General features: G+C 47.4%; 6 protein-coding genes and 1 pseudogene across 9 annotated transcripts; 2 read left to right on the top strand and 5 right to left on the bottom strand.

Moving 5' to 3' along the window:
- Nucleotides 1-3,330: 3,330 nt before the first annotated feature.
- Wdr31 (WD repeat domain 31) lies at nucleotides 3,331-22,059 on the bottom strand. Its single transcript, XM_028858037.2, has 11 exons — nucleotides 21,957-22,059; nucleotides 18,601-18,699; nucleotides 14,294-14,433; nucleotides 13,734-13,863; nucleotides 12,558-12,632; nucleotides 11,367-11,511; nucleotides 11,163-11,263; nucleotides 9,863-9,930; nucleotides 8,241-8,382; nucleotides 6,604-6,766; nucleotides 3,331-4,876 (listed from the first exon to the last, which is right to left on the bottom strand). The coding sequence occupies exons 3-11, from the start codon at nucleotides 14,404-14,406 to the stop codon at nucleotides 4,716-4,718; spliced, it is 1,098 nt and encodes a 365-aa protein (XP_028713870.1). The 5' UTR covers nucleotides 14,407-14,433; nucleotides 18,601-18,699; nucleotides 21,957-22,059; the 3' UTR covers nucleotides 3,331-4,715.
- On the top strand, nucleotides 21,665-53,228 carry Bspry (B-box and SPRY domain containing). The gene is made up of 8 exons (XM_028858029.2): nucleotides 21,665-21,701; nucleotides 21,844-22,110; nucleotides 35,375-35,763; nucleotides 39,914-40,012; nucleotides 42,693-42,923; nucleotides 44,646-44,671; nucleotides 50,400-50,524; nucleotides 51,912-53,228. The coding sequence occupies exons 1-8, from the start codon at nucleotides 21,665-21,667 to the stop codon at nucleotides 52,436-52,438; spliced, it is 1,701 nt and encodes a 566-aa protein (XP_028713862.1). The 3' UTR covers nucleotides 52,439-53,228.
- Nucleotides 22,649-22,749, bottom strand: LOC114683733 (annotated as a pseudogene).
- A 3,094-nt stretch (nucleotides 53,229-56,322) lies between the features above and the next one.
- On the bottom strand, nucleotides 56,323-59,483 carry Hdhd3 (haloacid dehalogenase like hydrolase domain containing 3). Its single transcript, XM_028858038.2, has 2 exons — nucleotides 59,352-59,483; nucleotides 56,323-57,369 (listed from the first exon to the last, which is right to left on the bottom strand). The coding sequence occupies exon 2, from the start codon at nucleotides 57,222-57,224 to the stop codon at nucleotides 56,469-56,471; it is 756 nt and encodes a 251-aa protein (XP_028713871.1). The 5' UTR covers nucleotides 57,225-57,369; nucleotides 59,352-59,483; the 3' UTR covers nucleotides 56,323-56,468.
- Nucleotides 59,484-67,161: 7,678 nt separating this feature from the next.
- Nucleotides 67,162-79,819, bottom strand: Alad (aminolevulinate dehydratase). Of its 3 annotated transcripts, none has more exons than XM_028858032.2 (12): nucleotides 79,714-79,819; nucleotides 73,761-73,947; nucleotides 72,824-72,874; nucleotides 72,200-72,296; nucleotides 69,881-70,016; nucleotides 69,697-69,780; nucleotides 69,523-69,611; nucleotides 68,918-68,973; nucleotides 68,747-68,834; nucleotides 68,572-68,658; nucleotides 68,151-68,280; nucleotides 67,162-67,311 (listed from the first exon to the last, which is right to left on the bottom strand). In XM_028858032.2, exons 2-12 carry the CDS (start codon nucleotides 73,871-73,873, stop codon nucleotides 67,250-67,252), a joined length of 993 nt encoding a protein of 330 aa, XP_028713865.1. In that variant the 5' UTR covers nucleotides 73,874-73,947; nucleotides 79,714-79,819; the 3' UTR covers nucleotides 67,162-67,249. The 3 variants fall into 3 exon arrangements, with proteins under 3 accessions (XP_028713865.1, XP_028713864.1, XP_028713867.1); XM_028858031.2 differs by having other exon boundaries at nucleotides 79,710-79,794; XM_028858034.2 differs by lacking the exon at nucleotides 79,714-79,819 and adding an exon at nucleotides 76,144-76,307.
- Nucleotides 79,820-82,565: 2,746 nt separating this feature from the next.
- Pole3 (DNA polymerase epsilon 3, accessory subunit) lies at nucleotides 82,566-84,967 on the bottom strand. The gene is made up of 4 exons (XM_028858036.2): nucleotides 84,812-84,967; nucleotides 84,634-84,719; nucleotides 84,203-84,321; nucleotides 82,566-84,001 (listed from the first exon to the last, which is right to left on the bottom strand). The coding sequence occupies exons 1-4, from the start codon at nucleotides 84,875-84,877 to the stop codon at nucleotides 83,832-83,834; spliced, it is 441 nt and encodes a 146-aa protein (XP_028713869.1). The 5' UTR covers nucleotides 84,878-84,967; the 3' UTR covers nucleotides 82,566-83,831.
- Nucleotides 84,968-85,074: 107 nt separating this feature from the next.
- On the top strand, nucleotides 85,075-109,573 carry C2H9orf43 (chromosome 2 C9orf43 homolog). Of its 2 annotated transcripts, none has more exons than XM_037202606.1 (15): nucleotides 85,075-85,313; nucleotides 85,682-85,778; nucleotides 91,935-92,087; nucleotides 92,199-92,343; nucleotides 98,120-98,174; nucleotides 99,487-99,587; nucleotides 100,991-101,024; nucleotides 102,624-102,799; nucleotides 103,445-103,592; nucleotides 103,956-104,043; nucleotides 104,279-104,328; nucleotides 104,524-104,572; nucleotides 107,656-107,738; nucleotides 108,791-108,860; nucleotides 109,094-109,573. In XM_037202606.1, the coding sequence occupies exons 2-15, from the start codon at nucleotides 85,718-85,720 to the stop codon at nucleotides 109,396-109,398; spliced, it is 1,518 nt and encodes a 505-aa protein (XP_037058501.1). In that variant the 5' UTR covers nucleotides 85,075-85,313; nucleotides 85,682-85,717; the 3' UTR covers nucleotides 109,399-109,573. The 2 variants fall into 2 exon arrangements, with proteins under 2 accessions (XP_037058501.1, XP_028713861.1); XM_028858028.2 differs by having other exon boundaries at nucleotides 85,670-85,778.
- Nucleotides 109,574-112,902: the final 3,329 nt, after the last annotated feature.

Below are 112,902 nucleotides of genomic sequence, written 5' to 3'. Positions count from 1 at the left end.
TGGGCTGGGATAAGGGGAGGGCGTGGGAGGGGGGAGAATAGGGGAACCCGTGGCTGATATGTAGAACTGAATGGTATTGTAAAATAAAATAAATTATATTTAAAAAAATCCCATGTATTTTCTAACCTGTACATAACATAGGATGCAGGAAATATGGCTTGTAAATGTACTTGTACTTGCACTACCTGAATGTATCATCTATCTCAAAGGTAAGCTTACAAAAGAAAGCTGACATATTCCAGTCACAAAACTACTCAAGGCAGAAGAGAGCGTATGAGCTCAGCTTACACTCAATACCCAGGTAAGCCATGGTCAATATATTTTAAAGATTTGTTTTAGTTTTTTTGAGACAGAGTCTCTCTACATAGGCCCAGCTGTGCTGGAACTCACCATGTAGACCAGGCTAGCCTTGAACTCACAGAGATCTGCCTGCCAATGCCTCCCGACTGCTGGGATTAAAGGCGTGCGCATCACCACAGCCCGGTGAGGCTGGGCTTTTCAATTGTCTGTGTGCAGGACTTAGAACGGTTGCTGTGTTCCAGATCTGGAAGAGATAACATTGGGATGAATTGGGCGTTGTGTGTGTAATGTTTAGACTTAATGCTACTTATTTCTGTAGGCACAAACACTTCCTACCTGTCCCCAGCCCCTTTGGCCTTCAGGCTGGCTCCCACCATAAAAACCACTAAAAGCAGAGGGCCTTGCCAGGAAGAACCAGCCTGCGTGTTTAAGACCTGGGCTCCTGTCTGTGCCTACCACATGCTGTTGGACCTTGGGTGTGCCTCTCTTCTATTGGAGATACTAATTTCCATGCCATCTATCTGGGAGTTATTTTCTTGGAAGGAGCAGGTGAGGTCGTGACCGTGAGAGTGTAAAATACCAGGCACTGTCTGCACATCGGGCTTTAGCGTGAAATTCTGACCTCTCCACAGGAGGCCCGGCCTCTTTCTATTTTTGGCCCCTGGAACTCGCTCCTGTGGTGCATTCCCCGGCCTGCGCACTTCTATTTTTATAATGGAGGGTTGCAAAGATCAGGAGCACCAAGGGTGGGCAAAGGTGAAGAGCCTGAACTCTGACTCCCCTGCTACCTGCTTGAGAGCAGAGTGGTACAAATTCTCTGGGGGAATGTTGGCAGTATTGACTACAGCTGGTTACATGGGTTACAATAGCCCGGCAAGTGCTCTGCTTCTTATAGAGTGGGCCCAGAACATGCAGCTGTTCACCAAAAGACCTGTTATGAGAATGTTCTAGGAGCAATGCCAAGTACTGACTCCATGTCCAGATCAGTGTCTCCATGCAACGGACTCCTGCCTAATAATGAGGATGGTGTCCAACTACATGTAAGCACTGTGTCAATGTCACGGACATGCTGAGCAAAAGCATCCCGACCAGTCCATGCTTGTCTCACTGACGTCTCTCGCAGCATCACAAACCACCCAACATAGTCTTGAAGCAAGCATGATTTACTATTTCTCATGGATCGTGGGCTGGCTGCTGAGTTCATGTACCAGGCTGTGCTGAGCTGAGGTTGGCTGGGCTTGGTGGCCCTCGGTGATGTCATTCATAAGACCTCATTCCTGCAGTGCAGATTCTCCTCCTTGAAGCCTGGACCACCCTCTTTACCTGTCGGTGCAGAGGTCCGTGAGGACGAAGGCAGGGCCACAAAGCTGGATCCATAGTCTCACTAACACTCCCAGTGATGTTCCCATTTCACAAATGGGAAAACCGAGGCCCAGAGACATGCAGCACTTTGCCCACGATTTCAAACATAGGAACGGGAAGGGCTAAGCTTTGGTTCTGGGCCTGCCCAACTTCACCTGGAACACAGCAACCTACCGGTTCTAAGTCCTGCACATATCTGCAGCCGGGTTTTGGTTTCTAGAGTATTTTCAATTTATGAAAATTCAGAGCTTTAAGCTCGGACATTTGAAAATGTCCTCATGGTTACTAAACCTAGTAAAATAATTATATAGTAGATTTAAGAGGCTCATTTCTCTCTCAGCAACAGTGTGGCCAGGCAGGTGAGTAGCTCAACTCAAGGTGACTCGGGGCCCTGCTTCCTTCTATCCTACAATCCCATCATTGTGACGTCATCTGGGCCGATGAAGCAGTTAGCAAATGCCCCAACTTCTCTATGGGGATGGGCCTGAGGGATCACCCTGGACCCACCCATCCGCATTCCTTTCAAACTAATTGGGTGAACGTAATGGACATCATTTCCATGCTATTCCCATGGCACACCTGCCTGGAATGTGGAATTAGTGGGCCAACCCGAGCCAAAATGCGCCAACTTTAGGGGAACAACTAACAATCTTTGTAATCTGTGGAGTGGGCCCAGGTGGCAGGCATGGAAGCCTCATTCGGCCTTGAGCTCACTGTGTAGGTGAGGTAGGTGAGGATGACCTTGAACTCCTGACTCCCTGCTTTACCTCCCATGTGCTGGCACACAGGCAGGTCCCACCACAGCCACACTTGTGCTTACTGACGAAACTGCTCTCTAATAACTGCCCTCAAAAGGCCACTCAGAAATAGCCGAGTCCTGCTCCTCCATGCCGAAAGGTTACACTCTCCAAGTAATCCGAGTTCTGCGCTTTGCTGCTAACCCTAGTCTAAGACCTTTAATAATCGCCACCCATTTTCCTTGGTGTATATCTATCCTAATGAGAAACATGTTAATAAATATATAAATGTGTTTAAGTTTTAAATGTATAATTGACAAGATTCCAAGAGCTTACACACTTTCCTGGAAGGAAAAAAGTTAACTGTCTGGAACATTCCGTTATATGAATGTAGAGGCAACCTCCAAAATGAAGAGTTCATGACTTCAGCAGCCAGAATCTTAGACACCAAGAGTATCCTAATTAGGGCTTAAAATAACTTTTTTTTTTTTTTTTTTTTTTTTTGAGACAGGGTTTCTCTGTGTAGCTTTGCGCCTTTCCTGGATCTTGCTCTGTAGACCAGACTGGCCTGGAACTCAGAGAGATCTGTCTGGCTCTGCCTCCCGAGTGCTGGGATTAAAGGCATGCGCCACCACCACCCACCCCCCACCACCCCCCACCACCGCGCCCGGCTCTAAACTTTAAAAGGCTCTATAAATGTGAGCATTTCTGTCTTCCTGCTTCTCAGACACAGATAAGGGAATCTGGCATCGAGCACACAGGCAGAGTTCAGGAAGGGCTGGTGTTGGTGCTGAGAATCTACTTAGTCCACTGAGGGTGTTCAATGAAGTAACCTCCTCTCACACCACTCCCTTGTCCTCCCAGAGCTCAAAGATCCATAAATTAGGGAATTGAAAGGCTAAACGATTAGAAAATAAGACCTGACAACAGATGAAGGAATGGCAAATGTTTATTATGAAAAGGCATTCAGTCCAGACAAGATACTGGTGACTCCCTTGCATCTTGCCCTCAGGAACCATACCCCCGTGAGGGAGGTATGGCCGCGAGTACCATATTATATTATATTACCATGTAATGTTACCATTATTACATATGAGGTGGAACTTCACTCAGGCCAGACTGTGTGCCCTCAAGAACACACTCTCCTCCTGACCCTGGGGACAGCAGGAGGGAGAGAGGAAATGGTGGCCAGTCCTGAACCACGGACAGACAGGAGCCAACAGCTATAAAGGCAGTCATTCTCTGGCTAGCCTCAGACTCATCTAAGAGCAAAAAGGCCTCCATTTTCTCTCAAGTTCCAGGCCAAGGACTGACCTGTGGGAGCCACACAGGAATGTAAGCACCTTCACCCTCCTCACTGAAGGGTGTGCAGTAGCCAGGCTCAGTTAATTCCATCCTTCTGTGTCCCAGTTTTGTGTTCCAGAGCTGACTCCTTTGCCTCTGGCCATCCCCAGGGGTGGGAGGTAGGGAGGATGTGGGTGTGTAGTGTTTATATATACATACATATATAAAACTACTCAAATTACAAATGCGTATGTCTTAGCCTTAGTCTCCCATCCCTCTGCTTTCCGTACATGGGGCAGGTTCAATGATTCCTGTCATTTGGGGCAGGTGTCCTTGTGCCTGTTTGCCCGTCCCCTGGGCAGCACAGGCCCAGGAAGGTAGATGGCAGGAGTTCCTGCCTCCTGTTCTGCTCCCCAGGACAAAGCCAGGACAAAGCTCTCTTGCTGTAAAAGGCTTTGAGGTGGTTTTGTTTAATCTCACTGTCCACCATCCACTTCCTCCATGGAACAACACAATCAACCAGCTTGGTCTGTCTTGAAGCATTTTTCCTTCATGGAGACAAGGAAAACATCATGACGCCAGCCCATGTTTTCATTCTCACAGAGGCTTGACCTCTTAAGCCTCCAAGTCCTGAGCAATAAGGACATTTCTTTTGAAGAGTAGTCCCAAAAGCTCACTAGAAACTCCATTTGGATTTACCTGAGATCATGAACTTCATTTTGAGTTCACGTTTCTAAACCTGAATTTTCTTGGGCATGCTGGCTCACACCTATAATTCCAGTAGTCAGGAGATTGAGGTAGGAGGGTTGCTATGAGTTCAAGTTCAGCCTGGGCTACAGAGTGATCCTAGTACAAACAAACAATTTTTCAATCACCGGACTTAAAACATCTAACCCTGATATGGCTTCTAAGTGATCCTAAGAAAAGAACACCAGACTTGCACCCTGCTCCCCAAGACCATGTGTAAAAACACAAAGCCACACAGAAAGGAGGGGCCACAGTGTGATATTGTCCAGTCAATGTCTCTTGGCTTCAGAAGGCTGCCACCTCCTGCAGTTCTAGCCCTCGGCTGTGGTCCACTCTTAGTAAGTGAACTCCTCTGTAGAAACTTGCACATAACAAGGAGGTGATGTCACCAACAGCCAGGGAGGTCAAGGGTCCTGATCCATCCAGAGACAAGGTGAAAAGGCAAGCTGGAGAAGGAAGGAGAACAAGTCCTATGCTTAATGATGGAAACATCTCTGAGGAAGGCATCATTAGACAGTGTGGTCGCTCTGTGACATCCTGGAGTGTGCTTGTGCACACATAGATATAGTACATCCCACTACCACACTTCTCAGCTCCTGGATGTGCTCTGTTATTCACTGAAACATCATTAGACAGTATGGGACTGTATACATCATGAGGACAAGAAGCTGAGCATGTCCTGTACCATCTAAGCCACGAGAGGCTTCCACCTCTCAACAAGGTCCAGTGCACCTGACTGTGAGAACCTGGGTCACAGGATGGAGGCTGCCAAGCAGTATTCCAGACAACTGGGGTCATATCTGAAGGGTAGAGAACAAGACAGGCTGAGTCGGGGAAAGAGACAGGGACAGGGATCTGGGCTGCCAGAGAGTGTGTGCTGCAGGCCAGGCTTGGGCTTTGTTGCTTTTTTGTTTGGTTGGAGTTTTTTTGGGTTTTTTGTTTGTTTGTTTGTTTGTTTTGTTTTTTTTCCCCTGAGACAGGGTTTCTCTGTGTAACCTTGGCCATCCTGGAAGACCAGGTTGGCTTCGAACTCACAGAGATCTGCTTGCGTCTGCCTCCTGAGAGTTGGGATTATTTTAACTGGGCCACCCCTCCAGCTACATCTCTGAGGCAACTTTTCTAGGAATGCCAGGAGCTCATGCAGGGCAGTGGTGCCATCTGTTCAGGTCAATGCTCCCCACTTTGAGGCATGTGTCATTACATCGGAAGCATCCACTTCCCCTCGCCCACAGATATCACACCTGGGCAGTGGGGAATCCAGCTCCAGGGGAGGGGATGGCAGGCCTGTCTTCACTATTTAGGTTTGGCTTATGGCCACAGCTGTTTACAGAGTGACATTAGAGAGGCCCACCTCTTTTCTCTGGAAGGTGGTTCTCTCTCCCTGAGGGGAACTGAGTTGTTGGCGAGTGACTATGAGAAGCTTCTGAAGTTCTCTAAATTAACACTTTCCTGTCTCTAGCCAAATCCCATGTCCAGAGTAAAACAGCACACCAGCAGTGCTGTGAATCCAACGCTTATTCACAGCACTCGGCAATCTCCATGGGATAAATGTCCCACCACGACTGAATTCATGTCAGAGGCATCAAAAGTTCAGACCATGGCTCACAAAATCCCCAGGTGTCTACCATTTGACTTGTATGGCTGTACATGTAGAAGACTCTGGGAAGCCATGGTCCACAAGACATGGATTTCCTGGGGTAGTAAGGGGCCTTGACCTCACTGAGATCTCAAACACAGCTTCAGAGTCCCAACACGGGGAGCCTTTCTGACTCTGTTCTCATTTTATCACAGTCCCAGCAAGAGCTGAGGTTCTAACTGTATCTTTGAAATAAGAACTCAAAAGCAGCATTCTTTTTCCCCTTTCCAGACATTCCGAGCATCACAAGTTCAAATCTGGTGGGGAACTTCAGACAAGAATTCAGAAAGAATACATGAGCCAAACATGTTCTCTTGGAGTCTTAGGATTAGCTCTGGACATTATGGTATGTGGGAAGCACAGTGCTGGCTTAGAGCCAGAGGTTGAACAGAAAGACATGGGTACTTTGATGCTTCACCTCTTAACTACAAAGGGACTATTCAGTGGCAGGACACAGTGGCTTTGCATATGGTGAGCAATGGGATAAGTCTCCAGGCTGCACTCAGCTTTGAGAAAAACTGAGAGCAGGCTGCTTACCTCCAGTATCTTGGTTCCAAATCTTCACCGTGGAGTCATGTGCTGAGGTAGCAATCATAGGCATCAAGGACATGGATTTTGGTAGAAAGACACAAGAGGCAACTGTCTGGAAATGCCCCTTATATTCACACATTCTGTTTCTTGTCTGCCTTAGGTCCCACAACTGCAAAGAAATGACAGCAGCCAGCTCACTCATATAGATGTTCATATGTCTCTAATACCTATCCTCCCATTCCCCATGACCTATTGATCCCTTCCATTCATGGATTCAGAAAGCCAGATAAGGACATGAAGTCCTTATCTCATCCATCATTACCCAACCTCGCAACCATCCAGCAACTACTGTAGCATCAACTATGTCTCAAACAACACTAGCTGTGGCTGTGGAGGAAGGACGCTGCTTTTCCATGACGAGAGAAGTAAGAGCTCACAGTGCTGTGGGATGATGGGACAGTACGGGGTGCCTTGTTCTCCGTGACAACTCGGAGAGCTGCCTCCTGGCATCTGTGTGTCCCATGGGGACCATACAGTAAGGAGCACCTTCTCATGTGTGCATACAGCAGATGATACTCGGAGCTGATGCCTAGTGCCTCTGACAAGGAAGCGACAGTCCCACCTGTCCTGCGTCTACTGACACAGGTCACATCACACCTGGAAGGTACCATTCAGAGATGAGAGAAAACTGAATGGTGTCCAAATACTGGGTAGGGTCACAGGAGATCCTGTGATTCATCAGCTCTGACAAGAGATGCTACATCTAAAGCTTGTAACACCCTATTCTACCCCTTCTAAGAGTATGTACTGAGTAAGAGACTCCAACTTGCCGGGCCTCCATTCCCTCAACTGTAAAATAGGCATTGAAACAGCTTGTCTTAGGGATTAAATGAAATGAAACCATGCATGCTTAGCTCAATACCTGACATGGCATACACATCTGATAACTCGGAAATACAAATCTGATAACTTTGGAAACTAGATGATTCTTTTGTTCTGTTTTGTTTTTTTCGAGACAGGGTTTCTCTGTGTAGCTTTGTGCCTTTCCTGGAACTCACTATGTAGCCCAGGCTGGCCTCGAACTCACAGAGATCCACCTGGCTCTGCCCCCCGAGTGCTGGGATTAAGGGTGTGTGCCACCACCTCCTGGCTAGATGATTTTTTTAACTGACAACCTGCAATTATGAATCTAGGGACTTTGGAGGGGCCTAAAGAGTGTATCCTGAAATTACCGCAAGGAAGGTGTAGAGCTGGATAAGGGGTGTGTGTCGGGGGAGCCTGGACCAGTTTCGGAGCTCCACAGTTCCCCTAATGAGCTGCGCTTCCTTTGGCATGGCCACATATACAAAGGGCATATATATGGCCCTTCCAGCAGTCCCTCCCTGTCTAGGCTCCACCAGGAGCAAGGACCTTAGCAGGCTGCTCTGTTCTGCCCTTCTCTACTTGAATCCCGTCCTGTTCTCTTGTCTATTACCAATTCAGACAGACCCAGCTTAACAGATTTCTTAAAGGAAGCCTCCGGAGTGCACAGGGTGATTGACAGTTTGCACTTGAAGCAGGCCAGTGCTGCTGCAGAGCCTATCTGTGGAGCCCGGTGAGGGGAGTGAGACCAGAGCAGCCTGCTCATCAATATGGCCTCTTACTGTGGCTTCACAGCCTTCGCCCTCAAAGCCGCTGCTGCAGGAGATACACGTGCGTCCGTCCACGCTGACTTCACAGTGGGTCTGGATGTGCTGCTTTGGGGGAAACACATGAGCCATCTGAAGCCCCCGACTATCCCATAATCTGCAAGGAAGCAGAAGCAGAAAGCGACTTTGTAGTAAACGGGACTAAAACACATGCATGATAGCTCACGAACAGGGAAAGATTGACTCTTTGAGGCCAGTCAGAACAGAATGTCCCAATCTAACAAACTCTAAAGCTGACAGGAAGTAACCAAATCAACGCCATCTTGATTCTTTGTTTTGAAATCAAGTCATATGGATTTTTTAAAAAAATTACACTCATTTATTGGGGGAGGGGCTGCACAAGCCACAGCATCTGTGTGGGTCCCGAGACTGAACTAAGGCTGTCAGCCTTGGTAGGAGGCACCTTTATCAGCTGAGTCACCTCACCACACTTTCACGGAGGCTTTAGAACACACATATTTTTTTGTTTGTTTTTAGAGACAGGGTTTCCCTGTGTAACTCTGGCTGTCCTAGACTCAGTCTTAGACTAGAACTCAGGGATTTGCCTGCCTCTGCCTCCTGAGTGCTGAGATAAAGGCGTGTGCCAACACCCCGACTAGAATGCACATCTTTGGTTGGTTGGTTGGTTGGTTTTTGTTTTTTGAGACAGGAGTTTTCTGTGTATCCCTGGTTGTCCTGGAACTCAGAGATGCACCTGCCTCTGCCTTCTGAGTGCTGGAATCAAACACGTTCACCACCACTGCCCAGCTGGAACACACATCTTAACTGTACACGTTATCCTGATCCTTTACGGCACTGCTTTCAACGGACCAGGGGCTATTTTTGTGCCTATAATTGAAATTGTTCCAAAGATACTTTGCTGCTGTTTTGAAGCAGGTCTTGCTACATAGTCCAGGCTGCCATGCTCCTCGGCCTCCTGAGTGCTCAGACTGCAGTCCAGACCCTTTGCTACAGCTAACAGATCCTTACCAGAGTGTCATCACCATTCAGAACCAGATCCGGGCTGAGGCTGCCCATGCCGGCCTTGGCCTTGGAGTCCAGTGGAGAGTTCTGCAGAACCTCTGATCTCCCTGTTTCCCCTCTCATTCCTCCCATTTTAGAGTAAAAATCTTTTTGGAGAGCCAGAATTTTGAGGCATGCTCCACAGTTTGTGAGTTCCTGACTTTATCTGAACCCCTTGATGTAGAGTCTGACCCTTGTTCCCAGGGGGCTCTGGCTGAGGGCTAGGTGCCTGGAAACTCCAAGAATCACGCAGGGCATGATGGCAGCAGGGCCAGGCTGCCTGACGGGGTGGGTGAGCAGTGAGGCCGAGGTGATCTGGACAGTCACACACTGGAACCAGCAAGGGCAGCTGCTTCAAACCACTCAGAGCAGGACCTTAGCCTGACTCCATCCTGTGCCTTCCCTCTGTCCGCATAAGCTCCAGGTCAGAGAGTCCCCAGTGGCAGCTAGGAGTGAAGGGCAAGAGCTCTAGGAAGGGCCCAGCAGCACGGAGAAGCAGGATGGAAGCAGAGGCATGTAAGCAGAGGAGCCACAGACCTTCACCAGAAACACTCCACAGCGGCTCAGTAGCCCACCTGATGGTCTTATCCTCGGAGGACTGGAGAACATAGGACTCTCTGGGGACCCAGCACAGATGGGTGACCTGGAGAAAGCAACCAACAAATCTCCACGTCAGGTCATTCCTCTGCTGAAATTCCGTTAGTTGGCCAGCCTCCCCCCACCTCCCCTCTCAAGGATTCTGAGCTCGTGAGCTTGGGTTAGCAGGGTCACCTTCTTTCTCACAGCTCCCCATCAGTCCTCCTTCACCTGTATCTCCACGGTGCTCAGGGGCAAAGGCACTGGCAGGCCGGCCTGGTGGTTAATCTTGACGACCTGAACCCCAGCCAGAAGAGCAGCCCCTGTGCTAAGCGGAGTCCCCCGAACTCTGCTGTAATACCTCAGGGGTTCCTAAGAGTAACAGTAGTCCTGGCCTTGCAGCCCTGGTGAACAGGCATGAAACAGGTTCCAAAACAACCCAGGGTAGATGTGTGCTTTTCTCAGCACAGAATCCTCTGGAATATGGAGGGCACAGGTAAGCACATCCTACCATCTGCAGCGGACTTCCAAACTAGAACAGGAGACAACTAAAGTCTGAGGAACATCTGCCCTGTGCCAAGCACAATGACAGCTGTTTTATAGTCTATTTTATCTCATTTAGTCACCCGAAGAATCTTGCCTAATGACATAACTTCCATTTTATAAATGGAGATATTCAGAATCTGAGATTACAGCACTCACAATAGTAAGGGATGGATCTGTGGCTTGAAAGCAGGCCTGGGAGTGGAAATTAGAGGCAGTGTTTGCTTAGCATGTACAAGGCTTAGGGTTCAATCCCCAGCATGGGAAAAAGAAAAAGAAAAACCCCACACAAACACAAGTGTGGAAGCCAGGTGTGACAGAGCCCCAAGGCTGTGCAAAGTCTACAGCAGTCAGCTGTCACAGAGTGAGCTACATTGAGCAAGGGGCACACTGATCTCTCTGCATGATGCCGTATTCAGAGGGGCAAGCGGCCATCTTATAGCACACTCTGTACACATAAATTGTGGGTTCCTGCAAGACAGGACACCATGTCTTTGTTACATTTCTATTCCTAGCAGTGTCTGGCCGGTCCAAATCATGCTAACAGTATGCGCTGAAGAAATGAATGAGGATACCACTCTCTTCTCCTCCTTCCTCCCTTCTCTTTACTCCCAGCTGCCACCTCTCAACTGAACCCAAGCCCCCCACCCCGATGCTAACTACACTCTATCTACGATGAGCTATGGCCCCCGGCAGGCTCCCCTCACTCTGTGCTGCTTCCCACCATCCTGCTCTACACCACGTCTGAATATGTACCAGGTTCCTGGAGACAGACGCTCTCTCCACACACTGTCCAGTACCTACATCCCACAGAAGCAGGCTGTTGTCCCGAGAGCCGGTGCACAGCTGTGATGAGTCTTGAAAAACAACGGAGAGAAGACACAGTGGCTGAGAGCTGGGATGTGGACAAGGGTTCTGGGAACGCACCCAAGAGCTGGCAGGAGATCTGCTCCACTTTACCTGGACTCACAGCCAAGCCAGTGACCACCATGGCATGGCCACACAGTTGCTCTCTGGGCTCGGAAGAGCCCTGCAGGTCCCACATTATGACTGTCTTGTCTCGAGAGGCGCTGAAAAACTGGCTTGATTTGGGAATACAGGCTATCTGCTCACAGGACAAATAAAAACAGAAGTAGCACGGGTGTGCATATTAGACAGGACTTCAGAATGGCTCATGGCTTTGTCTACTCCTCCCCCCACACACTCTTTTAACCTGTTTTCCTTTTTCTTTCTTTCTTTTTTTGCTTTTTGGTTTTTTGAGACAGGGCTTCTCTGTGTAGCTCTGGCTGTCCTGGAGCTCACTCTGTAGACCAGGTTAATTTGTTTTTCTTAAGAAAAAAAAAGATTTATTTTTAATTCTCTCTCTCTGTCTCTGTCTCTGTGTCTCTGTCTCTCTCTGTCTCTCTCTCTCTCTGTGTGTGCATGTGTGTTACAGAAATGACCACTTTAACCATTTTAAGTATACAGCTCAGTGACAGCAAATATATTCACATAGTTGTACAGACTTCAACAATCTCCAATGGAAGCCAAAAGAGGATGTTGTATTCCCTGGGACTTGAGTTACATGTGATTCTAAGCATTATGTGGGTGCTGGGGAATGAACCTAGTTCTTCTGAAACAGCAGCCAGTGCTCTTAACTGCGGAGCCATCTCTCCAGCCCTTTTGTTCTTTATAAGACTGAATAAGCTTGGTGGTAGTGCACGTCTTTAATCCCAGCACTCAGGAGACAGAGGCAGGCGGATCTTTGTGAGTTTGAGATCAACCTGGTCTACAGATTGAGTTCCCCACACCTCTGCCCGGTATTTGGTTAATTCCATTGTTTGGAATTATTCACTCTGCTCTTCCTGGCATCAAAGGAAGCCTTTGCATTTTTCCTTCAGACTAAATATACAAGCCCTCCAAGCCAGGCAGTGGTGGAGCACGCCTTTAATCCAGCACTTGGGAGGCAGAGCCAGGCGGATGGATCTCTGTGAGTTAGAGCGAGATCCAGGACAGGCACCAAAACTACATGGAGAAACCCTGTCTCGAAAGACCAAAAAAAAAAAAAAAAAAACCATCAAACAAACAAAAACCAAGGCCTCCAAGAGCTATAGCTATTGAATTTCTTTATTCACTCCTCAATTCCCTTCAGAATAAGCATCTGACAGTTACCTTAGTGATTTCCCGCTCGTGTCCTCTGAACCTTTTCACCACGTGTCCAGTTCTCCAGTTATAGGCCACAGCGGTCTGCAGAGAAAAGGGATTACAGGTGTCACCACCACGCTGGCGCCTGAGAAGGACCTTGAAGCATTTCCTTGCTGAGTGTCTACAGTCCGCTGCTACAGAAGGGAGCAAGTACTGGATGGCCCCAGTCACTGCTGCATCTGACCTATCAGTTCCCTAGTCTTCAAAACAGAGTAACAGTCCTTGCCCTGCTTACTTCTCAGAGGTGTGAGAAAGGGTCACGTAAATAATACAGTTTCTTAGATCTAAAGTAATATAGACATTAAGACAAGACATTGTTGCCAGGCCGTGGTGGTGCACACTTTTAATCCCAGCACTTAGGAGGCAGAGGCAGGTGGATCTCTGTGAGTTTGAGGCCAGTCTGGTCTACATGGTGAGTTCCAGTATACACACAGAGAAACCCTGTTTTGAAAAACAAAACAAAAGAGAGAGAGAGAAATCACATTACTAATTAAGTATTGATACTCAAGTGTATCTTGATTTGAAGCCATGGCATCCAAAGTAAATACATCTTACAAATTTGAAATACAGTTTGCAAATGAAATTTATGATTCTGAAAGTCTATTAGAAATAAGGAATATTATTAGCATTCCCTCCAGTGTATTGTTTGTATTGTTGCTGCAGTTACCAGCAGTGACTGTCAAGACAGCTGTTAATGTAAGGACAGAAAGCAGTTCAGTCCAGGGTGACGGCAAGAGGAAAGACCGAAATATAAAAGGGCAGTGTACACCAGCATGAATCTGGGAAAATAAAACATAAAGCAACCAGAAAATTCTTTTTGCTGACTCGAGGGTCTGAGTATTACTGTTAAGAATGAGGTGGGTGGAATATTAACATCCCCATCTATAAAAGCATGTAGGTGGCCTGGTGAGGTTCTCATTGGAGCCTCATGACTGTCTTAGGACACAGGTGTTTCTGTTTACCCGTGTATCAGACTGAGACACCAAAGCTCAGAAAATGTAGACTTGCCTACAGTAACAGGAAGTGATAGAGCCGGGGCTCAAACTCCAGCCTCAAACTTTGAGCCAGGCTGCTGCAGTGCAGAAACGCAGTGTTCGACTCTGGGGACATCTTCCCCTTCCTGCAGTGGGCCGGTTTCCTCACCTTGTCTTTTCCTCCAAAGACACAAAGGTCTGAGTTCAGAGCAGCAACCACAGAGACGGTATCCATGTGAGCGGGGCTGTACTCTTGGGAGGCTTTAGTCTGGACTCTCTCTTCTATAAGTCCATCAGGCCTGCAAGAGAGAGGATGGAAAATGAGGCTCTCTGCCTGGGACTGGACAGGGGAGCAGGGGGCAGAAGAACGTGGACAATGATAGCAATTCAGGCCAGGCAGAGGCAGAAAAGAGACCCACTGTCTGTCTGGGAAATGCCCAGAAATAAATGGTGCTGTTTATTTGGGAAACACCCAGGGTTATTGAAATCTGATGAAGGGGAATTCTGAGGCGGGCAAGGAGTCTTTGCTCTCATTAGAGGTGACTCCAAAGATGCAGGGCCCCCCAGAGTGTGCAGTGCAGGCACTAGCTGGTGAGGTGACCATTCCTCACCTAAAACAGTACATACACCAAACCAAGCGGAAGGCAAGATCACCAACACTCCCCTTGTCTCCTTAGGAGAGAACTGTGAAGGAGCGTATAGAACTGGGGACCCCAAGATGCCATCTACCTGTATTTGTAAGTGCTGTGTCTGAGTTTGCTCTGCAGTTTCCCCATCACAGCCCAGATCCAACAGAAGACCCGAGGAAGAGCTGGTTTCAGTTGGCAGCCTAGTGACAGCATCCCTTGCAGTCACGGGAGGTGTGGTCCCTGTGGAATGGAGAGAGCACACACGCGGAATTTCATTAGGTCCAACATTAGTGGTGCGATTAGGCTGATTCTTTCCTTCCTCCTTCCTTCCTTCTTTTCTTTCTTTCTGTGTGTGTGTGTGTGTGTGTGTGTGTGTGTGTGTGTGTGTGTGTGTGTGTGGTGCATGTTGTTGTTTTTAAGAGATTAACCATGTACATTGGATTCTTTTCCTTCTGTTGCTTCATTCTCTTGGGCCTGGACCTGCAGCTGTCAATACAGGTTCAGCAGATAAACAAGTCAAAACCAATGTTCAAAAATACTAAGACTTATGATTATTATTATTATTATTATTTTGGTTTTTTTAAGACAGGGTTTCTCCGTTTTGGTGTCTGTCCTAGATCTTGCTCTGTAGACCAGGCTGGCCTCGAACTCACAGAGATCAGCCTGGCTCTGCCTCCCAAGTGCTGGGATTAAAGGCGTGCGCCACTGCCACCCGGCCTACTAAGAATTATTTTATGTGTGCATGTTTGTGTGTATGTATGTTCATGTGTGCAGGTACATGTGCACATGTATGGAAATGTATGTGGAGGCCAGAGCATGACACCCCAAACTTAGGCGTCATTCCTCAGGAGATATCTACTTTGCTTTTTGAGACAGGGTCTCTCACTGAGATGTGGGGCTAATTAGGCTAGGCTGGCTGGACAGTGTGCCTCAGAGACCTGCCTACATCCACCTCCCCAGTGCTGAGACTACATGCAAGCGCCACCATACCCAGCTTTCTATTGTAGGTGCTATGTATTGAACTTGGGTCCTCAAGCACTTACCCAAGCTATTTCCCCAGCCCAGCAATTATTTTTAAACTAATTTAAATATTACATACTATGAATATTTATGAACAATACATAATGTCCTATTAATATGTATAATTTTGTTCTTATGAACTGGTTAAAGAGATAAATAAAATTTTTTTCTAAAAATACTAAATCAGGCCTGGATATGTGATTTAGTGGTAAATAGAAAGCTTGTCTAGCATGCATAGGCCTGGATTTGATCCCCAGTAACGCCATGCTAAGCAAAAAAAAAAAAAAAAAAAAAAAAAAAGCAGCCAGACACACGAAGCTGCATGACACACACTCCCACTCACATGACATACCCAGTTTGAAAATCTACAGTTAACAGTAAGCAGATCGTTGGTTAGTGGCTGCTAGGAGCTGAGCCGAGGTGGAGAGTGGAGGTGTGTGTGTGACTGCTTACTAAGGACACAGTTTCCTTAGTAAGGGAGTGGAGTGATAAAAATGTCACACAACTAGATAGTGGGTGACCACTACACAATACCATCTATGTATAAAATGTCACAATGGTAAATTTTATGTTACATACACTCTACCACAATAAATTAAATACTACATGCATGTAATTGAGAATAAAATAGAATCTGTATTAGCAAAGCTTCTTCTTTGGCAATTAAAAAGTCATTATTTTCTCTCTGTGTATGTGTGTGTGCTGTAAGTATAGAGATCAGAGGACAATTCTGGGATCACTTCTCTCCTTCCACCCTCACGTGGGGCCTGGGATTGAACTCAGGTCGCCAGGCTTACGCAGCAGCAAGTGTCTTTACCTGCTGAGTCATCCACCAACCCTGGAAAAGCTTAAGAGCCCGTAACGTTTCTTACTTGTTATCTTTAGTCATTTCTCTGCATCGATTCTCTAATGCAGCACACTAACATCGTGAGTTTATTGTGCAACAACAGTTCTCAAAGCAAGGACACTGGGGACATGTCTGAGCCTCTCAGGAGCCCCAAGGCCTCCCTTCCCCTTCATCTCAGTGCAAGGCCTGCTTTTCTTTCTATACAGTTATTGCAATATACCACGATAGACAGAATGAAAAAGCAGGTATGAGAAACCAATTGTCTTCTCTTTAAACCACACATTAAAGAGACTTAAAAAAAAAGACTCAGTACTACTTTTTCCAACTAATATTTTTTGGAAAGTTTATTTTTAATAAATCATGCTATTTACATAGCCTTGGCTGGCCTAGAACTTACAAACTCACAGAAATCTACCTGCCTCTGACACTGGGTTTAAAGCCATGTATACCTGGCCCACAATAGGCTTTTGTTTTTTTGTTTTTTTTTACAGACAGGGTCTCATACTCTGGTCCAGAGTTTACTGTGTAGCCCAGGCTGGCCTTGAATATGCAATCCTCCTGCCTCTGCTTCCCAAGTGCTGTTAATTCGGTCAGGCACTACCACACTGTGCTTGCAAGAGCTTTATTACTTTCAATTTTAAATAGGAACTATTTTTTAAACTTCTCAGCTTTATTGTAATATAGAAAATAGTGAGCAAGACTCTAAACCTAGTAAAAAACTACATAAATGAAAGGTCTCTGGGATCCTCAGTAATTTTTAAGCATGAAAAGGAATTCTGAGATCCTGAGGCCAAAGTGTTTGAGAACAACTGCCCTAGACATTACATCATGTTAGCATTGGATGTTATATAATAATAATAATAATAATAATAATAATAATAATAATAATAATAATGGCTGGAGAGCTGGCTCAGAGGTTAAGAGCACTGGCTGTTCTTCCAGAAGTCCTGAGTTCAATTCCCAGCAACCACATGGTGGCTCACAACCATCTGTAATGAAATCTGGTACCCTCTTCTGGTCTGCAGGGATACATGCAGACATTACACTGTAGAATAAATAAATAAATAAATAAATAAATAAATAAATAAATAAATAAATAAATAAATCTTTTTTAAAAAAGAAGAATATTTTTTTCAGATTTACTTATATTTGTCTTCATCTGCTTACAAGGCTAGAACTAAGAAGAAAGAGTGAGTTATGAATGAAAGCAAAAGAAAGAGTGAGTTATGAATGAAAGCATGCTCATGTTAGGACTGCAGGTGTAGCAGCATGGGTGGCAGCAGGTGGGTGGCAGCAGGTGGGTGGCAGCAGGTGGGTGGCAGCAGGTGGGTGGCAGTAGGTGGCAGAGTGCTTGCCTGGCTATCACGAGGCTAGTCTAGCACGATCAAACATGGGTTGATCCCCAGTACTGCAAAAAAAGAAATAAAAGGAAAAATAACAGGGATGTCCATCTCCTGTCTTCACTAACTCAGGGAATAGCGCCTGAGCATGTGATGTTCCTGCATGAGTTGCTGGTGCTACAAAGAACAGGAGAGAAGTCTGAAGAGGTGTCCAGCACCAACGTTTTTCGGAATTGGACCAGGAGCCAATCTTAGCTACCCTGGGTCCTGTGTCCTTCAAACCAGCTATTCCCTGACACGCTGAAGAGCCAAGGGAATTAAAAGGGGAAATGAGAGGGGCCAGTCCTCATTTCTTCCAAGTTTCTGCTTAAAGAAGTTCTGAAGGACTCATGTGTCACAGACACAAACATCCCAGCTCCAGGAAGAACTGTGCACGGAGAGAAAAACAACCAAGAACTGCCAGATACAGACTCCTCTTCACACCACTGCCACTAAAAACGGACTTTCCCAGAATTCCTCCTACTGCTGAGGAACTGCATGAGCTGGCATCCTGGAAAGAAGAGATGTACAGCTCAGAGGCACAATGCAGTGCCAAGGATGCAGTGTGTGCCACTAGAGGTCTGGGATCTGGCCCCAGCTCCGCCTCATCTCACTCATTGCTCACCGTGTCCTTGAGGGGCACCAGCCCCGGCCGCTCCTGCATCAGCCCCCTGCACCAGCCCCGGCCGCTCCTGAATCAGCCCCCTGCGCCAGCCCCAGCTCCTGCATCAGCCTTCCTATCTACTGTAGCAGCACACTACTAAATGACTATGTGTTCCATGAGGACTCTTTTGTACCCCAAATGGCTTGTACAGTATGACAAAAATACTTGTTGCAAATTTTAACCTGCAGTCTCTTCCAATTCAAACATTCTAGGGTGTTCTGGGATAGGCCACAAGATGTATTAAAGGGGAAGACTCTAGGACGGCATCCGGGAAACCTGTGATACGTACTGTTTATAGACACACAGAGTTGCAGAGTTGCCTGTCTGCCAGCCTGACCCATGTCCAACACTGTCATCAAACTGCTGACGGGTGCTGCCTGTAGATCTAGGTCACTGGAAACCATGGAGGCTATACATGTATTTAAAACCAACTGGATTCTTATCGGGTATCCTCACTGAGGAGACAGTCTAGGGAAGGGTAACTTGGCACTACTTACCCCCAAGGCAACGGGATCTCCCTGATGAGCTGCTGTATTTGGTGATCTATATAGTTCATTCAGCCTCTGGAAACTAGTCAGCCAGCCACTTCCTAATCTCTGTAATTAACGAAAGGACGCTCAAGTTAATCTCCCTCTGTCTAAGCATATGTTTGCACCGAAGAGATTTACAACGCAAGTGTAAATAGGGATCTTGTTTAATTGAAAAGATTATTGGTGTAGTCTTTCCTCATTAGGAAATAGCACACAAATTTCCAAGAGTATATAAGCCTCATATTTCCATCAATAGGGTAGAGTATAGTATGATGCTAACTACACATTTGGTTTTTTGTTTTGAGATAGGGTTTCATGTAGCCCAGGCTGGCCTCAAACTCACAGTGTAGCCAAGGATGACCTTGAATTTCTGGTTCTCCTGCCTCTCTCTACCTCCTGAGTGCTAAGATACAGACACTTGCCCCTGTGCATGGCTTTTCAATGCTGGGGTTGGAACCCAGAGCCTCACACATGCCAAGCAAGCACTTTACCAACCAAGGTACATCCCAGACACTGAGTATCAGCTTCTGGATGTGCAAAATAGAAACCGAACTGTATCATTAAGCATTTGAGTTTTGCTGACAGTATAGTTCTTCAGTCCACCAAAAATCTTCAGAGTAAATTGTTTACTTCATATTTCACTATTTTTGTGGAAAAGGTAACTTTTCTGTTTTGAATAAGTATGAATCATAGAGCTTTTAAAAATTACCCCTTATTTAAAGATCTAGAAATTGCAGAAAGATTATTTGTGCAAAATTATAACTTGGCAGCCCTCTTGAGTTTGAGCCTAGAATTTCCACCCCAAACATCTATTCAGAAACAGCAATTTTAACTGCTTTATTTCCTCTCTATTTAAAGGGTTCGGATAAACTCTTACTGATTAACAGTCTAGCAATTCTGAGAGTTTACACTAAGCACAGCACAGAATAGTCAAGTGTTGTTGCTTTTTTACTCTTTTGGGGGGCCCCCATCCAGTTCCCAAATAAATCACACACAGAGGCTTATTATTTCTTATAAATTGCCAGCTTTAGCTTGGCTTGTTTCTAGCCCAGCTTTTCTTAACTTAAAATTATCCTGTCTATCTTTTGCCTCTGGGCTTTTCCTGTTCCCTTCTGTCAATCTTACTCTTATAACATGGTTTGCTGTGTAGTTGGGTGGCTGACCCTTTTAGAGTCTTCCTCCTTCTCTGGCTACTTCTTTTTTTCTCCCGGATTTCTCCTTCTATTTATTCTCTCTGATGCCAGCCCCGCCTATCCTTTCTCCTGCCTTGCTATTGGCCGTTTAGTTCTTTATTAGACCATCAGGTGTTTTAGACAGGCAAAGTAAGATTGCTCACAGTATACCCATAATAAACATATCTCATACACACAGACAGCATATATAGATGGATTTATGAGTCTGGAGGGTGTTAAGCCAAGTCATTTATATCACCTAACTAGAGTGACATGACAATCAGGCTAAAAATTATGTTATACACTAAGGCAATTTAAATTTTTGAGAACAAAAATATACATACTTGGTGGATAATATTCATCATATATAGACTAACCTATTGCTTATATTATAAACATAAAGCGAGGTGTGCACATGCTTTAATCAGCACTCGAGCAGAGGCAGGAGGATCTCTGTGAGTTCAAGCAGCTGGTCTCCAAGCGAGTTCAGAAAGACAAAGCTACACAGAGAAACCCTGTCTTGAAAAACAAAATAAATAAATAAATAAATAAAAATTAAAAAAAAAAAACATGTAACAGACTTGAGAGGGAGGATAATGTCTTGCTCGTTTCTGCATCTGTGCTTCCAGCCTAGTACGGGAGAATGGGTTTGAGGCATTTATCTGCTGAATGAGGGAATGGCATACTAAAATGAAGAGTCAGATTAGCCAGAAGCTTTTTTTAAGGGCACAACATAACACCCTCTGGTTTGGGTCTGGGTTCCTTTTTTTTTTTTTTTTTTTTAAAGAAACAATATCTTGCTATATTGTCCAAGCTGGCTTCCAATCCCAAACCCTCCTGCCTTGCAGGCTTGTGTGACCAGACCTCCAAATAACGGTCTTTTTAAACTGCATAACAAGACTGTCCAACAGATCTCTGAAGGCACCTTGCACTGCTTCAACACCCACAGGCTGGAAGGACCCGGGAAGGTCTTTAAAGGACATCATGGCTCTGGATGTCCATCTTGGTTTCTGGTGGAAGCAGATCTACATCTGAACCCTGGACCTATCTCTGCCCAAATCTGCTGTCAAAAGGCCCAGGGGTCATGTTAAATAGGGCTCAGAACTAAATTCTCTTTAGTTCTACAGTGCAAAACTCCCTTATAGCCTTTAAGACAACCGGGCTCCATAGGGTTGATTTGTCACAGGGGCAGAGCTGAGGGAACTGAATATTATTTCCCTGGACTCCTCTGACTCTGTAGAGACAAAAACACAAAAAAGACTCAAAACAAACCAAATTGTTATATGTTAACATCAGACTCTGACTACTTGGAGCCTGGCCCTAGTGACTTGAGATGCCTTACACAAACATTTAGTCTGACTCCTAGTTACTACCTAAATAACCAAGACACATGGTGATGTAAATTTTACTACTTAACAAGGTAGTGAGAGGTCCTCCTACTTCTTTATCTGAGCATAGCTGTTTTATATAAAAACTATTCCCTCTCAGGGGGTTATTCTCTCTCTGAGAATCTACCCACTAGACCTGTCTTTTCTTGCAACATATTTTTTTCAATAGATCTTTGTGTTTATGCTGGCCTTGTTAATACGTCTACCATTGAGACTTCCGTTCGTCATCATTGTTCCCAGCACGACACTAGTCATGTAAATGACTTTTTCTATCCTCCACTCTCTTCCCGAATCTCTCTTTCACTTATGTATCTAACCTAGACTCTCTGAGACCAAGACATCCACATCAACGTTCAAAGAGTAACAAGACTACAGGAAGAGAAGCTTGTAGGTGGTCTGGTTTGACTCTCTCATGATAACGAAAAGGAAAAGGTTCAGACAGTAAGAGGATTTACAATCACTCAGTGCAAGATGAGAACGCCCGAGGCTGAGGACAAATCAGTGTGCGGTTCTTTGGTTTTGTTTTCTTTCTGGCTCTTCCGATTATAAATGCTCCTACCGCTGTCCATTATCCGAGCTTGTTTTTGATGTGCACGTACCCTGTGAGGATTCAGTCAAGATGGAAGCAGGGTGACACTGGTCCAACACAGACCCTCCCCAACCCTCTCCTCGCTTCGGGCCGGTCGGTGGCTGCCTCCGGGAACAGCGAGAGGGCTCCCACCTCCCCGACACTCCCCTCTCCCACCTCGGGCTCCATACCCACCGGCGGGCTGGCACCGAGGCCCGCAGGCACCAGAAGCTGGCATTCGCAGCTTCCATCGGCTCCCGCTCCTCCGCCCCTAGCAACCAGGCGCGCGTCGCTAGGGTGGGAGTACCGGTTAAACGCTCCCGGTGCCCACGGCAGCTTCGGAACAGAGGTTCCACCTGCCGGAAGTCTTCCAAGAGCCTAGCTGAGCGCGCCTATTTTTCTTTCCTAATTTAACCATATATGGATATTCTGCCCAGAGGAACCTTGTGCTGAACCACATTGCCTGAAAAATCTTTATCATCTAAAAAACGCAGTGATATCTCTGTCTTAGCCACAAAGGCGATTAATAAGTGTCATCTGTGTAATTATTATTCGCTGAGATAATTTATTTGAAGTTTCCCCGAAACAAACAGATTTTTTTTCCCTCTTCGGACGTTTCTCCCAACATCCACTCCATTCCTTTCATTCGGCGTGTGTGTGTGTGTGTGTGTGTGTGTGTGTGTGTGTGTGTGTGTGTGTGTGTGTGTGTGTTTATTAATTTTTTTTTAATATATAAAGAAATGAGTTTCAAAAATACGGAACATTAGCTGGGTGGTGGCAGAGGCAGGCGGATTTCTGAGTTCAGGGCCAGCCTCGTCTACATGGTGAGTTCCAGGACAGCCAGAGCTGTTATGCAGAGAAAAACAAAAAACAACAACAAAGCGAATATATATGTATGGAACATTTTTATTTTGCTTGCTGTCCTTGTACAAGATCCATGTTATTTTCTCTGTATCATTCCAATTAAAAGTATAGTTTGAGAATAACTTGCTTTATGTGTGTGAATGCTTTGCCTGCATGTATCTATGTACATCACTTGTGTGCCTGATGCCAGCTGAGGTCTGATCCCACAGAATTGGAGTTACAGATGGTAGTGAGCCACCCTGTGGGTACTGGGAATTGAACTTGGATCTTCTGCAGGAGCAGTGCTCTTAACTGCCAAGTCATCTCTCCAGTCTCTTCATTGTTTCAATTTTAGTATATGTGCTGCCAAACTACATACTTTTCACTTTGGCTTTCATTAAACTGAAACAGGCCAGCACTGTAACAAAGAGACCTCTCAGGACCTCCTTGAGATCCAAACGGGAAGATACTTACAGCTAAGAGCGACTACAAAACGGTTTCCAGTCCCAACCCAACATCTGTTTATCTGGATGCACAGCATGAGGCTTACTGAACAAATGAACGAATAAGCGAGTGGATGAGACCCTAACCAACAAGTCTTTTATATCCTAGTGGTGCTCCTTGTGTGAAGCAGGCACCCAGTAGGATTACCATTCAATGGGGATTTGCGGTGATTCTGAAAGTTGAGTGTCTACGGGTGTTAACAGAGAAGTGTGCCCTCACAGAATCAGCTTTGGCCACTAGGTTTATCTTCCAGTCTACGGAGAGAATTTCCTCTGCAGCATTCCTGATTGGGGCTCTTCTAGCCCTTAATGTTCCTTCTGTTGATAACGCACTCATTACTTTTAGAGCAAGTGGGCTGTTGTTGGGAGATAATTTCTTGGCAGGTGCTAAGCTCTATCTATGTCGGTTAGAAGTCTAGGTGCAGGTGGCGGTGGCGCACGCCTTTAATCCCAGCACTCAGGAGGCAGAGCCAGGTGGATCTCCGTGAGTTCGAGGCCAGCCTGATTTACAGAACAAGATTCAGGACAGGCACCAAAACGATATGGAGAAATCCTGTCTTGAAAACAACAACAAAGCAAACACACACACACACACACACACACACACACACACACACACACACAGAACCCTGAGGACTCTTTGTGCATATTTAATTCATTTCTTCCATCATCTCATTTGCACCAGAGCAATACTGTCACTTAACCAAGTGGCAAAATAAGTAACTTCAATAAATAGCTACGTTAAATAAATTTTAGAGTTAGCACATGTAATAGTTGCTTTTCACATTGCTGTCACAATACACTTGACAGAAGATAGACTTCCTGATTGTGTTGGAGACTCCAGTAGGTTTAAGTATAGCTACAAACTAAGTCATTATTAGTGTCCTATCCCCAAAACACTCTGCTCTGGGATACAACCTCTTTGAGAACTGCCTTAGGCTTCTGGCAGCTGATACTTCCAAACTGGTATCTGTAGTCAGACCTGTCCCTGAGCCTCACCTGTATTCCACCTACTTCCTGCTCATCTACACCTGGCTATCTAAACGACACCTCTTCCTTGACATGACTCAGAGACATCATCTTCTACCTAAACCTGTTCTTCTTTTCTTTCTCTAAATACCGGGCAATGCCACCCATCAATCACCCAAGCCACAGACCTGGGAATCATTTGTAACTTCTCCCCAAGAACAATCCTCCCCCAAGATTTTCCAACTCTGCTTTCTAAATATTCTCATTTCTCCCTAGCCACCTTTTGGGTTCAGGCCAACATCATCCAGGGTGTGATAGGTTAAAAATAACCATAAATTCATTGTTGAATCTTCCATTATGCCTGGCCTTAAAAATTATTTTGTCCATTTGAATGTAGCAGAAGTTACAGTGGAACTTCTGAATTGAAGTTCAAAAGGACTCAGTTTCTCCTCTCATCTTTTTCAACCACTGCCATTACAGCAGTGTTGAAATCCTAGCCAGCTCACCTGAGAGACACAGCACATCCAACAGCTAGCACCAAATGGCATGCATATGATTACTGGGGGATATTTGATCACACTGTATGAAGATGTGTCTTTGTCCTTCCTCACCTGCCTAAAGCACTTTCTGATTGGTTTAATAAAGAGCTGAACAGCCAATAGCTAGGCAGGAAAGGATAGGTGGGACTTCCAGGCAGAGATAGGAAAGAATTTGAGGCTGGAGGACTCTCCAGTCAGACACAGAGGAAATCAGACATAAAGTACTGAAGAGAGGTAATGAGCCATGTGGCAGAATGTAGATTAATATAAACAGGTTAATTTAAGTTTTAAGAGTTATTTGGGAACAAGCCTAAGCTAAGGCCAAGCTCTCATAATTAATAAAAAGTCTTGGTGTCCTCATTCAGAAGCTGGGGGTCCAAAAATGTCTGACTATATATGAGTGAGACTGTTTTATACTATTTAGTCCTTAATAAGCCATCACATGGTGGAAACCACAAGAAGAGTCATCGGAAAAGTAGTCTGGGTAAGCAAACCCAATTTCTAATCTTCAGAATCATAAGCAAATAAACAAATGCCATTTAAAGTCATTAAGCTTTTAGGTGGTTCGTTATGCCCATTAAACAATGAATATCCAAGGTGAAGTCCAAATTCTTCATCCAGTCTCTAAGGCTTTTCATATATATATATATGTATATATATATATATTATATATGTATATATGATGTGTGTGTGTGTGTATCTTTACCCTCTCTGCTGCTATGCTACCTGATTCAACACTTGGTTGTTTGTTACCTTGGAATCTTGACACACCATCCTTACATTCTGTCCTGGTTAGTACTGTCACTGGACAGAATCTAGAATCATGAAAAAACAAACCTCGGTGCACATGAGAGAGTGTCTAGATAGATCAACTGAGGTGGGTTTCGAGATCTATTAATTCCGTCTGGGGTCCTAGAGTGAATGAAAAAGAGAAAGTAAGCTGATCATCAGTATCCATCACCCTTTCTTTATTGACTGTGGATGCAGTGTGACCAGCTGCCTCCTGCTTCTGCACCCATGCCATCCCCGCCATGGTAAACTATATAAATCAGGTAGCTTCATGTTGTTGTGATGAAAGACCACGACTAAAAGCAGCGGAGGGGAAAAAGGGTTTATTTCAGCTTATGCTTGTAGTTCATCATGAAGGGAAGTCAGGGTGCAGAAACTCAAGGAGGGAACCTGAAGGCAGGAACTGAAGCAGGAGCCATGAAGGAATGCTGCTTCCTGGCTTGCTCAGTCTGCTTTCTTATAGATGGGGCACCACTCACAGTGGGTTGAACCCTCCCACATCCAATCATTAATTTTTAAAAATGCTCCATGGGCTTGCCACAGGCCAATGAGGACAGTTTTTGAAGCATTTATCTAATTATTCTTTATCATTAAAAAATTAGGAGTTAGATATCAGGGTAAGAACCTGAATGATCAGAGAAGCCACCAGGGACCTCCTATCTTTTCCGTTTCTCTATCCAAAAGGACTGAGATCCTCTCTCTAAGTTCCGCCTTACTACTTCCTGTCTCTCTATCTGTCCTCAGGCCTTCAAAACCTCTGTGGTTCATTTTGGTCAGCTAGTGGCTACCTCAGTCCTCTGGTTCAAAACGAACTTCATTGTCAGAATACAATCAAAATGTCACACAACACTTTCTCTTCCTGGATGACCCTAGTTTATGTCAAGCTGACAAAAAACTAACCAGCAGATAGACATATCCCTCAAGCTGTGAGCTAAAACAATCCCTCTGTTTCTTAAGTTGATTTTGTCAGGTATTTGTCTCAGCAAGATATAAAGTAACTAATCCATATCTCTTTACCTATTTTGTCTGGCTGTGTACCCTCAGCTCACAGGCTACCTTCCTGTCTACCCACTAAATCTTTGGAGTCGTTCTCCCCCGCCACCCCGGTTAGTGATTCTACTTCTGTGCTTTCAAAGCTCTTGCACTTTCCCTAGAGTGGAGTTTGTCCTTTCTCCTTCTTTTTTTTTTTTTTTTTTTTTTTTTTTTTTTTGAGGCAGGATCTCATTATGTAGCCCTGGCTAGCCTGGAACTCACAGATATCTGCCTATATCTTCCTCCTGAGTGCTAGGGTTAAGGACATGCACCACCATACCCTGCTTTAAAAAAAAAAGTATCTGAGGTTGACCCTTGATGCTCCTACCTCCACCTACTCTGAGTGCCGACATTACAGAAATGCACTATCACAGCTGGTTTCATATGGTGTTGGGGATGGAACCCGGGACTTCAGACATGCCAGGCAAGCACTCTACAACCTGAGCTGTCTCCAGCCACTTGGTGTTTAAATTTTGTTTTGATTTTTGGGTTGATTTTACTTTACATGTGTGAATATATAGCCTGCATGGCATGTACGTGCACCATGTAGGTGCCTGCTGAATCTCCCGGGACTGGGGTTATGGATACTTATGAGCCACCATATGGGTGCTGGGAACTGAACCAGAGTCCTCTGCTAGAGCAACAAGTATTCTTTGTCTTTAATTAATTAATTTATTTTTATTTTACATCCCGACCACAGTTTCCCCTCCCTTCTCTCCTCCCATTTCCTCCCCCTCTGTTCCCACCTGCAACAAGTACTTTTAACCTCTTGGTCCTCTCTGCAGCCTTACTTGCTGTGCGCTTTTGATAAAAGAATGAAAGAGGAAGAATCTTGGAGGGAATCAGAATAGGTTCTAGAATACCGTGAGTGTAGTAAGCAACGTGATCTCATGCACACGCTTCCAAGGCCCTCATCTCCTACCTCCTCCACCGACGCTACTAGTGCCTATGACGTCACCTTTCCACTTTACATAAACAAACCCCAGCTCTTGGTTCTTTATTGCCCGAGTTGTTTGGTCCTCTCCTGGTTCACCCAGTTTGGTCATGCTCCTCCTATGGAGTGAACTGGTCATGAAAGCCCTCTAGAGAGGAGCTCTGGGCTCATCTGGTGTGCCTCAGGTGGAGAGGCCTCTTTGCCCCAGGGTCCTGACCTTGTCACCAGGGACCTATGTGTCTGAGTTTGTTGGCACTGGCAGACTGCCTAGCCCTCTTAAAGGTGACAGGTGAAGCTAGTTGTCCTGTGAAAACATCACAGGAGGAAACGAAGCCATAATGTTGATAGCCTTGTTCCTCCCAGAATCTGAGCAGACTGAAGTTGCATGACTTTGAGCCCAGACACCAGCAATTCTGGACCAGGGTGTAAACAGTGAGGAAGAGGGCACAGAGCCTTGCCAGGCAGGTGGTGAAGGCTCTTCTGCCATCGAAGAGCACCTCGGCTGGGAAGGAGAATGCTCCCTAAAATACTTTCTGAAAAACATTTACAAAGAATAAGCTTAGCCGGGTGGTGCTGGTGCACACCTTTAATCCCAGCACTCGGGAGGCAGAGGCAGGAGGATCTCTGTGAGTTTGAGGCCAGCCTGGTCTACAGAGTGAGATCCAGGACAGGCACAAAACTACACGGAGAAACCTTGTCTCGAAAAACAAAAAAACAACAAAAAAAGAATAAGCTTAAGGGCCTGGGGTGTAGCTCAGGGCAGAATGAGCCTGATGTGCCCAAGACCTGAGTTCAGTCTTTAGCACTGAAAAGTCGTGAACAGAAGTGAAGGGGTGGGTACAGAGTTGGCTGTTCACCAAATCCCAGTTTGTATAATCAGTGCTCCCTCCTGTATCGTGTGGGATGGGCTAAGAATTCCTTATCGCACTGTAAATTCATTTGTTGTAGGTTTTTGCACTTATAAATTGCATGAAATTCATTGCTAAGGGGAAGCAGATGTCATAAGAAGAAATTTTGCATTGGGCATGACGGTACATATCTGTAATCCCAATCTTAGAGGCTGAGGCAGGAGGATCACAAGTTTAAGGCTAGCCTGGGCTAACATTGTTTTTAAAAAGGGGACTGAGCTTATTGGTAGAGCATGTGTCTAGCATGTGTGGGGCCCTGAGTTCAGTCTCCAGTACCAAAAAAATGACGATGACAACAAACAAACAAACAAACAAACAAACAACAATAAAACCCAGGAATGTTTTCACTCACTGTCCCTGTGCCCAAAGCCAGCTTCTCCCGGGGATTCTCGTGGCTCGCTTTTCCCAGAGTTTTCCTAGGCCCTCCCTTCTAGATCAGCACCACCACAAGCTCTCACTCCTCTTGTTCAAGCTCACTCTTGAGCCAAGGGGTCTCAGAAATAAAAGGATTCACTATGGGGTTACAGATGGCAGCCCCCCAAAGAAGCAGACCCTGGGACAAGTCCCTACAACCACCAGCAGCAGAACTAGGTGACAGTTAGAAACGATTTGCTGGACATAATAGTTAAGGGAAAACTTGGAGATGGAGGGCATAAGTTGTTTATATTAAATCTATATAATATAGATTATTATATTATATTACATCGGCTGTGCTGAGGAGACATATATAGAGCAGCTTTTGTTCTTGGCCTAGAGTTTGTCAACTAATTAACCTCTTCATCTCTCCCGCCCTTGTTGTCCAACACTTGAAATTAAATTTAGGTCACTTTTTCTTACATTATATAGTATTTAATTGATTGACATAGAGTCTTGCTAGTTTGCTCATGCTGGACTTGAACCCTGTGGCCCAGATAGGCCTTGAACTTGGGATCCTCCTGTCTCAATCTTCCAAATAGATGTACCAATTTACTTCAGAGAAAATATGGGCATTGAAGAAACTGCATATAGAGTTAACTTACATTGTGGCAAAAGTTAGCCACTGGACAACAAAGTATCCTCGAATCAACAGAACAAAATGGACAGACAGGACACGAATCAAAAGACTACTGATTCTTGCCAAAAACAAGTGTGGTTATGGCTTTATCAAAAGGCATCTTCTGAGGCCAGGACAATATGGCATCATCCATGAAGTAGCCTTCGCAATCCGGAAAAGGTACAGTGCCCTTTTCTTCGAAGGCAGCTGAACAGGCAGTGGGCCGATGGCTTCTGATATGCAGTGGAACAGCAGCTGAAACAGTTATTCTTGAAGAGTAACTAAACTCATGCCTCTCAATAGTAGACTGGCATTTAATAGAGGGATGTGGAGAAGAAGGGGATGCTGAGATGAAGCCATATATACACAGCCAAGAAGAATGGACAGCTGAATTAAAAAACCATCAACAATTTCCAGAATTTAAAATCCTGAATCATGACATGACACTAGTGGAATTCAGGTGTTTCTGGTACATGGACTGCTCTCACCCAATGTGAGGTCGAACTGTTGACCTTGTGCACATCCTACTTCACAAATGAGTCTGTCAGATACACTAAGCCTATAGGCTGAAGATGATGACCCAACACTGCAGAGAGACCTCAGGTGACTGTCCAGGCAGCTGGCTGTTTCTGTCAACTCACAATTTTTTGGAAGTTGCTTGCATGTACTTCCTGCTTTTATTTTTGTTAGGTAATATTTCCTTTTTGGGTCTCTGAGGGAGTTGAAGTTTAGTTAGTTTATAGTTGAAGATTTATTAGGATAGAAAGTGAATTAGATGCATTTTGGACTTACCAAAATAGAATAGATAATGGAATTATTTTCTCTGAATTTGTCAAATACAAATGGACTAGACATTGTTTAGGTATGTATTACTTGTATATATTGTATATAGTTATTGTACTTTTGTATATAGTTTCTCTTATGTTAGTTATAACCTTCCATCCTGGACCTGGACCGCCAGGCCCAGCAACTTTGGATCTTTCCTGTAGCTCTTATCACTACCGACACTCTATTGTATTTGTCTACGGAGATGACTTTGTTCCTCTTGACCGTTGTCGTTCCAGTGCTTAAACAGGCCAGGTACACAGATAATTACCCAATAAATCTCTTGGATGACTGTAACGTGACAAGGTATCCTTTCTTCTCTGTTCCAAAGGGTTTCCGGCTTTTGTAAGCCCTCAAGTTCAAGTACTGCCTGCCTCAAGCCCACCAAGGCTCACCCAGAGAAATAGACACTCATGGTCACCACTTCCTCCTTTTATAGCCTAAAGATGAAATGACTATACACTTATTTATGTTATTAGATTGATTTTTATTAACAATTCTAGAATGAGGCAACATCTCATTCTATAAAATGGACGGACTGAGTAGATGAGGTTTGCTTGGAGAGTTACAGAAAGCAGAAATAAAGTCATTTCAAAGTTACTGTCCTTATAGAGTCAAAACAGAGGGAAATTCCTAGTTAACTGAGCTAAATCTGACTTGTGTGGGTTAATAAGAGATTACGTGGCTTTCTTTCTGTCACATATTCTCTTTTTTTATCCTTGTCTCTTGTTTTCTTGGAAGTTCCAGACAAACGAGTTTGTGATGAGTTAGTTTCAGTTTGCTGGTGAGCTTAAGCAACTCCATTTGGTTTTCCACGCGGGTCTGTTGGCGCCTGCATGGGAGCTAGTCCAAAAGGACGATCTCTCACAAGGCACAACTGGGGATCTCTCACAATCCCCAAACTAAGCACTTCACAGACGAGATTGTGTTTAATTCTTGAAACAGTCCTCTAAGTGAGATCTATTACTACCCCACACTAGCAACGAGGAGAGCGAGTGTTTACGCTTGTGTTCTTTCCCTTCCTCCTTCCTCCTTCCTTGACTTGCTAGCCTTGCCTCTAATAAAAGAGTTGCCACTGCTTAGTGCATTCTTTAGTTCAGAGGGCTTATTTGTGTCCTAATTATGGGGTGACTGCTAAAAATACAGATTCTAGGGTCTCCCACAGACAGAATAATTTCTGTTGTGGAATATTACCTTAATGAGGCAAAGATGTGTTACGTTTGTTTAAGCTGTGGAATATTACTTTAACTGTGTAAAGGTGTGTTACATTTGTTTATCCTGAATGTGTTTAATTATGCAGAGATGTGTTACCGGTTCACCTTGCCCACCTAAGGCACTTGATTGGTCTAATAAGGAGTGAATGGCCAATAGCTAGGCAGTAGAGGGATAGGCTGGAGAATAATTAGGAGGAGAAATCTAGGCAAGAGAGAAGGAGAAGAGAATGAGGGAGAAAGAGAAGGACTCTCCCGGGGCCAGAAGCCAGGCAGCCAGCAGCTGGACATGGAGACAGCAGGAAAATAAGACAGACAGACAGACAGACAGGAAGAAAGAGAGAGAGAGAGAGAGAGAGAGAGAGAGAGAGAGAGAGAGAGAGAGAGAGAGAGAAAGAAAGAAAGAAAGAAAGAAAGAAAGAAAGAAAGAAAGAAAGAAAAAGGAAGAAGGAAAGATAAAAAGCCCTGAAGCAAACTAATAATAAGTCTCCATGTCATGATTTGGGAGCTGGTCAGTGGCCTGAAAGAAAGCCTGCTACAAATTTCTTACTAGAAAATCCATTTCTCACCACCCCCCTCTTTCATCCCCCAGTGATTCTAAAGCCATCTAATGTGTCAAAGCCCCAGCCTGGGAGTTTCTGAGTGTGGCAGGCCTGGTGTCTTGCAGGCCCTGCTGTACTTTCCAGGGGGTGGGGGTGTCATTTGTAACTTCTTCCTCTCTTCCTTGTTCAAGAGTAATTACTCAAGCCTTTTCAGGTTGGCCTCCTATCTATCCTAAAAATAAAAGCCTGCCTATTCCTCTCTAGCCACCACCTTAGTTCAGGCCAACATCATCCAGCGTGTAACACGCTAAACATGACCTCAGAAGGTTTGTGTGCTCTTCCTTAGGGCTGGCAGTGGGACAAATAAAGCCTGCTTTCTAAACGTAAATCCACTCACCACTTAGCTCTCTGCTGTGCTAGCCCCTCGGCCTGGAAGCGTGTCTGGTGGTTTGCCTGCAGCTCTGTAGACCCCTCCCAGGGGTCCTCCCAGTGAAGGCGTCCAGTTTCCCTCAAGGACTTCACGGAGCATCTTTCTCTGTCCCCCACAGCTGCCTCTTTCAAACAACAGCCACAGCAAACATCTAACAATAATTCCTAATTACCGTGGCCTGTTTCCATCTCTACTTCATTGGAGGATGGATGATGTTTGAGGATGTCATCTCCACCTGGAATGCACCAGACCACCTTTATTTTAAAAGAACTTTTATTTATTGGTTGTTCAGGTTTATTTTTTCGACTGTGTGTTTCCATGTGGGTATGTGCACATGAGTACAGGTGATGGTGGAGGTCAGTGGATTCCCTAGGGCTCCAGTTACAGGTGCTTGTGTGTTGGGAACAGAACTCAGATCCTCTGCAAGAGCAGTGCTCACTCTTCACCATGGAACCATCTCTCCAGTTCCCTAGGCTACTTTTTTTTTTTTTTTTTAATATCAGAACCATAGTGCCCTCTCCTCCAAGAACCTCACAGAATTTGCATTCTGAAACTTGCAATGAGTACATTCTAGGACCTCATGTGTAATAAAGGCATTTCTCATGCCTAGTCCATGCTAACCCCCCAGACTAAGCACTTCACAGATGAGATTGCATTTAATTCTTGAAACAGTCCTCTAAGTGAGATATTACTACCCCACGGTAGCAACGAGGAGAGGGAGACCAGAAGAACCAGACAACCTTACCAAGGACCGACAGCTGCAGGCGGTATAACCAATAACCCTACATTCCTGTGTTCTCTCCATGTTACTTGTATAATATTCGTGTACCTGAGTGGTCTTCTGTCCATACTGGAAGGCTGGCTCCACTCACTACTACTCTGAGTGACTGTATTCACATCTGGGGCTAAACCAGGAGCTGCAAAGGCAAGGCTTTATCCTCTTTACATGGCTTAGAGGGTTTTCAGAGTAGAGAGGCCTGAGCCCCCAGGAGGCCTGCTTTGTGCTGGGTTGCATGCCCAGTAGAGGGCTCCTATCTGGGGAAACTCAAGCATGTCTTAACAGTTAGTTGTTCTTGGAACGGGTGTTTTGGTTTTCTTCCTCCCTTACATACTTACTTGCATATTCCATTTTTTTCCAATATAGATACACATGACTGGTTTTTTTTAAATCAATTTTAAAAAGAAAACCCCAAATCATCAGAAAATTTGAGTGCAAATACACTACTTGGAAAATCAGCCTTCTCAATGGGTCTCAATCTGTTGTAACTTAAAACTTACTCATCCTAGTAGCCAGAAGTCACAGTACTTGGGTCTTGTTATCATTGCCATCAATCAGCCACTACAATTCCACACAACAGTAACCAAGGGTGGGATGACTCAGAAGGTGAAGGCACTTGCTGCCAAGTCTGGTGACCTCCGTTCAATTTCCAGGACCCACATGGTGGAAGGAGGGATCCCATTGCTGCTGGTTTCCTCTGGTTTATGAGTGCACTGTGGTGCATGCACTTCCATGTATTCTCTCTCTCTCTCTCTCTCTCTCTCTCTCTCTCTCTCTCACACACACACACACACACACACACACACACACACACACACACACACACACACTGTGGTAGTTTGAATGTAATTGGTTCCCATAATCTCATAGGGTGTGGCACCATTAGGAGGTGTGGCTTAGCTGGAGTGGGTATGGCCTTGTTAGAGGAAGTGTTTTACTGTAGGGGCAGGCTTTAAGGTTTCTTACGCTCAGGATACTGCCCAGTGTGTCCGTTGACTTCCTGTAGCCTGCAAGATGTAGCATTCTTAGCTCCAGCACCACGTCTGTCTGCATGCTGCCGTGCTCACCATGATGATGATAATGGACTATTGTGAGTCCCCTCAATTAAATGTTTTCTTTATAAGACTTGCCATGGTCATGGTGTCTCTTTCACAACAATAAAAACCCTAACACACACACACACACACACACACACACACACACACACACACACACACACTGAATAAACGTGATTTAAAAAATGTGCCACCGGGCAGTGGTGGCACATGATTTTAATCCCAGTACTTGGAAGGAGGAAGAGGTAGGCAGATCTCTGAGTTCGAGGACAGCCTATTCTACAAAGCTAGTTCTAGGACATCCAGGGTTACACAGAGAAACTGTCTCGAAAAACAAAAACAAAACAAAACAAAGAAACAAAAAAAAAATTTTTTTTTAATGTGTCATAATAAGCACACGCTTTTAATCCCAGCACTTGAGAGGCAGAGGCAGGCAGATCTCTGTGAGTTCGAGGCCAGCCTGGGCTACCAAGTGAGTTCCAGGAAAGGCGCAAAGCTATGCAGAGAAACCCTGTCTAGAAAAACCAAAAACAACAACAACAACAAAAGTGTCATAATAGTGCTCTCCCCCCCACCCCCGACTGTTAGCAGTGCTCAGCTGCTGTGTGCCCAACACTGTTCATGCTTTTTTTGATTTGTTTTGAGACAGTGTCTCACTCACTCTGTAGCTCTGGCTGGCCTGTAACTTGCTATGTAAATCAGGTTGCTTCTAACTCACAGAAATCAGCCAGGTTCTTCCTCCTGAGTGCTGGGACTAAAGGTGTGTGCCACCACTTACAGCTTGTATTTTGATTTTGTGTGTCTTTGAGATAGGGTCTTATGTAGCCCATGCTGGCCTCGAATCGTATGTTCGAGGATGACCTTGAACTCCTGATCTTCTTCCCACCTCCATCTCTCAAGTAACAGGATTACAGATTTGTGCCACCCCACCTGACTCATTTCATGTGCTTTCATTTATCTACTCCTCAACCCAAATAGGTGAGAAAGTGAGAGAGAGATTCTCAATCCCCTTTGACAATGAAGACCACTGAGGGGCTGAGAGGGGAGCCTGGCTTTAAAACATCTGCCTAAAGCTGCCTCTCAAACTGGCTGTTAAACAAAGGACTCAGCAAAAGCTCGACACTTGGTAAGTGCTCACTAAAGTTTCCTTCAGCCACTAGAATACTGGTTGTTGGTTGTTTGTTTGAAAAACTCAGGCACAACACATCTTAATTGTACAAAGAGCCCAAGCCTGCTAACGCGGGTTGGACCAGTGTGCCGCGGGTTAGCGCGCGGGCGCAGCCTGGGGGCGGGGCCAGAGAAGGCGGGGCCTGGAAGGGCGTGGGCAGAAGAAACCACGCCCCCGGCACCTGCGACAGGTGGAGCGCGCGGCACCGGGCACTCGGCCATGTCCGCGGACGCCTCGGGCCGGAGTCCCGGCCGGGGCTGGGGCTGGGGCGGGAACCCCGGCTGGGGTCCGAGCCGGGCCAGTTGTGCCCCGAGCACGGAGAGCCTCTGAGCTGGTTCTGCCTCTCCGAGAGACGGCCGGTGTGCGCCACCTGCGCCGGGTTGGGCGGCCGCTGTCACGGGCACCGCATCCGCCGGGCGGAGGAGCACGCCGAGGAGCTGCGAGTGAGCGGGCATGGGGCCGGGAACTGGGGTGGCTTTCTCTCTCGGAGCCGGGGAACTGGGAGGGACCAGGAAGCAGGGGTGGGTAGGGGCTGCTTTCTCTGTGGCTTCCCTTTCAGAACTAGGTGGTTAAAGGTGTGACCTCTGGTTTAAACCCGATCGGAGTTCGAATCCTACCCCTCCCTGTGAGTCACGGAACCTAGTTTGTATTTCACCGATAGTTTCGGGGCATTCATAATACCACGTGTTTGCTATAGCTGCCATCGGAAAAACTCAGTTCCCCCCTCACCCCTTGACTCAGAGTCTCCTCCCCTCCCCTCGGGTTTCCTGGTGAGGGATCTAGTTCCCTTCCAACCTGGCCTTGACTGTACTTGAAGTTGATGGACCGGGGTGGGGAGAAAGGCAGGACGCTCTCTGTCTCCGAAGGCCTCCTCCTCTTCTGGTTCAGTGTGGCTCTAGGCCGGTCACCTCCCTGTTACACCCCCACCCCCCAGCCCCACCCTTTTCCCTGAGCTGCTGAGATTGGAGGCCAAGTCACCTTGGTGCTGCAGTATTCCTTTCATGCTAGCTGTGGCCCCTGGGGAACTCCTTGCAATTTGATTAAATGGTTTAATTCTCCCAACCCCACCTTGGCGTTGAGCCCTGCTGTGCAGAGAGCTGTCACTAGGGACATCACCTACTCAAACCAGATTGTAATAAACGTACCTCATTGGACACGGGGGCCAGCAGGGTTCAGTTACTCAGTGGCGATGAAAATAAACTTGAGTGAAGTTGATATAATCAGCTTGCATCATGGGTAAGGATTTTACAAATTCCTAAGGACTTAGATATTTATCATCTCATTCCACCCAGGCTGGGCTTCTGAAGCGTGGGTTCTAACTCAGGTTTTTCAGATGAGGAAAAGGAGGCCCGCAGCAAGGTGGTAACTCCTCCCAGACTCCTAGTGTTCAGGGCTTAGAAGGGGAGATTCATTGACTGGGCAAGAGGAAACCACTGCTTGACCTCAGTGGTTAAGAAGAGGAAATGACCTCATGGAAAACCTTGAAAAGTAGCCATCATGAGCGGTGGGAGGGGTGAAGGCTGGAGCAGGATGACAGGCTTGGTACCATGCCCCAGGTGCCTTCTCTGGGCCACCCGAAGACCTTACACACATGCCTGGCCTTGGCTCTTTCCTTCTGCTTTAGATACTGTGTTTTGTTTGTTTGCTTTTCTTTTTTGGTGCTGGATTTAACCAGAGCCTCTTGCATATTAGGCCGTACCACTGAGCTACATCCTTAGCCCTAGAGAACACAATGCCTTCAGTACACTGTGGTGGTATTGTGTTCCCCAAGATATTGTGCACCCTAATAAACTTATCTGGGGTCAGAGACAGAACAGCCACTAGATACAAAGGCTAGAAAATGGTGGCACTCACACCTTTAATCCTAGCACTCCAGAGGCAGAAATCCATCTGGGATCTCTGTGAGTTCAAGGCCATATTGGAAACAGCCAGGCATGGTGATTCATGCCTTTAATCCCAGAAAGCGAGCCTTTAATCCCAGGGAGTGATGGTAGAAAGCAGAAAGATGTATAAGGCATGAGGACCAAGAACTAGAAGCATTTTTGGCCTGGTTAAGCATTTGGCTGGTTAAGCATTCAGGTTTTTGAGCACAGTTCAGCTGAGAGCCATTGGGATGAGGACTCAGAGGCTTCCAGTCTGAGGAAACAAGACCAGTTGAGGATCCAGCCAGGTGAGGTAGCTGTGGCTTGTTCTGGTTCTCTGATCTTCCAGTTCACCCCAATACCTGGCCCGGGTTTGATTTTATTAATGAGAACGTTTAAGATTCCTGCTACAGTACACTCCTCCGTCCTCCCTCCAGCCTACAGAGAAATCATTACTGACCTGGGCAAAATACTACCAGTTCAACCACTCTTAGCTTCTGGATTCATGCCTCCAAGCTAGTTAGAAGGTAGGCTCAAGTTAGGAACCAGCCTAGGTGTCCATTATTGGATGAATGGATAAAAAAAATGTGAATATATTCACATACATGCACACACTACAGTATTATTCCATAATACAGAATAAAATTATGTGGTTGGCCGGAAGGTGGGGGAAGAGGAGGTCACCATGTTAAGAGAAACAAAGTAGTAAACATACCTTATTGGAAATCAGGTTTACCACCTGATTCAGAAAGACAACTGTCCCGTGTTTTGTCTCATGCGTGGAACCTAGACACAAGCCATAAAAAGACAGGATGAGCTGGGTGTGGTGGCACCCTCCTGTGTGGCAACGAGATGGCAAGTTTGAGGCCAGTTTGGATTTCATAATAAAGCCTTGTCTAAAAAAAACAAAACAAAAATAACAAAAAAACCAGTTGTGGTAGCTTTAGTCTGAGCATTTGGGAGGTAGAGGCAGGAAGATGTCTGTTGAGTTCATGGCCAACCTGGCCTACAGAGTGAGTTCTAGGACAGCCAGAGCTGCAGAGAAATCCTATCTCAAAAAAAAAAATGTTTTTTAAAGCAAATAGAAAGAAAAAAAAAAAAAAAGGTGCCTGCAGAGATGGCTCTGTGGTTAAGAGCACTGGCTTCTACCAGAGGACCTGGGTTCAATTCCCAGCGCCCACATGACAGCTCACAACTGTCTGTAGCTCCAGCTACAAGGGTTCTGACACCCTCACCCAGACACACATGCAGGCAAAACACCAGTGCACATGAGATAATAACCATAATAGATGAATAAACTTGAAAAGAAAAAGAGACATGAAACTTAGAAGGGGGAGCATTAAAGAAGAGAGGAGCAGGGTGGGGGATGGCGGATAATGAGGGGTGGATGTGATAGAAGAGTCAGTGCAACGGTCTCTATGATTAGTATACACTAATAAAACTTGTTTTTTCTTCTAAAGAAAAAAGGACAGAAGCTAAGCCCAGTCCTCTTAGTCCACAGTGCTACAACCCACCCTTAGGATGGGAGGGAGGGCTGGGAGTCTCTTGGAAGAGGCAGCCGAATTCCCTTGTGTGCGGCCTGCTCACGGGGAGGGATGGAGGGCTGACTGCAGCTTGCCAGCGCTCCAGCTGTTACCGGGTGGGAAGGAGTAGGGAGGTCCAGGTCTAACCGTGTTTCCTACGGTGAGCCAGTTAACCTTCTGCCTCGGCTTCCTCATTTCTAAACCTTTTCCTGTTCCTTGATGGTTGATACTAGTGAGTTTGGGAGCAGAGAACTAACGACTCACTTGTGGTCAAGGCAATGAGCGTTCATCATCAATAAGTATTTATTTAAGGCCCTTTATTATACGCAGGAACTTCCTTCTCAATGGTAGGTCAGAGGTCAGAGTGTGGTACTTATGCTCCAGTGGTAGGGAGACAGAAAAACATATAAAAGTAAATACACACTATGTAGTCAGGAGTTGTAAGTAAGAGGAAAAAAAAGCAGGACAAAGGTCGTGGTAAGTCAGGGCAGGCTTCTCTGAGGAGGCGGCATAGGAGTAGATCAAGGGAACAAGACAATCAGGGGAGGCTGAGGCTGAAGGAGGGACAACCAGCCCAAAGGCCCCTAGACAGACTGGGGGAATCTGTTTTCAAGGAGCAGAAAGAAGGTTAGTGTGAAGCAGAAGGTGGCATAGACAAAGGGTTATGCCAGGCAGGACCCATGGGCTCAGATAAGAGGCTTATTCTCGCTGTGACTGTATTGGAAAACCTCGGGAGATTTTGAGTCGGACACGGCCTGCACTGGTCCCCTTAGGGAAAGTGGCTGTGGCAGTGGGGGAGGCTTGAAGATTGGCAAGGGAAGCCCAACTTGGGGGGTTCTAACCGGTTCCTCTGAGGTCATGACCATCTGGATAGAATATCAGAAGTGAAAGTAGCCAGTGGTGAGCTGAGGGGATGAGAGGGGAGGAGAGGGGGTTGGGGACAAACCCATCAAGACCCAAGCATCTTGATGGCCCCAAATGAGTAACTGGAACGGGGAGGCCAGCATTAGTGAGCTGGAAGGAAAGATGTCCTAGGCATGTGTGGGATCCTGGACATAAGGCCCCAGGGTTATTATTGGTTCTGATGACATCTGGGTTCGGACCATGGGAGTGGGCTACTAAGGGTAGAGTCACAGGGACAAGTCACTTGAACGAGTGAGCGGCCCATCTGCACGAAGAGGGACACCCTAATGTCATCTGTGTTGCAGAACAAGATTGTGGACCAGTGTGAGAGGCTGCAGTTGCAGAGTGCTGGCATCTCCAAGTATGTGGCGGAGGTCCTGCAAGGGAAGAACCAGAAAGCAGCGGTAAGTCTTTCCCTTTCCTCTCGACACTGTGCCGCCCCCCAGGATAAGGCTCTAGCCCAGGTCTAGCACAGTCTAAAATCCCATTCCAAACTTACAGCCTCATTGGGCTGCTGGATGAGCTGGCTGACTGCTTCTTCAGTACACAGGCTACAGACTAGAAAGCAGAATTCTTGGTGATTTGGGGATAGAAAATCAAAAAGACTAGTACCTTTTTTTCACCAAATTTTAGATTTATTTTATGTGTCTGATTGTTTTGCTTGCATGTGTGTCTGTGCACCACATATGTGCCTGGCACCCACAGAGATCGGAAGGGGACATTGGATCCCTTGGCATTAGAGATGGTTGTGAACCACCAGGTGAGTGTTGGGAACTGAACTCAGATCCTCTGCAAGAGAAACAAGTGCTCTTAATAGCTAAGCTATCTCTCCAGCCCCAGGCCTTTAACTGTGGAATTATTTCGTGCTCAATCTCCAGAATTATGAAATTCCGTAGGCACTTTTACATGGATTCTCCTCCTCCTCCTCTCCCTCCTCCTCTCCCTCCTCCTCTCCCTCCTCCTCCTTCAGCACCTGTTATGTCTTCACGCTTAAGTATGGCCTTCGGGGCAGGGCTTGTGAATCCCTTTTTGCAAACCCCCTCACCCACCCCCATATACACATAGCATACAGAATAAGGTCGACACTGCCTTAGCCAAGTTTCTTTTTAATCGCATAAACTGAACTGGCATAAACCGATGAGGAACTTCACCTCCACACATGCACTATACAGTGTGTGTGTGTGTACACACATACAATACACAATAACAATAAATAATAAAAGTTTGAGGAAAAGAAGGTTTCTATTTGCTCGGAAACCTAAGAAGTGGCGTCACGAGCCACGCATCTGGGGGAGAATGTGTAGATAGGTTAGCAAGTGCAGAAGCCCTGGGCAGAAGGGTGCCTGAGCTGCCCAGGAGAGTCCTGCGAGGCGGAAGCAGCGTGAACAGGTGAGGTGGCAGGAAGGAGTAAAATCAGAGAAAGAAGAGGTTCAGGAAGAAACTGGGTCAGAGAGCAAAAGGTTCAGGGAGAAGCTGGGTCCCATCCTCCTGGTCACAGAGGGGTTCACCTTCATTTCCGATATAAAGAGAAGCCACTGAAAAGTTGGTTTTTGTTTTGTTTTTTAGTAAGACAAAAGACTTAAATTTAGGGGATAGAGGGGTGACTCAGTGGTTAAGAACACTTCCTGCTCTTCCAGAGAACCTGAGTCTGTTTGCTAGTTCCTACTTTGGGCAGCTCACAACCACACTTAACTTCATTTCCTGGAGAGCGAACATGCATGTGGCATTCATACACACACACACACACACACACACACACACACACACACACACCACACTGAGGACAGGGTTGCAGACAGATTGAGATTTCAGTTTAAAAAGGAACCCCCTATAGTAGGAAGTGACCATAGCAAAAGTAAAGGCCAGAAGACCAGGTGGGAGGCAGTTATAATAATACAAGCGGAGTCTGTGGGGTTCAGACCCAAGTGAGTTTCCTTGATCGTCACTAAGCTGTTCTCTTCTCCACACTGGGCAGATCGTGGGTCTCGGTTTCTTCTATAAAAGAGGGTGACTACTTCCTGTATTATACAAAGCAAGTCTTCAGGGACAGGGCCCAGGGAAGCGACTGGCTGTTCTTGGCCCCCGGACCTGAAGAAAACAGCTCTAGTCCAACATCTGGCAAGAGTTCAAGTGCAGGTGCTTTATGCAGCAAGTGGAGGATTGGTTACCAGGTAGCATCTGGCATAGACCGACAGTCAGGAGAATGGGCTCCTAGTTCACCTCTGCCACTGGTTCACGGTGTCCAAGCTAGCAAGAAATTTTCTTTAAGACATCAGAAGTTTCCCACTCAGTCACCAAGTGTACATTTGGAGGTACCTACTGCAGGCCAGACCCTGACCACTGGGAGTTAGAAGATGATGCTCGTAAACATCCTTAGCTGAGCCTGAGATGGGGGCATAGGCCTTTAACCCCAGCACTTGTAAGGCAGAAGCAGAAGGATCTCTGTAAGTCTGAGGCCAGCCTGGTCTACAGAGAGAGTTCCAGGACAGCCAGGGTGGTTACACAGAGAAACCCTATCTCGAAACAAACAGACAAAAACAAAAACATACATATAAAAAAAAAAAAAATCTGTAGCTGAGAATTTTTTCAAAGCCCCTCTGTGGCACATAAAAACCCTGTGTTGGAACCAGTTGGAATGAACAAGCCTTAGGAGGGGATAAGATTTTGGCCCGCGGGCCAGGTGAAATTTCAGCTGGAGCCTGGTTGGTATTGGTCAGTTGATGAGAATAACTCTTTAAGGCTGTCCTGCCCTGTGATTACTATGATTCTCTCACTTTTGTCCCATGACCATCATGTTTCCAATTCTAGTTCATCTCTAGGCCCCGCCCACTTTTTATACTGTGGCCGTTACCTTCTGAGACATGGCCTGGATGTTTGGATCTCAAGTTTCTCTTAAACCACACTTTGGAACTCTGAATGCTAGGGTGTCAAAGTAAATGGCTGGGGCACCTTTATTCTCCTTACTCTGCCCTTGGCAGACATTGTCAATCAGTGTTGACACTGTTTCTCCTAAGCAGGTACGTTCTCTCCTGCTTGTGACTGGGACTTTGCCGGGATCTGACTCCTCATTTTATCCCTTGCCAGAGCATGGCTAGTGCGGCGAGGGAACTGGTGATCCAGAGGTTGAGTCTGGTGAGGAGCCTGTGTGAGAGTGAGGAACAGCGATTACTGGAGCAGGTGCATGGCGAAGAGGAGCGGGCCCACCAGAGTATCCTGACTCAGCGGGCACACTGGGCTGAGGCACTGAAGAAGCTGGACACCCTACGTACCAGCCTGGTGGGCATGCTTACCCATCTGGATGACCTCCAGCTAATTGTGAGTCGGGAGAGGGCGAGGACACGGGAGGTTAGCCAGGTTCCCCCGATGTGAAGACCTGGAGAATGTCAAAAAGATGGCCTTGAGACAGGGATGGATGCCAGTGATTTCTGCCAGACTGGGAAGCTGCTCCCATCCAGGCCCATCCATGCGCTTTCTTAGCAAAGAACCCAGCTAAATCAGCTTGGCCAAAAGGCCCGACCACTGACCTCTGATAGCCCTTGGCATTTATCAGATTCCACATCTCCACTATCCCCAAGAGGTGTCTCAGCATCCTGGCCTGTCTTGAGCAAGAATGCTGTTAGGTAGGTTTAACTAGGATTCCCCCTTCCCCTCAGTGTTTCCTCTTAGCCAGCAGTTCTCACCTGTGGGTTGCAACCCCTTTGAGGGTTGACTGACCTTTTCACAGGGGTCATCTACGACCATCAGAAATTACAGATATTTACTTTATGATTCATAACAGTGGGAAAATTAGTTATGAAGTAGCATTGAAAATAACCCTATGGTTGGGGGTCACCACAACAAAAGGAACTGTATTAAAGGGTCTCAGCGTTAGGAAGGGTGAGAACACCGCTCTTAGTGATTTTCCACCCAATGTTCCCACCCTGCTCCATGGCCATCAATTCCCACACTGTATTCAAAGTTGAACTCGATCTCTCTCTCACCTGCTGCAAGGTCCCCTGGCAGTGAGTGGTCCCTGTAGCTGTCTTCTTTACTGTGTTTAATATCATTGACTCATTCCATTTTTAGCATGAGGCAGGGAATAAAATTAGTATTTTGGCACCTGATCACAATATACTTTCAACGGCAAGCCGATGCTCGCTGAGTGCCTAAGTGTTGTGTGATGGGGCGGTTATAGGGCACAGCCACAGTTACTCCCAGCCCTCCCCAAAAGCTGACTGCATAAACTGACAAGTACGGTGTGCCACGGCAGTAGAGGAATTCCTTGGAGGTCAGAACACCCCCGAGGCAGTTGGAATGGATCATAGACAGCTTCCTGGGTGAAGTGACTTAGGTAATAAGAAAAGCACCCAGGTACAGGGAATTGGGGAGGTGGAGGGGGTTCAGAAGTACACAGGGAGAAGGCAGTGCTTGGGGCAGACAAGGGCATCAATATAAAAAACACATTCTCGGTTTTACCAGACATAACCACAATTAATATTCAGTGTGCTGCTTTTCAATGTACTTTATAGATATGCAGATGCCTCCAGTTTTGAGGGACAGTAAGACACCTGAGTAAAACTACCAAACAGAGGGAGAAGGAAGAACAACCAGGCCAGCCCTCTGCCTTCCAAGTAGGGCGGTCATGGAGACAGACTGCCCTAGATTGTGCATTCATTCATTCAGGACCAGCTTCCAGGCAAGGGCACATTCTGTCCCAGCCACTGGGACAGTCAAATAAAAGAGTCAGAGAATCACAGGCATCCAAGAGCAGGTCGTCTCCACGGCAGGTGGCAGTGGGGAGCTGGGTCCCTGGAGGATGGTCCTGAAGTGGAGTTGAGGGGAGCCCCGGGCACCACAGGGTAGGGGGCAATGGCTGATTCATTGTTTGTGCGTGTTGGGAGGGCAGAGGAGCGTGGCAGAGAACAGCCCAGAAAGCTTCGTGCTTGGTCTTTGCTGTCAGGTCCGCATCCCCACAGTTGTACGCAGTGAAATGGGTTCAGGTCGAGTCCACGTGCTGGGTTGCTGCTGCCAGCCTGACCCTGTTCTCTTCTCTTGCAGCAGAAGGAGCAGGAGTTTTTTGACAGGTGAGTATGGCTTCTGTCATTTTCTCAGGCGGTCACTGAGACCCCAGTTCTTCTTCCCAGGCCATTGCATTCCAGGCATGCAGCTGAGCAGCTTCCTAGAGCCTGGCTCCAAAGGTCAGAGGTCAACCCCCTGCCTTCCCACCCCACCATGTCGTCTTCACATCCATATGGAAAGGCAGAGAAGTACATACTTATTAGCCAGGGCCTTGCCCTGGGCTTTCCTAAACTTTATCCTGCTTCAACTGGGGCTGCCCTGGATAAGAATGCTGAGGAGACCCAGAACTGGGGCCTGGATTCACCTGCTCCTGTTTCCTTGATGTCTCTCTACCTTTCTTCCTGCAGCGAAAGAATCTCTGAGACTTCAGTCGGCAGTGCCACTCAGATTTCCATCCTAACTGCTCAGTAGTTAGAGAATGTCAACAGGTCCTTCCCGGATGTAAGAGGCTGAGAGGCCGGGGCCTGAGGAAATGACCAGGTGGATAGAATTTGCAAGGTGGTCAGCCCACCCCACTGGGGTTGTTGCTGGGGGTACAGTGCTTGTGCCTGGTTTGTACAAGGTCATAGGGTCAATTCCCAGCCCTCTAAAAAGAAAAGGAAATTTAAAATGAAAAGCGAGTCTTCATCAGCCCTCCCCAATCTCATTTCCCCAGAGATGTGGCTGGTTCTAAAGATGTGGATTTTAAAAAAATTTACTTTTTTTTTTTTGTGTGTGTGTGTATATATTTGTGTGGGTGCATGTGGGTGCACCATGGCTCCTGTGTGGAGGTCAGAGGGTGCCGATTCTTTTCTTCTACCATGTGGGTACTGGGGGTTGAACTCGGGTTCCTTTATCCACTGAGTCAGCTCGCCAGTCTTACGTGTGGGATTCCAAACTCTTTGTTTTACTAGATTTGGGATTTTGGATTTCTTATTTAATTGGAATATATGAATATATGTGGCGCTGTGTGTGTGTGTGTGTGTGTGTGTGTGTGTGTGTGTGTGTGTTGTATCTGTTTGCCTCTGTGTGCACATGTGGAGGCCAGAGGTTGAGTTTGAGTATCTTCCTCTATCTATCTCTCTCTATATTAATTTTTGAAACAGAGTCTCTCGCTGAACCTGACCTTACCATTTTGGCTACACTAGTCCACAAGCCCCAGGACCCACATGTCTCTACCTCCCCAGAGTTCTGAGGATTCAAACTCGGGTCCTTCTGCTGGCACAGCAAGCTCTTTACCTGCTGAGCTGTCTTCTTGGCACTGGGTGTGTGTGTGTGTGTGTGTGTGTGTGTGTGTGTGTTCGTGTGCGCGTGTGTGTTTCTTTTTTGTCTTCTTTTAACAATATATGTTTTTAAACAAACACAGATAGGATCATTTTATACCTGTTGTTCTATTCATTAGCTGCTTTGGAAAAAAGTTCACACCAATACATATAGATTTACTTCAATTCTCTCTCACTGTCTCTGATAAAAATAAATTCTAAGATTTATTTGTTTTATTTTGTATGTATGAATGTTTTGCTCTCTGTGCACCACATGTGTGCCTGGTGCCTGTGAAGGTCAGAAGAGGGCATTAGATCCCCTGCAACTGGAGTTATGGAGGGTTGTGAACCACCATGTAGAATCTGGGTCCTCTGTAAGAGCAACAAGTGTTCTTTTCTTTCTTTCTTTCTCTTTCTTTCTTTCTTTCTTCCTTCTTCCTTTCTTTCTTTCTTTCTTTCTTTCTTTCTTTTTTTTTTTTTTTATTTATTTTTTTCAAGTCAGGTTTCTCTGTATTTTTGGCTGTCCTGGAACTCACTCCCTAAACCAGGCTAGCTTTGAACTCACAGACATATGCCTGCCTCTGCCTCAGTGCTGGAATTAAAGGCATGGCATGTACTGCCACCATCTGGCATCAAAGATATTTTCCCATATAACTCCAGCATAAAATTTAAGAAATTCATCATTGATACAACACTATTCTCTAATACACGGCCCATATAGTCCATATTCAAAGGTTGCCAGTTGTGCCAAAAACATTCTTAACGATGGGGAGTTTTGTTTTGTTTTCTCCTGATTCATCTGGTTTTCTTCAATCTACAACTGTCCCTCAGTCTTTAAGTTTCAGGCCCCTTTTACAGACTTATCACTCCATGAGATATAATATTCCCACAGGAGTAGATTCAGACTATCCATTCCTGGGGAAGAGGAACACCTCGTAAATGTCAAGTTCTCAACCCATCATAGTAATGGGCTGTGATGTCACTGTGCTGTTATCAGGGCTATTAAGTTTGAGCACTTGAAGTGGTAGGTATTTCAGGTATCATCAACCAGGTTCTTCATTTTAAGGATATGTTTTCTCTTTCATTATTAATGAGCAAACTATGAGAGGCGTGTTCTGTGTATGTTTCCTGTTAGCTTACAGACTTTTACCCTAAGAGTTTTGCACCCGTTGTTAATTTCTGCCTGAGTTATTCATTTATTTGCTTATTTATTACCTCTCTTATTTGGGATCAGTGCCAGTCACAGATTCTGATTTTATCCGATGTACAGTAAAGCGCCACTGCCACTGTGGTGATTTGATACCCAGATTGCCCCACATTGACCAATAGTAATTTGACAGGTCCCCATCTTCTTCCAGCACTTCTTACTGTGGCACAAAAAGATGTCCCCACGGGTAGGAGGGCTGGAGAGCTGGCTCAGTGGTTAGGAGATCTTACTCTTCTTGCAGAGGACCTGGGTTTAGTTCCCAGTACCCACAAGGCAACTCGCAACCCATAATCTGATGTCTTCTTCTGACCTCCTTGGGCACCAGACACATACATAGTGCACATGTAAGCAAAGCACTCATATACATAAAATAAATCTAAAAATTTTTCTTTAAATTCTTTAAAAAGAATTCCCTGGCTCAGTTTGGATTTTGCCTACCTCAGCCCTGGAACCAGCAGTTTCTCCAGGGGTCTTATATTCGTTTTTAATAGGGTGATATATCTCAAAGCCAAGATGAGACATTAAGTGTTCTCACTGCTACTGACATGTCATTGTACTGGACCTTTAATCAGAGCTTGGGCATATGTGTAACTTTTTATGCACGAATCTGTATCATAACTTCTAACTCCAGTCTAACATTACAGTGTTTTGCCTTTGCCTGCCCCCAAGATTCCATATTTGTATCTTACATTAAGAACCCTAGCTCCCAGGCTGGGCCTGGTGGCCCATGCCTTTAATTCTAGTACTTGGGGAGACAGAGGCAGACAGATCTCTGGGAGTTCAAGGCCAGCCTGGTCCACATAGCCCAGGCTAGCCAGGGATACACAGAGAGGCCCTCTCTTAAAAAAAAAAAAAAAAACCCACCAGCAGCAATAATAATAATAATAATAATAATAATAATAATAAGAAGAAGAAGAAGAAGAAGAAGAAGAACTCCAGCTCCCAGCAAGGCTAATAGCTTTATTCATTTGCTCAGTCCTTCAGCACACACATTGTTGAATTGCTGAGTCCATACTTCTTCCATAGGGAAACCTACTAGTAGAGCTGAAGATCTGTGTGTAGTGCTTTGTGCTCTCACTGAGGTTATTCTCCCTTAAGAGCTGCGGTCAGGCCCGTCTAGGTGGGATCTCACTTATCTAATGAGAAATGCCTTTGTTGGCTCTGGTATTTCCACATCCCTGGTGGCTGGGCTCAGCTCCTGCCTAAGAGTGGCAACAAGTTCCCACTGCCTAGATGGAATGCTCTGATTCCAGCCAGACTTTGCTGTGTTCAAGTCCCTCTGTACCTCGGGGCCATGACTTTTGTGTTCTGTACCACGCCGTCGCTGGACTGGGAGGCTCTCTGTTGACTTCAGCCCATGGGTGGTCTCAGCTCTGTCCTGGAATGGCAGCTTAGTTGCTGACACTGGTTCCTCCTTGTCTCCACCTGTGAGCTGGGCCTTCTCCACAGAGAGCTGCCATGCTTGGAGAGCACAGGCTTTCTCCTGTTCTGACCACAGAGAACCTTTGTTACCAGGGCCTATGGTCAGCATTTGTAGTTCCCGTTTCCAAGGCTCTGTTCATCTCATTCTCCCCAGGCCAGGCCCGTCAGTGACAGTCTCTCAGAGATCTTGCATGGATCAGAGGAGCACTACTGAGTGGCCTCGAGACACCTTCAGAATTTGAGGTGGTAGGAAAGTTCTTTCTGAGAAGCCAGGTTAGAGGACTGCAAAGTGTTGAATAAGTTCCCACTTCACGTTTTGTCCCTTTGAGATTTCATTTCAGGTCAAGGGGAAAAAATGTATTGAATAATGCCTGTTCTCCACCCTGAGTCTGTTTTATTTTTTCCATGGAAGCAAGACTTGAATCCAACTCCCATTTTCTGCTCAATGTCTTCCATAAAGCTCCGTTCTGGTGTCAGATGGGAAAACTACCACCTTCCCATTACCGCAAAGTTTAAATGATCATGTATAAAAACACTAAACACAGGCCAAACATCTGGATAAATGGCAGCCTACCCTAAGGCATTCCCTCCTTTAAATTTTTTTTCTTGTTTTAAATATTTATCTCTCTTACTTCTGTGTATGTGTGTGTGCCTGTGTATACGGAAGTGCACTACGCATGTGCAGGAGCCTGAAGCTATCAGAAGAGGACACTGGATCCCCTGCAGCTGGAGTTATAGAAGTTGTGAGCTGTTATGTGGGTGCTGGGAATGGAACCCGAGTCTTCTACAAGAGCAACAAGTCCTCATAACTGCTGAACCACCTCTCCAGCCCTAGTTGGGTTTTTACTGTGTGTGTGTGTGTGTGTGTGTGTGTGTGTGTTTTGTCTATATATGTGTGCATGTTTGTGTGTGTAAATACCATTGTGTGTGTGGCGGTCAGGGAACAATCTCAGATGCTGGTTCTTGCCTTCCATCTTGCTTGAGACAGGCTCTCTTTGCTGTTACACCAGGCTAGCTGGCCTCTGAGCTTCCTCTCTCCCCCTCCCATCCCACACAGAAGCACAGGGATTGTAGGTGCATGCTATTTCACCAGGTTCTCCATGGGTTCTGGGGATTCAGCCTCGGTCCTCAACTGCAAGTGCTTTAGTATTGCGTCACCTCCCCAGATTCCAGGCATTCCGTCTTGATGACTAAATGTCCCAGCTCTGTGTGATCCTCAAGTAGGGGTGTTTGTGTTGAAATGCTGAGGAGTAGTTGAGATCTTTGGACCAACCAGGGAAACATCTACTGTTGCAGTGGGGTTTGGAGGAGGTGAGATATTTTCTGGATAGTATAATAGAGAAATGTTATCACACAGTCAGTCCCAAGGCCCAGATCCTGTCCCATCTCTGCTGTCAGCTTACTGGGGGCACTCATGAGTCATTTACACCCCAGAGCACACAGCCTCCAGTCCCCACCCCTAAGATTTACTTATTTTTATCTTTGTTTGCATGCTTGTGTATGTGTTGGTGAGTACACGTAGGTGCAAGTGTTCAAGGCTTTCTGATCCCCTGGAACTGGGGTGACAGGTGGTTGTATTGGAGCTGGGCACTCTAAATTGCTGAGCTCTCTCCAGCTCCTGCCCCCACTTTTAATACCAGTTGAGAATATACTTCCCTATAAACTGTCTGTCTGCTTTGCTGGGATGAAGGCCCCTGGGAGAATCAGGAAAAACTGCTTTCTCTTCTGGCTAATGCAATCATGGTGTCACCCTGCAAAGGAAGGATTTTACTTCTGTCTTCCTCCCCTCAGCCATGTGGATCCAGGTGCATTTCAAGAACCTTCCTGAACCTGTCTTTTTTTTTTTTTCTCCCCCTGCATAAGGGCCGAGGAAGCAGAAGGCATTTTGGATCCCCAGGAGTCGGACAAATTAAGCTTTAACGAGAAGTGTGCTTGGAGCCCATTACTGACTCGGCTCTGGGCAACATCGGTTCTCGGGTCTCTCTCAGGTTAGGAGCTGCAAGAGTCCAGCACTGCCTGCCTGCGTGTGTGCGTGCATGCGTGCGAGAGAGAGAGAGAGAAGAGAGAGAGAGAGAGAAGAGAGAGAGAGAGAGAGAGAGAGAGAGAGAGAAGAGAGAGAGAGAGAGATTGGGTGGGCGGGGCGGTTGCTGCTGGGTCACACTGGACAATAGTGCATCTGGGATGCTGCTTTGACAGCCAGTAATGTTAAAAGCAGGCTGCTCAGTAGGGCCAAGGCTGTGGGTGGGGCTGAGCAGTTGACCAGATCCTCCCCATTTCCAGGTCCTTCCCATTTCTCTGTGGCTAGGTATAGGATCAATTATGTTCCTTTAAGTCCTGTCCTCCTTACATTTTATCTTTCTGGGTCAGCCCTTTATCATTTATTGGAAACCTCAGATTGCTTTTTAAAAATTGATTGATACCCACCTGGAAAGCATCTGGGGCCACAGTGAAGTTGCCAGGACTTGCCTCACCCAGTCGTTTAACAAACGTCTGAGTGTGGTGATGCACACCCATAAGCCCAGCACTTGGGTGGCTGAGGCGGGAAGATTCTGAGTTCAAGACCAGTCATGCTACCTATCTCCCTATCTGAGACCCTGTCTCAAGACGGAGAGAACAACAGAACACTGACTGGTGTTGAACGTGGACCTGGTCCTGTGCTGCATATTGGGGCGTCAGAGGTGACTGTCTCCCGGGATTCCTCGGGTCGGATGGAGGCTCATATGCCCAGTGGTGACAGACTAAAGCTTTCTCAGTTTGACTCTCCCCTGCAGATTATACACACACACACACACACACACACACACACACACACACACACATATATAATTACTATTACATGTAATAGCGTGTACAGTTTAGATTCTGGTATCAGATGGTGCCTGATTTAGTTACTTCCAAGAACTGCTTATGTCATGTTTCTTAGTTTCTGGGCTCTGCCCTCAGGCTATCAGCTCTGGAAGCCACAGAGAGGATCAGCTCAAAAGCAGTATGATAGGAGAATACTAAAATACTGGGTCTTCATTTGACCCTCCACCAGCTTGACGTGGAACTTGGGCAACTCACTTTTCCTTTCTATCAGAATCTGCACCTGAAGATTTTAGACCAATAACTACTGTTCTCCTGGCTACAGTCACTCAGCACACATTATAGACGAAGCGCTTAACGCATACTGTTTCATTTAGTCCCCGTGACTGCCCTGTTACAGGTCCTATTTGGTTCCCACTTTAAAGATGAAGAAACTGAGGCTTAGGGAGACTAAACGGCTTGTCTGAGATCTCAGTGGGTGGTAAGAAAGCCTTTGACTACATGGTAGGACCAGATTAGGGATGGAGTAGGGTTAGGGCCCTGGATGACCCTGAGAATTCTTTCTGGCAGGCATGGAGGAGGTGCATATCAATGAAAGGACTGTCAGCCCCTTATTGCATTTGTCCGAAGATAGAAGGACTCTGACCTTCAGTGCCAAGAAGTCCAAGGCCTGCTCAGATGACCCAGAGCGCTTTGACCACTGGCCCAATGCCCTGGCTGCTACCACCTTCCAGACTGGGCTCCATGCCTGGATAGTGAACGTTCAGCACAGTTGTGCTTATAAAGTAGGCGTGGCCTCAGCCCAGCTGCCCCGAAAGGGTTCTGGTAGTGACTGCCGCCTGGGCCACAATGCCTTCTCCTGGGTCTTCTCCCGCTACGATCAAGAGTTCCGTTTCTCGCACAATGGACAGCATGAGCCTCTGGCCCTGCTTCGGTGCCCGGCCCAGCTGGGCGTGCTGCTGGACCTCCAAGCAGGAGAGCTGGTCTTCTATGAGCCTGCCTCAGGGACGGTGCTTCACATCCACCGCGCGTCCTTCCCTCGGCCGCTGTTCCCAGTCTTTGCCGTGGCGGACCAGGTCATCTCCATCGTTCACTGACCATTGGCCACGGTGAGGCCAGATCCATGCCCCCACAACCCTTGCAGGTCAGGCCATGCTTCCTGCTAGTGTCCTTTCCCCCAGTGATGTGTCCAGTCTTCCCATGGGCCACTTTGGGAGAGACGGGATCTGCTTCACACTTGGACATAACCTTTCGATGTTGGTCATCTGTGAGGAACCTGCTTCTCTCTTGGCCTTGGTCTCCCAAATCCATCATGCTCGTGCCCTTCTGAGGGTCTCATTAATCTGTGTCTCTGGCATCCAGCCTGGTGCCTGGGGCATGGCTAGTGTCCAGCGAGGTACAGTGAGGGAGCATATGGCCGAGCAGGCAGGTGACTCTTCATGCGGCAGTTTTGGGAGAAGTCCCTGGATGCCTTTCTGCAGAGAAGCCTGTGATAAAGCTTCCCTAGCCTCTTTGGTCTTTTTCATGACGCAGCACGTGGAGAGAATATTTTCTAGCACACAGAGGACAACCTGCCAGGCTGCTCTTGGCCAGAAAACTGGCCTGGAAGTGTCATGCCCTCTTCCCACATTCTACCATGGCACCAGTATCCTCTCTCCAGGAAATGTGCTTGCAGCACAGTTGTGGGTATGTGTCCCAGGTCCTGAGGCTGAGCTCTAGCGTGGACCTGCCTGTGATAAGGGTGATCCCCCTCACTGTGCACCCCACATCGTGACTCTTTTCCTTAGGGTGGAGACTTGGGTGGAGAGCTTCAAGCCAGAGGAGCTGAGGGGAAAGGAGGGCTATCCTTAACGAATGAATGTGTTATTAAAGGTTTCTAAAGACTCAGCGATGTCTCTGCTGGTAACTGGCTTCATGCTGCATGGCAGCCTTGGGTACATGCTTAGAAATGAGTGAGTCGTGGCTCCACCCAGCAGGAGGAGCCTGGAGATGTTACTTTAGATGTTGAACCAAGGGCAAGTCTCTTTGCCATTTCCTCCATAAGGAGTTCCTCTGAGAACAATGGTGTTCTTGCCAGGACTGGGGACAAGCTTGGTGGCAGAGCACTTGTCTAGCATGCTAAAAGCCCTGAGTTCAATCCCCAGCACTGCGAACAGAACAGTCTGAAACCAGTCAGGGTGGTCACAAAGTCCAGCTGGCAAATAATCACTGTTCTGCTTCAGTCCCTTATTGCCATGCAGGAATGTGGCCCCAGGGTGACCGGGAGCGAGATCTGTGGAGAACAGTGTGTGTTCATATGGGTGGGTATGCATGTATGTAAGTGCATGCATGTGAAGCAGAGGATAGCCTTCGCTGTCACCTTCACAAGTGCCATCCCCCCTTTGGAGATGGCCTCCCAGTGGCCTGGAGCTCATCGACTAGGGTAGACTGGCCAGTGAGCCTCAAGGAACTGCTGGAATTCCAAGCGCACATCACCATATCTGGCAAGTTTATGGGGGTTTTGGGTTTTTCATGCTTGAAATGAGCAAGCACTTTACCAACTGAGCTCTCTCCCTAGTCCTCTTGGATTTTTAATTTATTGTGTGTGCATAACATGAGAGGATACTCCCACGCCTTGGTGTACACTTGGAAGTCATCAGAGGACAACTTTCTGGAGTTGGTTCCTTCCTTCGTCTCTATGGAGTCCCAGGTCAAACATGAGTCATCGTGAGGTTTTTTTGTTTTTGAGACAGGGTTGCTTTGTGTAGCCCTGGTTGTCCTAGAACTTGCTCTATAGACCAGGCTGGCCTCGAACTCGGAGATCTACCTACCTCTGCCTCCCGAGTGCTGAGATTAAAGGATGTATGCCATCACTGACTGGCTCATTTGTGGGTTGGTTTATTTTATTTTATTTTTTTTAAATTCTTTTAAATAGCCTAGGCTGGCCTTGAATTCATTATATAGCTTCCACCTCTAGAATTCCAGGGTGACAGACATGTGCTACCATGCCCCTATGTGGCATACCTTGTTAGGTTTGCCTGCTGGCTTATTCAAAACCCCCGATCAGATCAAATCCACAGGTCTTCTACTGTCAACTAAGTTTTGTTGAAGATGATTTCTGAGACCCTTGTAGCTGGGACCACAGCTCATGACCTGTGTTCACTGCCTGACTCTTATGTATTACTACTGAGTCATCAGTTTCAAGGCAGACAGATCCAGAAAGGTTTGGTCAGTCTGAAGAGATCTTCATTGCCATTGCCTGGACATGGGCTCTTTTAAACATCTAGGTCAAAGCCATCTTCTTCCACTAGTACCCAAGACCCCATGCCATGGTGCCCTGACCACCAACTCAGATGCTGTAGCAGTGTCCAGCTTACAGTTTATGGGGCTTGTGGCAGACATGCTCCTTCCTCCCTCTGATTGTCCAGATACTACCCAGACTTTATCCCCAGGTGAGAGTCGCCTCCAGAGTCACTGCTGTGTGTGTATCAGAGCATATACACTTGTGCATGTCTGTGCCTCTAGCCCATGGTATCCCCTGTGCCCAGCAGTGAACAAGGCGCAGATGTGTCTAATAGACATCAGCTATATAGGTAAGACAGGAAGGGAAATTGAAAAAACCAAAAACATCCAGGTGTCATGACCCACACCTTTAATCCCAGCACTCTGGGAGACAGGGGCAGGTGGATCGCTGTGAGTTCAAGGCTAGCCTGGTCTACAGAGAGAGTTCCAAGACAGGCTCCAAACTACACAGAGTAACCCTGTTTCTTTAAAAAAAAAAAAAGGGGGGGGGGATTTAGCAGGGTATCTGATGCAGGACAGGCACAAGTCAGCAGTGTTCCTTCTTAGAACTAGTCATAGTGTCCTCTCAAGGTCCCTACTGCATAATCCAGCACCCTGACTCTCAAATTCATCTAACCCTGAGGTTCCAAGGTGGGGAGGGGATTTCTACTTCAACTTCTTTGGGCATTTTTGATTTTGTGTTTTTGCACAGTAGGGTTTCAGATCGCAAGCCCCTGATGTAAAGGAGAAAGCTAGACAGACAGAGAACATGCCTACAGTTTGAACCCAGGGCCTCACAAGTTAGACAGGTGCTCTGCCACTGATCCACATCCCTAGCTCTTGAAAGTGGCTCACACCTGTAATCCCAGGATTCAGAAGGCTGATGGAGGAAGGTCAGCATGAGTCCCAGGCCAGTGTGGACTAGAGTAAGTTCACGTCAACCTGGGCTAGAGTGAAAACCTACCTCAAAAAGTACCTGGTTGTGAATCGACCCTCCATGGATATGGAGCGGGGGTTATGATAGAAAAGGGACAGAGGGAACTGGCGAGACAGCTAAGTGCATAACAGCACTTGCTGTACACACTCTGTGATCTCAGTTCGATCCCCAGAACCCATGTAAAGATGGACCAGTCTATAAAGTTATCCTCTGACCTACACACACACAGAGTTGCTGTGGGATGTCTTTCTGTACACTGTAAATGTGTTTCTCCCATTGGCTAGTAAATAAAGCTGCATTGGCCTGAGGCAGGGCAGGAGGTAAGATCCAAGAGAGATAGGGAAAGGAGAAAGGAGGGGCAGAGAAGAGAAGCCAGCCTGCCGCCTGCCAAGAACAACACGCCAGCAGACCGGTACGCCACAGAACACATGGCAAAACATAGATGAATAGAAAGGGGTCAATTTAAGTTATAAGAGCTAGCCAGCGAGAAGCCTGAGCCATTAGGCCATACAGTTTGTAAATAATATAAACCTCTGTGTGTTCACTTTTCTGAACTACTGCAGGATGAGTGGGATACGGGAAAACTTCTGACTACACACTGTAGTACATATTATACACACACACACACACACACACACACGCACGCACGCACGCACGCACACACACGTGCGCACACACACACACACACGCACGCGCGTGCACACACACACGCACGCACGCACACACACACACACACACTAATAAAAAGGGACACAGGTTTGCATAATGAGTGAGCTCAAAGACTACTGCCAAGCCCTTGTTCCATGACCAGGAGAGTTTATGGAGGCTGCAGAGGGAAGGCCAAGGCATCTCCCTCTGCAGGAGAGGGAGAAAGAGGGGACTCCCTGCTTCCAATGTTTATTTGGTCCCAACTACTTCCATCATCAGACTCACGGCACAGGGCTTGAGGCCTCCAGAAGATCAAGGGCAGGCAGGAGATGGGACAGGGAGGGCAGAATATGTTCTTTAGGTATAGAATTTCTGACTGAGGAGTCCAAAGGCTCTGGGCCTTCCACCAGGAAGCTGTGCATGCCCACAGCCCGAGCCCCCTGGTAATCACAGCGGTAGCTATCCCCAACATGAGCTGCTACCGCAGGTTCTATACAAGCGAGCTGCAAGGCCTCACGGAAAATGCGGGAGTCTGGTTTAGAACAGCCCACAGCCTCAGAGGTCAAAACAAACTCAAAATGGTCTCGCAGGCCAAGGCCTACTAGGATATCCTCTAGTCGCCGGTCAAAATTGGAGATCGCGGCCAGCCTCAGACCACGCTTACGGCACCCCTTCAGGGTAGTCTCAGCCCCCTCCAATACCTGCCAGGTGGAGGGGCTGCTGAAGTCTTCATATAGGTGATCAGCAATGGGAGTAATGGCCTGGGCATCTGGGACCCCTGCTAGGCGGAAGGTGTGTAGGACCACGTCCATCCACCATTGACGGGAAGTAAGGCCACTGCTCTGGCCATAGTTGGGAAAGCTATGGTTCTGAGCCTTGTATGCCTGCCGGAAGGCTTGTTCCAGGGCTGCGGCTTCCACCACCAGCCCATGGGCCCGGGCTTTGCTGGCATATTCCTCCCCAACAGGACGGCGGAGCTTGATCAGGGTATCCTTCATATCCCATGTCAGTAGACGTATCTGCAGCCGGTGTGCCATGGAGATCAAGTTCACCGTAGGTCCCAGACACTGAACTGGTTCAGGTCACCCCTCCACAGGCTAACAGTGACTCCTTTCCAGGCTGTGTAGGTCAGAGTTGGAGGCTGACACAAGGCACTTTGGAAATGTCTTTCAGCACAAGCTCCTGGAATGAACATCAGCAGGTGAGACGGACTCTGGGGCCCTGATGTCAGAGACTGGGTCCACATTCTGATGTACCAAGTTCATGACCTGAGGAGTTACTCTCTGAATACCTGGGAATCTCACGTGGAAAAGAAACCTCACAAGGTCTTGGGGCTAGAGCTGAAGTTGTGGCTCAGTTGGTAGAGTGCTTGCCTAGCATACATAAAGCCTGGGTTTGGTCCCCAGTACTGAATAAGCGAGGCATAGTGGCACACACTTGTAATCCCAGCGACTGGGAGGAGGAGGAGGCAGGACAATCAGAAGTTCAAAGTCACCTCTAGCTATATAGCAAGCCTGAGACCAGCCTGGGCTGAACCTGTCTCAAAAAATAAAACCCAACAAAGATTTTTGGACTAAATGAAATTATTTTAATGCGTTTGTTTCACACCAGATTTCTGGGCATCTTATGATCTGGATGTTGGGGAAGAAGACAGGTTTCCAGCCCCTGTGGCATTTCTAGGAATTAAATAATAAGGGTTTCTTTGTAGACAACTACAAAACAAGCATAATGAAGTCAATATGTGGCCTGAGGCTGTAAGTCCAGAACCCAAGTTAGTCTTTGAACTCAGGGAATTTCCTTAGCAGGTGAAGTTCTGGGGGAGACCTGAGAAAAGAACATGGGGGATGTGTGTGTGTGTGTGTGTGTGTGTGTGTGTGTGTGTGTCTCAAAACTGCCTTGAGGCTGGGCAAAGTCTTGGGCTCTGGGTGGAGCTGAGCTCAGGTACACAGTCTTGTAGGTCAAAGTCAGGGAGCAGTTATGACTGCTATTATCTGTACGTTGTATTTTGCCTTCATGTAATCGCACCTCAGTCATGTCTGGTGCCTGTGGAGCCAGAAGAAGGTGTCAGATCCCCTAGAACAGGAGTTACGGACAGTTGTGAGCTGCCGTGTGGGTGCTGGGAATTGAACCCAGGTCCTCTGGAAGAGCAGCAGTGCTCTTAATCTCTGAGCCATCTCTCAGCCCATGGCCCTGTTAACATTATTAGTAAATGTGCCCCTTCTTTGAGAGACCCATACCCACACTTGAGTATGCCTGACTTTCTCCGAACCCTCATGCTTAAGCCTATATTAAACTATCATTAATAAAATCTCCAGCTTAACTTCATCCAAAAAAAAAAAAAATCTACTAGTAATGTCAAAAGAGAGGAAGGTCCCTGGAGACTGACCAACAACATGGCTGGTGAGGGGCTGATGGAGCCAGTGAGGGGCAGTTACTTGCCTAAGGTCACAGTGAGCCTGCAAATACAGCCTGGATTAGAACCCACATGCCCAGACTCTGGCCAGGCTCCCTTCCACTGGACTTTGCTTCCTCTATTTCAATTCTTTCAATAATTGGATTATGCTGAGCCTGTACAGTGTGGGACAGAAGACAGTCTGTCCCTATCTGCCTTTTAAGCTGCAGCTTCTCCATCCTTCCTGGAGTTAGTAATAATAACTACCAGGGAGGCCAACCCAGGAGGGTGACAGATCCAGTGCCCAGAAGGCAGTTCTCTGCCTGGAGTCAGAGACCGATTGCAGGTTTCTTCCCCAGACAGACCTGGGTGCAGACAAAGCTGCCTCTTTGAATCTGAGGGGGCTGGATTCATTCAGAATGCAGCCAAACAGGTGCAGACAGAAGCGAGGGGGGCGGAGAGGGGGGCGCCTGGAGAAACGTGACAAAGAGGAGGATTTAAGTCTGCTTGAAATAGGGAGACAACTTTAAAGGGGCTCTTACTGCTCAAGTGGGTAGGCCGAGGCCCAGGCAGGAACCGGACTGTATCCCAAAGACCTCGGGACATCTCTGGCTCAGCTAAGCCCCAGGACAAAAGGTATAGCCGGGTTGGTGGCCTCTGCTGCAGGCCTGACCACCCTGAAAGCAGCGTGACCCGGGCTCCAGCGTCCCCGGCTCGGCTGCACGGCGCCCCGCACACCCGGGGTCCCGCACACCCGGGGCCCCGCACCCACCTGGCTCGGGGAAAGCGACCAGAGAGGCAGCGGCTGCTCCACCGGCTCCACGTAGACGCGCAGGAGCTCGAGACCCTCAGCCCTGGCATGACTTCTTCTCGCCCCGCCCGGCTCTAAGCGTCACCAAGCTCCTCCCTCGTGCCGGGCTCCGCCCCCTCTGCTGGTCCCCGGCCTCTCTGTCCCTACCGTTACCCCGTAGCCTCCCTGCTCCCTGGCCCACGCCCTCCCGCTTCTCAAGGTCACTATCTCAGCCCCTCTCCCCACGCTCCTCCCCACTCCCCTATCTCTCTCTCAACTGCGGTGATTCTTTCCGCTTCTCATCTCTACTCGCACCCCCCACCTACCCCCCACCCCCGCTTCCTACATCCCTGGGTTGGGGACACCCGGGGAACTACCTAGACTAATTTGGGGATGGGGGAATTGGGGGCTCAGCCTATCTCCCCTAGTGCAGTGAGGACTCCAGCAGGGCGCAGTCCCTCTGTTCTGAGAGACCCCAATCCGTTCTAGAAAGAAATTCCTGCCTCCGCCCCTCAAGTGCTGGGATTATAGGCACGCTACCACCGTGTGTATTTATCCTAGGCACCTTTAAACACCCATCTTAAGGGGAAGGAAGAGTAGTGTTTTCATAACTGAAATACATGTTTATCTGTTTAAAAAATGTTCAACGCAAACAAGCAAAGCTGCACCCACAATCTCGTTGATTCGCCACATGCTAAGCAAGCACCTGCGCGCTCCGTGCATGACCTGTTCATTCTTCACTGAGGATACAGCAGTTTCCTGCCTACAAGAACATGAAAGGAACAGGCAAACATCAAATAAATACGAGAAACGGGCCTTAAGTGCAGCCAAGGATTTGGCTGGGGGTGGGGGTGGGGGCAGGAGCGCTGCCCCGCTGCTCTTTACTTCCCCTCCCCCACCAACACCCTGTTAAAACATCTGTTATCTCCTGGCTGCTCTGTGGACTTTGGACTCAACTGGCTCTCACTGGGCCTCAGAAAACAAAGTGCAAAGTCTTGGAGCAGGAGGCTCACCTGATTTTGTGACCCAAGCTTGATTCTCAGAAATGGAGGTAGGAAGGGTAGCCAGGATATCAGAGGCTCACCTGTTTTTCACAGAATCCCGACTGAGTCTCTTTTCAGGGTCATCTCAAACCTTTAGTTTCTCATCCCAACTCCGCCATCCTGGGGACTAGACAAAGTAACTTCCAACAGAATCCAGGCTAGCTTTATGTGGGTTTCCAAGAGAATTAATGTCACCTGCCGGTCCATATGTCTCTCCATGTGGAGATGGCATAGTGATGGATGATTGGTATCAAGACAGACCATATAGGAAACCTCTGAGGATTTATGAAGAGTCTTTTGAAATGAGAAAACAGACTGCTGATGCTTAAGAATGTTGTTTGGGGTGGATACTACACAGCCCAGGGGTCACCCACACCGCCCATCTCCAGAGAGTGTTTGCCAGTGTGTATCTGCTCAGCTGGGGTCATGACCTTGACTTAACTGTTGGGCCTCTAGAACCTGCTAGGTTATCAGTAGCAAATACAATTAATAACAATAATAATAATAGCCTGGGATATCACAGGAAAGATGGTGGTGGTCTCTGATACTCTGGATCTAGCTTCTTTTTGATTTGCAAGTTCCAAGATAGGCACACTTGGCCAGGTGATATACACCTGCAAGCCCAGTTAGGAAGCAAAAGCAAAAGCGTTACTCCAAGTGTCCAGCCAGCCTTGGCAGAAGTTTGCCTTACCGGACTGTGAAAGTCTGGTTCACTGTCCAGGGATGGGGTGCAGATCCACAGGCCGACTTCAACCTTTCCAGATGATTCTCAGTCCCTTCCTGCTTTCAAAAAAAGATCTTAGGCCGCAGCTCAGGTTTGTCTCAACGTCCTGGCAATCCTGCTCTCACCTCCCAGGTACAACCCATGTCTGCCTGCGATGGCTTTGTAAAGATGTGCGTGGCTGCCCCCAGGAAGACACCTTAGGTGGCAAGACCCCATTCTGGGGACCCCCCACAGACTGACACCTGAAAGTAAATGGGCTCCTGGGCCTTCCTGCCATGCCGAAGTTGATGACACAGAAGGGCCAGCCATACTTTCACAGCGGCTTACTGGGGGGTCATGAAGTGGTTCAAGGCAGAGGCTTTGGGGTTGGGTCACAATGCCATACCTGGTTCTCTTTGTAGCTGTGGTCTAACCCAGTTCTGCCACACAAATAAGTAGCCTTGGTAGAGTGCCACCAAATCTCTAGACAGACCTTCCTCATTGCCAAGGAACCCAAGCTAAGCTTACCTTGAACCTGCTTTCTCTGCTGAATGGGCCACCTGCCGCCCAGACAAGCAAGTTCATCTCTCATGTCTAATCTACCTCCTAATTATATCCTACACACATCTTTTTTTTCCATCCCTATGGTCACTATAGCCCACACAATTCAAACATCTCACCTGCACCATGCCATGGTGTTACTAAGAGAAAATACAATATGACGGCCATTCTCCTGCTGGCATCCTTGAAATGCCTTTTGATCTTGGAATCAGGTTAGGGAAATGTGGCATCGAGGCCCCTGTATGGTTTGGTTTACCTTTCTTGGTGTGCCAGCCACACCAGCAATGTGCTCATCTGCCTCCTTTTTGGCCCCAGGAACTTTGCACAGTGGTGCTTTTCCTAGAACACTCTCGTCCAGTTATGTCTCAGCGTAGTTGCTCATCCCAGCATTGGTCCTTCGGAGAACTGTTACTGATCCTTCAAAGGTCAGGACCAGCGGACCTTCACTGTTGGAGCCCATCTGGGTTTCCTGGTGGCTTTGCCCAGCAGGTCTGCATAAAGAGGATGATTGGACCTCAGGCCTGGGTACCAGGTGTTTGGAAGGGTCTACACGTGGCTGTATCTAGCAAGGGGGAGGTCTTTTGCTCCACCCCTTGGCATTGTGATGAAAAGCCCTTTGGAATAAAGTTCTGGGATGATGGGTTGAGACCCAGGCCCTCCTGTGTTTTCTGTCTTTCCTCGCATCATCTAGGTATCTCTTTCTAGCTAATATTTCTCACTTCTCTCTATTCAAGAGTACTCTGGGTCGTAAAAGTGGTGGCTGGCGCCTGAACAGAGACACCAGAGAATTGGTAGGGTAGAGGGCCCCGTGGGAAGTTAGGGCATGTCCGATTATGTTGTGTAGACAAGGGTAACCTATTCTCTTCTCGGGAGTGAAAGGGGCTGAAAATATGCCCAAGTGATGCAGCAAGTGTTTGCCTTTGTCTGTCTTTCTCTGTTTTTCTCTCTTGTTAATAAAGTAAGTCATAAGTTTAGTTTAAGATATTAGCGTGGAAAGCTGGGCGGTGGTGGTGCACGCCTTTAATCCCAGCACTCGGGAGCAGAGGCAGGTGGATCTCTGTGAGTTCAAAGCCAGCCTGGGCTACAGAGTGAGTTCCAGGAAAGGCTCCAAAGTTACAGAGAAACCCTGTCTCAAAAAACAAAAACAAAAACAAAAGCAAAGCAAAGCAAAACAAACAAACAAAAAGGATATTAGTGTAGAATAAGTTTTAGGTCTAGAGATACAGTGAAGGTTTAATAAAGTAGTAGAGTAGGTTTTCTCAACCTGGGACCCAGAGGTAGGGTCCCTAGCAGACTGTGGGCTGGCAGTCTGAACAGTTTCAGAAATTCCAGAAGCCGCTAAGAATGCCAGAGCCAGGACAGCGGCCACAGCCTGGCATCCGCAACTGAGACCTGAGGATGCAGTGTAACCCAGGTCGTAGACGCCCGAGGGCCTGTAAGCTTTCTGCCGAAAGAAAACCTCGCGGTGAGCCTGAGAGCCGAGTGGAGACATCAAGTGCCAGCGAAAGCAGAGCCAGCACTAGGGGTGAGGTTCTGCGTGCTTTCTGCCATGAAAGCGCCATGGCGGGAGAGCGCAGTCAGCCAGCCAGGGACGGCAGGCAGCAGCTTTTGAGGTGCAGCAAAGACTTTGGACCCCAGCTACCGGCACAGGCCTGTCTCCTGGAGCCACAGTCCCTGGCGCAAGACGCCATGGGAAAGGCAGAGAGGCGAGCAGGTGGCTCAGCAGAGGTGCCATGGGAGAGGCCAAGAGTTCAGTGGACAGCAAAGTGTGGCTGGAACCCTGGAGGCGAGAACCGTGCTGCAGACCGAAGATCTGTGGGAACTGCGGAGACGCAGCCTGAGCTTCCAGCAGCAAAAGTTTTGCAGTATGTTTGTTGTCTGTAAGAAAGTCTCTTTTGAGAGGACTTTGCATCAACCAGCTCCTATGGAGTTAATAGCTTTCTCCCTGAGCGAAGGACTACCATAAAAAACGCTGATTGTAACTGCAAGTACTTCTGTCCCTGAGAACGAAAAGTTGCAGAGACGCTTGTTGGAACTAAAATTATTAACTGCAATAAGTTTTTAGTTGTAAAATGTCTCTTCATATTTGGAAATGAAAGTCTAGTACCAGGATTTATTTGAACTTTTTGAACTTAAAAAAAAAATGAGATAAAACTACAAAAAGGTTTTGGTTATGGGTTTCTTCATATTTGGAAGGCTGGTACCTTTATTTGAATTTTTGGACTTAAGAAATGAGTTGGACAATAGTGATTTCATTGCAATGGGACAATTTTGAACTTAATGTATATACACTAACAGCGATGACCTAGGAACTGTTTTATGGAACTGTTTGTACTAAAAATGGAACTGTTTAAATGGAGACTTTTTTTTTCTACCTAGGCTCAAGATGCAGTTTTGTGTATGCATATGTGCTTTATTAACTGTGGTGATTTATGAATTGTTTTGTGTTAAAAATGGAACTGTTTACTTGATGGAACTGTTTAAATGGGGAAGTTTTTTTTTTTTTTTTTTTTTTTTTTTTTTTTTTATTTTTTTTTTTTTATGTTTATTATGGAAGTTTGGTTTTTTTCCAACTAAGCTCAAGATTTAGTTTAAAAAATTATAAAGGAGTTAATATTCCTCAGTCTATTTAATTTAAAAAATATTTTATTACTTGAGTGTATTAATGGTATTTTTGTATAGTTATACTAAGAGATTACTTTAAGCATAAAGAGTTTTATTAAGAAATTGCTTTTGGGGGGCTGGAGAGATGGCTCAGAGCACTGACTGCTCTTCCAGAGGTCCTGAGTTCAATTCCCAGCACCCACATGGTGGCACACAACCATCTGTAATGAGATCTGGCACCCTCTTCTGTATACATAATGAATAAATAAATATTTAAAAAAGGAAATTGCTTTTGGATGTTTTGCTAAAGTATTATTATTTTTCCGGAGCTGAGGACCAAACCCAGGGCCTTGAGCTTGCTAGGCAAGCGCTCTACCACTGAGCTAAATCCCAAACCCATAAAGTTTTTGAAGTGTTAATGGTCATATTGAGAATATTGATTCTGAATGTATGCATGGTAATATTTATGATAGAGCTATGTTAGCATATTGATATTGATACACCATGGTTTGGTGAAGTTAAGGAAATATTTAAGTTTGATGCAGATGCATCAAAAGTTTATCCTATGTAAGGAATGCAAATGGTTATATGAAGAGATTGCTTTAGAGTGTAAAGAGTTTTAAGAAATTGATTTTGGATTTTTGCTAAAGTTTTTAAAGTGTTAATGGTTCTATTAAGAGTTTGTTTTGGATGCAAATTTGAAAGAATTGTAATTAAAGCAATATTTATGTTAGATTTATGTTAACCTGTTAATGAAGGTAAAGGAGTCTTTAAGTTTTGATGCAGTTGCATCAGGAGTTTATTGATTTGTTTGATGTGGTTGCATCCAGAGATTTTTGACTTAGGGCTTGATGCAGCTAAAACTGTTGTAGTCATCTTAGACCAATTCCAAACAGGACATTCATTCCATCTATATCATCTTCTACTCCTTCACTGGGAAGTGTGACAGCTATGGAGATTGCTGTGAGCTCTAAATGGGAGATTTTTGTTTTCTTTCTTTTAAATATTAAGAAGGGGAGACCTGTTAGAGCCCATCTGGGTTTCCTGGTGGCTTTGCCCAGCAGGTCTGCATAAAGATGATTGGACCATAGGCCTGAGTATCAGGTGTTTGGAAGGGTCTGCACTTGGCTGTACTGAGCAAAGGGGAGGTCTTTTGCTCCTCCCCTTGGCTTTGTGATATTCCCCTTTGGAATAAAGTTCAGGGCTGGTGGGGGCAGACCCAGGTCCTCCTGAGGCTATCCGGTGTTTCCTCTTCCCTCAGTGTCTAGGTCTCTCTTTCTAGCTAGTATTTCTCACTTCTCCCTACTCGAGTAGCCTGGGTTGTAAAAGTGGCGGCTGCTCCGCCACACTTCACTTTTACCACTGTCTGCTCAGTGTCTGCCGTAAGCTCCTGAATACACCTGTTTACATTCTTTGGCCTGCTGTACCTGTATGTGACAGGGCAGCACATCCTCTGCCTCTCTGCACTCCGTGATGACAGCTCTGGGATGGCCTAGCGAATCCATCCCTAACACATGAACCATTTTAACTGGAGGAGACCTAAGAGGCAGTGGAACCGGTCTAGAAGCTAGGACAGTTCATTTTCAGTCTGGTATACCTCTGGCCCAATGATGGCGTGTCTCAAATTAGTGACCTAGGCGCTAGATGGTAGATCCAGGCTCAGGCTTCCAGAAAGGGAACCTTTAGGACTCTAAGATCTGATTTTGGAGGCTATCTTTCAGAAGGCGAGAAACAGGAAGATCAGCTCTTAAGGTGAGTTAGTCACAGCTCTAAATGAAAGCCACCAAGGGCTGGGACCAGTCTGACTACAGGAGCTGCCACTTTATAACTAATTAATTCCACATTTTAAAAATGGATGGTACGGCTTTAGAGACTGAACTGAACTTGCTTTGTGCTAGAGTAGGGAATCTGAAGTCAGGTGAGCTTTACACTCGCCCTAACTTTCATGAGTGGCAGTGTGTCAAAATGTCAGATGAATGAACTGGAACGAGCTGGGCAGCTGCAGAAATCCACGAAGACCTCTTTACCCCCCTCTTGTCCTGTATTCCCCTCCAGCAAAATTTCTAGTCCTATTTCCAGATTGTCTCCTAAAGGGCTAGAGGCATAGCTCAGTGGTACAGTGCTTGCCTAGATGTGTGAGGCCAAGATTCAGTCCTTAGTGGAGCAAACCAAATTAAACCACCCCACCCCACCATCTTTAAGATGGCTGCCATCAGATGCCAAATAAAACCTAAGGTCCCTGCCAGGTGTGGGAAGTAACCATTCCAAGCTCTAGGCTGTTATTCACCTTCCTCCTGGACTGCCCTCCAGCCCTGCCCAACTCCTACCAAAGGGGTCTCTGAACATGTCTCCTGGTCCCTCTGAGGTCTCCACTCAGGGGCAGCTTCACGGTCTTGGACCTTTCCTTCTAAGCATGTATCACTTCAACAGCTTTGTTACGTTTTATCTGACCCCCCTTTTCCTGTACAAATTCTACAGAGACAAGCTGTTGCATGTCTTGTGTCCAAATAGCCCTGGGCAGAGGTTCTCAGGAATTTCTTGTGTATAAAGACTTTTTGATGCTGGCTGGCATCTCCTGCAGCCAGGAATTCCTGCTGCTTCTGGGCTTTGATCGTCATTAATGAGTAAATCTTCTTTGGGGTTCAAGATCCAGCTGCTCTCCTTTCGTCCCAAAGCCCCAAGCCTGTGCCTGGGGCTCTTGGCTCCTGCCAAGCCGAAGCCACACCTCAGAAGAGCAGGGAGGTGAGTCTCTGGGCTGGGCCAGGGTTGGGAAACTTGGAGGGCCTGAAGACGCAGCTGCCAGTGGGAATTGAGCACGCTGGCAGAAACCACCCATGGTGCTGCACCCTACCAGCCACATGGGCAGGAAGAGGGCAAAGGGCACAGTTCTAACAGCAGCATTTACTTTGGTTTTCACTTTTCAAGGCCCAAGGGTGCTTTGTCAAGATCAAGTCCTATCCACTGTCCCATCACTCTTCTTTCAGCCACTTCAACAGCTGGGGTGCAAAGTAGGTGATGATGACGTCAGCACCTGTATGGGAAACAAAAATGAGAGGATGGGACGTCAGCCCCCAGAACACTGGGGAGGTGAGGGCCAGGCACGGGGGACCATCATGGAGAGGCACAGCCGAAGACTGAGCCCGGCTGTGGCCAGCTCCAGATACCGAACAGGTCATTCTCTTGTTCTGGGCTTGCTGGTGTGCGTACGACGTGTGCAGAAGCAGGCAAGCACAAGTCTGAATGTCCTGCCAGCCTGGGGAAACCGCGGCCCAGTGCAGCACTGAGACCAGACTACAGACATCTCTTAGTTGAGGTTCTTTCTCCTCCTGCTATGTCACTGAGATCCAGCCAGGGCTGACTGGACGTCGACTCCACGGTCTCCCCATGGGTTTCAATGATGAGCGAGTGTGTCCAATTTGCTTGTGTCTATGGACCTTTCCGGTGAGTGGGGATAATGGGCGTCTGCTGTTAAACTCTTGGCCCTGGAGCCCGAACCTACCCTGATGACCAGAATGGTGTGTGATATCAACGGAAACCTGCTCCCATGTATAGGGTAATAAGCCTCCACTGCGTATTATCTCAGGCACTCCTCAGGACAGTACCAGGTATCTTATCCCGGTCTATGGACAAGGACTCCGAGGTTCACAAAAGTGGCCTGCCCAAGTTCTCACAACCGAAGAGCTATACCAGGGTCCTGTTCCCGCCGTCGCTGCACATCGGTCCTGCCCCTCCTCAGACTCTTTTCTAACTTGTGCCTGGTGATCAGAACTTCCGGCAAAGAATCCCAGCTTCTCGGACCTTTGCTTTCCTACCCGGGCCGAGTGCCTATCAGGCCGGGTGGCACAAGTTCCGAACCCCACCCCTGCTTACCGGCTCTGCGGAAGGCTGTCACGGCCTCCAGTACAGCAGTCCTGAGATCAAAGGCCCCGGCCTGGGCTCCGTGCCACAGCATGGCAAACTCTCCGGACACCTGGTATACTGCGAGGGGGAGCTCGGGGTGCTGTGGAGAATGGCAAACAGGTTCCAGTGACCGTCCCTTCCTCCCTGCCCAGCCGGCATGATCACTGCCGCCGCCGCCGAGAGCCCAGCTCGTTCACCAAGTGTTCAGCCAGAGCTGTCTAGAGGCTCCCGTGAGCCATGGCCGATGAGACAAGCAGCACCTAGGCCGGGGTGGGAGGGGGCTCCTCTTCAGGGGCACACTGTTTCTGGCTCAGAGGTTCCTTCTAGAGCCCCTCCATTTAGGGTGGGTGCACGGTGGGGCGACCTCTCCCACCCTACATTCTGTGCTTACCTTGTCCTTCACCTCCCGCACCACATCCAGGTAGGGCATTCCCGGCTTCACCATGAGCATGTCAGCTCCTTCCCGAATGTCCCGGGCCTAGGGATAAGGGGGAAGTGTGGGCAGAGCCTGAGACAGGGACGGGGGCAGGGCAGGCGGGTACGGGGCTTAAGCTCTGGTCACTCACCACTGCGCGCAGGGCCAGGCCACGGGCTCCGGGGGGCAGCTGGTAACAGCGGCGGTCTCCAAAAGCTGGGCTCGACTGAGCTGCATCCCTACGAAAGAACATGGCCATGCTGGAGTCCAGCTTCAGGAGCCTGGGCCAGGAGTTTAACAGACCCCTGCTGGTGCCACTTACCGGAAAGGTCCATAGAAACAGGAGGCAAACTTGGCGCTATAGCTCATCACAGAGACCTACGGAGAAGACAGTGGGGTCCAGGCTGAGTCGGCCCTTTCCAAATCCCAGGCCGAAGTGACGAGGAAAAGTCCTCAGGCAGGAATTAAAGGACCTATAATCCAGCCTCACAGCACACACACTAGGCCTTAATTACTCTGAGGCCGAGATGGAATCCAAAGGCCTCATCCAGCACTGCTCCCAATTTTGTGATTCACTGTGTCTACGTGGGGTCACGTGTGAGTGCATGTGCGTGCACACGTGCGTGGAGCTCAGAGAACAACTTCAGCGTCATTCCTCAGCTGCTGCCCACTTTTTTGGTTGAGATAGTTATCTCCTACGGGCCTACAACTTTGCCAGGGGTAGGCTAGCTGGCCAGCAAGCTCTACCACACCATCACAGGGATATTACAAGCACACCACCATGCCTGCTTTTCACAGGGGCTGGGAGATCCAAACTCAGGTCCTCACACTTACAAGCAAATGCTTTATAGAGCCATAGTCCTTGGGCTGGCCTGGGCCCTTCTCCTTCCATTCATCCCCACACCCCTCCCTGCCCTCAGTTCATACCCTGTTGCCAAGTCCATGTTTGAGCAGGGCAGTCTTGATGGCCTCAACACGTCCATCCATCATGTCTGATGGGGCTACAACCTGACATCCTGAGGGACAGAAGGGGACCTTCAGAATTCTGGATCTCTCTCGCCCATTACGCCACCCTGTCCCTGCTACTAGGGGCTCACTCACCTGCCTTGGCATAGGCCAGTGCCACCTCTGCCAACCGCTGTCGGCTTTCCTCGGCTAGGAATGCTCCATTCTCACTCAGGAGGCCTGGGGGGCAAGGTGGATGGCTATGAGGGTACACCTGGGGTCCTTGTTTATGCCCGCCCTGGGGGGAAGCTGGGCTTGGATAACAGGGCATGCGGCTCACCACAGTGACCATGGGAGGTGTAGGGACACAGGCAGACATCACAGGCCACTAGAAGGTCAGGGAAGGTCTTCCTCAACAGACGGATAGCCTCAATGGCTGGAGAGTCCTCAGAGTCAGCTGCGGAGCCCTGCTCATCCTAGAGGCAGGAGAAGGACAGGGTGGTCTGTGTGTCACAGGTGTTTTTCACAGGGCACGGTGGCTGCCACTGACGGACACAACCCCAGCCTTCTCCTTTCATCCCATCGAAGACTCTGGATGAGGATGCACTGGACTGGCGCCATTTGTACAGCGTGCAGCAGAACCCTGGAGACAGGGCTCAGATCACCCAGTGAGGGTGTCACAGTCCTACTTATGAGCTTCCTGACCTGGGGTCAAAGGCAAAGAATGCACCAATGCAGTTATGGCCCCCAGAGCCTGCAGAGGGCAGAGCAAGGCCACAGTGAGTGTGGCACTTCAATCCCTCCTCACTCTGTCTTCATTTCTCCTTCCGTGTGTGTGTGTGTGTGTGTGTGTGTGTGTGTGTGTGTGTGTATGTATCTGTGTGTGTGCATGTGTATACACATATACACACACGCACGCAGAGACCACAGGTCAAAACTGGGTCTTCCTCCATCATTCTCAACCTTATTTTAATTTTTTTGTTTGTTTTGGAAACAGGGTCTCACCATGTAGCTTGGGCTGGCCTAGAACTAGTTACATAAACCAGGCTGGATTTGAACTCAGAAAGAGGCTGCCTGTCCCACTAATGGGGATTAAAGGTGTGCACCACCATGCCACAGGTCTTCACCGAACCTGGAGCTCCATTCAGGCAGACTGACTGTCCAGCAAACCCCACAGATCTCCGTATCTCTGCCCGCTCAGCACTGGGGTCACAATCACACACTGCCCGCTCAGCACTGGGGTCACAGTCACACACTGCCCGCTCAGCACTGGGGTCACAGTCACACACCGCCCGCTCAGCACTGGGGCCACAGTCACACACCGCCCGCTCAGCACTGGGGTCACAGTCACACACTGCCTGCTCAGCACTGGGGTCACAGTCACGCACTGCCTGCTCAGCACTGGGGTCACAGTCACGCACTGCCTGCTCAGCACTGGGGTCACAGTCACGCACTGCCTGCTCACACTGGGGTCACAGTCACACACTGCCCGCTCAGCACTGGGGTCACAGTCACACACTGCCCGCTCAGCACTGGGGTCACAGTCACACACTGCCTGCTCAGCACTGGGGTCACAGTCACACACTGCCCGCTCAGCACTGGGGTCACAGTCACTGCCTGCTCAGCACCCGGGTCACAGTCACGCACTGCCTGCTCAGCCCTGGAGTCACAGTCACGCACTGCCTCCTCAGCACTGGGGTCACAGTCACACACTGTCTGCTCACACTGGGGTCACAGTCACACACCGCATGCTCAGCACAGGGGTCACAGTCACTGCCTGCTCAGCACCCGGGTCACAGTCACGCACTGCCTGCTCAGCCCTGGGGTCACAGTCACGCACTGCCTCCTCAGCACTGGGGCCACAGTCACACACTGTCTGCTCACACTGGGGTCACAGTCACACACCGCACGCTCAGCACTGAGGTCACAGTCAGGCACTGCCCGCTCAGCCCTGGGGTCACAGTCACGCACTGCCCGCTCAGCACTGGGGTCACAGTCACACACTGCCCGCTCAGCACTGGGTCACAGTCACACACTGCCTCCTCAGCACTGGGGTCACAGTCGCGCACTGCCTGCTCAGCACTGGGGTCACAGTCACGCACTGCCTCCTCAGCACTGGGTCACAGTCACGCACTGCCTCGCTCAGCACTGGGGTCACAGTCACGCACTGCCCGCTCAGCACTGGGATCACAGTCACGCACTGCCTGCTCAGCACTGGGGTCACAGTCACGCACTGCCCGCTCAGCACTGGGGTCACAGTCACACACTGCCTCCTCAGCACTGGGGTCACAGTCACGCACTGCCCGCTCAGCACTGGGGTCACAGTCACACACTGCCTGCTCAGCACTGGGGTCACAGTCACACACTGCCTCCTCAGCACTGGGGTCACAGTCACACACTGCCTGCTCACACTGGGATCACAGTCACGCACTGCCTGCTCAGCACTGGGGTCACAGTCACACACTGCCTGCTCAGCACTGGGGTCACAGTCACACACCGCCTGCTCAGCACTGGGGTCACAGTCACGCACTGCCCGCTCAGCTTTTCCACATGGGTCTTGGGACTGAACTCGGATCCTCAAGCTGGAGCAGCAAGCTCTTTACCAATTGAGCTACTTGCCCAGTGCTCATCTTCCCTTTCAACTCTTCCAACATTTCACCTTGGGAACTCTGCTGGGAACGCCGAAGATCAGGACGCAGCGCAGGCCTGCTTCCACCAGGGGTCTCAGCATGTCCTCTAGCTGGTTGACGCCATACCTGGGAGAGGTCAGGGAAGCGTGAAGCACTGAGGGAACAGGTCCCCTACCCAGGCCTCCACCCCTCTGCACAGTGCCTCTGTTAAAAGCCAAGCTGCAGGCTGGGGATGTAGCTCTGTGGTAACACACTTGCTAGCCTGTGAGAGGTCCGCAGTGAAGATCCAAGCTGTGCAGGGACCAGGAGGGTACACACCCCTCAGTAGTCCAGGACCAAATACTAACACACCCACCACAGAGGTGGGCAAATGGGGTCACAAACAGAGAAGTTATGGAGTGAGCTGTGGCAGACTCCTCTATGGCTTTTACTCAACTCAAGTACCATCTCAAGCTCAGTTCCCGGCTGCAGCAACCTCTGCCACAATGTCCCCGATGGTGGGACACCTGTCACTTTATGAGGCTGCCTCCCATACTATCTAACAGTCTAGTCTCCAGGCAATCCTTCTTTCCATGGCGCCTTTCCAGCTCCTGGCATTGGCACCCCTGAATTGCTCCCTCCATCATCTCCCCGCCACTCATCATGACTCCTACCTGGCCACTCCTGGGAGGCTGGCAATAGGCTGGACATCATCAGGAACGTCCCTGCAAGAGTGGGAAGGGCCAGTGGTGAGTGTGCCTGGGAAGGGCAGGGTGGGGAGCTGGGAAAGGACAAGGGAGCAGAGATGGAGGGAGGAGGTGGAAACCCATGTCTGGCTCTCCTGCCTGGCCAATCCCAGGGCCTAAAATCACGACAGGAACAGTCACAGTGTGACAGTAAGAGCCGTGTCCCGAAAGAACAGCAGTCACAGGAAGGACTTGGACTCTGAGGTCAGAGGGTCCTTGTGTCTTAGTACATGTTGACTAAGTGACTTTGGCCAAGATGTGGCATCTCCTTCAGCCTCAGGCCCTTCACCCGGATCCTGTGCAGATTCATCTCTTCACCCACTGAAGATTTACTGAGCAGTTCTTATGTGCTAGGTAGTGTTCTGGACATTGATGAGAACAGTGAGGCAGCAACAACCCCTGCCCTCCAGAGGTGAGACGCATGCAGACTCTATTTCTTCCTTGTGTAGAGAGAGACCAGGACTGAAGGCGATAACAGATGCAGGTGTTCAGCATAGTTCCTGCTGCACAGTAAGCAAGCACTCCACAAATACCTTCTGTGGTTGCTAGCAATTATAACTGCTTGACTGTGTTTTAACAATCGCCTCTTGCGTAGACACAGCATTCAACCCAGCTACTTCCTCCTCCTCCCTCCTCTTGTTTTAGCCACCGAAGCTCAGAAGGGCAAGAGTAACCTTGATTTTACAAATGGAGTGCCTTGACTTCTTTTCGGGGCTTGTATGGTTCCAAAGACTACTGTCCTCAACCTCACAGGCCACGTGCAAAACCTTTTGTTTCGGCTCCCCGCTCCCAACAATACTGACTGCTCTAGGCACGTAGGTCCTCCAACCCTAGGCAGATCCAAGGCACAGTTTGGGGGACTCACGTGACAAAGATGGGGTAGATGAGGTTGGAGGCACTGATGGTGGAGGCAGAGGTCTGCCAGGTCCGAAGCACGGGGTGGAAGTAGCCGCTGTGCAGGACGGACTGGTGATGCATGGTGTGGGCCAGTGGGCACAGGGCAGTCCGCTCGACGGGATCTAGACTCGTGTGCTGTCCGCTGTGGATCAGCTCTGCGGGGGACCCACAGGAAGTGTAAGACATGGCTGTGCCCAGGGTCACATCCGGGAGACGGCTCTTTCACGCCCCTGCCTCTCCTCTCCCCTGTCTCTGCAACTCATGGTGTGGTTTTTACCTACAGCTGCCCCTCCAGGACAAGGTAAGGCAGGGATACCCACAGAAGCTTCAGAGTAGTTCAATCTAACGATAGCATTTGGTCTGTACTTCTCAGGACTGCTAGTTAAAAACAAACAAACAAACAAACAGACAGACAAACAGTTTTGGGGGGAGATGGCTCAGTGGTTAAGATCACCGGCTGCTCTTCCAGAAGCCTGAGTTCAATCCTCAGCACCCACATGGCAGCTCACAACTGTCTGTAATTTCAGTTCCAGGGGATCCGACACCCTCATACAGACATGAATACAGACAAAACACCAATGCTCATTAAAAAAAAAAAAAAAAAAAAAAAACCCACAACTTTTCTAGTATCTTTAAATTGTATCTTAGCAAGGAATCTGAAAATTAGAAATAAAAAAGAAGCAGAACCGATTCTTCCTTGTACGGATTTTAAGAAGCACTGATCATTGCAACATTTAAACTGCATTTAATCCATGAAAAACGCCCATGATTATGGCAGACAGAGATGTAACTTTTTTTAATGTGGTGCCATCGATCAAACCCAGGGACTTTACAAATGTCAGGCATGGATTCAACTACTGGGTTACAGCCCCAGCATTAGTGTTGTTTTGATTTTGAGGCAGGATTTCACTGTGTAATTCAGGCTGGCCCCAAACTTGCTTGGCAAGTATTTTAGAGAAGCAGAAAGAAAAATGCCCTGGAATTCTGCTGTTAGCCCAAAGCATTGCTAACACCTTGGCGTGTGGGCTGTGGCACTAGGCACAGTGAATACCAAGATCAATTACTGCTCACATGATTGACACACTGACACACACACACACACACAACACACACACACACTTCCCCTGTACAGTGGCCTCAAAAGAGCTCTTGTAACCAAGGAGCCTTCTGCGGCGGCCAACCATGGCTGCCTGATCCTCCCACATCTACCCTCCAAGGGCTAGGATTATGTGATACACAGGAACCCAGGTTTTTGTGAATGCTAGGCAAGCACGATACCAGCCCAACTGCTTGTATGGGGATGGCACACTGTTCTCTTCCCCTAGGCCGACACTCCGCAGTCTGCCCTCAGGTAAGCGTGCCACCAGCTTCTCCCTCGCCCACTTCCCAGTGCCTCTTCTCTAACAGTTCTTTGTAGCACTGGCTTATCTTGTGCTGGTTAACAGAGGTTCTACAGGGCAAAGGCTGTGGTGAATTCATTCTGGCCTCCCACACCGTGCTCTCCCCACGCACAGCCTCCAGCACAGAGCAAATATTTCATCACCCCGAACACAAGACAAAACTGCAGGCCAAAAAAGTGATGCATGACCAAAGGAAGGAAGTCTGGGTGCCAAGTCTGGGTGTTTTAGAACCTACTGTGTGCCAGCTCACGGCAGCACCCTCACAGGTGCCTTCTGGAAGTCACAGGCTAGTCCTGGGAGGCAGGGCTGAACAAGCGCATTGCAGAGCCAGGCAGGCCAGGCCCCTATCATCCATGGACCCAGAGGAGGGCAGAAGAGCTTGTACAAGCCAGGGCTTGGGCTCTCTTCTGCAGAACGTGTGACTCTGGCAGAGAGCAAGAGACAGTGGTCCCTCCAGAAGGTGAGTGAGGATGACTGTGGACTCTTCTGAAGCCTCGAGGATGGAACAGAGGCCATGTCAAAGAGGTGGAGGAATTGAGACAGGGATGGGTTCTGAGCAGCAGCAAACAGGGTACTGGCCTGGCCAGAGCCTGGCTTTAAGAGAAAACTCTTGTAGCTGAGGAGAGCAGACAGGAAGCAGAGGATCAGTGGGAGGCCAGGAGGCGGAGAAGGAAGGGACATCTTGAGGCAGCCAAGAGGCTGTCTCTTAGGGCGGATGCTCTGACCCAGGGGACAACTGAGACAGGGGCATGGCAGGAAGAGGGTGGTGGGACGAAGGGCTGGACAGCTAGCTCCATTTTGGACATTTCCTTTTGGAGAACTCTTTTGGCTACTAAGCAGCCAAGTTTAAAAAAACAAAAAAAGCCACAGAAAGTGGAGGCTAGTAGGCTTGAATCTCTGCTCTTCAAACAAAGGGGATGTCGAGCGAGGGCCAGAGGGGCAGGTACTTACCCAAAGTCCTACAGCAAATTAAACGTGAAAACAAGTCCAGAACGCTGGGATCCTTCAGTGTGCTGTGTCGTGTTTCTGCTACTTCCCAGTCCCCTTCAGCTGCCTCCCAACCAGCTCAGGGGCCCCTCTTATCCCACCTTCCTCCTTGTAGAGTTGAGGTTATCAGGAGCCACACAGGACCAGCCCTACCACCACACCCCTGGGTGGGCCAGCCTCATCACAGGACACAGGGAGGCCAGGCCTCCTTGGAGATGTCACACTCCGCACCTATGAGGGTTTATCGACCCACTTTGTGCAAAACTTGGCTCTCACATCTGCTAGGAGTTAGTCCCGAGATATAAAATTATTTACTCAAAACCATATAGCTGGTCAGTGATAAAACTAGACTTTTCCCTTGTTCTGGACTCCAGCTGGTCTCTCTCTACAGATACCGTTTCTGATCTATTGAGTCTGTCAGGTACAGAGCACTGAAGGGAGCACTTTAGGACACTTAATTGCAAAAATCAACATAACTTTTAGTGATTAGGAAATAGAGGCTCAGGGAGGTTATGGAACTTGCTCAATGCCATTCTGGATTGGAGTCAGATTTTGAAACCAGGTGCATATTCAGATTCCTCTGCCTAAGAAGTATCTCTGCTGCAGGATCTGGCTTCTGGAATCCACACCTGCATTCCCTGGCTTTCACTCATCTCCCAAAAGCCTAAGGGAGCGACTGATAGGCCATCTGCCTAAAAGTAAAACTGGGAGGGCCACCTAGGAGCTGTGCCGTTTGAATTCTATGTCCAGGTAGCTGGGAGATACGGGAGGGAAAGATGGAGAGGTGTGTGGGTAGGAGGGGAGATGGAGAGGTGTGTGGGTAGGAGGGGAGATGGAGAGGTGTGTGGGTAGGAGGGGAGATGGAGAGGTGTGTGGGTAGGTGGGGGCACTACAGCAGCTCCTGTTTTCTTGTGGGACTGAACTCCTGGACCCATGTGCTCCATCACTGAGCTATATCCCCAGCCAGAAGAGTTCGACTTCTGTTCTCTCTCTCTCTCTCAATCTCTCTCTCTCTCTCACACGCACACACACACACACACACACACACACACACACACACACACACACAAATGACATGGAGATTTATTATTAATTATAAAGCTCAGCCTATAGCTTAGGCTTGTCTCACTAGCTCTTATAACATCTCTATTCATCACGTGTTGCCATGTGACTAGAAGCTTTTACCTCTCCTCCTGCACGTCTTGCTCCCTCTGCACCCAGGTGGCAACTCCACCTTTCCTCTTCCCAGAACTCTCTCTGTCCAGAAGTCCCTGCGCTGCCCCCTGCCTAGTTATTGCAGTTCAGTTTTTTATTAAACCAATCCCAGTGACACATCTTTGCACAGTGGAACCAAGTATCTTGCAACAGAGGGGGTTGTGGGATCCCCTGGAACTAGAATTACTTATGGTTGTTGAGCCACTATGTGGGTGCTAGGAACTGAACCCAGGTCCTCCGTGAGTGCAACAAGTACTCTTCATCACTGAGACATCCCTTGTCTGGGTTTAGGTTTTTATTTTGATCACCAGACAAAACTGAAAGAGATGTCAGGGCAAATAAAAAAAAAAAGTTCTATTCAATCCTTCACATTTTGACAGGAGAAATGAAGAGCTGGAGGGAAGTCACAGGACTTGAGCTCACACAGCAACTCAGGCTCCTGACTTCTAGTTCACTGCCCTCTACTACACCGTCTATTACAGCAGGTGTTTAGTCAAGGTCCAGAGCGGAAAGGTGCCCAGAGTTGCTTCTGTTTTACAGAACCAACTCTAGATCAGAATTGCCTTGAGAGATAGCCTTCAGAGCCTGGAAGATTCTCAAACAAGGGCAGGCACTTTCCCCAAATTAAGGGAGTTTGCAAACTTCAGTTTAAATCCTGTGTCTCCTATTAACAGGAATACATGACCATAGGGGCCCAGCTCGCCTTTCCTCCATTTTAAAACAGCTTCACTTTGCTAGCAAGCTTACAAAATGGTGCAGAAAGAACCCTTTGCTCAAACAGCCCCAGAGTGGACCCTAACTTTGGGCAAGGCCTTTCAGATCCCTTTCTTCAAAACCTGCACTGTGCTGGTATTATCAAGCCAGTAAGCTGTGGAGAAGATCACATAATGGTGAGGTGTGTTTGACACCACACTCAGGGCTAACGCTGAGCTGGGATGAGTACACAGTACGTGTGACCCTGCACCACACCCGAGGAAGGAGATACATTCCACCCCAGCGCCTGAGGTAAGAGAGGCTAGGGGCCCTCCAGCAGCACCTGCCTGACAGGAAGGAACTGGCCACTGTAGACAGTCAAGGGTAGTTTCATAGAGACACTGCAGGATAGCTTTTTGGAAAGGCTGTGGAGGTCTCTCTCACCTTCCACAGGAGGCAACATCCTCCCACCTGGGAGTGAGACTGTCACCAGGAGTGGCTGAGAAAGCGCTCCAGGGCCTGGACTCCCAGGCTGTGCCCCATGGAGGAGTCCAGAGGCTGTGCTCTTGGCATGGATAGTGGGAGCCGGTGCCAACTCTGGCAGGCTCTGCACGGGCTGGGGAGGAGACCGTCAGGAGGGCCAGCTAGGTAGAAGGTCCAAAGCTGGGAAAGCTGAAGCATGTTTCAAAAAGGCCCAGGAAAGGCAGCTGTGAGCAGTTCTGAAAAGGCATCGCCTGGTGGCCCATTTACATTTCCTCCACACTCTTGCTGCCACCTGCCACAGTGTTAGGAGGGATTAGATAAAAAAAAAAAAAAAAAAAAAAAAAAAACCAGACCTCGTCTAGTCTGCTGGCCTAATCCCCCTGCCTGGATTCAGCCATTTCAAACTAGGAGTTGCCTTTCCCAGATTGCTAAAAAATTCTGGCTGAGAGCTTCTACATCAAACAATGGCAAAATTGAATAGGGATCATACAGCAGGTCAGCTATAAATCTGGTCTAAAATCCGGGAGTCCAGCAGCCCTCAATTCTGACCTTTGACACTAGAAGAACAGAGTTCATACATTATATTCCCGGCAGAGATGAGCCGACTGAGCGCTCCAAGCCTGGGAGTAGGGGAGGGAAGGGGTATGGTATGACCTAGACCTGGTCACTGCTGGTAGCAGGCGGGTTAAGTGTGTGACTTTGGGATTTAAAAGGCATGGAGACAAACTCTTGTTTTCAGATGCTTGACCTCTTGTCTTCTCATGTGGTAAATTGGGGCTTGAACTGACCTCAATGGGCTGTTGTAATGCCTGACTGAGCAGAAGCTGTCGACATCCAGGACAAGCGACGTTCATTGTTTCCCCTCAGCTCTCCAGCCTGCCTGACACCTCCCGCTCCGAGACTACCCCTGCGGCCTCGGAGAAAGGAGGCGGGTGGAGCCCAGCTTTGAATCCCCAAGCCTGGACACAGCCAAGACCACGTAGCGGTAAGATATTCCGCCCACTCTAGAGGGTGCACCGGGACCGTGCCTCCGCTGCAGCGTCAGGTCTTCGGGAGCACAGTGCCATCCGGGATGCACCTCGTCTCGTCCTGGAGTCGTCCTCCCAACCCGCCACTTCCCAGAGGCAGGGCCCGCTCACCTACCCGGGAGGCCGGTCCCCGCCGCTCCAAGCCGCGGCTCCAGACTGCGCTCTCCCGCTCTAAAAGCGCAAGCCCACGTGGGGGCGGGGCGACTCACCCGGAAGCGGCTCTCCGACTGCCCGCCCCCACGGGGAGGGGGGATGTAGCCCAAGCTCCCTGCGGGGCCGCCCTAGGATCCCCGGGCTGCTCTCGGCCTGGCCCACGCTTGGGAAGGCTGGAGGCTTGGCCAATCTGGAGTTTTCGGGGAGCCCGAGAGACCGCCCACCCCCCCACTCCGGCCCACCCCTTCTCCCGCCCCTCGGGCCTCACTTGAGGTGGGAAGGCCCGAGGGGTGCACGTGGGCAGTCCCAAGCCTCTGGGCGGGGCCCTGGCTTTGCAATTCCAAACTCATCCCGGAGTTCACTTGAAGGTCTCTTCTCAGCCTGGAGCAAAAACTTGCTCATTGGTTACAAGAAAAAAAAGAACAATTGGATGTCAAGGACATTGAAACACCACATAATTCCTAACACAGCGGGTAAATCCATTTTGGCAGACTGAGCGCTTTAAAGTTGTTGAGTTCAGCAGCAGACTGACTGCCCATTTCAGACAAATTTATTCCAGCGTAATTAATTATCCAGCCCTTGATCTGTCATGGGTTGAGAGATGTGAAAGATGTGGACATTGAAAAAAACGAAACTAATCAAATGTGACAGGGGCATCAGGTTTATCTACAATGGGTATATTAAAATCTGACCAAAGGGTGCAGACTTGGTGGTATACACCTTTAATCCCAGCACTAGTAGGTAGAGGTAGGTGGATCTCTGAATTTGAGGTCAACTTGGTCTACAAAGTGAGGTCCAGGCCAGCCAAGGCTATAGTGATACATTGTCTCAACAAAACAAAAACAAACCAAACAACACAATTAAGTCTAAAAAATTTAGCCGAGTAGCAGAGGTGGACAAATCCCAGCACTTCGGAGTCAGAGAGGATCTGTGAGTTCGAAACCCCGTCTCCAAAAACAAAAACAACAAAATTAACCAAAGGTTTGTGGAGGATCAGAGCATGGGGTCTAGGGAGGTTAATGGAGCTAGAAACAAAGGCTGGTGGTGGAGGGGAGCATGGGGGAGTGACTGCTTACTAGGGAGGAGGTGATGAGATTATCTTGAAGGTAGACGTGGGTAGTTGTGTAATACTGTAAATGTCCTAAGTACCACCAAATCTTCTTTTAAAAATGGTTAATTTTATGATCTGTGAATCTCATTTAGTTTTTACAAATTCAGTAGAAAATTTGGACTTTTTCAGTAGAAAAGTTGTAATATGAGAAGTCAAATGAAGGCTATATGAGAACTGCGCTCCTTGTAATTTTTCTGTAAGTCTAAAATTATCCCAACCATTTATAAAGTTTACTCAAATAAAACCAGAAGTAAGGCCAAAGGCCACTGGATCATGATCTCAGTAATCATAAATTAGCTGTAAGACCCTACTTCTTTCTAAAGAGCCTCAATTTCCCATAAGTAAAAATAGGGGGCTAGGACACAAAAACATTTTTGAAAAGATTTATTGCCACGTGTGTGAATGTTTTGCCTGCATGCAAGGCTATGCACCACCTGCCTGTAGTGACGGGAGGTCAGAAAAGGGCGTGGGATTCCCTTGAACTGTAGCTACAGAAGTTGCTAGCTGCCGTGTGGGTCCTGGGAACTGAACCCTGGTCCTCTGGAAGAGTGTCGCTGTTATTAAGTGCTGAGCCATCTCTTCAGACCCTCAAAGTAGCTTTGAATGAATTAGAACAAGAATTCTTCCACTGGCCAGATCCAGGTTAGTCTCTGTGTACGAAGCACTCTGCTTAAAGAGAAGAGAAACTTACCTAAGTCTGCTGGAAAACTTTCAAAATCCAGATGCCATCATGGGGTGGTGTAGGTGTGACTGAGAAAGAGCTAATGGATGACCTCAAAGATTCTTTCCAGGTGTTGAATTCTGTACTTTTAAATCCAAATCTCCATTCCTAGAAAAGGTTTCTCTTAGACAGTTAAAGTTTAGTTAAGGGTTTGGGCAGGATGAACTAAAGATATAAAGAAGAGCATTTTTTGTTTTGTTTTGTTGTTGTTTGAACAAGCTAGGCAAGTATGCTGTATGTAACTGAGCCCTTTCCATTTTTTTTTTTTTTTCTGAGACAGGGTTTCTCTGTGTAGCTTTGCACCTTTCCTGGAGCTCACTTGAACTCAGAGATCCACCTGGCTCTGCCTCCTGAGTGCTGGGATTAAAGGTGTGCGCTGCTGCTGCCCAGCTGCCTTTCTGTTTTTGACTGGCACATGAACAGCCTTGGGGGGGGGCGATTAGATGGTAGGGTGAGCCCCTCTTACTCAGGCCTTGAATAGCAGGATTTGACCTCAGAAAGATGTTCTAGGAAGACCCATTTGCTAAGTGGGTATTCATGGGACACTGACCTCAAAGGAAGTCACAGAAGTCCAAATGGGACTTGAAAGGCTAGGTCTACCATGATGCCAATGGGAATTAAGAAGGGATATCAAATGACCATTGGGGTTCTGATTTATAAATTTGACTTATGACTTAACGATGTCTATTGGAGAATTAACATAGAGCTGTGGTTAAGAGCTAACAAAGGTAACAGTAATGCAGCTTGATAGGAGTTAGGAATTAATACCTGAAAGTTCTTAGAACAGCAGTCCTTAATTGTGAATGCTCATTCACCTGCTGGTGGTCCAACGAGATCCAGGATTCAGTGTGTGTGTGTGTGTGTGTGTGTGTGTGTGTATGAGAGAGGAGAGGAGAGAGAGGGGGAGGGAGGGGAGGGAGAGAGAGAGAGAGAGAGAGAGAGAGAGAGATGGGTCTTTTCCAAAAGCACACTGTATGAGTCATCATTTTAAACAAGAATGTTCTTTATTGTATAAAGCATTAAAATCTTTTCAACAGTCTCCAGTCACTTTCAATAAACTCTTCACTGTATCCACTCAACTAGCTAACAGTGTCCAACTCTATTACATCACCTGTCAACCTCAAGTGCTCAACTAAGATAAAAAGCAAAGTGCTTGGAGCACTACCTGGGGAGACGAAAGGCCATCAGACACTCCACAGCCACAGCGGTGGCAGTGAGGTGCCAGACTCCTGAGCACCATGACATTCACCTGAAGGTTCAGAGGTGTTTCAGGAGACGAGGACTAAGGAATCTGAGGACGAGAAGATGAAATAAGAGGAGGAGGAGAAATTGGGGCTGGAAAGCAGAGGCAGGAGACAGATGGAGAGGGAAAGACTGTGCCTAGAAGAAATAAAGCCTGAAACTTGTCAAGCGTTCAGGGAGTGAAAAGCAGCAGCCACCGGTCAGGGAGATGGACTAATGAAGAGAAAACCTGGGATTTTACACCTTCCAGGAGGTAGCACTAAATCCTACAGTGGCAGGCACTGAGTCACAGCTAAGATTAAGCCCCCTGTTTCTAAGAATTGGCACCCCTTTTGACAGACTCCAGTTGACACTGAGAATTTAAGAGTGTATGTTATAGGAGTGCAGCCACCCCAGCAGACTGAACATCTACAGTCAATAAAGAAGGGCTACAAGCTAATGAAGTCTAGAAACCAAACCAAACAAACAAACAAGCAATGTTACCATCCAGTGAAGAGATTACCTCATTTCTCCCACAGTTCAGTCATTTCCTAAAGGGCAACCATTCTGACCATTTTAAGACCCACTGCCAGTTCTGTGCAATCAAACGGGGTGACCATGATCAAAGCCCCATTTTGCCCCCTGAGCCTTTAGTGCCTCTGTGACCTGGAACACAGCAGGCAACATGGAAGTCACTACTTTTTGGGAGGGGCAGGGATATGGGATTTAAAAAAAAAAAAAACTAGCTAGCCACATACTTAAGTAAACAAACAATATCATACTATTTAGTCATTCAGAATCCCTTATACTTAAGAGTCACAAACTCCAGACCGATTCAGCAAAACAGGTTTCTGTTACTCAGAGGCTCTGAGTACGGGAAGAGCTGGTTTTGATCATTCTGGTCAGTTGTTACTTTGATCTCAGGCACCTGTGCCGCAGATGGCTCTGCCTCGCGGGGAAAGGCGTCCCGTGGGAACATCTCAGGGTGGTCACTTGCGTGGTGCCACAGTCTGCCCACTCTCTCCACTCAGTTGTCTACCTCCTCCTCCTCGTTCTGCTCTTCCTCATCCAGTCTTTCCTCGTCTTCATCCTCTTCCTCCCTGCTCTTGTCCTGCTCCTCGGAATCCGTTTTTTTGTCTCTGTCCTTCTTCTTCTGCTCCGAAGCTTCCTTCTTGCCTTTCTGCTCCCGCCTGTACGCTGTAAGGAAGCAGGAGACCACTGTTTGATCAGGCACACCAAGGCACAGGAGGACTAGCCAGGCCCGTGTCCCACGTCGGAAACGTTACCAACTAAACAGAGTGGAATCGTGACCAGTACTGGATTCCTGAAACCAGGTGATCAGGGAACGCAGGAGGCCATCTCTCCTATGGCTTAAGAAACAGAAGAGGGGATGGATACCTTCCAGGGCCTCTTTCAACGGGGCCACGAACCGCTGGAACTCCATCTCTTCCATGGCTGACAGCACATCACTGGCATTCAGAGTCTTGCGCTTGCCCTTCATCGCGAAGTTGTTCGCACTGGGAGAAAAAAGCAAAGCCCTTCAGAAGCTGCCAGAGTGGGTGGGGACACGAGACAGCAAGAGGTGGGGTGGGGAAAACAAGCCCACGCGTATCTTGGATTCACGGGTTTTCGAGACACGACTCAAGTTCATCCCTTCCCCGTGCAAAGCGCTACGGCAGCCCTTCTCGTTTAACCTGCTTCAGAATTTAGGGGAACCGGAGGAGAGCTGCGAGTCGCCCTCTCGACCGAGGCAGGGAACAGTGACGGGGGCCACGACCTCGGGGGGTCAGGGTCCCGCAGGGCCTCCCTTCTGCCTCTGCTCGGCTCACCAGGATGTGGCATAGAGAACGAAGACGCTGGCGGCGCGGGAGATGGCGCTCCGGGCCTCCTTGGAGATGTTGACGCCGTCCGGGAGCTGCGGGAGGGGAGAGAGCGCGCGCGCGGATCTCGTTACCCTTCTGCCCACTCGTCCGCCCTCGACCGGTCCGCCAGCCCCGAGCAGCTCACCGCTTCCTTGATGATCCTGGTAATGACGGCGTTGGGCAGATTTAGGTCCTCCGGCCTCTCCGCCATGGCCTCCGCCGGAGCCCGGGCCGCCTCCGCCCCAGGCCTTCTCTTCCGACAGTTCTGGCGTCTGGACTTCCCGCGTCGCTAAGCTCTGACCCTCGGAGGCTTCCGTCCCACCCCACGTTGCCAGTGTCCCACAGTGCTTTGCGCACCACCGCCTCCCTTCTGCACCCGCCCCGCCTCAAGTCGCCGGCGGAGCCAAGCTTTCCCTGTCGCGGTGGTTTCGGCTCACGGAGATTTCCGTTAGCTTCCCTCGTAGCCTTGACGTCCCGCTCCCGGCTCGTGTCTTTCCCATACACCGTCATTTTCACTGGAACTTTCGTACCAAGCTAATTTTGGCTCTCTGAGGCTTCCGTCTAGTCTCCCATCGTGCTCTGCGCCGCTGCTAGGCAACGGGACAGCATGGTGCCTGGCGTGGAAGGGGAAGGCGTAGACTGAACCGGTGGGGCGGGACTCCGAGGGAGGAGGTGGGCGGGGTCTTCTGGGAGAGGTGGCCGGGGGCCAGAGCCTCGGAGCATTTTCGCAATCTCAGCGTTGTCCCTAGTGGCGCAGAACAGAGCGCTTTGGTCTCTGCTTTAACCCGCGCAGTCGCGCACCACTGACACTGGAGTCCCTCCCCTTTTTTTTTTTTTTTATCTTCTTTTTGGCTCGGAACTCAATGGAGATTTTCTTTCAGTTTTACTTCACCGATGTCCATCTTTAATCTTATTCCCCCTCACAACTTTGTGATAATCGTATTGAGGATAAATGTTATCTAAAACTTTGTTGTTGTTGTTGTTGTTGTTGTTTTAATGCCAGCTATTTTATTAGGACCGCTGTAATACTGGCGATATCGAGAGACGCCTGATGAGACTTCGGGGCTCAGTTTGGACTGGTCCGGCACTGAAAGGGCGAGAAGCATCTGATTGTAAGAATAATGCATCATATTCGCATTCTCATTCAAAAACCCGTGTTAAAGTTGTAGTTCTTAATTCATTAAGTAATTCATCGTACATATTCTCCATCAAAATCATTACGGAGTTTTACATTTCCAGTGACGTTTTAAGTTACATAACTTTTGTATTAAATACAGAAAAATTCTGAGAACTAATGTTGGAGTCTTTCTTTCTTTCTTTGCTTGTCTCTTTTCTTAAAACATGTTCCAAGATTTGTTTTCCTACTTTGCATGAAGACACAATTACAAGGAAATATTTCCCTATTGGGAGGAAAAAAACACAACCCACCAACAAGGCAAATAGGATGATGAATGGCGCTGAGGGATTGTTGTGGTGGAAAGAGCTTTGCCCTTAGAACAGGCCTGGTTTAAAGACATCAGAAGCCTTAGTCCAGCCACTATTTAGCTGGAACTGGTGTTGTCAGACATCTTGATCTAGGAGAGAAACCAGAAATCTGAATATTATGGACCATTTCAGTTTCAAGATACTGGCTCAAAATGCTTGCCAAGCTAAATAAGTCATAGGCCAGGTGCAACCCAGGCCAATAGTTTCATATTTCTGATTTAAATGATAAGCTGTTTAGAAGAGGGAGTCTGTTTATTGCTGTTCTTCAGGCCCCAAACAGGTTCTCTCACATATTTGGTAGTCAATAAAGTGTTGACTAGAAGAGGAAATTGACAGTGTCCTTAAAAAGTTAATAAGGAGACCGGTGAGATGGTTCAGTGCATAACGACACTTTGTACCAAGCTGAGGACCTGAGCAGTCTCTGGGCTCACGAAAGAATGAGCTCCTGCTGGCCCTCACATGTGTACCGTGGCACCTGTGCCCACAAAATAGATGAATAAAATGCAATTATATGTTAAAAGGAATAAGGTAGTTGTAGGGACTGCATAACTTTTTAAAAAGGGGATTGATTAGTGTGTGTGTGTGTAATGTATGTACTTATGTGTGTATGAGTATGGATATTCATGTGCCATGCTGCTGTGGAGGTCAGACCTTAAGTGTTGGTCTTTGCTTTTTACCTTAAGACAGGATCTCCTTTTTGCTGTTTACATCATCAGATGCCAGGCTAGTTAGTTCATAAGCTTCAAGAGATTCTCAAAGCTCTGCTTTCTATTTTATGGTAGGAGCAAAGGGATTACAGATGTGCTACTGTGCCTGGCTTCTTATGGGTTCTGGGCATGGAATTCAGGTCCTCATGCCTTGCCCTCCAAATGCTTTTAGCTACTGAGGGCAAAGCCTGATAATATTTATCAAGCACTTGTTATATGTCATACATAAAAAAATTGTATCTTATTTGATACTTTTACAATTTTTGCTTTTTTTTTTTTTTGAGACAGGGTTTCTCTGGCAGTCCTGGAACTTGCTCTGTAGACCAGGCTGGCCTTGAACTCCCAGAGATCTGCCTGTCTCTGCCTCCCCAGGACCGGGATTAAAGGCGTGTGCCACCATGCCCAGCCATGCTTCTACAATTTTATACAAATAGTTTAAATTTTTTTGAGGTCATAATATAATTACATCATTTTTCCCTTCCCTTTCCTCTCTCAAAAATTCCCATGTAGTCCCCTGTTCTTTTAAATTTATGACCTTTTTTCTTTGTTTTATGTATATACATATATGTATGTATGCTCCTACAATGTAAAAAAATAATTTTATTTTTTGAGATCATAATATAATATAATTACATCATTTTCCTCTTCCTTTCTCCATACCCTTTCATGTAAGCCCCCTTTCTCTTTTCCAAATTCATGGTCTCTTTCTCTTTGTTATATATATATGTGTGTGTGTGTGTGTGTGTGTGTATAAATACATATATACTCTTATACACACATAAATACAATCTGCTCAGTCTGAATAATGTTATTTGTATGTTTTCAGGGCTGACCATTTGGTACTGAATAACCAATTGGTATGCTCTTCCTTGGGTAGACTGTTTCTTCAGATCTCCACACTCCTTAGTTGCCTGTGGTTCTTTGTCTAGGCTTGAGGCCTCATGAGAGTTTCTTCTTCTCTGATAGCATGTCTATTAATGTTGTCTTTGTTCAGCTCATGTTTAGACAGTCATGTTGGTGGGACTTCGTGGGTATAGCTTCTGGGTACCAGGCTTTCTTTTTTGGGCCACCAACCAGTTCCCAAATCATGACATGGAGACTCCTTATTAGTTATGAATGCTTGGCCTAGCTTAGGCTCATTTCTTTCTTTCTTTCTTTCTTTTTTTTTTTTTGGTTTTGATCCGCTTGCCTCTGCCTCCCAAGTGCTGGGATTAAAGGCGTGCGTCGCCGCCGCCGCCGCCGCCGCCGCCGCCGCCGCCGCCACCACCACCCAGCTGCTTAGGCTCATTTCTGGCTACCCCTTTTAACTTAGCCTGTTTCTCTTTATCTACCTTTGCCTCGGGGCCTTTTACCTTTCTTCCTTCTGAACAGCTTACTTTCACTGTTTCTCGTGTCTGGCTGGTGGCCCTGGGTGTGGCCCTCTCTTTCTCCCTCCTTCTCTTCTCTCTTATTTAGACTCCTCCTCCTATTTATTCTCTCTGCCTGTCAGCCCCACCTATCCCTCTCCTGCCTAGCTATTGGCTGTTCAATTTTTTATTAGACCAATCAGGTGCCTTAGGCAGGCAAGGTGAAACAAATGCAACACATCTTTACATAATTAAACAAATGCAGCACAAACAACTGTAACATGTTAAACAAATGCAGCACAAACAACTGTAACACATCCTTACATCATTAAAGTAATATTCGGCAGCTTGAACAAATGTAACACATCGTTGCCCAGTTAAAATAATATTCCACAACACTTCTGACATTTGTTTGTTTGTTTTGGAGACAGGGTTTCTCTGTGTAACAGCTCTGGTTGTTCTGGAACTCACTTTGTAGACAAGGCTGGCCTCGAACTCACAGAGCTCCCTCCACCTGCCTCTGCCTCCTGAGAGCTAGGGTTAAAGGCGTGTTCCACCACCATCCCAGCTTCTGACATTTCTAGGAGACACAATCTCACAGCAAAACCCCTGCTCCTCTGGTCCCCTCTTCCACAATGGTCCCTGAGCCTTAGGTATAAGAACTGTATTGTAGATGTACCAGCTGGGACTGGGCTCTTTAACTCTGCATTTTGATTGGATGTAGTTTTCTGTAATGGTCTCTGTCTGTTGCAAAGAGAAGTTTCCTTCGGAGGGGTGTAAGGACAAATATTTAGAGTATTGTTAGGGATTATGCTGGTTTAGTAAATTGGTGGTTGTAGGTTCTCCTCCAAGATCCATAGCTTCCCTAGCCCTAGGTAGTTGACAAGATTTCCAGTGCCGGGCATGGTCTCCCACTTGTTAAGTGGGTCTTCAGTCTTATTAGAGAGCTGCTGGTTACCACCAAGATATGCATGCCTCTATTTCACCCTTAGAGTTCTGGAGCCACGTCAGTCACTGATGTGGCTCACAGACAGCACTGGTTGCTTCTCTCCTTTGGAAGTGTTCGTGGCACCTCTGGTACCACAAGAGCTAGTCCTTGGGGAGGAGGCTTTCAGGTGAATCTGAGCCCTGTGTCTGGAGTGTATTATGTCTTCAGTAATAGGGACTTAGCTTCCACCTTTGGGGGGCAACTGGGGACAATAGCCATAGCCTATAATGTTTTGGGAGTCTCTTGAAAAACCCTGACCAACAACTAACAAGAGGGTTGCTCATACCCAGTGTTGTGGTTTTGGGTTGATGGTCTGTGGCTCTCCGAGGGAGCACTCTCAGCCCAGAAGGGAAAAATCGCACTTCAACTCAATATGTCTATTTATATACTGACTTACACGAATTATAGGGATTTTTAGGTAGATAGTTGAAAGTTTAATTCCTGCTGGGCATGGTGGTGTGCGCCTTTAATTCCAGCACTCGGGAGGCAGAGGCAGGCTGATCTCTGTGAGTTCGAGGCCAGCCTGATCTACAGAGTTAGAATCCAGGACAGCCAGAGATACACAGAGAAACCTTGTCTTGAAACTGCACCCCCACAAAAAAAAAAAAAAGACAAAAGAGGATGATTCCTTATGACTTTTTCAGAATCCTACTGCTATTTTATCATCCTTCCTCCTTCAGTATTTATCTCTCTGCTTCCTAGTCAGAGCCCCTCATTTTCCCCATTTCCCCCTTCAGATCACGTGTGCCCTGCTAGTCCCCTCTCCTTTTCTTGAATTGTTGATGTGTGCATGTGTGTATGTTCCTACAATGAAAGTTTTAGAATTTATTTTATGTGTAGTGGTGTCGCCCTGGATGTATAAGTACCACACACATAAAGTGCCTGTGGAGGTCAGAAGAGGGTGTGCAATCCTTTGGAACTGGTTTTATACAAGGCTGTGAACCATCATGTGGGTGCTGGGAATTAAACCCAGGTTCCCTGGAAGAGCGGCCATTTCTCTTAACTGCTGAGCCAGCTCTCCAGTCCTCTTACAATCTTATGTGGGATCCCCATTCTCTTTCATCAGGAAATGGCCTGAGAAGGGTGAGGTTACTTGGTCAAGGCCACACAGCCAGTAGATGAAAAGTCAGTGGTCTCTGAAGCAACATCAGGCTGTCTGATTTGCAGTCAGAGCAAGGCCATTCATGAGTAGGGGTATTTTCTGATGATCATAGCATTTTGAAAAGTGATAAACGCCTTCTAAAGGCTTGAGCCACCTAAATGGCACTTCTGTGATTTCACTACTTTTAAGTTTTTATTGTTGGTTTCTTTTTGAGATGGGAGTCTCACTATATATCCTTGGCTGGCCTGAAACTTGTTATGTAGATTATACTGGCCTTGAATTCATAGAGATCCATCTGCCTCTTCCTCCTAGAATGCTGGAATTAAAGTTGTACGCCTGTCTCTACGGGTTGTAATTTTCAAAGATGGTGGCATTTTGTAATGATAAATGAAGGGGGAAAGGAAAGGATGCTGATATTTACTTTTTCATTGTGTGTGTGTGTATGTGTGTGTGTGTGTGCGCGCGCAGGTTATGTTTGATCATACAGATGTATCTAGAATCCAGAAGTCAACATTGAGTGTCTTCCTTAACCACTCCTCCACCTTATTTTTTGAATTTCAGGGTCTCTCACTGAACTTGGAGATGGCTGGTGCAGTTAGACTAGCTGGCCAACAAGCCCTGGGATCCGTGCCCCCCCCCCAGCACTGAGGTTATAGATGTACAGTGCCATGCCTGGCTGTTTTGTGGGTGCTGTGGAGCTGAACTCAGGTCCTCAGGCTTGTACTTCCACAGCTACCGAGTCAGCTCCCCAGTCCTGGTTTTTTCCATTTTTAATACTTACTATTTTTTCTATCTGCATACATAATGTGTGTATGTATGGAGGCCAGAGGACAGCTTGCAGGAGTCAGTTCTCTCCTTCCACCACCTGGGTTTTGGGGGATCATCGACCTCATATTGTTAGGCTTGCTGGCAAATGCTTTTACTCACTGAGCCATTTCCCTGGCCCTACTTCTGTTTGTGAGACAGAGATCCTGCACTATAGCCAAAGATGGCTCATAACACGTTGTGTAGCCTAGGCTGACTTCAGATTCCTATTAACCCTCTTACCTCAGCCTCCTGAGCTGCTGGGATTACATGTATGAGCATTTGGCTCTGATATTTATTTTGAATTATTTGAACAACATTTTTTTGTCTGTTTTCTCTTCTTTGAGATGACAGGGTCTCAGTATGTAGACCAGGCTGGCCCCAAACTCACAGAGATCCACCTCCATTTGCCTCCTGAGTGCTGGGATTTAAGGTGTGCACCGCCACGGCTGGCCTAAAGCGAGTTTTTGAATGTCTGTAAACTGACTACTGTTGTTCCTGAAACAGACTTGTCATTTTACAGATGAGAGACTGAGGCAGAGTGGGAAAGTCTCCCGTCACTCACTCAGCTGCACAGGGCCAATCAGAGGGGCTTTTGAAGACGGTCCCCCGAACTTGCCTGGTGACTCTACTACCTTCCCACTTGCTTGTTTTCAGTTCTCTGTTTGTGTGTGGCCAGGTTTTACTCAATAGACAGTTTATGGTTTATTTCAAGTTGAGATCTGGACTGCATGGCTGTCCAACGTGTAACAATAACAACCCCTAAGTGTGTGGCTGCTAATTCTCCAGAGGGCTAAAGTGCTGCAAGATTGGCTTTTGTCTTAAACCATCCATAGCTATGAACTTGCCAAATGAGGACCAGTGGGACGAAACCACCTGTGGCTCGGCAGTTTGTCAGCATCCACAATGCTGGACATCTCTCCGACGGATTGAGAGGGGCCATCCTAGGATCCTGGACTCATCCAGCAAATCTCCCCGCGAAGTTGAAGGTACGTTGGCTAGCCTCTGGTGTCTTCTTCACCGAGTCCTTATCCTGTTTTTGTTTGGTTCCATTTCCGCAGGCAGCAGGTTACACGTTTTATTCTGGTCCAATTTATCAGATAAACTCCCGTCACTCACCATTGTAAATATCATGGATACCTGCTTGTGGTCCAAGCAGAGGGTGGTTCAGCGACCACGATCAGAATTTACCTTCCCTAAGGAGCGGTCTTTACTGTGGAAACCAACCTGCAGGCGTCATGGCAGGTAAGTGACCTTGGAATCTTTCCTTAGCAAACTGTGTCTCCAAACCCGAGGTGTGCATTTCTCTCATCCACACAGATGACTCTGAGAAGTCTGGGGATGTAGCTCAGTGATAAGACCCCTTTGCTCAGCACCTACGAGGCTCTGAGTCTGATCCCAGTGTTACCAAAAACAAGACAGCAAAATGGAACCTACCCAAAGTTAAGTGAGTAGTAAACAGGGAGAGGAGAGTCCAAAGGGAACGGCCACACGTGTGTTCCAGGAGCAGAGTGAGTGGGCTGTAGTGGTTTGCCCAGGTGAAGTACCGTTGCTGGGATGGTTTAACTAGTGAAATTCAGTGTCACAGGATTCTGCAGGCAAGAAGGCTGAGATCAAGGAGTTCGTATTTTTTTCCTAGGCCCCTCTCCCAGGAGATGACATCTTGTCCTTCAGTCTTCTTTGTGTGTCTGAACCCTAATCTCATTTTATAAACATACTAATCCTATTGGATAAGGACCCACCCACTCACAGGACCTCATCTCATTTTAGTTATCTCTTTAAAGAGTCTGTCTCTAAATATAATCACATTCTAAAGTACTGGGGTTAGAAACTCAGCAAATGAATTTTAGGTTTGGGGCACAACTTAGCTGCTAATGGGGCCACTTTATCAGCTTCTGAAGGTCATCAGAGGACAGCGGCCACACGTGCTGCCTGCCTGCCTGCCTCCCTGCCTCCCTCCCTCCCTCCCTGCCTGCCTGCCTCCCTGTCTACCTGCCTGCCTCCCTCCCTCTCTCCCTTCCTTCCTTTTCTTTCTTTTTTTCTTGACAGGGTCTCTTCATAGTTTCAGCTGTCCTGGAACTCACTAAATAGATCGGGCTAGTCTTGAACTCACAGTGATCTTCCTGTCTCTGCTTCCCATGTGCTGGGATTAAAGGCATGTGCCACCATGCCTGGTTCATGTTGTCTTATTTTTTTTAGTTTTAGATATGAAACTACTTGTAAGCTCCTAGTGGCTTTTTTTGTTTAATCTCTTGCAAAGTCTAGGCACCCAATTTTGCCAAAACATGAAATTGCAGTTCTGTGGAAACCTCAGCTTTTAAAATTCAAAGACCTCACTGCCCAGAGTCCAAGCACTAATGGCTGCCCTTGAAGTGGTTTCTTTTCTCTAGTCCATGTAAGCAAGCTGGTGATTTTTCTTAGTCTTCTGGGAGTATAGGAGGGACTAGGACTACTTTCTGATTCTCTGGGACCTGAGCCCTGAGAAAGCAGCATCAGCATCCAGCCAGGACCTGCACTGGGCCCCACATCTGCACCCAGGCACACTTGTGCTCCCATTAGGGCCCATGTGTCAGCTGCAGGTAGCCCCTTAGCAGTCAGCTCCCGTTCCATCTGTTCCTTCTCTGTTCTTGCTGTCCACCTCTGCCTCTGTCCTGGACTGTTCGCGCACAACCTTGAGTGTGGGCTTCTGCTCTCTTGCCTCTTCTCTGACACTTTTGCACTAGTACCAAGATTGAGCTCCTAGGACGAACGCTTTGCCCATCTCCTCACTCAATTCATTCCTCCGCATCTGCTCATTCTAGAGCTGTCCCTTCTGTTCTGCTGCACTCCTCTCTGGTCATGGTCCTCGCTCTCTGATGTCAACTTTTTCTGGATTTTCGATGGTGACTTGCTGCTGTCTCTAACACTTTGCCCATGTGGTCTTCCCAACCTTAAAGGCTCCCTTCCCTCTGCCCTGCTTCATTAAATGCCTGGGGTGTCTTAGACTGCCACAGGAGGGCCTGAATTCCTGATGGACCTCACCTTCTGTGTCTCTTTCTTGTTCAGTAGGTTCCAGCCATATTGTCCTTTCTGTCTGTCACATCCTCCACACTTCCCACCCCACAGCTCAGGCACCTACACTGTGCTTCCTAGACTGGTGTTTTACAGTCCACCACTGCCGACACTCTGGGTCAGATAGTTATTTTCGGGGTCTGTGCTGTGTGTCATTGGTCACTGAGCTTCCTTGCTGTCTACCCACCGCAGGCCAGTACCACCTCACCTGCAGCTGTGACGTCACACCCATCCATCCGTTGTCAGCTGTCCCTGGGGGGCGGAGTTGCCCGTCTGAGAACGTCGCCTTGGATGCTCCCGCAGCTAGTCCTTCCTTGTCCTCCAGTCTGAAGTGAAGAATTGCCTTTTCACAGAGATGAGCACCTCGTTTAAAAGTTCCCGTATACACCCTGACCATCCTTTGACTTGGCCTCTTTGGCCTCGCATCCTGCTCTGAGAAGCCTTTTATTCCTTTGTTTGCCTTGTTGCCACAAAACTCAGCTCTCACTTCAAAGGGAATGCAAACTGGCCATGGTGGAACCCTCTTTAATCCCAGCACTCAGGAGGCAGAAGCAGGCAGATCTCTGTGAGTTGGAGGCCAGCCTGGTCTACAAAGTGAGATCCAGGAAAGCTGGGGCTACACGGAGAAACCCTGTCTCAAATCACAACAACAAAAAGAAATATAAAATCATTCATTCATTCATTCTTGAACCAAATCTCGGTGACCTTGGCCTGAAATGCAGAGGTTACAGAAAGTAGGAGAGCACTCTCTCTGTCACAGGTCTCAGATGGGACTTGATGACATTCTTACTTAGCTCTTGGGTGGGTGAAGACTAAGGATCGGTTAATCCATCTCAAAAGGTTTCACCTGATGGTGACAGCGTGTTAGGTCAGACACAGAGCCGAACAACAGATGGTTATAAAAGGAGTGAAAGCTAGCCAAGAGAATTTGGTTCTGGACCTGTGACAGGCTAACTCTCCACAATCACAGTCGGTCATTCAACCTCACAGACTTTAATATAGATACGGCTTTGGGAGTGAGAGTCGGGACATCACTTCACAGGATCCTGTCATTAGAATGTCAGTGCTGGGAGCTGGAGAGGTGGAGTAATGGCGAAGAGCACAGGCTGCCCTTCCGGAAGGCCCAGGATAGCCTTCCGTTCTATTCCTTCCCGTGTCTCCAACAGTACATGGCCCGAGTGGAAGCTCGGGTTTCTGGTGAATGAGTGAATATGGCGTCCTCCACTGTCAAGCTTGAGTTTTACCTCTTACCACTCTCCCCGTGTGCAGATTCTTGCCAGTTCTTCCAGCAGTGGCTGCTCCCGCCATGCTTATGGATGTGTTCCAGTCCTACGTCCTCTTTGCTCACCTGCATTTGAAGCCCTTTTGAAAGCAGGAGTCACAGCCTCCTTTGTTTAGTCACATATGCAGCTCACAGATCTGTTTTTAGTGGGGGTCACCAGGCTGGGTTCTGGGGATACAACAGGGTTTTGTTTATCTCATGGAAATAAGACAGTGTCTGTGCTCAGAGGCTTTCATCTTAGCTGGGTATTGATTACCCATAATCTGGGGATTTTGCTACGTCCGGCGTGGGATATCTGAGGGAAAAAAAAAAAATCAACGTATGCTATGCTCTTATGTCTGTTAACTTTATTCCTCTAAGACAAAATTCTATCAATACAGCTACAACTCATCGGGGAATTAAGGGCAGGAATAACTCTAGATGCACCAAGCTCCTTAGCTGTCTGCTTTATTTCTCTGGGGTGAAATTCTGTCTCCATAGCTTCAGTTCCCTCTCATAGTCCTGCTGACGACTAAGCTCTTATGCTTCCCACCTCGTCTTCATCTTCTGCTTCTTCTTCCTCCATCCTACTTTCTCTCTATTCCTAGCTCAAGAGTTCTGCCTTACCATCTACATTACCTCTGTGTTCTTCTCTTCTCCTTGGTCATGCCCTTCTCTCTGTCTACAGAAAATGCCTGCTTTTTTCTCTCTGACCTCAGGAATGTTCCTCCACCCTACCTTCTACCTCTTTTGTTCTCAGTCAATTGCTCTGGAGAGCCACTAGGCCTCAAGGCATCATTTGCACAAGAAGCAAAGCTATGCCTCTCCAGCCAGCTGTCTGTCTCCTAGGCTCAGTGGGGGAGTTAGTTACCTAGAAGTTCAGCAGGTCTGGGGAGCTGAACTGTTAGCCAAATGGTCTGGAAATATTTGGGCACGCAAGAATTTCATAGCAGAAGATAGCTGAAATATTAAAGGCTGGTTAGCACCAAATATTCATAATAAATGGCTTGCCTTTGGACAGACCCTTGGCTAGTCAAAGTATAGCTTTAAATACAGCTGAATCTCTGTAATAGATTCTTGTGGCTCGCCACAGCTGGGGAGACAAAGATACCAGCAGTCCTGGGTGTCCAGTGTGGAGTGACCTAAAAGGACTGCTGTTCCAGGCTATGGAAGCACAGGGAAGATTTCCTAACCTAGAGCCCTGTCACCTGCCCAGGGAACAGTGATCCCTGGCCTGAAATTGAGCAGCATATTGAAGGGGGAGGCTTGCATGTGGGAAGCTGGCAGGGAGAAAACTCTAAACTATAGAGATGGGCAGCAGTAGTGCACCCCTTTAATCCCAGCACTGGGAGGCAGAGCCAGATGGATCTCTGTGAGTTCGAGGCCAGCCTGGTCTACAGAGCGAGATCCAGGACAGGCACCAAAACTGCACGAAGAAATGCTGTCTCAAAAAACCAAAACCAAAACAAAACAAAACAAAAACAAAAAAACTATAGGACTGGGGCCTGAAAGTGAGAGGACATTCTTTGAGAGCTTGGAACACAGAGCAGGAATGATGTGGGCTCAGAGGTAAGGCTGAACTGTAGAAAATGTCAGTGGAAAGTAAGGTCTCTCAACTGAGACTTCATAAGTCAGGATGGATGGAGTCTTTGTTTGCATACCTCCATATTACTCTTTCTTAAAATTAAGGAACTTATTTTTAAGTAATATGTCTTAAAAATAAGGAACAAATGATATGAAAACATTACAGGTTCTCTAGCTCTCTGTCTGTCTGTCTGTCTGTCTGTCTCTCTCTCTCTCTCTGTCTATGTTTTTTTTGAGACAGGGTCTTACTATGCAGCCCTGGCTAGCCTCGAATCACAAAGGTCTGCTTCCTTCTGCCTCCCAAGTGCTAAAATGAAAGGCTTGCACCTCTGTGCCCAGCCTTAATAAGCCTAAAGAAATTGTCTTTACTGTGTGTGTGTGTGTGTGTGTGTGTGTGTGTGTGTGTGTACAAGCATGTGGGCATGACACTGCACATGTGGAGGTCGAAAGACTGTTTTGGAGAGTGGGTTCTGTCTTTCCAGTATGGGGATCAGGGGTCACGGGGAGGTTACCAGGCTTGTACAGAAAGTGCTTTTACCCTTGAGCCATCTTGCTGGCCCATACTACACTGTTATTTAAGGTGCTGTACTCATTTTCCTATAGTTAGAGAGGCACAGGCTATGCATTGAGTTTGACGACATACCTAGTTATAAAGTGCAGTATACAGCCGGGCGGTGGTGGCGCACACCTTTATCCAGCACTCGGAGCAGAGCCAGCGATCTCTGTGAGTTCGAGCAGCTGGCTACCAAGTGAGTCCAGAAGGCGCAAAGCTACACAGAAACCCTGTCTCGAAAAAAAAAAAAAAAAAAAAAAAAATAAAGTGCAGTATACAATGTCCGTGTATACTGGTTTTTCGAGACAGGGTTTCGCTGTGTAGCTTTGCGCCTTTTCTGGAACTCACTCGGTAGCCCAGGTTGGCCTCAAACTCACAGAGATCCACCTGGCTCTGCCTCCCGAGTGCTGGGATTAAAGGCGTGCGCCACCACCGCCCGGGCTATTTGATTAGTATTAAATCCCAGGCCTTCGTAGTAAGTAGATGGGTTTTCTTCAGAGCATGAACTTTGCTATTCCATTGGCTTTTTTCCTCTTTGACTCTGTTTCATACTTGGAACTCGTATCTTCCAGGTCTCCGAAGGCTTTACGTGACAAAGGTGTAACTAGCCTTTCTAGTCCTCCTACAGTAAGTCACAGTTTTAAATGCTGATTCCTCTATATTTTCTCTTTATTAGTGGGAATATTTTGCTTTTGACATTATTCTTTTAAGAAAATTTTTATTCTCTGTGTATGGTTGTTTTTGCCTATATGTCTATGACCCATGTGTATGCCTGGTACCTTCCAAAGCCTGAAGAGGGCATTGGATCCCCTGAAGGTGGAGTTAGAGATGGTCGTGAGTCACCATCTGGGTGCTGGGAATTGGACCTGGGTCTTATTTCCTGAACCATCTCTCCAGCCCCAGCATCATGGAATGAGAAGGATACAAGCTGTCCTTATATAGAACATGCTCAGCTTTTAAGTAAACATTCTCATTTCATAAACAGAGAATTCAAATTGCTGAAATGTCAGGCTTAAAATTGGCCTTAAGGTCATCTAGTCTGATGACTCTGACTTTAAAAACTGTGATCCATGGTTAGACATGGATTTTATATACATGTATAAAAATGTCATAATGAAACCCATTATTTTATATGCCAACTAAAAATGTTAGATTTTGCAGTCAAAAAGAGCATAAAATAATCTTTCCCTTCACCAGAGGAGAAGTATTCTGATATTTTCTGTCCTGTTTTTTCTCTCTCCCCTCTCTTTCTTGTTTTTTTTTTTAAGATAGGGTCTCATTATATATCCCTGGATAGTTTGGTTTGGAACTTGCTATGTATATCATGCTGGCCTGGAACTTACAGAGATCCCCCTGCCTCTACCTCTCCCAGTCAGTCAGTTCTGATCAGCAGACAAGACTTTATTTTTAGTAACTTTGAAACAAATCTTAAATGGAATATGGGCTAGATGATTCATAGGATTTCTTTGAGCCCTAGTGCTGTGTGACTGATCTCAGGGGTGGGAGAAATTAGCATGTTAACTCATATGGATTCCTGTAATTAGAGACAGAGTGAAACTAAAGGAAGAAACCTTGATGACCTGTGCTCAGTATGTCCCCAGTTCCAAAATGTGGGTTGTATTACCTGCAGGGAATCCAAGTCTTTGCATGGAGTGGCAGAATAAGTAGAGTTCTTGTAGGGTTGCCTCCAGACATCCTCATGTGAGATGGGCCTTCCTAAATTCTACACTAATGTCAGGAGAAGCAGGGAATGTTACTGTTGAAAACTTCTACCCCTTGAGAACTCGCACTTGTACTGATATCCGATGCAGGAGGGGTTTTTAAAAAACAATTTCCTGAATCATCAAATGTTTTGGTGACTGTAACAACACAGCATTTGGTCTGAGGCCCCAGCCTCCTGCTGGTGCTCAGGACCAGTCCGTTGCTCACCTTTATCTAGCTTTCAGTGTTGAATCTGAATGAGGCAAAACTCCCTTTTTCCGAAGATGTTGGAAACTTGGTGGTAACCTGGGTGCCAGAAGAAACAGAGAAGAACATAAGGTGAGCATCCTGTCTGAAACTTAGAAGCCTTGATGGCCATACTCTTTAAATCCCTGTGGTCTTCTGCAGACTCTTTTGTCGTCTCCCTTTTAGCCACCTCATTGCAGGCAGCAGCTGGCCAGACGCAGAAGGTGGTCCAGGTTTGCCTCTGCCTCTTACCACATTGGACTTCGTTGTAATGACGCTGTGAGATGCCTGCTGTGGGAATTCTCCATGGGAGTAAAGAGCGCATAAGAGAGCCCAGTTTATTTACACTTCTCTATTGTATTTGTACATGCACACATGTGTGCGCCACAGCACAGGTGTAGTGGCCGGAAGACAACTTGCTGAAGCAGTTGGCCATGGGGGGCGTGACTTTCCACTTATAAACAAAACAACAACAAAACATTAGTTTATTAGTTGGGGGAGCATGCCACGGTGCCCTTGCAGAAGTCACAGGCTGACTTAGGAGGATCAGAGGACAACTCGCAGAAGTCGGTCCTCTCCTTCCCTTTCACCAGGTGGGTTCCAGGGACCAAGCTCAGCTCCTCAGGCTTGGTGACGGCATCTTTACCTGCTGAGCCATCCTGCTGCTCCTCTTCCCCAAGCTGCATTTGTGATGTGGTTTAAGAAACAAGTGCTGGGCCCTGAGATGGCTTAGCAGGTAAGGACACTTCCCACCAAGCCCGGTGGCCTGACTTTGACCCCTGGAACCCACATGGTAGAAAGAGAAAGCTGACTCTTCCAAGTTGTCAGCTGATCCCTACAAGAGCACCGTGGCATGTGTAGTTCCAGCCCCTGAAATAAATACATGGGAAACCCCCTTTCACTTACGAAGAAACACACTCGGGTTTGGTTTGGTTTGGTTTTTCCTCACAAATGAGTAGAAGAGCCCTCAGAGAAACATATGGAATTTTGATGTCAACCCTGAGGCCTAGGGCATCGAGAGAGAATGAACAGCATATACGCCTTTCACATAAGCAGAGGGAAGGCCCGAAGGCTTGTTAGCGCTGCATCTGTAGGAAAGGTGCTTTTCTTTGACAGTCACTGAGGTTTTCAATTCTTGCTAAGTGACTGAATTCATTTTATCAATCTTAAGAGTTTCTTTTCCACTTTCTCTTTGTGCCCAAATTTGTATATGTGTGTGTGTGTGTGTGTGTGTGTGTGTGTGTGTGTGTGTGTGATGTCACCAACAAGAGCCATAAACATTCTTTTTCTTTCATGTACAAGAGTCATAGAGGCAGGTTGGCCAGGGACAGAATGGTAGTTGAATGAAAGAAATGGAAACTGTGTAGCTTACCGCCACGCCCATGCTTGTCATTCACAAATATCCTTAGCACTTCCATTTAAAACGTCTGGGGATGAGTGCTGGTTTTTCTTATTTCAAGCTCAGTTGGAAAGACACCTCCTTTTTTTTTTTCCAGCTGGCCTGGGAAGAAGAGAAAGAAACCGAGAGAGGTGAGTTCCATGCTCTGTCCCTTGAAGTGATTCTGTAGGTTGATGCTTTTTCCTTTGAGGGTTTTCCAACCCTGTCTCACAAAATCTGTAAAGGAAACCCTTTCTTTAGGAGTAGCTACAGACATCTTCAGACCCGTCCCTATCTAGTCTCTGTAGGAAGGTAAGGAATACTTTGAAGAGAGGAAACAGGAAGCAGTGGCTATCAAGGGGACCTCTGTCAGTTCAAAGCTAATCCCCAGTGCGATGGGATAGCATTCCAGTGGACCAGGAGTAATTCAGATCTGGGCTCCCAACCCCAAGACTGCCTTTACGGTCAATGTGATCTTATATCCCTGGAAGTAGTTCCTGCTCCATTTCCTTCATTGACCATTTCCCACTTTCTCTTTGGCACCTAATTGGATGGTTATTGTTAGTTTGTTCAGTGGATAAGTGCATGTCCTCTCCAGAAAAGCAAACTGACCCTGGCTTGATCTCATTGGAACAGCATATTAGAAGGCCAACAAGGGAAAGACGGGTGTCTTTCATGGAGGAGACGAGGTGGGAAAACTTGAAGTAGGTCTGTGTGTTACTTTTTGGGTTGTTGCTGCCCCCCAAATACACGAGCAGGCGACTTCACAGGTGAAAAGATTTATGCTGTCTCGAGTTTCAGAGGGTTCACACCACAGAGATGCTTGGCCTCAGGTGCCTGGGCAGAATACTGGGACAGAACAGTCTGTGGCAGAGGCTGTTCAGCTCTCGGCAGACTGGGTGCAAGGGGGAGTGAGGCAGAGGCTAGGGAGATGGAGCCCCTAGGGCCAGCCTCCAGCCTCCTGCTGCTGCTGGCCGGCTCCACACCCCTTTACCGTGTCCCAACTACGCCATCATATTAGGAACCCATCAAGGGACTAATCCACTCATTACGTCAGTGGCCTCATGGTCTGATTATTTCTGCAGTCCCTACAGGCACACCCAGAAGGTGCTTTGCTAATCTCTTTAACGTTTTTTATCAGTTGTGGTTATTATCTGTGCCTGTGTAAACACATGTACCATGGTATGGGTGTAGAGGTGAGAGGACAACTCTTTTTTTATAAAAAATAATTTATTTAAATTTATTTTATGTACACTGGTGTGAAAGGTGTCAGCTCCCCTGGCACTGGAGTTACAGACAGTTGTGAGCTGCCATGTGGGTGCTGGGAATTGAACCCAGGTGAGAGGACAACTCTTGAGAGCTGCTTCTTTCCATTGTGGGTTCCAGATTGTGCAGCAGTGTTTTTACCCACTGAGCCCCGTCACCTGCCGCCCTCAGTTGTTTTTTTAATTTGATTTATTTATATTTTATGTATGAGTGCTCTGCACATATGCCTGCAGGCCAGAAGAGGGCGTCAGATCCTATTACAGATGGTTATGAGCCACCCAAAGCTCTTAATCCCCAAGCCCTCTCTCCTTCTTCATCTCAGTCGTTTTTGTTTGTTTTTTGCTTTTTGAATTCAATCAAATTGACACTCACAGTCTGGAAATAAGGAGTTTCAGGCGTCAGGGTGGAATATTGGTGGGAAGAAACAAGACTTGAGGAGAATGTTTTCAGAGAGAATGTTTTCCCTTGCATTGTTTTTGTTTCAGAAAACCAAGCCATCTCTGTATTTCTCTGGAAGACAGTATGCCTCGACATACTCGAGAAGTCCAGGGGTGATTGTACCTCCTCCCTCTCCAGTACACTTTTTTGACCCATTAAGTTCCCAAGTCATACCCCTATGGGCCCAGGTCGACATGCTTCCCCGGGATCTGCTGGAGGAGTGGTGAGTATCATGGAGTCAGTGGGGAGAGACAGAGTCCTGCTTCCTATTGAAGCTGAAAAGGGCGAACACATGTGCTTTGAGAACAGGGGGCGATCTAGGATCCTGCTTGTTTGGATTACCAACAGGCAGGGTGACAGTCACCACCGCCATTCCTCAGCACTGGGCTCCTGGCTAAGCACAGTGCGTGGACTCTCTAACTCCTGTCCCCCTGGAGATTTCCCGGAGATTAGTTGTGGACATTTGTCCATTTGAGGAGCAGAATGGTGTATGTGGTTTGGAATGTGACAACCTTTGAATGACACATTGAAACTTAACTGGCTTTGTTAGTTATTGGTAACTTATTTAGCTTTTTTCTACCTAGCTTTCCTCATCTGCAAAATGAGGAGGAGGATAATATCTTGGGAACTGTAAGGGGTTAGTGGTATAAAGAAAGCACAGGAGTCTGGCATAGAGTCAGCCCTTAATAGGCCCAGCTGTGGTCGTCATAGCTGAGGGGAGGTGTTACCGAGGAGGCCCGCGCACGCCTTTGGGAGCCAAAGTGGACATTTCTTTAGATGTGAGCCCCTTTTCTTTCTCGTTAGTGCCGCTCTCTGGGAAGAGCTGACTGGGAAGCTGCTCACTGTCTGCATGTCTCTGCCCCTTTAGCTTTTTGGCACATGAGAAAACCATGACTAGTCCTAAGGTGAAGATAGAGTTGACCAAGATGAGAAAGAATCTCCCCACAGAAAAGAGCCGACCAGACAGCGCTATCTCCTCTAAGATGTATCTAACTATACACCGCATCACCCTGCAAGTAAGAACCATGGCGCCTCAGAGGAGAAGACGGCCTACAAGGAGGTCAAGCCATCTGTCTTGAAGAGAGGAGGCGTTGGTTATCTGTCCACTCTTCATTCTGCCCTGCTGCTCTGGACCCAGGCTTTGCAGAGCAGAGAGCTGGATTGTGTGGAAGTGAAAGCCAGGAGAGGGGGAGGGGAAGGGGAGCAACCCTGGGTCTTCTGGACTCTGTTTCCCACTCATGTCCCTTCCTCCTCGGACCTTGGTGCAAAGCCACTGCCGAACCCCGTTTCTCAGAACACCTTTATAGACGAGGTGAATACAAGTGCTTGGGGCAGAGAGAGACCCCCAGAAGAACTTGGTTCATTTTTTCTTCTGGCAGAGACCGTCGCTGCGGTACCCTGAACATCTGAGGAAGCTGCAGTACAACCTGAAGAGAAGGGAAGGGTCTCCCGGGCCTGACTCTTCAGGTACCGTCTTTTCCTCTGTCCGGCACAGGGCTCTCATGTCACTTGGTCCCTGTTCAGTTGTATCCACAGTCACCAGGATCAGGTGGAGGACCCAGGAGACCCCAGTTTTAGAGCAGCTTCTTGCTTGGTCCTGGCCAGGGAAGGAGAGTCCCCACTGTGGGCCAGGTCACAGTCAGTAGTCTGGCAGGTGTGGACTCTCAGCGGGGAGGACTGAGCTGGCCTCTCTGCTTCCCAGGTTTCAGGAAGCAGCCGCAGAGGAAGATGAAAACCTCTACTAAGAAACAGGTAGAGTAGGGAGGGAAGCCTCTTGGATGTGGGTGCAGTGAGGGCTGGGAAGGGGTGCCTAAGAGGAGGGGTCCTTCCCTGGCTGTCGGTTGTTGATATGACATTACTATCCTGTAGTCATTTTAAGTTCTTTCTTTTTGCCAAAGTTTTCTTTGCTTCCAAAAGTCCCAATTCAGTTCCCTGTGTTGGTTTCAGGAGGCTAAGAAGGAAGCCCAGATTGATGCGGAGGTCCGGCGCAGTATGAGTAAGTCGACATTTATAACCCTCCCTCTGCTTAGTCGGTGATAGCATCCCAGGATGTAGCGAAGGGCAGCAGTCAAACACTTTTCTCAGGCATTCAGAATTGTTCTGGAAATGCTCAATCTGTCCGGCAGGTCTACCCTGAGTCATCCATGAACTAAGTAGTTACTAAACAAGCAGGTTAGGCTGTATGTCTGCTTCACATGGGCATTTGAGAAATGACTGACTCATAGTTGTATTTTCTTCAGGTCTTGTTTTAAAAAGTACAGAGTGAGAATCAGGTGTCGGGATACCTGCCTCTACCAGTATATCACAGGCTGGGGGTCGCGCGCGTGTGGGGGGGATTGGAAGTTCAAGGGTTACGTAGACAGATCCTGTCTCTCAAGAGCCCTCTGGTTTCCTCACAAAAAGCTGGAGAGTTCTGGGGCTCAGTGGGCAATCAGCACGGTGTATCAACAGTAACCAGTACTCAACAGGCGGCCATTTTGACTGGTGTTCGTGTTGAAATCCAGAACAGTACCTATCTTTTTGGAGCTCTGATCTCTGGAGCCCTGCCTGCCTGACATCTCAGCTTGAATGCAGAGTAGGAAGGGTCAAGGAAGACTCTTCTAGAATCTTATAAGATTGTTCTGCCTCGCTCAGACTGGGCATTGCTGGCTTTACTCGGCAAACAACTGAATTCTCAGAATTTGCTGTGGAATCTGGGGTCCTGAGAGGGCTCAGGTGCGATGTCCCTGAGAAGGCTGCTGTCTTCCTGCTTTGCTTCACATCCCACTGTTTTCTGGTGTCAGTGCTGTCCATAAGCCTGAAGGTCTACAAAGGGTTCTGACCTCCATGGAGGAAGTAGAAGAGGCTGAGGCTCAGGGTAGGAGGAGATTTGTCCAAGGTGAGTTCCTTTCTAGGACGATCATTCCCACAGTTCTCTTCTGGTTCCTTTTGTGCTTCTTCCTGATGCTCCCTACAAGAGCTGTGTTGCTTGGGTGACTGGTGTGCCTCTCTTGAGTTATGGTCTCCGAGCGGTGGTCTGTCCTCCCCAAGTTGAGATGGGCTTTTCAGAAAAGATGATTTGTGAATTGGGTCACAAACATGTGGGGTTCCTGATGTGGGAGAAGAAATCCTGGAATTGAGAGTAGCTTGGGAAGATGCGTCTTGCTTAGTGACCTCTTAGTGTGGCTGTGAGGGTTTAAGGGAGAATGTGGAGAGAGGGGCCTACGTAAGACTCTCTGCACTATATTTTCCCTTTATGTCCCAGGTCAGTAGGTTCACCCTGACCGCACACTGAAGCCAAGCGAGAAGCTTTTAAGACTTAACACCCAGCCTGGATCCCTCATGTTTTAGATCATAGTTTCTGGAATTGGGGCCCAATGTCCATTAAAGCTTTTCAATGTGGCCAGTGTGAAGCTTAGATGAGAACCAGTGCTTGGGATCAACAGAACTGTTCTGTTTAGCAGAACCCTTGGGAGTTGTTTGTTTAGAGGAGGGTGAGAAAGAGAGAATGGGTGCATTCAGGGTATGGTTGGGAAAAGAGTGTGTGTGAAAGGAACAGCCAAGGCCTGGATTCAGAAACTAACATGGGTCTGTTGGGGGTATCCCCAGAGGAGGGCAAGACACATTCTCAAACTAGGGGTAGCAATGGAAAGAAACAGAGTTAGCAGCTTCTTGATTCTTTTGGAAACAGGCTCTCACTGTGTAGCCCAGGCTGGCCTGGAACTTACTGGTAGATCAGGTTGACCTCAAGCTCTTGATCTCTGTTCCTTCGCTTCTCAGTGCTGGGAGGACAGGAGTGCCAGGCCTGGCTTAGCTAAGATCCAGGGTCTTTTGCTGCTGATCATTGCAGGGATCTGCTGTGCACCTCTTGCAGGAGTCCTGGGTCGCTCCGTCTCTGTGTGTCTTCTCTTTTATTGACCAGTTTTGAATACAAGTTACATACACTATTGCTTCCTTCCTGCAGTTTTCAGTTGTTCCTCCCTGGTGTTTGCTCTTGCCTTTCCTACGATGTGAGACTTGGCTTTTTGTTTCAGAATTGGTTTGCCCTCTTTGATCACCTTTAGCCTGGTGACAACACCTTGCTGGGGCAAGTACCCACATGGGCAGTTATGGCACTAGCTTTTAACTGTTCTGCTTATTCAATGTAGATGACACATTTCTTCCTGAAAACCTAGACTGCTTTGAGGACTTTGGAAATGTCCTCGTATAACATGAACTTCACTACCCTTTTGATGGGCATAGATTGAGCATTACACTTGAGCTCTTTGGAAAGAGGGGGAGACACAATCTTCCCCTGAATGTGCCAAGGGGCATTGAAATGCCCTTTATGGTTTTGCTTCAGGCAGAAGTCATAAAGGGATTGGACTTAATTTGATGCCTGCCACTCCAGCAATGGCCACAAGGGGGCCTGCCTCCCCTTTTTAAATTTAAATTTTATTTTATGTTTATGGGTGTTTGGCACGCATATCTGCAGACCATGTGCAAGTGGTGCCTGAGGAAGCCAGAAGAAGGCATTGGATCCCCTGGGGTTTCAGTGTATATTCTGGGAATTGAACTCAGGTCCTCTAGAAGAACAGTCAGTCCTCTTAACCACTGAGCCATCTCTCCAGCCCTCTTTCCACTCGTTTTTTTTTTTTTTTTTTTTTTTTTTTGAGGCAGGGTCTCACTGTGTAGTCCCAGCTGGCCTGAAACTCGATATGTAGATAAGGGTGAGCTGGAACTCACAGAGATCCACCTTCCTCTGCCTCCTGAGTGTTGTGTGCCTCACCAGTGCTGGCACTGGGTCTCTTCTAGTCTCTAGCAGACATGGTTACAACCTAGGTAAAACAGGATCATGGAACTTAGAAGGCTTTACATGGGTATGCATATTTTGAAACATCTCATGGAAACTCATAAATATGTATAATATTTTTAATGCATCATTTATAAAAACAAAGACATCCCTTGACAAAAATGGAATTCAGAAGACCTAACTCCCTTTCATCTACCACCAAGGCCTTATCTTCTCCTGAATAGGGAGTTACCCTAGGGGTCAACTATAAGTCCAACTATGGGACACGAAATGCCAATAAGAGGACTGAACCTACCTTCTGTTACTAGGTCAGATAATCCCATCAGTAGATGAAGCTGAGCAAAATCTGGAGGAGCAGGAAGAGGAGGCAAAAAAAGCCTTTGGGAAACATGTAAGTGTGTATGCCTCAAGGCCTCTGCTGGGATCCAGTTCAGTAATCTCTTACTGCGAATTTATATAGCAAACTACCCCAAAATACAAGAAGAGGTGGTCTAGTCAGTTAGTTTTTTTTTTTTTTCTTAAGACAGGACCTTGTTACGTAGCCCAGTAGCCTAGAACTTGCAATGTAGCTCAGGATGACTTCAGACTTGATCTTCCTGCCTTAGCCTCCAGAGGACTGTGATCATAAGCTCCTGCCACCATGCCTAACCCATGGTGTGTTGTTTCTAATACGTCTGGGTTGACTGGACAATCATTCTTCTCCTACTTGAGATCAGTCCGTGCCACTGGGAGGAGGCTGTTAGCCAAGTTGCCTATGCTCTCGTCTATGATTTCTCTCTATGTGATCTATTGGTGCTTATTGAGAGACTAGCCATTTTCTATCTTTTAAAAATACATTTATTTTATGTGTGTATTATTTCTTGAGAGAAAGACAGAGAGAGACAGAAACAGACAGAGATAGAGACAGAGACAGAGAAAGTGTATCATATATGTGCAGTGGCCACAAGAGGGCACCAGATCACTGGGAACTGGAATTGGAATTGTGAGTGGCAATTTGCTTCCTGATAGGGGTGCTAGGAACTTAAACACTGCAAGAGCAACATTTATTCTTCACTGCTGAGCCATCTCTCAGTGTTTTTCTTTTTTTTTGTCTAGTCATTCCTTAAGTGATGGAATTAGAGCTAAAACATTTATTGGTCAAAGAAGCCAGCATTTCATTTCAATTCCCAGGTTGAAAATAGACCACATTTCTTGACGAGGGCAGTGGCAGTCTGGACAGCCATCTCCAGAGTCAGGCTTCCCTTGGTTGATTTCTGGAAATGGGGAGAAGTGGGCCCTGGCTTATCTGAGTGGCCTGGAAAGCAAGGACTGTGTAATATAGGCTTGTCTGGGGCTCTTTATCCTGTCTTAATGTTACTTTCCCCAATAAAAGTGTCCTAGAAAGTTCTTTTAGTTTACTGAGGTCCACATTCACATTTCTTCTGCTTACCCCAATGAATTTAGGCTTCCGTAGAGGAAACATCGGATTATGACCTCAGCAGCTACTACACAGACTACTCTTCCTTTCCAGAGAGTAAGTGCCTGAGAATGGGACTGACTCTGTGCTAGCCAGGATAGCTGACTTTCTGGGGTGGGGGGGGGACGGGGGACGGGGGACGGACGGGACGACAGGGATTGGGTGTGTGTGTGAGCACAGCCCTTATGCTTTGGAGAGGTCCTAAAGAGAGCCAGTCTTTTCTAAATGTCTCTTGTCATAGTTATTTGGGAGAAATCAGCCATGCAGTTAATGGTTGGGTCTTCTTTTAGGCCCTGTTATATATGAGCCGGTTTATGAAGACGCTGGTGACGTGGATGAGACTATGGTGGGAATGATGACTTCCAGCCAAAACAGTAGTCCCAGGAGTGTGTCTGGAAGTATGGACAAAGGCAGCTGGAACCCTGACCTCAAACTGCTGAGGATTCTTCAGGCCCATGTTGAGGAAGATGAGAACCATCTTTCTAGGGCCAGAGTGAGGCATCTCTGGATGCTTAGGCTGGAGATGTCACATGGGGCAACCTTAGCTGGAACAGTTCTTGGTATTCTGAGGACAACAACCTTGGACGTAGGATAGAAAAGAGACTTGTTCTCTGGATTCCTTCAGCAGGACAAGGACTCAGAGACCCTGCTTTCTTCATTTGCTTCTTACCTCCAAAATGAGTGAGAAAAAAGCCCTAAACCTGCTCAATATAGGAAGATTTTCCAGGGCAGAGTATTTCCACGATTAAACACAATCCCTTCTATCGAAAGACTTGTGCTCTATTTCCAGGAAGAGAGGAGGTAGTGCTTCCTTGTGTCTATTTTCTGGGTCCCCTTTATTTCTCTTCTGAAATCTTTGTAGTGATGGGAAGCTGGATTCAGCTGTGGGAACCTCTATAATATCCCTAAGTGCTGCTCTCATTCCCTGGAGATGGCTTCCTTTGGTGATGGGGCCTGCACCATTATCAGGTGGTAGTCACTGGGTGGTACTCCCACCTTCAAGTTCATCTTATCTACAGATAGTTCAGTATGGATCTCTAAAAGAAAAGTGCAGAAAAACCTAAAAATTATCTCATTCCACAGAATTAATATTGATTGCTTGATTCCACATATCCAAGCATATTCAAGTTACCATGTCTTACTAAGTTTTTTAACAGTTGGCATATTCATATTAGAATCCAAACAAGCTCTATAAGTTGTATTTTCTCACTATGCTCTAGTATCTTTTAATTTGTACATCCTCCTCCCTTTTTCTTTCTCTTTTCCTAGAATTTATTCCAACTCAGAAGAGCTTACTTTCTAGTTTCTAAGAAATCTAGTCTTCAGGGAAATTTCAATGTTTTACAAAGACCCAGAATTCCAAAGTCTCAGGAGACTTCTAACTTGGTTTTTGGATGGATTTTTTTTCCATTGTGTTTAGTCCTTTAAAAACCTTTACTATTAAAAAACCTCCTGAAATCTTTTAACCTGTAAAATTTGAAAATTGCATAAAAGTACAATAATATATATATATGATATAATATAATATAATATAATATAATATAATATAATATAATATAATATAATATAGCAAAACTCTAAGTTCCCACTACCTGGGGTATTGTTAAGAAAGGCCCTTGGTTGGGTTGAACCACATACTTTAGAAAGACCTACTGTTGCTTTGTTTTGTTTTTCTAGCTAATGTTGTTTCTCATGGAAGGAGAAGTCTATAAGGTCAATGACAAGCATACCTTCTTTTAAAATGTAATTCTTAAAATTCTTAGAGAACTTTACAATGCATACTATGGATTTTAGTAATATTAACCCCTCTGTCCCCCAAGCATACCTTTTTGAAGTCTCGTTTCTTTTGTATTTGGCCACTGGTGTCGGGAACCCTAGAATTTTCTGTCTAAATGGTCTCACGCTTGCTTCCATGGCCTCTGCAAGGCTCTTTCCTGAGCTCGCCATCTATGTGTGTACTGCTGTGTTTGAGGTGGTTGAGAGAGGCTGGTTAGAGGGCATGCAGCCAGAGCTTGGGCATGGGGATTGGGGCATCTGCAGGTGTCACCAGTCAGAATGGGAGCTAGAGACATGAAGGATGGACCCTGCATGGACTTAGGCTGGTTCTTCTATTGCACTGGATGTCAGGTGTGGCATCTCAGGAAGTGGGAGGCTCGACTGAGGATGGACTTTTAGTTCATGAGAGTAGACTGGAGTCTTAGTTACTTTTCTATTGCTGTGATAAGATACAGTGACCAAGGCAATTTATAAAACGAAGTGTTTAATTTGCTCTCACAGTTTCAGGGGCTTAGAGTCCATGATGATGGAGCGAAGTCACGGCAGAAAGAACCACTATGAGCTTATATCTTGATCTGGGAGTATGAGGCAGAGAGGGAGAAAGCACCGGGTATCGTGAAAGTCCTTGGAAGCCTCGAAGCCAGACCTCAGTGACACACCTCTTCCATCCAGGCCACACCTCCTAATCATTCCCAAACAGTTCCACCAACTGAGGGCCAAATATTCAGATGTATGGGCCTATGGGGCCATTCTCATTCAAAACACCACAACTGATCAAGTAGGAGGGGAGTGTGTGGTATCTTGACTTATAATCCTTACATGCTCAGACATGCTTAGTAGAACGGGTTTTGTACTCTTCTCTTGGATCCTGAGGTAGTTAGGATTGGGGGCAGGTGAGATGGCTTGGTGTGGAATGTACTTGCAGTGCAAGACTGAAGACCCACACTCGTTCCTTCAGTCCCACAGTGGAAGGACAGAACTGACTTCTGAAGGTTGTCCTTTGGCTTACCTGTGTATGACATGGCTCATACCTGTCTGCACTCATACCTAAAAACCACAAATACACAATAAATTAAATAAAATTTAAGAAAAAGTTGGGTAATGCTGTGGGATGTTCTGTATGCTGTGAATGTGTTGCTCTGATTGGTTGATAAATAAAGCTGTTTGGCCAATGGTGAGGCAGAATAAGGTTAGGCAGGACATTCTAACTAGAGAGAGAGGAAGGAGAAGGACAGAGCAGAAGACGCTGCTAGCCACTGCCAGAAGAAGCAAGATGTAAAGGTAAGCTGCTATGGAACATCATTCTGTATGCTGTGAATGTGTATTGCTCTGATTGGTTGATAAATAAAATGCTGATTGGCCAGTAGCAAGCAGGAAGTATAGGCAGGATAAGCAGACAAGGAGAATTCTGGGAAGAGGAAGGCTGAGTCAGGAGATGCCAGCCTGACATCCAGGGAGCAGCATGTAATGGCACACAGGTAAAGCTGTGGAACACGTGGCGACATACAGATTAACAGAAATGGGCTGAGTTTAAGTGTAAGAGCTAGCCAGTAGTTAGCCTGAGCTAATGGTGGAGCAGTTTTAATTAATATAAGCCTCTGTGTGTTTACTTGGGTCTGCGCAGCTGCGGACTGGGCGGGACACAGGAGAACTTCCAGCTGCAGGATACGATTGTGCATGTCTTGTGCAGACAGCCTCAGCTGCTGTGAAGTCATGAGCTGTCTGACACAGGAGCTGGGAACTGAACTTGAGTCTTCCCCAAGAGCAGTATGCACCCTTCACCACTGAGCCATCTCGCCAGCCCCTTAGTGTCCTTAGTCTAACTGTACCGTCTAGTATAGTGTTGACGGAGTGGTGAAAGCGGACATCCTTGTCTTACTGTTGATCTCAGGAGAAAAAAAGATACTTTTACCACAAAGGATGTTGTTAGCTGTGGGTCTTTTAATAGAAGTCTTTATTAGATTATTTTTTCTTCTACCCCTAACTTGTTGAGAATTGTTTTGTTCTTTAACTGTGAAAAGATATTGGAGTTTGTAATTTTATTGTTTTTCTATTGTAATAAGTATATATTTTTGGTTTTTTTATTCTATTAATATATTAAATTTTTTTTTGGCTGTTAAACCAACCTGCATTCCTGGGATAATGCCACTTGACTGTGGTGTATGGCTATTTTTATATGTCTTTGGATTCAATTTGCTAGCTTATTTTTAAGACAGGATCTCACTGTGTACTTGGGTTGGTGTAACAATTATTATGTAGCTGAGGCTGATCTCAAACTTACAATCCTCCTGCCTCTGCCTCCTGAGCAATTGGATTACAGGCT

The sequence above is a fragment of the Peromyscus leucopus genome, chromosome 2 (assembly GCF_004664715.2).
Source record: "Peromyscus leucopus breed LL Stock chromosome 2, UCI_PerLeu_2.1, whole genome shotgun sequence".
In the NCBI taxonomy this organism is placed as follows: domain Eukaryota; kingdom Metazoa; phylum Chordata; class Mammalia; order Rodentia; family Cricetidae; genus Peromyscus; species Peromyscus leucopus.
Note: the sequence above shows the minus strand (reverse complement) of the source record. Positions and strands in the feature narration are given on the sequence as shown.

What these genes read in the sequence shown, in the direction of transcription:
- Wdr31 (XM_028858037.2), bottom strand. Translation starts at nt 14,406, where the DNA reads ATGCTGTCACTAGGCTGCCAACTGAAACCAGCTCTTCCTCGGGTCTTC. An exon ending in CACAGCACTTACAAATACAG is followed by an intron (nt 13,864 to 14,293) that starts GTAGATGGCATC and finishes TCTCTCTTGCAG; the next exon opens with GCCTGATGGACTTATAGAAG. An exon ending in TTGGAACCAAGATACTGGAG is followed by an intron (nt 4,877 to 6,603) that starts GTAAGCAGCCTG and finishes TTCCTTCTCCAG; the next exon opens with CTTGCCTTTTCACCTTGTCT.
- Bspry (XM_028858029.2), top strand. Translation starts at nt 21,665, where the DNA reads ATGAGAACGCCCGAGGCTGAGGACAAATCAGTGTGCG. An exon ending in GAGCAGGAGTTTTTTGACAG is followed by an intron (nt 44,672 to 50,399) that starts GTGAGTATGGCT and finishes CCCCTGCATAAG; the next exon opens with GGCCGAGGAAGCAGAAGGCA. An exon ending in GGTTCTCGGGTCTCTCTCAG is followed by an intron (nt 50,525 to 51,911) that starts GTTAGGAGCTGC and finishes TCTTTCTGGCAG; the next exon opens with GCATGGAGGAGGTGCATATC.
- Hdhd3 (XM_028858038.2), bottom strand. Translation starts at nt 57,224, where the DNA reads ATGGCACACCGGCTGCAGATACGTCTACTGACATGGGATATGAAGGAT.
- Alad (XM_028858032.2), bottom strand. Translation starts at nt 73,873, where the DNA reads ATGCATCACCAGTCCGTCCTGCACAGCGGCTACTTCCACCCCGTGCTT. An exon ending in ATCTACCCCATCTTTGTCAC is followed by an intron (nt 72,875 to 73,760) that starts GTGAGTCCCCCA and finishes CCACTCTTGCAG; the next exon opens with GGACGTTCCTGATGATGTCC. An exon ending in CACCTCCCATGGTCACTGTG is followed by an intron (nt 69,781 to 69,880) that starts GTGAGCCGCATG and finishes CTTGCCCCCCAG; the next exon opens with GCCTCCTGAGTGAGAATGGA.
- Pole3 (XM_028858036.2), bottom strand. Translation starts at nt 84,877, where the DNA reads ATGGCGGAGAGGCCGGAGGACCTAAATCTGCCCAACGCCGTCATTACC. An exon ending in GTTCTCTATGCCACATCCTG is followed by an intron (nt 84,322 to 84,633) that starts GTGAGCCGAGCA and finishes TTTTTCTCCCAG; the next exon opens with TGCGAACAACTTCGCGATGA. An exon ending in GTTGAAAGAGGCCCTGGAAG is followed by an intron (nt 84,002 to 84,202) that starts GTATCCATCCCC and finishes GCTTCCTTACAG; the next exon opens with CGTACAGGCGGGAGCAGAAA.
- C2H9orf43 (XM_037202606.1), top strand. Translation starts at nt 85,718, where the DNA reads ATGAGACTTCGGGGCTCAGTTTGGACTGGTCCGGCACTGAAAGGGCGA. An exon ending in GAAACAGAGAAGAACATAAG is followed by an intron (nt 99,588 to 100,990) that starts GTGAGCATCCTG and finishes TTTTTTTTCCAG; the next exon opens with CTGGCCTGGGAAGAAGAGAA. An exon ending in AAAAAGCCTTTGGGAAACAT is followed by an intron (nt 107,739 to 108,790) that starts GTAAGTGTGTAT and finishes CAATGAATTTAG; the next exon opens with GCTTCCGTAGAGGAAACATC.